This window comes from Gorilla gorilla, chromosome 12, assembly GCF_029281585.2.
Source record: "Gorilla gorilla gorilla isolate KB3781 chromosome 12, NHGRI_mGorGor1-v2.1_pri, whole genome shotgun sequence".
Classification (NCBI taxonomy): domain Eukaryota; kingdom Metazoa; phylum Chordata; class Mammalia; order Primates; family Hominidae; genus Gorilla; species Gorilla gorilla.
The window spans coordinates 129,987,979-130,132,157 of record NC_073236.2 but is presented as its reverse complement, the minus strand read 5'-3'; the positions used below and the strand labels follow the sequence as shown (position 1 = coordinate 130,132,157).

Sequence of the window (144,179 nt, the reverse complement as noted above, 5' to 3'; positions counted from 1 at the left end):
CCCGCTCCGGGACTGTGCCTGTGTCTGTGCTGTGAACATCCCAAGGGACGGTGCAGCTGGTGGGGGTGGAGGGGCCGGAGTGCTCTGAGGAGCCAGGGAAGGCCTCTCCGAGGAGGGGGCTTTTAAGCAGGAGGCCTGTGCTTTGAGCAGAGATCCCACAGAGGGTCCCAGGTCAGCTGGACCAGCACTTCTGAGAAGTCACTGACTGAAGAATCAGAGGCAGGGGGCCCCATGAGCCGAGCCGGTCCAGGCCCCAGGGAATGAGGGTAAAGCGGCAGCCTGCAGTCGGACAGCAGTGCTGGGTCCAGGGGCTCCTCAGCTCCCACGCCCACTCACAGCGCATTGTCTCCAGGGGAAGGGTTCCTGGGCGGGCCCAGGAAATGGGGATGTGTCATCCGAGTGGGTGCTCAGTCCCCAGCAGAGCTCACGGCTGACAGCCAGGCCCGTCTCTCCTGTCACTAGATCCCACCTGCAGGGACTTGCCCAGAGCTGACCTAAATTTCCCGGCCACTCTGTCAACACCTCCAGGGCGGGGCAAGGCATGGCTTCGCAGAAGCCCAAACAGAATTCGTGACCAACAGCACAGAGACTCAACCTCCACCCTGGGCTCAAAGGGCTGCTGTGGTGGGCTTCCTGGGCACTGCCTGACCCTGAGCTCTCCCGGAAGCTGGCCTCTCAGTGGGTGGGGGCAGACAGCACCCAGGGAGGATTTAGAAACATGGCAGGCATGGGGATCTAGGGCAGAGGGTGCCGTGTGTGTGTGTTCGAGGCCCATTTCCTCTTTGTGAGTCTTCCAGTTTGCTTTTCAGGGAAGTAGACTCATTTCAGACCCAGGAGAAACGGTGGGCTTGAGCAGGGCCGCCCCGGGCCCGCCTCCCGGAGTCTCGCTCTCTGCTTCATCCAGGCACCTGGCTCTCCTGCTGCCCTGGGGAAGTCAGAGCCTCCTATCTTGGCAGCAGCCCCCACCCCCAACCTCCGCACACTCAGTTCTCTTGCCACACAGCCTAGAAAATTCTGCCTCTGGCTTGGGGCTCCATTTGCTGAGCCAAGATGAGGCATGAATCACAGGGCTGCGAGCTGCCTGAGGCTGTCTGGAACCCACAGACCTCAGAGCCCGCAGAACTGCAGCCCCTTCCCCCACCATATCCCTGGGCCATGTTGTCGCTGGCTTCTCGGCTCTTCTCTCACTGAGCCTGCCGTAGTTAAAACAGTTCCAACCTCAAGGCAGGTCAGGTCTTGGGAGCCCAGACAGCTCCTAGGCACAGGGGGTTTGTCGGCTGATCAGAATAAGCAAATAGTATTCTTTTTAGATTTATTTTCTTGGATTACAAACTCACAATTAAGTCTTTCTAGGCCAGGTGTGGTGACTCATGCCTGTAATCCCAGCACTTTGGGAGGCCAAGGCGGGCGGATCACTTGAGGTCAGGAGTTCGAAAGCAGCCTGACCAACATAGTGAAACCCTGTCTCTACTGAAAATACAAAAATTAGCTGGGCATGGTGGCACATGCCTGTAATCCCAGCTGCTTGGGAGGCTGAGGCAGGAGATTTGCATGAACCCAGGAGGCAGAGGTTGCAGAGGTTGCAGTGAGCCGGGATCACAACACCGCACTCCAGGCTGGGTGACAGAGAGACTTCGTCTCAAAAAAAAAAAAAAAAAAGTCTTTCTAAATAATTTTGGACTTCCAAACAGATCCAGGGGGACTCCAGTTTGAGCCATGTTGAGGGAAAGGGATTTGGCGTGGGATCAGCCTGGGGCTGGCTGTGCAGCGTTTGAGGGGCCACCTTCTCTGAGCCAGTTATCTGAGGTGCTGCCTTCTCTGAGCCTTGTTTCTGAATCTAAGGCTCCTCGTAGCTCTGGCATCCTTGCCTCTGATTCCTCGGAAATGTCCCAGGCCCTGCAGCTGACACTGGGCTCCAGGCAAGGCTCTTGGCTGAGTCCGGAGGGGCTGTGGGCCAGCCTCTTGGCATTGGTAGGCCAGCAGCCCAGGAAAGCTCCGTGTTCCCCATCAAGGAGGGGACAGGCATCTGGGCAGCGCAGGGTGCTGTCCCTAGGGGGAATGCCAGCCACATCCTCTAGGGCCCTGGGAGAGAAGTCCCGAGAGCCCAGTACTTTCTCCTCCGTGGCCCACCTGAAACCTGGCCTCAGCTCTTCCCCTGAAGCCAGGAAAGGGTGCTGCCTTAGTTTCTTACAAGACGATTGGGAAAAAGAAATGTGAGAGCTAGAGAAACGGCTCCAGGGACCGAGCCCAGCGCTTTCTCTGCACACACAGCCACTGTAGACATTTGGACTGGAAGGTCTTCGGCGCACACTTGGCCGATTGCTCCACATAAGACGGCGGGCCCAGGTTCAAGGTGCACTGTCAGGGACACCTGGGCTTCTTGGCTCCCGGCCAGACGTTGGGCAACAGCTCCAATACCTGTGCGTCTCAGCGTCCACATCTGCCCGTGCTCTCTGAGAATCAGGCCATGGAATCAACACCTAAGCATCCAGGAAGAGGTGGGAGAGTCACTCAAGAAGCAGGGCTGGCCACATTCGCTACCTGCCTGCATTTCCTCTTCCTATCAGTATCCCAGGGTGCAAAATTGGAATGACCTCTTCCACACAGGAGAGGGTCTGGTGGGACCACCATTCAAGGCCCTCCCTCCCCACCTGCCCACTGCCCCTGCCACCCACTTGCAGGTAAGGGACAGGCTCCTACGCAGCCTGGTCAGTCACTGCTCCCTCCTGGAGTCTGGCTATTGAAAAGAGGGACAAAGAAACTGGCTGCGGTGCCTCAGTCCTCTCGAGGGGCTAAGAGACAGCTGCCTGCCCTGATTGCTGGGCTGTGAGTCAGAGGTTGCGATCCCTGCTCCAAAGCCTCTGGAATTGTCCTGGGTGTTGGCCATGCCCAAGCCTGAGTTCCAGCCTCCTCTGAACTTGGTTCCTGTTATTATTTGAATTATGTTCCATGATGGCGTTTTTTTTTGTTTTTGTTTTTCTTTTTTGAGATGGAGTTTCACTCTTTTTGTCCATGCTGGAGTGCAATGGCATGATCTCAGCTCGCCGCAACCTCTGCCTCCTGGGTTCAAGTGATTCTCCTGCCTCTCAGCTTTCTGAGTAGCTGGGATTACAAGTGTGCACCACCACACCCGGCTAACTCTTTTTTTTTTTTTTTTTTTTGAGATGGAGTCTTCCAGGCTGGAGTGCAACGGTGCAATCTCGGCTCACTGCAACCTCCACCTCCCGAGTTCAAGCAATTCTCCTGTCTCAGCCTCCCAAGTAGCTAGGATTACAGGCACCCACCACCACACCCAGCTACTTTTTGTATTTTTAGTAGAGACAGGGTTTCACCATGTTGGCCAGGCTGGTCCCGAACTCCTGATCTCTGATGATCTGCCTGCCTTGGCCTCCCAAAGTGCTGGGATTACAGGCGTGAACCACTGCACCTGGACTACACCTGGGCCTGTTATGGTTTAATTTGTCTTGCTGTGCTCTGAATATTTATGTCCCCTCAAAATTCATATGTTGAAATCTTATCCTCCAATGTGATGGTATAAGGCGTGGGGCCTTCAGGAGGTGATTAGGTCAAGGGTGTGGAGCCCTTGTGAATGGGGTTAGTGCCCTTATCAAAGAGGGCCAAGGGAGCTCATCCATACCCCCTTCCACTAAGTGTGGACACAGCTAGAAGGTGCCATGTATGAGTCAGAAAGCAGACCCTCACCAGCCACCACATCCACCAGCATCTTGTTCTTGGACTTCCCAGCCTCCAGAACTGCAAGAAATAAATGTCTGCTATTTATAAGCTACTCAATTTATGGTATCTTATTATAGCAGCCTGAACAAACTAAGATGGTTCCCTCAAAACTCATATGTGGAAGTTCTAACCCCAGTGCCTCAGAATGTGACCTTGTTTAGAACTAGGATCATTGCAGATGGAATTAGTTAACAGTAAGTGGGCTCCTGCTCCAATATGGCTGGTGTTCTTATAGAAAGGGGAAATGTGGACACAGGAACATATACAGGGAAAATGCCACATAAAGGTGAAGATGGCCATCTGCAAGCTGAGGAGAGGGGCCTGGAACAGACCCTTCCCTCAGAGCCCTTGGAAGGAACCAACCCTGTTGACACCTTGATTTCAGACTTCCAGCCTCCAGGACTTAAATTTGAGAGGAGGTAGATAAATTGAAGAAGGAATTCTTGAGATTGCAACACAGAAGTCCTGCCTGAGTTTCCAACCTGCCATCCTGTTGGGTTTGGACTCAAGCTGCAACATCAACTCGCCTGAATGTTCAGCCTGCCAGCCTGCTGGCCAAATTTCAGATTTGCCAGCCCCCACAATTGTGTGAGATCATTGTTAAAGTCAGTCTGTCTGTCTGCCTCAGTCTCTGTTTCTCTTGAGAACCCTAGTACAGTCTCCCATATATCCTTCCAATAAATTAACTTTTGCTCAAGTTCATTTAAGTTTTATTGGTTTGCAGTTAAAAAAAACCCGATATGACAGAATGAGAGATTCTTCTATTTTAATTGAACTTATTAACACAGCTTTTAAAAGTGCTAATCAGAACAGCCAAGTGCTTATTTAAGCTTGGAAACAGAAAAAGGAGACCCACCAAGGCTGGAGCTGGCAAGATCCCTCCCACACAGAGCAAGGAGCTCGGTCAGCAACACTTCATACATCTGTCCAGTTGGCAAAGCCCCTCTGTCCAGGAGTATCAGCTACAACGGTCTGACGCAATTGAATATCCCAGTGGCCCAATTCCCATGTTCTGATTCCATGTTTACCAAGCAAACTTCTGCTTCCTAGAAAGAAAAATGCTCCGGTCATGCCTGTGCAAAAAGTCAGTTCTTCTAACATTCATGCCTCAACATAAATTGTATACATCACTCACAAACGTTTGTTCTGTGTGGGTCCTCCCCCGAGAGACAGATTCATCTTGGCAAGTTGACAATTCTTGTTCTGAGCCTGCAAGACTCTGAGCATTTGGAGGCTCTGTTGGGTAAACCTTTTAAGGTTCAGAGTGCTGAGCCCTGCAGCAGCCTTTCTGGGAGGGAGTGTGCCATCCATTCCCTGCTGGGCACAGCCCCTCCCTGGCCTGACCTGCCTGCCTGCCTGCCTGCCTGCCTCCCCAGACCCCCCTTGTCTCTGGGCTCTGCCAGAGGAAAGGCTACCATGTTGTTGCTACATTTACCATTAAGTGGCTGCCTTCAGAATGACACCCAAGTCCCTGCAGTGTCTGTCTTCATTTTCCTCCCATTCTGGGACTCTGCCCATGGGCCTCGCCTCCCCACAGGCCTCAGTGCTAACGGCCCACCTTGACCTGGTGTCATCATGGAAGACCCAGGACAAACCACCTCTGCTTGAAAGCAGAGTTCACCCTCAGCCCCAGTCACAGGAGGTGCTGCTTCTGAACACCTGGTCACTGGCCCTCCCCGACCACCAGGTCCTGCAAGCCTCTGTCTCTCCTGTCTTCTCTGCCTCCCTGCATTCAGCTTCTGGGTTGCTGGCTCCTCACAGTTTATCCTCTCCCTCAGCCTCCTTAGGGCCCACCCACATCAGACGCCTGCTGGCCCTGCAGTCAAGCTCTTGCCTTTGAGGCCAGCCTGGACTGGTCACCCTGCCCTTGTCAAAGCCCCAGCTTCTGTGCACTCCACTCTGGACAGCCTGACACACCCACTTCTGAGGTGAGCCTGGCAAAGACCTGGAGCCTCTGCCCTCCACCTTGATTTCTTCTCCCAAGCCCTGTCTCTGCCTGACTTAGAACCCAACTCCAGTCCTGCCTCTGACCCTGGAGCTGACCTCAGTCCTAGGCAGGCCGATGGGAACACAGAAAGAGCATTGGCTCCAGTGGAGATGGCAGATTGGCTCATGTGTTTATCACCTATGGTTTCCCAAGCCCCGCAGGAGGACAGGGCACAGAGACGAGGAGACAAGAGCAGGTGAGAGTTCACCGACTCTTTGCAAGACGGGAAACCAAGAGAACCATGGCAGGCCACTCAGCAGCACCGATGTCAGACCTCCGGGCATGCAGCACACGGTCAGGGCCAGCTTTGCCCTGCAGAACCACTGAGACTCCCGAAGCACCTGCAGCAGAGGGGACCCCAGAAGCCTGGCATGGAAAAGAGAGGTGTGGTGGCAAGTCTTTAAGAGAGAGCCCGTCCCTCGGTTGGCATCCCATTCCATGCAGCCGGGAGACTGTCCTGTCCCCACCCCATGGGAGGCCACAGTTAGTCTCTAGAGAAACTGAGCCCAAAAGGCTCTACACGTGCCGACAGGCTCAGAAATGGGATAAAGTCAGTGCGGGAGTAAGCCGAAGTCTCCACATCCACTGGAAGGCCCTCGGCTCCTGCCTCAGCTTTGCTCCCTGGAGTAGACGCTGTCCAGGCTCCACCCAGATGGCCTCAGATCCCTGGACTCTCTTGGGGTGCCCATCCCTCAGCGTCTGCCTCTGGGGCTTCCCACGGCTTGCCCTGCCGCTCACCCTGGAAACTGGCCGTGGGCCCTGCATCCACTTGGCCTGCACTCGTTCCATCCCCCAGGGTGGCCCTCAGACAATGACTGGGGGTTGTGCTGCCTTAGTTATCCATCCAGAAGCTTCCATTTGAGCAATCTACCTGGAGCGAGTGCAGCCCCGTCACTGCGGCTGGGATCTCACCGTGCTGGCGTGGCTGCCTCCTCCCCACTGGTTTAAGAGCTGTGGCCACCAAGGCCATCATCCCTGCCCCCACGTCCGTACCTCTTTATAAATGTCATTTCCTTTCCTAAGAGGTTCACCCTCTTTTTAAAACTTAGGTTGTTTCCCACTGCAGCCAGAGCCTAGCAGCAGGTTACCTGTGGCCCTGCCCCAGCAAGGCCGTCTCCACCCCTTCTGGCGCTGGGGACTCTTCTCATCTCCTCCCTCCGCGTGTCTGGCGGGCACCCCTTCTGTGTTCTGCCTATTCTGGAAAGCCTGGAGCGGATGCCCCTGTGCCTTCCTTTGCCCCAGACTGGGCTCCCCAGCAAGAGGGGCATAGAGGGAAGCTGGTGGTGCTTGGCCAAGTAGCTGTTCCAGAAACGTGTGTCAGGTGCACAGATATGTGGATGTCTGGAGATACATTTGAGGTTCTGTGAGAGCCACATCTTAGTTCCCCTGCTCCTCTGGGACCTTGGGCCCCAGTGCCCTCACAGGCATTGCCCAGGTCAGGGTCGAGGTGGCACAGTCACTAAGGTCACTCTGATGGCAATTCTCCCCCAATGCCACCCTGCCACCCGGGGTCCCTCTCTCCACGTGGGCCAGCTCCATGTGCTCCTCTCCCCCCACAGCCCCTTCCTTCTCCTCTACTCTCACTCACAAGGGCCGGCTCAGCCCCCTTATGGGGTTTTGGTTGTAAGGACGGAGTGGCTGGGGGAGTGGCAGCTCCCCGCAAGAGGACCCCACATCCATTTCTGGCCTAGTGCTGCCACCCCTCACTGCTGACTCCAGTACAACCTCTTCTCCATACAGATAATCGTATCTCAAAGCACAAGTTTCCAATCACACAGCAACCTTCTAGAAAGCCAGTGGTGCTACTGAAAAGCCCTGGAGCCCAGAAGGAAGGCTCTAGCTCTCCCCACCCACCCAGAACTCTCTGGGCCTCAGTTCCTGCGTGCCCAGTGCTGGGCACAGCCACCTCATGAAGGGGCCCTTAGGAGTGGCTGTGGGTATTCATGGTGCTGCGTCTGCTTGCCATGAAAAGGTGCCACAATCTTGCAGGGACCTTCCTGGATGTGGACAACCAGCCCCAGGCTTGGCATGCCAGGGTATCTCCTTTTCTGCACCCCTCTCATCACCCCGTGTCCATTTCAACGTCACCTCTTTCCCCTTGGTGTGACCCTGGGCAATTCCGGGTGTCCTCGGGCCTCAGTTTCTCCTCTGGAACTTGGAGGATGTAGTAGTGAGGACACCAACACACCCTGGGACACTGTTTACATGCCGCACAGGCCTGGCCACCGTGGGGGTCTTTGTTCGCCGGTGCTGGAGGGCAATGGGTAGGCTCCCCTAAGACACAGGCAGAGTAAGCGATGCAGCGCGCCCCGTCCCCCTCCTCCCCACCCCCGCTGGAAAGACACCCAGGTCGAGCAGTTTCGGGCGCCTGGCAAGGCAGCGGGAGAGTTTCAGGCCTGTGCCCCTCCAGTTTCCTCCTGGCCTTTCTCACTGACGCAGCACTGGCTGGTTCCAGAAGACCCCTCTGCCCTTCACACTGAGACCCTCTCCCAGGCAGGGAATGAGAGGCCGAGATTGACAAGAAGCCACTGGGTGCAGTAGGCAGCCCTGCTCCGCTCTGGCCTGGCTGTGGGATGCTGGCCAAGAAATTCAACCTGTGAGCAGGAAAACAGGCAAAACCTGCCAGACCATTCCCTCTGAGAGGACGCACTCTCGTGTCTGTGATGAGCCCACATGGTGCTGAGCACAGAGATGCCCCAGCAGAGTGGCTGACATGCCCTCACCCTCAGAGACGGCCGAGCTGAGTGCCTAAAGCCTCCCAAGCAGGCCTGGGATTCACTCTGATCCAACCGGCATGGGTGTTGCCCTAATTGTCGCTTTCCTCTACCTTGAGAACCCTGGGAATCTGTGGGTGAAAACAAGCGGGCCTCACACAGCCCCCCAAGCAGGACGCACCCAGCCTCTGGAGCAAACAGAGATACAGGCTGCCTGGGCCCAGCCCAGCTAAGGGAGATGGGACCTGCTGCCCTGACCCCTAGGGCAGGGGCTGGGGGTCTCGGGTGTCCCAAATGACGTTCCTGAGTCATGGCCTGGATTACCCCAGGGGGCTGGCTTGGAACATGCACAGGACACGGGCGCAGCAACCAGGCAGGTGCTCGCGGCTGGCAACAGGTGTCCTGGCTGCACCCAGCCCAGGAGGGGGGTCACAGGGCGTGGCCGGGTGACAGGCAAAACTCTGAGCAGGCAGGCAGGGCTGACGGGTGGGTGGGTGTGCTTACAGCACTTACACTCTCAGTCTCGCTCTGTCTCGAACACACACACACTGCACATGCACATAAGCAAACACACACGCAAACACAGACATGCACCCAAGAACATGCGTGCACACATGCGGACAGGGCAGTTTCTGCAGCTCTCCCTTGTTCTCCAAGTGCTCTCTAGGACCCGGGACGCCTTCTGCTGTGGCCACTGCTTTTCCCTGTATGAGCTTCTGATGGGCAGTGATGGTCTCCTGGCACAGGTGCCCAGTAAAGGTCTGCAGCAAGGATGGGTGGGTGGGTGAACAGACGATGGGTAGGGGTGGATTAAGGCAGCCATGGGCGCCTCTCTCCTTAATCCTCACAATTTCACTTAGATGGGGTCATAGCAGTGGCTGGAAACAGCTGTCTGTTAACAACAACAACAAAAAAAGCCCACTTCAATGACCTTTAAAATAACTTCCAAATAACAAGCAGAACTAAAACGTAAAAGTGCTTCTCTCCCTTCTACATGGAAGCACCGAAGGGCATTTCTGACGTGGGCGTTTGGGTAGATAGACAGCACTTGAATATGGTTGGCCTGGGTGGGTTTATGTTACCACTCCGTGGGAAACTGTCCAACTGTGTTTTTATTTCAGAATTCCCATCCCTGCTTTTCACAACAGGCATACAAATCTCTCTCCCGGGCTAGGGGGTGGTCACAGTGCTCTCTCTCTCTTCCCCTTTCCTCATCTCCCCTCATCATGCACTCATGGTAAAAAACAAAACAGGCCGGTCGCGGTGTCTCACGCCTATAATCCCAGCACTCTGGGAGGCCAAGGCGGGCAGATCACGAGGTCAGGAGACCATCCTGACCAACATGATGAAACCCCGTCTCTACTAAAAATACAAAAATTCGCTGGGCATGGTGGCACATGCCTGTAATCCCAGCTACTGGGGAGGCTGAGGCAGGAGAATCGCTTGAACCCGGGAGACGGGGGTTGCAGTGAGCCGAGATTGTGCCGTTGCACTCCAGCCTGGCGACAGAGCAAGACTCCAAAAAAAAAAAAAAAAAAAAAACCCTAACCTGACCAATAAGCCAAAAAAGAACTGAAAGAACTGAATTCTCACGTGGACTCCCCTACCTATACCTATTAGGAATGACCTTAGCAGATTAACCTCTCGGTTTCCTCTTCTGTTAACTATGCATACTTCACTGGGTTGTTGTTTGCTTGTTTGTTTGTTTGTTTTTATGAGATGGGGTCTTGCTCTGTCGGCCAGGCTGCGTGCAGTGGTGTGATCTCCGCTCACTGCAACCTCCGCCTCCTGAGTTCAAACATTTCTCCAGCCTCAGCCTCCCGAGTAGCTGGGATTACAGGCACGTGCGCCATGCCTGGCTAATTTTTGTATTTTTAGTAGAGACGGGGTTTCATTATGTTGACCAAGCTGCTCTAGAACTCCTGACCTCAGGTGATCCGCCTACCTCAGCCTCCCAAAGTGCTGGGATTACAGGCCTGAGCCATCGTGCCTGGCCTGGGTTTTTATGAGAACTACATGAATCCAGGTTGGTTTATACTTTTCAAATTGGGGAGAAATTCCCTTGAGAAAATTCAGAAACACATTGAAGATTTTGGAGCCACAGGATAAACACGTTTCTTCATGTTGAAGTGGCAAAGATTTGAAGAAATCATACTGTATTTCCTGTTAAAGCAAACATGACTCAGAATAGAGAATAATCCAGAAATGCAAGAATTTTTAAGCTAAAACTCAGGACTGGAAAGAAATGTCAAGCTTGGAACTCGTAGCGCCAGGCTCTGCCCCTCATCTCACCAAAGCTCAGTTTCTCCCCCGTTCAGGGTTGAACTGTGCCCCCCAAAAAGAGATGTTTTTGTCCTGACCCCAGTACCTGTGAAGGTGAACCTATTTGGAAACTGAATCTTTGCAGAGTAATCAAGTTCAGATGAGGCCATTAGGACGGACTGTCATCCAATACAACTGTCCTTATAAGAGGAAGACAATGGTACATGAGGACAGTGACACACAGGGAGATGCCTCGTGGGGACAGGCGGAGGCCGAGGCACTGCCGCTGCAGGCCAGGACACCAGGGGCTCCCGGCCAGGCCAGCGGCTGGAAAGGCAGGCAGGATTCTGCCCAGAATATCAGAGGGCCTGGCCCTGCCCCTGTCTTGATTTTGGACCTCCTGGCTCCCAAACTGTGAGGGAGTAAATGGCGGAGTCTCAGCCACCCCAGTCTGTGCTCCGTGGCAGTGGCGCAGTATCACACACTCCCTGACTGGGAAAAGTGTGGGAAGTCCTGCAGCTGGCCAGAGAGAACCAGCAGACCCGTTTCAGGCCTGTTATCCTGCCCCGGCCGCCGGGCCAGTTCCCCCCGGGAGCCCCAGTGTCCCCCTCCTGTGTGTCCTGCTGGTTCCCGGCAGATGCTCCGGGCGCCACTGCTCTGTTAGCCGCTGTTGGCCTCCTCCTGTCACATGTTTATGCCTGTAGTAGCAGAATCCAAATCCGGGCCATTATCGCAGGTGGCGGGCCTCAACCTGGCAAGCCTGTGAACCCTTCCCAGTGCTGCCCTGGAGAAGGGCTGGCCGCTCAGGCCCTCACAGCCTGAGAGCTCGGAGAAGCTGCCCCCAGACTCTCAGGGCCCTGCGCCTGCCCCAGCCACTTGGGCCTGAAATTAGCGAGGGGCCACACGTAGGGGCCCAGACCAGACCCCAGAGAAGTCTCCTGCCCCTGACTTCCCACACACGGCAGCAGTGAGGTGTCTGCTCCCTGGCTAGGGCAGCATTGTTGAGCCCCCACTGGAGCTGGGCGTCTCCCTGCTCTCAAACAAACCAACTGTGCACAGTGGGGCAGGGATGGTTTCCTAGAGGAAGTGGGGCTTAGGCCGACTCAGGGAGGGGCAGTTTCACTGATAGGATCTGTTTACCCGCCTGCCTTCTCCAGCATCACCATAAGCTCACAGGGCTGGAACGGATTCAGGTCGCCCAGGCCCAGGGCATGGGAATTGGAAAACGTTTGTTGAGGTGAATCAAAGCTAGATGGAAGGCCGGGTGCAGTGGCTCACGCCTGTAATCCCAGCACTTTGGGACACAGAGGTGGGCGGATCACTTGAGGTCAGGAGTTCGAGACCAGCCTGGCCAACATGGTGAAACCCCGTCTCTACTAAAAATACAAAAATTAGCTGGGCGTGGTGGCGGGCACTTGTAATTCCAACTACTCAGGAGGCTGAGGCAGGAGAATCACTTGAACCCAGGAGGCAGAGGTTGCGGTGAGCCAAGATGGCACCATTGCACTCCAGCCTGGGCAACAAGAGTGAAACTCCATCTCAAAAAAAGGAAGAAGAAGAAGAGGAAGAGGAGGAAGACGAGGAGGAAGAGGAAGAAGAAGAAGAAGAAGAAGAAGAAGAAGAAGAAGAAGAAGAAGAAGAAGAAGAAGAAGAAGAAGAAGAAGAAGAAGAAGAGGAAGAAGAAGAAAGAAGAAGCTGAAGAAGCTGGTTGGGAAGAAAGGGAAGGCGATTCTATGAGGCTGGAGCCAACACGAGCACTGGAGCAGAGGTTCAGCACAGCGTCCAGGGAACAGACAGTGCTGTGGGGGGAGCGTGGGGGAGGAGGGGGTGGCAAGGACCCCTGTCCGCCATCCTGGTGGGGGCCCAAAGGTGCTTTCAGTGTCCTATCACTGCCATGGCTGCTGGCAGAAAGTCCTGGCAATGATCTCACACGTCTGGGGCTCGGGAAGAGAAGCCCACCCGCCCACAGGAAAGGGATGCCTGAGTGGCCTGGCCAAACTCTGCCCACATCTCCTCTCTGGCAGGACGCATGCTACCCAGGCCCAGTCCCGATCCCAGGACAGCACCCACAGGAAGGCTGCCAGTGGTTCTCCTGGAAGCAAAGACTCCAGCTGCCTGGCCTCTCCCTTCCCCAGGGACGCCTCCATCCCAAGCCCTGGCCAACAGGCTGCCCAGGCTCCCTGGGAACCCCTGGGTGCCATGGCGAGTGGGGGCTGTGGTCTCACCCCCGGGCACGCCCTTCCTCCAAAGGCCTGGCCAGTCCCAGTGCATCCTGTGCTGAAACTCCCAGGGGATGGGGTTGGGACAGCCCAGCAGGTTCCAGAATGCTCTCTCCTCTGTCCACCCTGAGTTAGAAGTCTGTGTGGAGGCCCAAAGGTACTTTAAGTGCCCCAGCACTGCCATGGCCTAGGAAGCCAGGACACCCAGGCTGAAAGAGTGAGGTCTTCCCATCAGAGACCCTGAGCCCAGAAGCTTTGGAATCAGCAGCGTTCAGCGCGATGGAGGCGCGGTGCCACCAGGTGGCGCCGTCAACCCCTCACTTAAGGCTAAGCGCCCTGGCCCCTCTGGATGAACCAGCAAGGGCGGAGGGGGACACCGGAGAGCGAGACGGCCTCGCTAAAGAAGGCCCCCTGGCCTTTCAGGATGAGGGACTCAGTCAGCCCAGTGATGGGGACTCCGTGAGAACTGAGCTGTGAAAACGTGTTGGAGGCACAGTACCCACCTCTGCCGCGTCTGAACCCAGATTTGCCAGGAAGGCTCTCGCTTTCTCAATCTCTGCTCCCTGGTCATCACGAATACCCTGTGCTGGTCACTTTGTGCATCCCCATTTTTTTTTTCTTCCAAGGATACGGTCATGTGGGCAGAGCTGCAGAGACAGGATCCTAGACAGGCAGGCCTTGAATACCAGGGCAGGAGTTTGCTGAGGATTCAGAAGATCTCGGGAAGCTTCTTAAAGGCCCTCGACCCCTCTCGCTACCTATGAGGGCAGGACAGGAGAGGAGAAGGGAGAAGGCCGGAGACCAGGGGCAGCCCCCATAGGAAGCAGACTCCAGCCGCCTGGCCTCTCCCTTCCCCAGGCCTCAGTGCGGGGTAGGCGCTACGGGAGACCAGGGAAGGGACTGCTGCAATATTCGAGGTGAGAGTGTCCTGCACTGAAGCATGGTACAAAGAGGTGGGCTGGAGAGGGACGGTTCCAAGAGCAGCTGGCCACCGTCTGCTGCCCTGGCGTGCCCGCCCAATGTCCTCACTGTCTGCCACACCCTCCCTAGCAGGCCATACAAGGACATGTCCTCCCAATGTCCTGTCCCCCGGCCTCAGGCTCAGTCTTTCTATCAGAATTGGCCTCCCTAATCCCATTCCGTCCAGGCTCTGCCAAGAGACAGCCAGGGAAGCTCACAGATGACTGTGCGTCTATGAGCAGGCGTTGTGCATGCAGACAGCCCTGCTTGGTGACGCTGAGCATTTTAACAGGAGCCCTCAGCAAGCAAACTCTTAGTCAAGGGGGTGACCCCTAGTGACATTTCAGGCTTTGGGGAGACCAAATCTAGAAGTCTTCTGAAGTCCCTGAAATCAGAGAAATGGGACCATTCTAATAACCAGAAAAACCAGCTTCCTTTGACCCTAGGCGTCTTCTCGGGTCCCCAAGGACAATCTCCTGCTTAATGCACATGACATCATGTTGACCCACTGGCCCAGGGTTAGCCTTCAGCTCTGCCCCACCCTAGATCCCAACTATAGCTGGAAGGTGGCGACCATTTGAACGTGGGGCAAGGGACCATTTCTCCCCAGCAAGATGAAGTCACTTACCCAAGCCTTTGTGACAAGTCCGCATCAGAGCCAGCCCAGAGCTGCATCTCTTCCAGCCCTAAGACTGATGAGATAGATAGATAGATATTTGCCTTCAGAACAGGAAGGATTTTTGTTAATGACTTTTTGTTAATGTTTCAGGGAGAGGAGCAGAGGAGCTCAGTCCAGTATGATTGGCATTTGGTGAAATCTAGTGGTGCAAATGTTCTGATCGGGATGTAACTAACACTCATCCATCTAACCCCTCTAATGTAATCCAGAGTCAGTGCACCATCTCGAGCCTCCCTCTCTCTTCAACACCCCACCCACCTCGCGTCAATATGGAAATACCTTCATTAAAGATAATTACCGAAGGAACAAGTCCCCTGGAGAGTACAACCATGAGGATAACATGCAAAAAGAAAAACTTAAAGCTCTCCATGAAAATTTACTAAGCCAAGGCAACAGAACCTTCTAATGAGTCCGGGTGCGGGCACCATGAGGTCTGTGTGAGGAAGGTCTGGTGACCTCTAAAAAGGACAGCTGTGGAAGAGGCTCAGGCAGGAATGGCGGATCCACTGTCGGCCTCGCCCAGGAATCCGTCTTCATCTTTTCCCTTCTCATGAAGCTGTCTGTTGCCAGGCTGGCTATGGGGCTGCCTTATCCACACAGGAAGCTCACTTTTTGAGAAGGCAGCTGAGCCACATGATGTCAGACGGAGCAGGGACTTCTGTTTGTCATTGTCAACCATCTGGGAGCCAAAGGTGTTTCCACAACCACAAGAACCGGTTGAGATATTTTACTTGGATCTCTGGGCATTGCACACATCTGCGTTCCAGCAAGTGATCTCCACGCATGGAGGCAGCGGAGAGGAAGGGAGCTAGCTCCAGGAGCCGCAAAGCTCACCACATTGGCTATGACACAGCCGGCCGATGACTCTAACGCCAAGAAGGAACTCTGGAAGAGAGGAGATCGTGGTTTATGACTCTCTGTGTCCTCCACACAGACAGCAAAGCACCAACAAAGGCTAAAAAAAAAAAAAGAGAAAAACCAATACAACATTGATGAATTATGACTCCTTAACATACTCTGTATCCTGTGAGAGAAGTTAATATTCTCCCATTCTCATTGATGAAAATCAGAGGCAGGAAGAGGCCCAGAGGTTTAACTACACTGGGATGTTTCTGTGTGTGTGCGTGCGTGCGTGCGTGCGTGCGTGTGTGTGTGTGACAGAGAGAGACAGAGAGACAGAGTCTTGCTCTGCTACTCAACTCACTGCAACCTCCGCCTCCTGGGTTCAAGCAATTCTCCTGCCTCAGCCTCTCAAGTAGTTGGGATTACAGGGGCCGGCTGCCATGCCTGGCTAATTTTTTTTTTTTTTTTTTTTGTATTTTTAGTAGAGATGGGGTTTCATCATGTTGGCCAGACTGGTCTCGAACTCCTGACCTCAAGTGATCTGCCCACCTCGGCCTCCCAAAGTGCTGGGATTACAGGCCTGAGCCACCATGCCTGGCCAGATGTTTCTTAAGGACAGCTTGCCCATGTCCAATCCGCAGGGGCCTATAGTCCTACACACTAGTCTGGACTATTCCTAAAATCCACCAGTCACTTTGCGGTCTGCAGATCTTGCCCGTGGACTCCCTCTCCCCGGCATTTCTTTTCCTTTTCTCCCCCAGTACGGTCCTGGTCCTGATCATTGTTTATAGGCTTTTATTTTTATTTTTATTTTTGAGACAGGGTCTTACTCTGTTGCCCAGGCTGTAGTGCAGTGGTGCGATCACAACTCACTGTACCTCCTGGGCTCAAGCAATCCTCCCACCTCAGCCTCCCAACTAGTTAGGACTACAGGCAAACATCGTCGTGCCTGGCTAATTTTTAAATTTTTTGTGTAGCTGGTGATCTCACTAGGTTGCTCAGGCTGGTCTTGAACTCCTGACCTGAAGTCATTCTCTTGCCTCGGCCTCCCGAAGTGCTGGGATTATAAGCATGAGCCACTGTGCCTGGCCTATGTATGGTCTTTTTAAAGCCAGCTTCTCAAGAACCTTCTACAATTCCTCTGGCCAGAGTTTAAAAAAAAGAAAAAAAAGATGGCCAGGCACAGTAGCTCACGCCTGTAATTGCAGCCCTTTGGGAGGCCGAGGTAGGCGGTTCACCTGAGGTCAGGAGTTCGAGACCAGCCTGGCCAACATGGTGAAACCCCATCACTACTAAAAAAACAAAAAAATTAGCTGGGCATAGTGGCAGGCGCATGTAATCCCAGCTACTCAGGAGGCTGAGACAGGAGGATAGCTTGAACCTGGGAGGCGGAGGTTGCAGTGAGCCGAGATTGTGCCATTGCACTCCAGCCTGGGCAACAAGGTCAAAACTCTGTCTACTAAATTGAATATCTGCATACCCTATGAGCCAGCAAGTCCACTTCTAGGTTTACAGCCAACAGAAATGCATGCAGATGTACCAAGAAACAAGTACAGTACTCAGCAGCCATTGCTCTTCCCATATGTCCATCAACAAGAGAATGGATGAATATATGTTTATAAAATGGAGTGCTATATGACAATGAAGGGGAAGCAAACTATTAATACCACTACACACAATGACATGAGTCTTGAGTCCAAGAAACCAGACCCGAGTGTGTATAAACTGTGACTACATTTATGTAAAGTTCAAAAGCAAACAAAACTAATGCATGGTAGTCAGGAAACTGGCTACTTTTGGGAGGCAAGGACTGGATGATGATAATATTATAATGTCCTGTTTCTTAACATGGGTAGTGATTTACATGATGTATTCACTTTGTTAAAGTTCAACAAGATATATACTTATGACTTGTGCACTCTTTGTATGTGATTTGTGCACTTTGACTTTTTTAGTTAAAAAGTAAGGTGTGAGTGTGCTTCTTCCACAAACCCTCTTCTCGCAGCTGCTTGCAGATGATGTTGAGACCATAGGGGATGGTGGAGCAAGAGGCTGGGAGGAACCTCAATCCTTGAGTCACTCAGTGGAGGAAAGCTACCCACGCCCAGGAACAGCCACCTTGACCAAGACCTGGCAAGCAGTAGACTTCTATCTACTATGTGTGTTTAAGCTAGAAAAAAGAAGAGAAGGAAGGAAGGGAAGGAGGGAGGGAGGGAAATAAATGGTGCTTAATATTTCAATAGCAATGATTAGGAAAAGAAGAACATTAGGGTTTTGTTGTTACAAAGGTGGCAAACTCGCCTGGATTTCTGCCTCCATTCCCCTAAAGCAACCTAGTGAATTAAGAAGGCGGCTGAAAAAGGAATGAGGAAGGGCTCTATAAATTGTTATGGAATTATTTTCAGAATATGTTAGTAGGTAGAAAAAATAAAATCCACATGTGGTATGTTACTTTTTGTGTAAGAAAGAGAAATTTTTAAAAATATACAAATCTGTTTATTTTTGCAAAAAGAAACACAAGAAAGATAAACTAGAAACTAATGAAATTAATTACCTACAGAGGTGGGAGGGAATGGAGTAGAAGGGAAAGGGGACAGAAGGATATTTCACTGAGTATACCTTTTTTGCATAGTTTCAACAAACTTTTGTAACATTGTTAATGTGTTACATATTCAGTAAATAAAATCCAGTGAGATTGTATGGGGAGGGGTGATCCCTAAAACAGAAAAACCAAAACAAATAAATTGAGCTAAACATCAACCATAGGGGAAAAAAGAAAGCATCCCCTACATCTGTGTTTATCTTCACATGGCATCTTCCTGTGTGTTTCTATGTCCAAATTGCATGTCCCGCCCGCCCCCCCTCCCCAGTTTTTTTTTTTAAAGAGACAGGGTCTCGCTCTGGCACCCAGGCTGGAGTGCAGTGGCGTGATTATAGCTCACTGTAGCCTCAATCCTCCTGGGCTCAAGCTATCCTCCTGCCTTAGCCTCCCAAGTGTGAGAAATATTGAAAAGGGCTTCCTGGAGGTGGCGAAAGAGGATGTTCACCTTTCAGGACCCAAAACCCCTAGGTGGTTCCTGCCTTCAGAGAGAGAATTTTCTGCTCGGAGTCCCTGTTCCACAGGAGCAACCCCGGGAGCCGCCATACTTGGCAAGGTGTCATCCGTTGGGTGGCTGGGGCACAGAGCCGGGGAACTGAGTGATGTCAGAACCAGGCCTGACCATACCTCGGTGCGGCCATGGGTCCCCAGGCCTCCTCGGCAGCAACGCTGGGCCCACTAAAGATCCCAGGGTCCCTCCAGCGTTCTCAGCTCTAGCGTTTGGCATTTGTGGTGGGGAGACATTAATGATCTGCTGGTATGTGCGGATCTGGGGTTGTATATGATTCTAGAACACAGGCCTGTGGGTTCTCAAGCTCCTGCTTGACACGGAGCCAACCTGGAGCTGCTCTTTACACAGGATTTGGTCCCAGGGAGACCCACAAGCCCACACAGGAGCCCTGGATATCAGCCTGCCAGGTGTCAGCAGTCACCGTGGGCCTCTCTTCTCCCTTCATACACCAGGAACCAACCCAGCCAGGTTAAAGGACTTGCCCAAGGTCACGCGGAGGAGAGCCGGTTGGTGCCAAGTGGTTAGGAGAGAAAGGGTGAGGTCATGAGAGCAAACCTAAGAGGGCTGCTACCGACTCCCAGGATGAAATCACAGATGAAGTCACAGAATCGGAATGCTGGCTTTGGGAGAGACCGCCCTGCTCCTTCAGGAAGCTGGGGGTGGGGGCGGGAGTGGGGGCGCGGAGCAGGTGCAGGGGAGGGGTAAGAGCTCAGACTCTGGACTCAGAAGGATCTGATTGATGATTCCAGATCCCAGTGGCTTCATGAACGTGGGCGAGTTACACAACTTCTCGGTCTCTTGCTTTTCTCTTTAGTAAAATAACCCATGCCCCACGGAGGTGCCGTAAAGACAGAACGACTCTGCAGATAGCGTTAAGCACGATGCCAGGCACCTTGGAGGCGCACAGTACATACGGCTCATGGCATTTCAGGGAGCGGCAAGCCAGTTGCTGCCACCCCGCCCGATGACTGTGTCTAAGGCGGAATCCGGAAGCCTCTCTGAGCCTCTGTCTCCCTCACTGTCCCCTCGGGGTGAGGGAGCCCACTCTATAAGGAGACCATGTGTGTGGAAGCACCTTGGGAAACGCTGCGCACAGGCCGGGACCCAGGGCAGTCGGCCCTCCTTATCCATGGATTCAATGAACTGCAGATGGAAAACATTTGAAAAAGATGTTTAAAAATAAAAAAATAATAATTTATTTATTTTTCTTTTTTTTTTTTTTTTGACATGGAACTTCTCTCTTGTTGCCTAGGCTGGAGTGCAGTGGTGTGATCTCGGCTCACTGCAACCTCTGCCTCCCGGGTTCAAGGGATTCTCCTGCCTCAGCCTCCCGAGTAGCTGGGATTACGGGTGCCCACCACCATGCCCGGCTAATTTTTTGTATTTTTAGTAGAGACGGGGTTTCACCATGTTGGCCATGCTGGTCTCAAACTCCTGACCTCAGGTAATCCACCCACCTTGGCCTCCCAAAGGGCTGGGATTACAGGTGTGAGCCACCACACAATTTAACAATTAAAAATATATATATGAATGGCTGGTCGCAGTGGCTCATGCCTGTACTCACAGCTGTCTGGGAGGCTGAGGTGGGCGGATCACTTGAGGCCAGGAGGATCGCACGAGACCAGCCTAGCCAACATGGCCAAACCCGGTCTCTATTTAAAATACAAAAAATTAGCCAGAAGTGGGGGCATGTGCCTATAATCCCAGCTGTTTGGGGTAAGGCCCAAGAATCGCTTGAACCCAGGAGGCAGAGCTTGCAGTGAGCTGAGATCAAGCCACTGCAATCCTGCCTGGGTGACAGAACGAGGCCCTATCTCAAAATGAACAAACAAACAAAAACCCAAAAAGACATGAATACAGTATGACAACAATTTACATAGCACTTACATTGTACTAGGTATTATAAGTCATCTTGAGATAATTTAAAGTATACAGAAGACATGAGTAGGTTATATGCAAATACTACACCATTTCCTATTGGTGACTTGAGCATCCATGGATTTTGGTATCCACAGAAGGTCCTGGGACCAATCTCCCATGGACAGTGAGGGATGACTTTGCTGTGATTACTGTTATCGGTGATCTGGTCCTAAGTACAGACCCAGGTGGCCGTGATTTGTATGTTTGTCCCTTCCGAAACTCATGTTGAAACTTAATCCCCAACATTTCCATATTAAGAGGTGGGGCCTTTAAGAGGTGATTGGGTGAGGGATCCACCCTGCTGAGTGGGTGAACGGATTAATGGATTATCCCAGGAGTGGGTTGTTTACCTGGAGAGCGCCCTTGCCCTGCGATGCCCCCTGCTGTGTTAGGAGGCAGCACGAGGCCCTCACCAGCAGCCCATCTGTCTGACTTTAATTTGAGAAGTCAATCCTAGCCCAAGGCAGCCCATGTCTGTGCTGAGCCCCCACCTCAACTCCTTCAAAGAGTCCCGTTCCTGGGTCACCTGTGCTTGGGGACAAGGCAGAGGCCTTGGCTGTGACGTGACAGCACCAGCTCATGAGGGCCTGGCTGCTGTGCCAGCCGTCCGTGTAGGAAGGGCCCAGGGCAGGGCACAGGCCGGGCACTGTGAAGCTGAGCTGGCGTGAGTCAGGGCGTGGAAGATTCCAGGCTGTCAGGTTCCTTTCTCTCCTGCCTGCCAGAAATGCCAGAATGGGACCCCAGAGGAGCCCGTCTGCATCTGTTGCCTTCGCCCTTGTTAAACAGGACTGATGTGGAGGCTAACATCTAAGAACTTCGGAGCTGGAAGGAGGCTGGTTCAATCGCTCATATTCTTGAGGAAAAACTGAGACCCAGAGAGAGAAGAAAGAGCTTACTCCGAGACACACGGCCCTGTGGTGGCAACACTCCGTTCTCTCTCTTCCACATGGTGCCCTTTGTATGAAAATTCTGATATGTGGAGACTGCAATGTGGACGTGGTTCATTCTGAACTCACAAATGCTTATCCCCCCAAAATAGTCTCGTTTTTGTTTTTGCTTTTGTTTTTTTGAGATGGAGTCTCTGGGCTCTGTCGCCCAGGCTGGATGGAATGCAATGGCGCGATCTTGGCTCATTGCAACCTCCGCTTCCCGGGTTCAAGCGATTCTCCTGTCTCAGTCTCTCGAGTAGCTGGGATTACAGGCACATGCCACCACACCAGGCTAATTTTTGTACTTTTAGTAGAGACAGGGTTTCACCACGTTGGCCAGGCTGGTCTTGAACTCCTGACCTCAAGTGATCTGTCCATCTCAGCCTCCCAAAGCTTTGGGATTATAGGCTTAAGCCACGGCACCTGGCCAGGGTTGTGGATCTTAAACCCAGAATCATCTAACCTTAGTGGCTTAAAGATATTACATACTGACATTATTATTTGTATATTTACACTCGGTACATTGTTTTACAGTTTCCCCTACATCACCTTATTTAACCCTCCCAACAGCCCTACGGGTAGATATTATGGTTTCTGTCTTGCAAATGAGGAGCCTGAGGCTTACGCAGATGAAGCGGGTCCCTCTGTTGGCAGCGATCTTTCCCCCACACCCCAGAGGTTTTGCCCCAGTAGTTGGGTGTCAAGAGCCTAGACTCGGTTGCCATCAGTCAGAGAGATGTCCATCCTGGAGGTGGCAGACTACTGGACACCATGGTCAGACTTATTTTGTTTGGCCTTACGCTGTTCTAAAGCATCCTGAGTCAGCATTTATAAGTCCAAGGACGGCTGGGTGTGGTGGCTCACGCCTGTAATCCCAGCACCTTGGGAGGCTGAGGCAGGTGGATCACCTGAGGTCAGGAGTTCGAGAACAGCCTGGCCAATATGATGAAATCCTGTCTCTACTAAAAATACAAAAATTAGCCAGGCGTGGTGGTGGGCACTTGTAATCCCAGCTATTCGGGAGGCTGAGGCAGGAGAATCGCTTGAACCTGGGAGGCAGAGGTTGCAGTGAGCTGAGATTGTGCCATTGCAGTCCAGCCTGGGCAACAGAGTAAGACTCCGTCTCAAAAAAAAAAAAAAAAAAAAAGAAGAAGTCCAAGGATGTCCTTAAAAGTAAGGATTTCTGTCTTTAAAAGCCAACCCTGGGCCAGGCAGGGTGGCTCATGCCTGTAATCCCAACAAGGCAGGCGCATCACCTGAGGTCAGGAGTTCGAGAGCAACCTGGCCTATATGGTCAAACCCCGTCTCTACTAAAAATACAAAAATTATCCGGGTGTGGTGGTGGGCACCTGTAATCCCAGCTACTCGGGAGGCTGAGGCAAGAGAATTGCTTGAACCCAAGAAGGGGAGGTTGGAGTGAGCTGAGATCGCACCACTGCACTCTAGCCTGGGCGACAAGAGCGAAACTCCGTCTCAAAAAGAGATACTAAACTAAACTAAACTAAACTAAACTAAACTAAACTAAACTATAAACTAAACTAAACTAAACACTAAACTCCAACCCTGGAAGCTCCGGCCACATGGAGTCCAGCCTGGGCTTTCCCTCCCTCTGCTGGGCAGAGTTGTCCTTGTCCTTCAGTCCATCTGCTTTGCTTGGTCTCACCGTCGTGATTTTCACTGTTGCTTCTACCTGTAATCAACCATGGTGGCCGATGTTTGTAAATCACTTCATGGCTTACTGAGCCCCACTCCTGGACAGGCAGCGGGGTCTTTCTTAGCCTGGAAAGAATCTCTTCTGGGGGCAGTAGTTGGGTGTCAAGGAAAGTGACATGCTGATGTCTCCATATGCACAGTTGTGTCCAGCAAAGATTCAGGGGGACCAGCTGTGGCCAGGCTGTGCCTGGTGCTGAGGTTATCAAGCAGAGTAGAATCCCTGCTTCCCTAAAGCAATCTCAGCTGAAATGAACAACACTTGGGTAAGCTCTGGTTCCAGTGCCAGCTAGCTGCACTAACTAGCATATGCTTTTGGTAAGTTGCTTCCCCACTTGTGACTTCAGTGTCCCCTCTGAGGAATGGGAGGTGGTGGCCAGCCATCCTCTCGGTGCTCCTGGAGTCTGTTCGGTTAATAAGGGCCATGGGCAGGTGGACTTGCACACAGGTTGTTCTAGGCATCACCTTGCTTAGAGAGGTGGGGAGTGAGTGACTCTGCCCAGGGCTCCAGAGCCATCTTCAGTGTAAGTGTTTCTCTGGCCTAGAGTTTTCTATTTTTAATAAGACTGAAGGGCACCCCTGGGCTGTACCAGAGTCCATGGATTACTGGCCTGGGGACTGGATGGCTTATGAAGGCCACAAGTCCTGGGAACAGCAGAGGAAAATCCAATCTTGATGAAAATCCTAGGCCCTCTGGAGCACAGACCTTTGTGAAATCTCAGGTCTATTGTTAACATTTCAGGAGCAAAGGGATTTTTGCTCTATTTTCAGAATTAGTGTAAGATTTAAATCAGCAGCCATTTGTTGAATGGGGCATGGTAGACAATGTGGGGTGATGGAGCCTTAGCCTCAAAGGGGACAGCTTCACACAGCTCACATTTCAAATGTGTCGCTCACATTCCAACATCCCTTTACAGTCTACAGAGCACATTCACGTTCTCTCATTTAATCCTTACCACAGGTTGCAAGGAATCAAAAACTCAGAGGGTAAAGTGATTTGCCAAGCCAAACAAACACATAACCAGAAACCTTATAATCCCAGTATGCAGGGGCCATCACTATGCATTATTTACAGCGTTCCTTCCAGTTTTCTCTTTGCATTTTTTTCTTTAACAGGTTATACTCTTTGTGTAGTATACTTGAATATTGTTTACTGCTTTAACTTATTTTATTATATATATTTTGAATGGTTGAATTCCTATAGGAAGTGGTAGTGCGTGATTAGGGAATTCTTGACTAAGAACATAGCCCTTGAAATGGTGTGGACCAGGGAACATAGGGTGTATTCAGGAAACAGTGAATAGTTCTTTGAGGCTAGAACCTGTGACCCTGATGAATTGAGGCTTAGCAAGGAGTCTAGAAAGACATTTTATGTCAGATGATGGAGAGTTTGAGTAACATACTAAGGAATTTTAGTTTATTCTGTTTTCATGAGAGAATAATAATACATGCTACATTATATATATTTAGAAAAATACAAATGAGGACAAACATCTAGAAATAATTCATAAGCCAATTGCACAGAAATAATTGTTATAAATATTTTTATATATGTGTAGCCTTCTGATTGTTTTCTTTTCTTTTTCTTTTTCTTTTTTATTTTTTTAAGACAGAGTCTTGCTCTGTTGCCCAGGCTGGAGCGCAGTGGTGTGATCTTGGCTCACTGCAACCTCCGCCTCCCAGGTTCAAGTGATTCTCCTGCCTTAGCCTCCCGAGTAGCTGGGACTACAGTTACCCACCACCACACCTGGGTAATTTTTGTATTTTTAGTAGAGATGGGGTTTCACCATATTGGCCAGGCTGTTCTCGAACTCCTGACCTTGTGATCCACCTACCTTGGCCTCCCAAAGCTCTGAGATTACAGGCATGAGCCACCACACCCAGCCCTGATTGTTTTCTATACATGTATTTCTTCTTTTTTCCCCCAAAAGGGACATAAAAGACATTCTTTTGTAATCTGCTTATAATTCTATTATCATCTTTCTCAGTCATTAAAAATTATTTTTCAATAATGATCTTTAAAAATTTTTTTCATTGGAGCTCTGTTTGAAATAAAATTTTACTAGGGACCTCAAGAGCCAAAATGGGTAAAAATAGAGCTCCTGGGATCAGAGCAGAAGCAGGAGACGTGACACCTGCCTGACCCGGTAAGACACCCTGACTCCATCTGAAAATCATTGTTGCATAATGTGATTTGTATGACTGCACTGCAAGAAGAGAACATCACTTATTTAATCAGCCCATCCAGTTGTTTCCAATTATTCCCTTTGTAAATTGATTATTTCCCAATAAAGGTTTTTGAACATGGGGTGTGATATAATTTGAAGGTATTATTGTGAGTACCAAATATGGTAAAATCTTACCTAACTGGAATTCAGCTAACCACAATCCTTAATTAACAAATTTTCTTTTGCTAAACTTTCAGAACATAAAGGAACCTCTCTCTCTCTCTTTGTCTCTCTCTCTCTCTCTCTCTCACACACACCCACACACGGAGTTATGAAATAGGAATAAATTTAATAAATATGTGCAATAGGTATACTCTGAAAACTATAAAACATTACTGACAGAAATGAAGGAAGGTGAGTGTAAATGGTAAGATATACCACACTCATGGATTGAAAGACTCAATATTCTTTAAATGCCAGTTCTCCCTCAAATTGATTCTCTAGATGCAACACAATAATATTCAACATCTTAGCAGGTCTTTAAAAAAAAAATTTAATAAGCACACCAGGTGTGGTGGCTCACACTTGTAATCCCAGCACTTTAAGAGGCCAAGATGGAAGGTTGTTTGAGCCCAGAGGTTTGGGACCAGCCTGGCCAACATAGCAAGACCCCATCTCAATTTTAATAAAATAAAGAAAGAAATTTAATAAGAAATTTAAAAAATTTTATACATAGAATAGCCAAAACAATTGTGAAGAGGAACAAAATTGGAAGAGTTATGCTCTCTGGTTTCAAAACTTACTATGAAGCTAATAGTAATCAAGATAGTTTGGTATTCAAGTAAATTTTGACATACAGATCAATAAAACAGAATATAAAATTCAGAAATAGACCCACCCACACATATGGTCAACTGATTTTCAGCAAAGGTGTCAAGACAATTAAATGGGGGGAAAGACAATCTTTTCAATGAAAGGTAATGAAATCATTGGTTGACTCAATGTACAAAAATGAATCTTAACCTTACCTCACACCAATTCAAAAATTAGCTTGAAGCGGATCATAAACTATATGTAAGAGCTAAAATTATAAACCTTTAAAAAAAAAACAGAAGAAAATGTTAATGATCCTGGGCAAGGCAAATATTTTAAAAATAGGGCACAAAAAGCAAAAGCTACAAAAGAAAATACAAAACTACATCAAATTTGGACTTCATCAAAAATTAAAATGTCTGCTCTTTGAAAGCACCATTAGGAAAATGAAAAGGCAAGCCTCATTGGCTTGTACCAGACTATATAAATGACTTGTACCAGAATATATAAAGAATTCTCATGGCTGGGCATGGTGGCTCACGCCCGTAATCCCAGCCCTTTGGGAGACTGAGGTGGGCAGATCACCTGAGGTCAGGAGTTTGAGACCAGCTTGGCCAACATGGTGAAACCCCGTCCTACTAAAAATACGAAAATTAGCCTGGTGTGGTGGTGCATGCCTGTAATCCCAGCTACTTGAGAGGCTGAGGTGGGAGAATCACTTGAACCCAGGAGGCAGAGGTTTCAGTGAGCCAAGATCACACCACTGCACTCCATCCTAGGCAACAAAGTGAGACTGTCTCAAAAAAAAAAAAAAAAGAATCCTCACAACACAGTAATGATAAAAGACAATTAAAATTGTGTATAAGATTTGAGCAGACATTTTATCAAAAAAAATCACAGATGTCGAATAAGCACATGAAAAAAATGCTGAACATCATTAGTCATTAGGGAAATGTAAATTTAAACCAAAAGGAGATACCACTACATACACACTGAAATGGATAACATTTAAAAGATTGATAATGCCAAGCATTAGAATGGAACAACTTGAACTCTCATACACTGCTGAATACAAAACTGTACAATCATTTTAGAAAACAGCTTAGCCTAGGCTGGCACAAGGGCTCATGCCTGTAATCTCAGCATTTGGGAGGCTGAGGCAGGAGGATCGCTTGAGCCCAGGAGTTCAAGACCAGCATAGGCAACATAGACAGACCCTGTCTCTACAAAAAAAAAAAAAAAAAAATTAAAATAAAAAATTAGCTGGGCATGGTGGCACATGCCTGTAGTCTTAGCTGCTCAGGAGGCTGAGGTAGGGGGATTGCTTGAGGCCAGGAGGGCTAGGCTGCAATGAGCCATGATTGCACCACTGCACTCCAGCCTAGGTGGACAGAGTGAGACGCTGTCCCAAAAAAAAAAAAAAAAAAAAGTAAGAAAAAAAAAGAAGAAAAAGAAAAGAAGGGAAAGGAGAGGAGGGGAGGGGAGGGGAGGGGATGGAAGAGGAGGAGAGGAGAGGAGACGACAGGACAGGACAGGACAGGACAGGACAGGACAGGAAAGGAAAGGAAAGGAAAGGAAAGGAAAGGAAAGGAAAGGAAAGGAAAGGAAAGGAAAGGAAAGGAGAGAAGTTTAGCATTCACTTATAAAGTTAACTATTCACTTACCATATGACTTGGAAATTCCATTCTTAAATATTTTCTCAAGTGTAGTGAAAACATGTCTACACAGAGATTTGTGCCTGAGTTTTCACAGCAGCTTTGTTCAGAGTAGCCACTGGAAGTGATCCAAATGTCCATCAGTTGCTAAATAGATAAAGAAAAATTACTAAATGGAATACTACTCAGCAATTAATAGGTATGAGCTGATACATGCGGCAAAATAGATGAATTGCGAAGCACTACTAAGGCAAAAAAGACAACTCCCTGTACACGCCCACTACATGAAGTTCTAGAAAAGGCAAACCTATAGTGATAGCAGATCAGTAGTTGCTAGCAGTTAGGGGATTTGCGTATAGAATTTAAAATTACATTTTTGGTACTGGTGGCACTGCTGTATACAGATGTCAAAACTCATCATTGTATACCTAAAATTGGTCAATGTTGTTGTATATAAATTCTACTTCTGCTGACATTTGAATTCCTCTTTGTCTACTTTTTTGTCATTCCTCTAGCCACTTAGTTGCTTCACATTTAAAGGTTCAGGACTGCCATGTCTGCTGTTACAAGGATAGAGTTTGTGTTTCTGTTTAGTTACTTTTCTTATCTTGGGGTAATTTTTCAGAGAAAAAATAAGTAGGAACATTTTTCCCTCATCATCTTAAATTTGGAAGTCCTATAGATGTTCATTAAAGTCGTGGGGCTGGAGTTATCCCTATTCCTTCGCATATTCATGTACATTTTGAGACTACGAATGAGTTCCCACAATGATGAATAAGGTCTCCGATCTCCCATATCTCCCCACTCCCTCTGCACCATCCCCCCAAGATAGTTATAAAACAGTGTTAGTTATATCAGTAGTTAGGATAGACTTTATTATGATTGTGCAGATGTCATTCACTAGAAAACCGGTAACTTAATGCCCATAACACCTTTCTTCCTCAGTTCTTCATTTTTACTAGAGTTGTTCATTCGCCACCTTTTTTTCATTTGTCTGATTTTCTACACACCCACCATTAATTTTTCCTAAAGCCCCAACAAGTCAGCCTCAACTCCATCAGTAATGTTTTCCATTATCTCAAACATTGCATATATTCCTCTAATTCCCAGAGACCTCTTTCTCAGAGCCAGCCTTTCTTCCATTTATTCTGTTGAGACTGGATGCTGGGTGGATGTCATCCTGGTTTCTAGTCCCCATCATCCTGGGGGTTCATCCATATTTTGGATCTCTTGCTTCCTGATATCTTGGTCCATGTGTTCTTTTCTTGGTTACTCCCTTGTTTTTTTGTTTGTTTGTTTTTCGTTTTGTTTGTTTGAGATGGAGTCTCTCTCTGTCACCAGACTGGAGTACAGAGGCGCAATCTCGGCTCACTGCAACCTCCGCCTCCCAGGTTCAAGTGATTCTCCTGCCTCAGCCTCCTGAGTAGCTGGGACTACAGGCACACGCCACCATGCCCAGCTAATTTTTGTATTTCTATTAGGGACGGGGTTTCACCATGTTGGCCAGGCTGGTCTCAAACTCCTGACCTTGTGATCCACCCACCTAGGTCTCCCAAAGTGCTGGGATTACAGGCGTGAGTCACCGTGCCCAGCCCTAGACTTTTATTTAAAATGAGACTTCTGTGGCTCTGTTACTCTCCTTCCTGGAAGGGAGGGAGGAGCAAGACCGGTTTGCCCCAGCCTATAAATGGAATAAACCAGTCCCCAACAGGTTCTGCAACTTGCCTGAGATCTTATCGCTCGTGAGTTTGGGAAACTCTTGAGTTATTTAAGCCACACTCTTAGAAGGTTGTTTTGCTTCTGTTTAATTGGGGCTGTGCCTTCTGGCTGTTGAGCTCCTTTGACAAAGTGATTTTGTATCCAGAGTACTTTATTCATTCATCCATTCATTCACTAAAGAAACCTTTATTAAGCACTTGGTCTGTTAGCAGAAAAAGTAGGCTCTTTGGAACAGGCAGAACTGAGTTAAGTTCCCTCTTGGCCTCTTGCTGGTTGGGTGACCTGGTTAGTCCTCCTGAGCCTCAGTTTCCTTTACTGTTTAATGACAACAGTTAAGAGATCATTTGGGTAATGGGCCTGGTACAGTGCCTGACAGAGTCTGTGCCTAGCAAATACTCACTCCTTATCCTTCCCCAGGGCTATGCAAACTGCAGGTGGTTTCCGTTTCAGTTATGGGCAGACCAGGCTACCAGCAGGCCTTGGAGCGCCTGGAGGATCCATTCAGAGGGCAAGTGCTGGATACTCTCTTCTCTCTAGCAGGAATATGGAGGGTGGATGAGAAGCAGCAAGGATGATGTTTGCTTTCTGGATCATCCCTGTGCCTTGTGATTAGCATTTAATAGGCTCCCAGAAAGCTTTGAAGATAATCATATGTCTACCCCTCCCTTTTGACTGATGATCTTGACGTGATAGACACTTATATCAGTGAGGAAATAGGGAGGCTCTTGCAATGAGCCAAGAGTTGCTCTTTAGCTTTCAAAAACGTAAAGTCTAGTGAAAATTCAGCCCACAATGGAGTGGCACAGGAATTTGTCTTCAGAAATGCCTCCTCCACAAAGCTGTTTTGTGGGAATGAACAGGGGATGATATGGTAAAATAAGCCTAATGACAATTTATGGTCTTTATACCTCACTTTTCCGTGTACAAAGTTTTGACAAAGCCCTTGTATATCCATCATCCCATTCGTGCCTTCAAGCCCCATAAGGTGGTTTGATAAAGTTATCACCCCCATACTGCAGATGAGAAAACTGAGACTCACTGAAGCAATCTGTCCAGGTCATATAGCTAGCAGGGAAGTAGGAGGGCCAGGACTTAAATCTACTCTCTTGAGTCCAGAGACCCTGCTCTGCTGCCTCAAGGTAGCATTTAGCTATTGCCACACCTCTTTAGCTAAACTTTTAGCTGACTTGTCCTGAGTTCTAAGTCCTGGGATGTTGGCAATATCAGGGGGTGAGGAGGAGGCAGTGGGACCAGCTCCAATGTGGCCACACCCTGAATGTCAGGGTGTCAGGGCTGCAGCCTAGCTGAGTTGTGGCCACATTCCTTGAATTCCCATGACCTGGTCACATAAGAATAATGCAGCCCCTGGGGTGGTCTCATCAGAGCCAGATCTGTCCGTCTCACCACTCAAGGGGTCACTCTTGTAATTCTGCCTCTCTCCAACGTAACCCATGATTGATTTCCACTAGCATACAAAATGCTGCAGTCGTTCATATTCCCTTCAGCTCCCTTCCGCTCTTGTCCAAGTTTCTGCTCCCCCTTTCAGGGAGTTATCACCACTTGTGTCCCCTTTCCCTCCTCCCATTCTGCCTTAAACCTGCTCCAATTAAACTTTCATCCTTATACTTTCCTGAAATCACCGTGTCAATGCTGTGTATCTTGCTAAGTCCTATGCTGAACTCACTCAAACTCTTAATAGCATTTGACATTTCTTTCTTCTTGAAACTTGCTTCATGTGGCTTCTGGTCACCACACTCCTCTGGTTCTCCTCCTTCTCCATCATCTTTGCTGGATGCTTCTGCTGTCCCTGACTTCTAATGCTATGGTGTCCTGTGACTTAGCCCTGGGCTGTCTTCTCCCACCTGCCATCTACCCTCACTTCCTAGGTGTCTTCACCTTGTCCATGGCTTTATATTCCCCATAGACACTGATGACTTCCAAATTCATATCTCCAGCCAGAACATCTCCTTGGAATTCCAGACTCATGTGTTGACTTCCTCCTCAATATTTTCTCTTGTATTTCCAATAGACATGTCAAATTTTGTCCCAAATCTTGAGTTTTCACCCCAATATCTGCTCACAATGATCTTGTAGTCTCCTCCACTCACTACACAGTATGGCATCCTTGATCCCTCTCTTTTGCTCACAACTACATCCAGTCCGTTGTTGGCTCTACCTTCAAAACATATCTGTTTCTCATTGCCCTTCTCTAGTGTCCTAACAGGCACCACATACATCTTTAGGCTGGATTCCTGGTACAGCCTCCCAATTAGTCATCTCCGTTGTGCCCTTATCCTTTATAGTCAGCCTGAGTAAGACTTCAAGACGTAAATCAGACTGCATCATTCCTCTGCTCAAAATCCTTCAATGACTTTTCCACTGACTTAGAATTAGATCAAAATACCTAACCATGGTCCCAGACAGAATATTCAAAATACCCATATTTAACAAGTGGTAGAGGAATGCATAGTCATATCTAAGTTTCTATATAAATCAAAAATTTTAAATATATTATCTTCTATTTTCCAAATGAACCAAACTATATTTATCTATATAATAAAACTGCTGGCTGGGTGTGGTGGCTTACACCTGTAATCCCAGCACCTTGGGAGGCCAAGGCGGGAGGATCACTTGAGGTCAGGAGTTCAAGGCCAGCCTGGCCAACATGGGGAAACCCTGTCTCTACTAAAAATACAAAAATTAGCTGGGCGTGGTGGCACAAGCCTGTAATCCCAGCTACTCCAGAGGCTGAGGCAGGAGTATCGCTGGAACTCAGGAGGCAGAGGTTGCAGTAAGCCGAGATTGTGCCACTGCATTCTAGCCTGGGCGACAGAGCAAGACTCCATCTCCAAAGAAAAAAAAAAAACTGCTTAAAAAATGATATTAATATAACACAGAGCACGCATCAAATCAGCCTAATACTCTAAGTCATTTATTGGTTTTCAGAAATAATTGGTGTGAACAGTGAACAATCTGAAAAAGAAATCAAAAAACCAATCCCATTTACAATAGCCAAACAAAATTAAATACCTAGGAATTAACCAAAGAAGTAAAAGATCTCTATAATGTAAACTATAAAACACTGATGAAAGGAATTGAAGAGGACACCAAAAAATGGAGGCATACTCTATGTTCATGGATTGGAAGAATCAATATTGTTAAAATGTCCATACTACCCAAAGCCATCTACAGATTCAATGCAATCCCTATCAAAATACCAATGACATTCTTCACGGAAATAGAAATAACTGTCCTAAAATTTATATGGAACCACAAAAGACCCAGAATGCCAAAGCTATCCTAAGCAAAAAGGACAAAGCTGGAGGAATCACATTAACTGACTTCAAATTGTACTACAGAGCTATTGTAATCAAAATAGCATGCTATTAGCATAAACACACTCACATAGCCCAACAGAACAGAATAGAGAACCCAGAAACAAATCCACACACCTACAGCAAACTAATTTTTGACAAAGGGGCCTAGAACATACACTGAGGAAAAGACAGTCTCTTCAATAAAGAACAAAACTAGACCCCTATCTCTCACCACATACAAAAATCAAATTGAAATGTATTAAAGACTTAAATCTAAGACCTCAAACTATGAAACTACTAAAAGAAAACATTGGGGAAACTCTCCAGGACATTGGTCTGGGCAAAAATTTCTTGATTAATACCCCACAAGCACAGGCAACCAAAGCAAAAATGGACAAATTGGATCACATCAAATTAAAAAGCTTCTGCACAGCAAAGGAAACAATCAACAAAGTGAAGAGACAACCCACAGAATGGGAGAAAATATTTGCAAACTATCCATCTGACAAGTGATTATTAGCCAGAATACATAAGGAGCTCAAACAACTCTATAGGAAAAAAATTCTAATAATCCAATAAAGAAATTGGCAAAATATTTTAATAGACATTTCTCAAAAGAAAACATACAAATGGCAAACAGGTATATGAAAAACTGTGCAACATCGTCAATCATCAGAGAAATGAAAATCAAAACCACGATCTCGGCTGGGCGCGGTGGCTCACGCCTGTAATCTCAGCACTTTGGTAGGCCAAGGCAGGCAGATCGTGAGGTCAAGAGATGGAGACCATCCTGGCCAACATGGTGAAACCCTGTCTCTACCAAAGAAATACAAATTTAGCTGGGTGTGGTGGCACGTGCCTGTAGTCCCAGCTACTCAGGAGGCTGAGGCAGGAGAATTGCTTGAACCTGGGAGGCGGAGGTTGCAGTGAGCTGAATTCGCGCCACTGCACTCCAGCCTGGGCAACAGAGCAAGACTGTTTCAAAACAAACAAACAAACAAACAAACAACAACAACAGCAACAACAAAAACCTACAATCTCATCCCAGTTAAAATGGTTTATATCCAAAAGACAGGCAATAACAAACACTGGTGAGGATGTAGAGAAAAGAGAACCCTCAAACACTGTCGGTGGGGATGCAAATTAGTACAAGCATTAGGGAGAACAGTTTGGAGGTTCCTCAAAAAACTAAAAATAGAGTTACCATATGATCCAGCAATCCCACTGCTGGGTATATACTCAAAAGAAAGGAAATCAATATATTGAAGAGATACCTGCACTCCCATGTTTATTGCAGCACTGTTTACAATAGCCAAGATTTAGAAGCCACCTAAGTGTCCGTCACCAGATGAATGGATAAAGAAAATGTGGTACATATTCACGATGGAGTACTATTCAGCCATGCAAAAGAATGAAATCCTGTCATTTGTAATAACATGAATGGAACTGGAAGTCATTATGTTAAGTGAAGTAAGCCAGGCACAGGAAGACAAACATCACATGTCCTCACTTATTTGTGGGATCTAAAAATCAAAACAAGTCACTTTATGGAGACAGAGAGTAGAAGATTGGTTATCAGAGTCTGGGCAGGGTAGTTGGTCAGGGGCAGGGAATGGTGAAGAGAGAGGTGGGGACGGTTAATGAACACAAAAGTAATAGAAAGAATGAATAAGACCTAGTATTTGCTAGCACAACAGGGTGACTATAGTCAATAATAATTTACTTGTGCATTTTAAAATAACTAAGAGAGTGTAATTGGAAGAAAGGATTGTAAGAAAGGATAAATGCTTGGGAGGACGGATACCTCATTTTCCATGATGGATTATGCATTGTGTGCCTGTAACAAAATATCTCATGTGCCCCATAACTACGTACACTTACTATGTACCCACAAAAATTAAAAATCAAAAAAGTTTTTAAAAGTTAAAAAAAGAAAAACAAGTTGTTGGTATGATGTTTTGTTTGATACATTCTCACTAATGAGATGATGACTTAATCAGAGTTATGATTTGACAGACGGAAATGCTCCAAAATCCTCCAGTGACTTCCCTTCAAATCAGTGGTTTCTAGGTAACTAAGAGTCTCAAAATAGAGAATTTCTCTAAATAACAACATTTTTATGATAATGAATTGTTCCTGAGCTTCTGGTGGACTAAGAACAATTGTATTAAAATTTTTTTTGGATCCTTATCCAATTTCATCTGAGCTTGTTATTCAAATCTTTTTATTGGCTAAGTCACAAAAGTCTTTTGTGAAATGTCACATTTAGTTAGGTTGAGCCTAATCCTTCCTGAGAGGGTCATAGTATGGTGGCTCAAACTGGGTGTGTGTCCCCACCAGGCTGCTTTCTTTTGTTCACTGGCTCAGCTGCTTACATAAATTTTAAACGACTTCCTTTGTTTCAGTTTTCTCATCTGTAAAATGGGGTGATGATGATGATAATGATAACTTCAAATGAGCAAAATACATTTAGATTGGTGCTTGGCTCACAAAATGCTAAACATGCATTAGCTCTCACTTTATTAATAAAATCAACGTCAATACCCTTGACTCAAAGGTGTGTGGTGGGTTTTAACAACCATGTCCCCTTAAACGGAGATGAGGTTAAATAAGAACAGTGAAAAGAGGGAGTCCCATGCACCCTGGTGTCCTCAGGCCCCAAATCATCCCGTTGGTCCCTTCCTTCCCCCATAGCCTCCCTCCTGTCATGGAGCATCCACTATTCCAATGAAGCCCTCAATGCCTGGCTGGGGCCTGGGTAGGGCCCCTACTGAGGTCCTTGGCTCTCTCTAAGCCCGAATCCCATGAAGGTTGTAATCTCCACACCCAGATATGAGGTAAGTGGGCAGTCCAAGGCAGTCATTGCCGGCTGGCTGGCCACCAGTTGGCTCACCAGGAGTCTGTCGTCTCTTCCCATCATTCCCCAGTGGGAGCCAATGATGGTGGCCAGGAGGTGAGACTTTCAGGGGACAGCCGGAGTAAATATTTTAACAAATGGAACAGGCACTATGGGTGCATTGGCTGAACATCAGCCCTGTAGGCCCAGGAGACCTTTGGCCATTGGGTCCTCATCTAGCTGGCATTTTCATCTCCCTAAGACTCATTCCGTCATATTCTTGCAAGTCTCTCACTCCATTCCCATTTCTTTTTTTTCTTTTTTTTTTTTTTTGAGACAGAGTCTCGCTCTGTCACCCAGGCTGGAATGCAGTGGTGCAATCTCGGCTCACTGCAACCTCCGCCTCCTGAGTTTCAGCAATTCTCTGGCCTCAGCTTCCCGAGTAGCTGGGATTACAGGCATGTGCCACCATGCCCAGCTAATTTTTGTAGTTTTAGTAGAGATGGGGTTTCACAATGTTGGCCAGGCTGGTCATGAACTCCTGACCTCAAGTGATCCACCCGCCTCAGCCTCCCAAAGTGTAGGATTACAGGCGTGAGCCACCGCGCCCAGCTCTCCATTCCCATTTCTGTTCAACTGGCCCTTCTTCAGAGAGGTCTCTCTGATGACCCTACAAAAATTCTCTTCACTATCTTCCACCCAAGTCACCCTATATATATGTATATACTTTGCTGTGTGGTGTTTTTTCTTACAATGTTTTTAGTCCTCTCTAAAATTGTTTTTTATTTGTATCTGTTTTCTATCATCCTGCCATGATAACTATGGCCAAAAGACAAGATGACAAATACTGTCACAAACACCACCGTAAGATGTAGAAAACAGTGTGGAAAATTTAGAAGAGACAAATCTTAGAACAAATTACACTAGTCTGCCATTCGAAGCTTTGCAATGCTGCTGGATAAGATGCAGATGTTTCAAACATGTCTCTGCATGAGAGCTGCTAGATTCTATTTCCACAATGGAACATAGGGAAAAAAAAAACCACTTGTAATGGGAAGATGCACCAGGAAACACCTATTCTAGACAATAAACCATTTCTTTTTATAAACAACACTTTGTGGTAAAATTGTGTCTGTGTAGCCGGGCATGGTGGCTCACGCCTGTAATCCCAGCACTTTGGGAGGCCGAGGCAGGTGGATCACGAGGTCCGGAGATCGAGACCATCCTGGCTAGCATGGTGAAATCCCGTCTCTACTAAAAATAGAAAAAATTAGCCGGGTGTGGTGGCGGGCACCTGTGGTCCCAGCTACTCGGGAGGCTGAGGCAGGAGAATGGCGTGAACCCAGGAGGTGGAGCTTGCAGTGAGCCGAGATCGTGCCACTGCACTCCAGCCTGGGCGACAGAGCGAGACTCCATCTCAAAAAAAAAAAAAAAATTGTGTCTGTGTAACCGTGAAAGAACCTAGAATACTAGAAGAGATCTGAGAGAAGACATTGACAGCACCGCAGGGGCAATTCACCCACCGCCTCATCCACCAGCATCAAGTGGCAGCAGAAGTTAAAGGCAGAAGGTGCACACTGCTGGAGGGTGTCAGGATGTAGTCAATTTTATGAAGACAAGACTGTGCAGATAAAGCGCAGGAATCGCCGTCATCTGGACTGAGCACGAATATCCACAAAAGTCCTGTGTCCCCACAGAAGGCTTTTGGATACCTCATGGCAAAACATTTCAAAGACCTGCCAGACCCACAGATGAGCTAGTTATCTTCTTTTTTAAAAAACAGGAAAGTAAGTATTCCTGGGATGACAAGTAGTTGTCAGTAGTATTGGCAGATATTTTTGAAATGGGGAATACACTTAATTTGTCCCTTCAGGGTAAAGGGAATGTTTTAACAAAGTGAGCATCAGAATGGCTGGGTGTCTTGACTGCCTTATCTTTATATTTATGATTGCAAATGTCAAGTAGGCCCTCATGCTGCTGGCAATTTTTGCTAGATTCCTGATTCCATTCTTCCATTTCCAAGAGTTATTACACCTCTGGTCTCTTCTCAAACTTCCCACAGCCCTCCCCACTCCCACTCTCAACTGATGACTTGCTTCCATTTCAATGAAGCTCAGAGAACAGACCTTCCACCTCATGCACCTGCGCTGTCCCACGTGCTCTCCCTTCTTTCCTGGTTCTGCAGCAGATGAACCCTCTATGCTAGGGCTGACCCCTCCATGGTGCTGCAGATCCTCTCCCTTCTCACGCACTGCATTAGTCTGTTTTCACACTGCTGATAAAGACATACCTGAGACCGGGAAATTTACAAAAGGAAGAGGTTCAAATGGACGTATTCAGTTCCATGTGGCTGGGGAAGCCTCACAATCATGGCGGAAGGCAAGGCCTTGACCTCCTAAAATCCTGGGATTATAGGCATGAGCCACCAAGCCTGATCTAATTTGTACTTGTCTGATAAGTAATGACATTGAGTACATTTTCATATATTTATTGACCATTTAGCTGTTGTCTTTTGTGAAATACCTGTTCAAATCTTTTTGCCTATTTTTAACTGGATTGTTTATTATTTCTTAATAGATCGGTAGGAAACCTTTGTTACATGTCTTGTCGAATATGTATTGTGAATTTCTTCTCTCAGTTTTTAGTTTGCTTTAATTATGTCTTTTTTTTTTTTATTTTTTTTAAAGACAGGGTCTCTGTCACCCAGGCTGGAGGGCAGTGTCATGATCACAGCTCACTGCAGCCTCGACTTCCCGGGCTGAAGTAATCCCCCCAACCCAGCCTCCTGAGTAGCTGGAACTACAGGCATGCCCACCACACCCAACTAAGTTTTAAAAAAATTTTGTAGAGATAGGATCTCTCTATGTTGCTCAGGCTGATCTTGAACTTCTGGGCTGAAGCAATCCTCCCACCTCGGCCTCTGAAAGTGCTAGGTTCCAGGCGTGAGCCACTGTGCCCAGCCTAACAATGTCTTTTGATGAATCGAAGTTCTTAATTTAATGAAATCCAATGTAATGACCTTTTCTCTTAGGAGTAGTGCTTTTTGTGCCCTGTTGATGAAGTCTATTCCACCCCAAATCATAAAGATATTTACCAATTTTTTTTTCTAGAAGCTTTATGGTTTTACCTATCACATGTAGGATCCATTTGAATTAATTTTTGTGTACAGTGTGAGAAAGGGGTCAATAATTTTCTCATATGCATGTCTGATTGATTCAGAACCATTTATTGAAAAACTATTCTTTCAGCTCACGCCTATAATCCCAGCACTTTGGGAGGCCGAGGTGGGTGGATCACTAGAGGCTATAAGTTCGAGACCAGCCTGGCCAACATGGCAAAATTCCATCTCTACCAAAAAATACAAAATTAGCCAGGTGTGATGGCACATGCCTGTAGTCCCAGCTACCTCTACTTGGGAAGCTAAGGCCCGAGAATTGCTTGAACCTGAGTGGCAGAGGTTTCAGTGAGCCGAGATTGTGCCATTGCACTCCAGCCTGGGCAACAGAGCGAGACTCTATCTCAAAAAAGAAACAAAGAAAAAGGAGAAAAGCTATTCTTTCCTCACTGAATTTTAGTAGCAGCTTTGTTGTAAATCAGATTATTTTATATGTACTTATAAGTCCGTTTCTGGACTTTCTATTCAGTTCTGTCAATTTTTTGGTCTATCCTTGCATCACACTAGATTACTGTATGATTTATTTTTTCTCTTTTATTTATTTTTTAAATCTTTATTCTTTTTTCTCTACTTTTTCTTTTAACATTTTTTAATTTTGAGAAAAGGTCTTGCTTTTTCACCTAGGCTGGAATGCAGTGGCGTGACCACAGCTCACTGCAGCCTCAACCGATCCTCCCACCTCGGTCTCCTGGGTACCTGGGACTATTGGACTGTGCCACCACACCCAGCTAATTTTTTAATTTTTTGCAGAAATGAGGTCTCATTATATTTCCCAGGCTGGTCTCAAACTCCTGGGCTTAAGTGTTCTGTCCCCCTCGGCCTTCCAAAATGCTGAGATTACAGGCTTGATGTTAAACAAACTTGCATTCCTAGAATAAACCTAACTTGGCTGTGATTTATTATCCTATTTATATATTGCTGAGTACAACAGGATGTACATTCAATTTACTGATGTTTTGTTTGGAACTTTTGCATGTATGTTTATGAGAGGAATTGCTTTTTAATTTTGACTTTTCTTGAAATATCCTTGTCAAGTTTTGGTGTCAAGGTCATGCTTGTCTCCTAAAATGTGTTGGTAAATGCTCTTCTTTTTTCATTATTTGGAAGCATCTGTATAAGATGGGTGTTATTTATTTCTTTTTAAAATTATTATTATTGAGACAGAGTCTCGCTCTATCAATCAGGCTGGAGTGCAATGGCATGATCTCGGCCCACTGCAACCTCTGCCTCCCAGGTTCAAGCAATTCTTGTGCCTCAGCCTCCCAGGTAGCTAGGATTACAGGCATGCAACACCACGCCCAGCTAATTTTTGTATTTTTAGTAGAGACGAGGTTTTGTCATGTTGGTCAGGCTGGTCTCAAACTCCTGGCCTCAAATATTCTCCTGCCTCAGCCTCCTAAAGTGCTGGGATTACAGGCGCGAGCCACCATGACTGGCCTATTTCTTTCTTAAAAATTTGGTAGAATTTGGCCAGGCGTGGTGGCTCATGCCTGTAACCCCAGTACTTTGGGAGGCTGAGGTGGGCAGATCAGGAGTTCAAGATCAGCCTGGCCAATATGGTGAAACTCCATCTCTACTAAAAATACAAAATTTAGCCAGGCGTGGTGGTAGGCGCCTGTAGTCCCAGCTATTTAGGAGGCTGAGGCAGAATTGCTTGAACCCGGGAAGCGGAGGTTGCAGTGGGCTGAGATGGTGCCACTGCACTCCAGCCTGGGTGCAAGAGCAAGACTATCTTAAAAAAAAAAATTGGTGGAATTTTCACATTTATTGGCCTAGAGTTGTTCAGAATATGCCCTTATGATCTTTTTAATGTCTGTGGTATTTGCAGGGATGCCCCTACATATTGGTTAATGATGCCACTGATATCAGTTTATTTTTATTTTCTTTGCTCCGTTGCTCAGACTGGAGCACAGTGGCCCGATTATAGCGCACTGCAGCCTTGAGCTCAAGCAAACCTCCCATCTCATCCTCCCAAGTAGCTAGGACTGTAGGTGTGCATCACCAAGCTGGGCTCTTTTCTTTTTGATCAATCTTTCCAGAGTTTATCGAATGTATTAGTATTTTCAAAGAGCTAATGTTAGTTTGTTGAGACTCTCTTCTTAAAAAATATCTCTTAGGCTGGGCGTGGTGGCTCACGCCTGTAATCCTAGCACTTTGGAAAGCCGAGGCGGGCAGATCACTTGAGGTCAGGAGTTCGAGATCAGCCCAGCCAACCTGGTGAAACCCCGTCTCTACTAAAAATACAAAAATTAGCCGGGCGTCGTGGCGCGTCCCTATAATCCCAGCTGCTTGGGAGGCTGAGGCAGGAGAACTGCTTGAACCTGGGAGGTGGAGGTTGCAGTGAGCTGAGATTGCACCATTGTACTCCAGCCTATAGAGATGAGGACTCAATATGTTGGGCAGGCTGGTCTCCAACTCCGGCCCTCCAGCAATCTGCCCGCCTTCGCCTCCCAAAGTGATGGGATTACAGGCACCAGCCACCACAACAAGGCTTTGTGGAGCCTCTCTTTCGAAGCTTGCTTTCTCTTTTATTAATTTCTCTTTTTTAAACATTTCCTTCATCCCATTATTTTTCAGTTTAATCTTCTTTCTAACTTCTTGAGATGTACGATTATATCAAAAATCCTCTTCTCAATGAGATCTTTCTTGAACATCCCATTTCAGACTGAAACCACCTTGTTGTTCCCATTCTGCTCTCCTCTTTATTTTTCTCCTTAGAACTCACCACCATTTAACATACCACATATTTTCCTTATTTATTTTTGTCTCTCCCCATCAGAATACAATCTCCATGAAGGCAAGGACTTCTGTTTACTTTGTTCACTGCTGAATCCCCAGGACACAAACCAGTTCCTGTTTAATAAATAAAACAAGGAATGAATGTGTTAGATGAAGAAACAATAAGAGCTAAATTTATTGAGCACTTACTGAGACTCAATTATATTCACTCATGCATTTATTTATTCAGTTATTTACTTATGCAGAGAAGGGGTCTCGCTTTGTTGCCCCGGCTGGTCTCCAACTCCTGGCCTCAAGCAATCCTCCCGACTCAGCCTCCCCAGGATTACAGGCGTGAACCAGCACGCCCGGTGGAGACTCAATTATAAGGGGCTCACAGATAACATCTAATTCTTACAGAGGAGTAAACTGAAGCACAAGTAAGCAGGAGAGCCGTGATTAGAAACCTAGGTCTAACTCACAGCCCGTGAGCTTTCCTCCAAGCCCCGAGGCTTCCCCTTAAAAAAGCCAGCAAGGGGCGAGACTCGGCGGGCAGAACCCACGGAGGGCGGAACCCACAGAGGACAGAGCCCGCGCTCGCGAGCACGGCCTTGTCCGGCCCCCCTGCCGCCGGAGAAGCAAGTCTGTCTTGGAATGAATGATCGTCGGAACGGAGCTTGATCAAACCACTCAGCAGTAGGCGTCGCCCACTTTCTTATTGGTTGATTTTGGTTCTCAAGAGTAGGAAAGTTAGGTAGTCCGCGAGGGGTCTGCGGGCTTTGCGGAGCCTCGCCCCCGAGCGCGCGGTTTCCCTGCCGCGCAGGCGCACGGAATCCTAGGCTCGGATCTCGCGTTTCCGGCCGGAAGGCTTCTCCAGCCTTTCCCGGAAGCTGCGCCCGCTACCCGGGTAACGGGTCCGGCTGTGGAAGCTCCCGCGGCGCCGCGATGGACCTCGAGGAGGCGGTAAGGAGGCGGTGCGCCTGGCGGGCCCCGATCGCCGGGGCCGGAGGAGAGAGAAGCTGACGAGGAGCGGCGGAGGACGCCGCGGGTTGGGGCGGCCACGCCACCGGCTGGAGGAAGGCGGGGCGGAGGGCTGCAGGGCGGGGTAAGGGCTGGGGCTGGCCGGCCGCATGCGCGCGCGGCTTTGGTAAAGAGGCTGGAGTTTCTGGCTCGGCGAGGCTGTGGGCGAGGGAGGGTGTGGTGTTTGTCGTTATGGGTGTGTTTAAGGATGAAGTTGTGGGTTTTGTGGGGTGGCCACCCACAGGGCTCATCCTCGAGACTGGACCACCCACAAGTTCCCTTTAATGCTGGGGTGGGTGAGGGAGGGGCAGGGGTTGGAACCTGAGATGCCGCCGGGTAACCCCTGTCGGTCTCTCCGGGAATCCTTGCCACTGTCTCCAGCAGGGATTCTAAATTCGGGTTTGGGAACTCCCCAAATTGTCCAGCTATCATTCATCGTAGTGTTAGTACGGGGTCACTGAACACTTTAACAAGTTGGCAAAATTAATTTGGCATGCATTTTGTTTTGTTTTAGGTACTACGTAAAATGGCACATTTTTGTTTTTTATTTTTGAGACAAGATCTCACTTTGTCCCCCAGGCTGGAGTGCAGTGGCACGATCACGGCTCACTGCAGCCTCGACCTCCTGGGCTCGAGAGATCCTTCCGCCTCAACCTTCCAATGAGGCTCATTTTTTTTTTTAATTTTTTGTGGGGGCAGGGGTCTCGCTATGTTGTCCAGACTGGTATTGAACTCCTGGGCTCAGGCGATCTTCCTGCCTCAGCCTCGCAAAGTGCTGGGATTATAGGGGTGAGCCCCCGCACTCGGCCAAATGGCACACACTTTGATGGTATTAAATGATACTCGGTAATTAGATCAATGCTAACAACAAGTCAAACTCCAAAGAGTTGGGGATCAGGGAATTAGGCCTGTATATACAGGAGCAGTACGGTCTTATAGTAGAGGCTTAAAAGATGTTTACTGATGATGGTTGGCTAACTTCTGTAAATGCTAGGCTGATGAAATGAATAATTGTAACTCACCATTAGCTAGCGTATACCCAGACTAGGGACCATGTCTGGTCTGTTTTGCTCACCATTGAATCCCCAGCACCTAGTAAAAAGCCTGGTACACACATAGTTGATACCCCTTATGCTGCCGAGTGAATAAATCGAAACTTGAAACCAGTACAAATCTAGTTCCTCTGTGGTATGCGCTTTTAGTGTCCTGGAGGAGTTCCAAATGGTATTTGCATTTTTTAAAAGTCTTCTCTATACTTGTTTGTCATCTTCTCACAGTATTTTCAAGGAGCTTTGTTTACTCATCTTTGGTTCCAGTTTACCCCTACTACCTCCTTTCCTTTTTTTTTCCTGTCACACTGCATATTTCAATAAATTTTCTCCAGTAGTTTAATTCGGTTTCGTACCGCGCCTCTCCTTGTTTGCGGATAATCTCTCTGACATATTTTTTATTGTCTATGATTTTTTATTTATAAAGTTGCCAGGAACCCATTAAATAGAACTGCAAGGTTTAGGTACGATGTATTGAATGTGGCTTGATGGGAACACCTTTTCTGTCCTCTTCTCCCATAGGAAGAGTTTAAAGAACGCTGTACTCAGTGTGCTGCTGTCTCATGGGGTCTTACTGATGAAGGCAAATATTATTGCACTTTTTGCCACAATGTTACAGAGGTAAGTAACAAATATCATTTATGAATTTGCTTATGTTTTAAAAATTGCCATTTCAGCCTGATATGTAGTCTAAGTCCCAAAGAATTGGGTTGATTTTTGTCACTCATGCAATGCCAACATTCCAAGGATGCATGTCGTCTTAGGTACTTACACATAGGTTAAGGGATTTGTGAATTAGATTGAGGATGAGTTTTTGAAGTTATGTTGGGCCACATTTATAAATGATTTCTTATTCAGAGTATGTGGTTGAGGGAAATAATTAAAATTGTACTTAGAAGATGATGCATTTCTTTTTATCAGTTAGTACTTATTTACATTTTTTTAAATGTGTCATGGTGGCTTAGAGGTTTGGAAGATGGAATGTTAGAAAACTTGAGGACTGGGCCGGGCACAGTGGCTTACGCCTGTAATCCCAGCACTTTGGGAGGCTGAGGCAGGTGGATCACCTGAGGTCGGGAGTTTGAGACCAGCCTGGCCAACAATGGGAAACTCTGTCTCTACTAAAAATACAACAATTAGCCAGGCATGGTAGCATGCGCCTGTAGTCCCAGCTACTCGGGAGGCTGAGGCAGGAGAATCGCTTGGACCCAGGAGGCAGAGGTTGCAGTGAGATGAGATCACGCCACTGTACTCCAGCCTGGGCAGCAGAGCAAGACTCTGTCTAAAAAAGAGAAAGAAAGTTTAAGGACTGTTGGGAATATTGGAATTATTCTTTGTTATCCTTTTATCTTTGTATATAGTACCTTACAGATTACAAAGTTTTTGGATCCATTATCTCGTTTCCTCCTCATCTCAAACTGTGAGAGCCTATTAATAGGGCTCAGAAGTTGAGTGAGTTTGCCAAAGTTACCCAAGTACCAGGACTTGAATGTGAGTCTTCTGACTTAAGTGTTCATTTTACCCATCACACCTGCCTCTTAAAGTAGAGATTGTCATATTGTCCTGTGTAACCTTGGTAAACGAGGCTACCTTCACATTGTGAGTGCTAGGTCCTATTGTGGTGAACACACCTTCGGGCCAGCGTCACCAAAATGATCAAGGGTGTAGAGAGTCTGCTGCTGGACAGGCTAAATGTGCCAGGACTCTCCTCAGTGGAAAAGGATTTCCTCAAAGTCTACAGATCCAGGAAGGAACAAATGTTATCTTCACCATACAGGCTTAAGAAAGGCAAATTTGGGACATTAAAAGTAACTGTGTAGACTTCTGCTTCTGGCTAAGATGGACTAACAGAGACCAGACTTACCTTTGTCCCCTAAACAATGAAAAACCTGGACAAAATATATTAAACCAGTAAAAGGAAAAAAATTTTCCCTTGACAAAACTGGTGAATTGAGCTTGCAGGTGTGTCACACAAGTGCTTTTCCTTGAGGCAGTGTTCTTGAGTCTGCAGCTGGAATGCTTATCTCTGCTTCCTGTTTAGTCACACAGAATATTAAAAAGATATGTGCTCACTTGATGAAATTGTTGGGGTGATGGAGATATTTATTATCTTGATTATAGTGATGGTTTCATGGGGATATATTTTGTGTGTGTGTCTGTGTGTGTCAGATTGTGCACCTGACAGATGTGCAGTTTGGTCCTCACCCTCATTGTGTAGTAAGGAGCTAGCAGTTTTACTCACTGTTGCTTTTGTACTATAGTGCAGGTATAAACCCAGTGAAGAAAGATTATGTCTAATGGCGTATTTGCCATTAGTAGATGAAGTCAGCATACTATTTTTATAGGAATTGAACTACATTAACTAATTGCTTTTCTATTTTTGATTTTGATACTGTTTCCGTTTGATTCTGGTTGATCAAATCTGCTGTAGTCATTTTTTAGTTTGAAAGATCCTAATACTTCTCCCTAGCTCCACATTTGAAAGACTGTCAGCTCCTGTGGAGTAATTTGTCAAGAATGTCGAGTTCATGAAGGTGGACAACATCTTTATAAAGACCAAGAACCTAGCTCAGTGCCTTCCTTTCAGACGACAGGCTTAAAGGAAAAAAAAGTTACGTGTTGCACAACTTCAGTAGTTATTCGTGGCTTTATGGCGATCCAGGCATGTTCTTCACATGGACTGTGAGAATATAATGTGGTTGGGGCTCCCTGGAGCTGAGCAGTGTGGCGATGGTGATGTTGAAATACAGTGGGTGGGGAATGGCAGGTGAGACAGTTACAGCTGTGAAGAATGGAAGTCATGGTGCAACTTGCCGTATTTTTCTGCCCCTTTTATTGCCCCCTCTTCCTCGGCGTCTAACTCTCAAGCTGCAGACATGCTCTGCAATCTGGGAAAGCCCTTCCAGATTGATAAAGGAACCAAAATGTTATCCTAGTATATTTTATCCAGGAAAAAAAATGTAAGGTCATAAATCTGTTCAATTTAGACAATAGATATTTTTGCAAGAGTTTCACGGATATTTAAAAGGGTGTAGGCTAGACTTGTGTGAATGTAAGAGATTTTTATGATCATAAGAGCAATGCATGTTTACTATAGAAAATTTGGAAATTGTGAAGATGAAAGCTAAAATCACCAGCAATCTCTACATTTGTCTCTTTTTTCCTGTGTGTGAAATGGAGAAAGGGATGTGTGAGTACTGTTCAATCTTCTGCCGTAACAACTTGGAAAAATACTTTTATCTAAACATTTGCAGACATTTTTTATAGACTGTAAATATTCCATAATGGCCATTTGGTAATTTAATTAATTATAGCTCTAGTTTTGGATGTTTCACTTTTTCAGGTTTTTTGCTCTTTCACGTTTTGTCTAGTACAGATTTTAAGTCTTTTTTTCCTGGCTACCCTTTGCAAGTTTTACTGTCTTTGCTAGATAATGGCTTTTGTATTTATTTTGACGTGTCTTATGTTTTCAGTGTGGCCAACCCAGTATATCAAAATTGCTTTGAATATGGTTTCTGTGATTAGAGAGACTACGTTCCAAAAATCCTGTTGGTAGAGACATTTCTTTTATTCTTATGGAGGGTTAAAGATAAATTTCATTCCAAATCTCTAAATTTAGAAAAACAGTAATGTCCTCTGTTGGTTAAAAATCCTCACCTTTCTTCTGGCATTAAGACTCAATAATGGGGGCTGGGCACGGTGGCTCATGTCTGTAATCCCAGCACTTTGGGAGACCGAGGTGGGCGGATCACCTGAGGTTGGGAGTTTGAGACCAGCCTGACCAACATGGAGAAACCCCGTCTCTACTAAAAATACAAAATTAGCCAGGCGTGATGGCACATGCCTTTAATCCCAGCTGCTCAGGAGGCTGAGGCTGGAGAATTGCTTGAACCCGGGAGGCAAAGGTTGAAGTGAGCAGAGATCGCACCATTGCACTCCAGCCTGGGCGACGAGAGCGAAACTCCCTCTCAAAAAAAAAAGAAAAAGACTCAATAATGGGAACATTTATTCTACTATATGGAATAAAGTGTGGCCCCATTTAAAAAAAAAGACTCAACACTTTATTTTTAGTTGTAGGAGAGCCAGAATCTTTGATATTTGCCCTTGAGAGCAGTTAAGATTGAAGACTCTGATATGAATTATACTAACCATTTTAGTCATTCTAAAGTTCTCTAAGTTTGATTAAAAATAAAATGTAATACGTACTTTTATAATTTCAGAAATGAAAGCAGTTTTAGAGTATTATTCAAAGACATGGAAAAGTAGGCCAAAACTAATCTGTCTGTAGTTTACGCATTACCAGTTACAAAAAATACATATAACTGTTTTCATACCAAAGTGTATTTTGTGTGGAGAAAAAAGTGAGTAGGTGTAACTTTTAGTTTGGCTTGGTTTGTAAAAGTTAAAAAGTGATTTAAAATAAAAGTTATTCATTTAACAAACACTTTATGGTTACTGTATTCCAGGCACTGTTTTAGTTACTGAGAAATTTTGAATGAAAAAAGAGCATCAACATTAACTAGAATGTTAAATGTTTATAATTTTCCCAAGATTTTACCATCCTTGGTCCTGGCACTCACAATTTGGTTTATTATACTTTCTAGAAAATACCTGGAAAAATGCTTAGGGGGATGTAAAACGATCTTTTTTAATGGTCTTTTTCTCTTTCCTGCAGAGATATCAGGAAGTTACAAACACTGATCTTATTCCTAATACCCAAATAAAAGCCCTCAACCGGGGGCTTAAAAAAAAAAACAATACTGGTAAGTTCTTTCTTCACATGTACTTAACATTCTTTATTCACATCTTTCACCTTCATGATGTCAGGACATGGAATGGAATTTTAAGTAGGTTCTAGAGAAAATGCCAGATTTTATCTACTGGCATACGTTCTTCTATCCTATGTCTGTTACTCATTGTGGGTGAATATTATTTCCTGTGCTTTTATAGAAAAAATGCTTATTTTCTGAAATAATTCAACCGTGGAATTGTTAGGTTAGGTGAGTTCAATATGATATTCAACTTCTAGAAATCCATTTCTTGTGTTGAATTTTGAACACACCTTTTTAAAATTGGGAAAATTATTTTCCCTTAAAATGACCTCAACATGAGTGTGCTTTGAAAGGCAAAGTATTTCATTAATCCAGTGAGTACATATAATTAACCATTGTTGAGAAGGATCTTAGGTAAAGCCTAACTGATGGTTTTTATTTTTGTGACTAGGTAGCTAGGACCAAATCCCCAAGTTTGAAACCAGGCTGATGATAATGGGGACTCTTCTACATGAGATAGCTTTAAGGATACACACACATTAAAAATATATATATATATATATATGTGTGTGTGTGTGTGTTTATGAAATATGTGAAATACACCGACATTCTTAGATGCTAACAGTGACTGCCTAGGTGCTGTCTCATGTTTCTGCTTAGCCTTTAGTAGTGACTTTTTATTAGGCTAAAACCTGATTAACTTTTAACTTTTATTGGAGTAAAACCTGATTAATTTTGCCTTGACCTACTTAAATAGTTAAAATGTGTAGTTTAAACGTGCATTTCTTAAGGAACTTCAGGTGCTTTATATTAGGTGTTAAGTATCTTATAGTCAACCTCATCACCCTTAATTTCTTCATTTGTAAAATGAGAATAAAATGCCATCCATTATGGAAAATAGGAACACAGACTCAAAATTTAAAATACAACTTTATCAGTTTCTAAGAACAGTATGCAGGAAGAGGGAGTATATGCATATAGCTTGAAGAGTTTAAACTTCCTCGACTTATGGACCCATCAAAATTATTGGCTTTTGAGACAATTCGAGACCCTTTCTGGGAAGGAATTGGGTTAGTTAGCAGAGGTGGGGAGACTTTGTGACATTCAGGTAAGGGAGAAGAGTTGAAGTCCTCTGGCATTCTGCAGAGAAGAGATCTTGAAGTCAGTAACACACCTCAGAAGCTCTGTGTAAAAAGTACTGATAACAAGCTTTTGGAAGAGTTACAGTATTTGTCCCAGCAGTGAGGGGCAAAACATAAGGGTCTTCACAGACTTTTCTTTCAGCTCGTAGTTGTCATTAAACATGTAACTCTGTCTATTGTGGTGGCAGATTTCTTCACAATCTCTTAGGGTAGTTTTGAGTATTCCAGAAAATAACCCACGTAAGATACCTGGCACACACTTGGCACCTAGGCTGAGATCAGTATTAGTACCTTGCTTTCATTTTCTCCCTATAACCTAGAACCATTTCAGGAAAAGCAGAATGCCATTGAGCAGTTTATTTTCTTTGAATGTTCTTACTGCCCTTTTCTATACTCCGGTATCATGAGATCGTGACATTCGTTCACTCATTCACTAACAGTTCGCCGTTCCCTTGTGAGTTGGAACAGAAAAGTGGTGGAAGCAGTGACTTAGTCCTTTCATTTAGGATTCTGCTGGGCATCGTTCATCATTTAGGATTCTGCCAGGCATCATTCGGGAAAATAGACATTTTTAAAACTCGTTTCACTTTTTTTTAACATGGTGACTATTGATTTTTCTGCCTCTTAGGTTAATGTTTCAGAAAAATACAGATAATGGAAAACATTTGAAATCGGAAATTATACAAAATATTTAGTTTCAGCATTTGTGTACACATTGCCAGGTTGGAAACAAGAGAATATAAGAATGGAAGCCCTCTTGAATGGTACAAAAAAATTCAAGTTGCTAAGCTGCTAAGTTCTGGGTTAATTAAGAAAAAAAAGAAAAATTCAAGTCGCAATGTGTAAAACACAAATTGTAACTGTAGTAGCATTAAAGTTAGTAAATTAGGAATGTATATGCTAAAACATGTTATTTGTCATTTAGAAAAAGGCTGGGATTGGTATGTGTGTGAAGGTTTCCAGTACATTCTTTATCAACAAGCAGAAGCCTTAAAGAACCTTGGAGTAGGCCCAGAGTTAAAGGTAAGTACATTTGTGACTAGATGTTAGCTTTACATATTTTTGTTTAAAGAACAGTAGTGGAACTAAGGAGAAATCAGTAGTAACACTAGGGCTACTGGAAGAATAATTTTTCTGATGTTTTTGCTTTAATCCTTTTAGTAGGTTAGCAGTTCTGGAAGTGTGTTCTACAGGATGTAAATAAGCAATATATCCAAAAGAAACATTTAAAGGTTTTAGTCTTCAGATACTTAGGAAACAACAGGTTAAACAAAGTAAAACTCAAGTAACTTTGGGGGTTTATTAGTACCTTTTGTGTGTTAATGTGCTTGTTTAATTTCCAGGGAATGTCCTGTGTGTTATTCACAATTTGAGAACAAAATCGTTTGGTGTATGTACATAACGTCTATCAGGACTTGAGTTCCACAGAATGCACTTTGGACAGTGATATGCTAAACCAGTCGTTCACCTGAGTGTGCATCAGAATCACCTGGAGTGCTTGAAAAAACACCAATCACTGGACCTTAATCCCCGAATTTCTGAGTTAGTATGTCTGGAGTAGGGCCCAAGAACGTGCATTTCTAACAAGTTCTTATGGGACACCCATGCTTCCGGTCTGGGGACCACTCTTTGACTTTGCTGCCTTCCTGGAGCAACACAGTATTTCTGCAATTATTTGAATTTCATATTCCTTCATCTAGTAAAAGTCATTTAAGGAATGCTTCAAAAAGCCAGTTATTTAGCAACAAGTTGTTCACTTGCTTCATATGCTTCATTGGAAACCAAGTGTTGAGAGGTCCAGCCTAGTTGGGGAGAGGGATTTATGCATATGTGAAATGAATAGACATGAATTTATATGGTGATATGCTAAGTGATTTTTTTTTTTTAAGAGACGGAGTCTCGCTCTGTTGCCCAGGCTGGAGTGCACTGGCATGATCTTCGCTCACTGCAACCTCCGCCTCCCGTGTTCAAGCAATTCTCCTGTCTCAGCCTCCCGAGTAGCTGGGACTACAGGCGCACACTGCTATACCCAGCTAATTTTTTATATTTTAGTATAGATGGGGTTTCACCATGTTGCTCAGCCTAGGCTCAAACTCCTGAGATCAGGCAATCTGCCCATCTCGGCCTCTCAAAGTGCTAGGATTATAGGCATGAGCCACCGCACCTGGCCCTCATAAGTGATATTAAAGGCAAAAAAAGAACAGAGAAAGATCAACATGGGCTGCAGTCACCAAGGAAAGATTTGTAGAGGAGCCTTTGCTGTTCAAACTGGTGGTTGGGGCAAGTCCAAACAGAACATCCACGATTTCAGTGCATGGCCTAAATGGATGCTGGGCCTACCCTGAAAGGCGTTAAGAATTAAAAATTCAGAAGCATGAAGCAACAGAGGCTAACCCATAATAGTCATTGCATTAGGTGTGATAGCTGATAGTGGGGGGGTTGTGATCTGATTTCTGCTTACATAGTCATTCTATGTATAAATGTTTAGAAACAGTTTTATATAGTTACACTATATAGCTGTAGCAGGGTTTGTTCCTATGTAGCTTTATGCTCACCTCATTAGGGGTTAATTCTGAAAACAATTTTTCTGAAATTAGCCAATGAGCATAACTGTTTAGACCTGATCAGTTGAGTGGCATTATGCCATGTACACAGGCTCCAGAATCAGAACTGACTCCAAATCCTGTTGATAGTTTTTCTACTTACTGGCTGGGTAATCTTGGACAAGTTATTCAGTTTCTTCAATGGTAAAATGAAGCTAATAGCTGTCTTACAATATTGTGTTGGAGCTAAGGGATGCCTGGTACCTAGTAGATGACGAGTAAATGGAAAAGTCTGTTTGCTTTTTTTTTTTTCTTTTTGAGACAGGGTCTTGCTCTGTCGCCCAGACTGGAGTGCAGTGACCTGACCATGGCTCACTGCAGCCCCAACCTCCTAGACTCGAGTAATCCTCCCACCTCAGCCTCCCAAGTAGCTGGGACTACAGGCATGTGCCACCATACCTGGCTAACTTTTTGATTTTTTGTAGAGATGAGGTCTCACCATGTTGCCCAGACTGGTTTCGAACTCCTGGGCTCAAGCAGTTTCTCCTGCCTTGAAGTCTGGGGATTACAGTAGTGAGCCACCGTGCCCAGCCGGAAAAGTTTTTTGTTTAGTTTTACTATCACTTGGGACTGGTTAGTAAACCTGGTAACAGCTTTGCCCCTAACTAAAAGTGTAGTCATGTATCAGTTGCTTTGTACTCTGATCCTTAATTTACTTAATATGCAAAAGGAAAGGACTCAACTCGGTGATTTTAATGTCTTTCTCTATCTAAAATAAGAAGGATTTTTTTCAGCATTTCTCATGTACCTGACACTATGATGATATTATAATTCTTTTTAAGGAAAGGCAGGTAAGAATACATTTAGATGGAAGACTTAACCAGCCCTCCAGGTGATTCTGATGCACACTTAAGCCTGAGAACTGCTGGTTCAACATACTAATCCCCAGTGTGCATTTTGCGGAACTCAATATTCTGATAGATGCTACATACAGACCCCAGAGATTTTGTTCTCAACTTGTGAATACCGCATAAAACATTTACTGGAAATTTATATGTAAGTTAATATTTAAAGTACAAGAGAGCTGTGGTGTAGATGTGCCTGTACATTTGTTGTCATAACCTGAATCACCCACCACTCATTTCCCTTCCACCTTAGAACGATGTTTTACATAATTTTTGGAAGCGCTACCTTCAGAAGAGCAAGCAGGCATATTGTAAGAACCCAGTTTATACCACTGGAAGGAAACCTACGGTAAGTCACAAGTCTGAAAAGTTGGATTAAAAAACATGGCTGTTGAGATGTAGAGATGAAGATGGGTTCATGACCAGTTTGAGTATCTGAGATTATGATGCTTGTCAAAGGATTTTCAGTTAAGAGGCTTCTGTTACAGTCTAGAGGACGGGGTCACTGATTTAAACGTTAGAATAAAGTTTTTTCTTCACTTTTTTCCTGCAGTATGGAATTAATTTTGAAATCTTATCAGACTAGTTGAAACATAAAGGAATTTGTGGTTGATTTTCTAGATAGAAGATAGTTTCTATCACTGTACTATTAAAATAATTTTTAATTTAATAATGTATTTATTCTGTTTGCTTGGAATACCTACTTACTTTATGTGGCATTTCAAGATTCAGCTCAGTTATCATATCTTCTCAGAAGCCTTTATGTGAAGAGAAATAAAATCTGGGTATTCTCCCACATCCACCAGCTGTTTTTAGCAGTTTCTTTGTAACTGCTTTATAAATGTGCCATGTAACATTTTACTTAGGGTCGAGGATGATTCTACTTCCAAGAAAAGCAAGTTTGATAATTTTTTTTGTTCATTTGTTTGGTTTTTTTTGAGACGGAGTTTCGCTCTTGTTGCCCAGGCTGGAGTGCAATGGCGCCATCTTGGCTCACTGCAACCTCTGCCTTCCTGGTTCAAGCAACTCTTCTGCCTCAGCCTCCTGAGTAGCTGGGATTACAGGCGCCTGCCACCACACCTGGTTCATTTTTGTATTTTTAGTAGAGATGTGGTTTCACCATGTTAGCCAGGCTGATCTCGAGCTCCTGACCGCAGATGATCCATCCTCCTCGGCCTCCCAAAGTGCTGGGATTACAGGCGTGAGCCACTGCGCCCAGCCAGTTGGATAATTTTTGATGTGTGGTACAGATGCCCCTTGCCATGGGGTCACATCCTGATAAACCCATTGTAAGCTGAAACTATCATTAAGTCGAAAATGCAGGCTGAGTGTTAATGACTCATACCTGTAATCCCAACACTTTGAGAGGCTAGGGCAAGAGGATTGCTTGAGCCCAGAAGTTCAAGACCGGCCTGGGTAACATAATGAGATCCCAACTCTACAAAAAATTAAAAAATACGTACTGGGCATGGTGACACATGCCCTATATAGTCCCAGCTACTTGGGAGGCTGAGGTGGGAGGATTGCTTGAGCTTAGGAGGTTGAGGCTGCAGTGACCTGTGATCATACCACTGCACTCCAGCCTGGGCAACAGAGTGAGACTTGTCTCAAAAAAAAAGAAAATGCATTTAATATACCCAACCTACCGAACATCATAGCTTAGTCTAGCGCACTTTGAACATGCTCAGGACACTTACATTAGACTACAGTTGGGCAAAAGTCATCAAATACAAAACCTATTTTATAATAAAGGGTTGAATATCTCATGTAATTTATTGAGTACTTTACTGAAAGTAAAAAACAGTATGGTTGTATGGGTGCTTGAAGTATAGTTTTGACTTTGTGCATATTGCTTGCACCGTAGTAAAGTCAAAACATCACAAGTAAGGGACCATCTATAGTTACTCTTCATATGGCTAGAAGAGATTCTGAATCTGTTTCATACACATTTGTTAAGGGCTTGGGAATTTGGCCCAGTGTTTCCTTGTTTGCTTGGGTTCTCATAGGTTTCACATCCAGAGTGGAGAGACCCAGTACTGAGAAACCCAGGTCTGGGTGAAGAGTAGGTTACAGAGATGAGCAAAAGAGATAACCTCTGAGCTCCTTCAGTATCCTCACGTGATACCAATCCTAAGAATGAGAAGTTTAGAGTAGTCAAGTCATACAGGATAGTGATGGTTAAATGTTATCCTGGGGGGCAGTTGTGGGGGCCAACCTGAGAAAGCTACCTGAAAAAAAAAGGCAGGGGAATAACCTGAGGGGTTCGTTTGGGGAATGTCTTAAAATATGAGATAATGAATTTAAATAAACTCAAGAGAAATAACTTGAATTTACTAGAAAAGATAATATTTTATAATCATAGAACTATGAAATATTATACTGTCTTGATACATGAGAGAGATACTTCCCAAGAAAATTGAAAGATGCTATATGGTTCTAAGGTAACACTTTGAAAAAGAAAGGAAAGAATTACCTAAACTACTAAGAACTTGATCTTTAAAATTTCATATCTAAGGTATTTGTTGATTGTATTTATGCCCTGGGAGTTTGCCTAGCACATAGAAAATATGCATCAGAACCTGGGATTCTCTGACATTTAAATATTTTTGGGTTAACTTAAGTTTTTTTTTAAAAAAGGTTTTTCTAGAGTTGAGTAAATTCTCGTGTAAAGCAATATTAGCATCACGCTAAAATCTTGGTGAATAAATAAGCAATAAGTAAAATATTAAGCTGATATATGAATTGGTAAGGTAATTTCTACTTCAAGAGTACAGCTATACTCTATTTTGAAAGGAAATGGAAACAATTACTTTTAATTAGAAGCATAGTTTTCTCAAGTATATCCATTAAATATTTCCTTAGTGCTTTGGAGATAACTGTTTTGAGAACAGTAAGAGGCCTGGTCCCTGCTTTTGAGCTGTATTATCTTGGGTGAGGTAAATTACTGAAAATGTGCAGAAGAAGCAAATTAACAAGCAAATATAGAGAGGGGGACAGTGGGGAAGGTTGCTGTTTAATAAAAGGTGGTCATGGAGGCCCTTGCTGATGTGGGAGCTGAAGTGATGAAGAAAGTGAGAGAGTAAACCGTGGGATATCTAGGGCAAGAAATGCAGAATTTCAGGTCTTACCGAGACCAGTTGAATGCAGATATGCATTTTAAGAAGTCCGTAGATGCTTCCTATACATGGTACACTAAAGTTTGAGAAGCACTGGTGTAGATGAGAAGTGATGGTGGCTGGTACCAGGTGATAGAACTGGAGGTGATAAGTGATAGGATTCTATATAAAGTCTGAAGATAGAGCCAACAGAATTTCCTGATGGATTGGATGTGAGAGAAAGAGAGGAATAGGAGTCAATGATGACTCTAAGGATTTTGACCTAAGCAGCTGGAAGGAAAGAGTTGCCATCAGCTGAAGGGTAAGTGGGCCAGGAAGGTCAGGGGTTCCATTTTGGACATGTTAAGTTTGAGACAGCTGTTAGCATCTATTAGTCCATTTTCACACTGCTATAAAAATACTACCTGAGACAGGGCAATTTCTAAACAAAAGAAGTTTAATTAACTCACAGTTTTACATGGTTGGGGAGGCCCTAGAAAACATGTAATCATGGCCGAAGGAGAGGGGAAGTAAGGCATGTCTTACATGGCAGCAGGAGAGACAGAGAGAGTGCGTGCGTGTGAGCAAGCACATGCAGGGGGAAACTGCCACTTTTAAAACCATCATATTGCATGAGAACTCCCTTGCTATCATGAGAACAGCATGGGGGAAACCACCCCCATGATCCAGTCAGCTCTCACCAGGTCCCTCTCGCAACATGTGGGGATTACAATTTGAGATGAGAGATTTGGATGGGGACAGAGCCAAACCATATCATTCCACCCCTGGCCCCTTCCAAATCTCATGTCCTTCTCACATTGCAAAATCAATCATGCCTTCCCAACAGTCTACCAAAGTCTTAACTCATTCCAGCATTAACTCATTAACTCAAAAGTCCAAGTCCAAAGTCTGATCTGAGACAAGGCAAGTCCTTTCTGCCTATGAACCTGTAAAATCAAAAACAAGTTGGTTACTTCCAAGATGAAATGAGGTTACAGGCGTTGGGTAAATGTTCCCAATCCACATGGGATAAATTGGCCAAAACAAAGGGGCCAATACAAGGCCGAAACCCAGCAGGGCAGTCACTAAATCTTAAAGCTTCAAAATAAGCTTTGACTCCATGTCTCACATCCAGGCATGCTGATGCAAGGGGTGGTTTCACAAGGTCTTGGGCAGCTCTGCTCCTGTGACTCTGCAGGGTACAGCCCCCAAGGCTGCTTTCCTGGGCCAGAGTTGAGTGTCTGGCTTTCCAAGTGCATGGTGCAAGATGTCAGTGGCTCTACCATTCTGGGATCTGCAAGACGATGGCCCTCTTCTCACAGCTCCACTAGGCAGTGCTCCAGTGGGAATCTGTGTTGGGGCTCCAACCCCACATTTCTCCTGGGCATTGCCCTAGAAGAGGTTCCCTATGAGGGCTCTGCCCCTGCATCAGACTTCTGCCTGGACATCCAGGCATTTCCATACATCCTCTGTAATCTAGGCAGAGGTTCCCAAACTTCAGCCCTTGTCTTCTATGCACCCACAGGCCCATCGCCACATGGAAGCTGCCAAAACTTGGGGCTTGCACCCTCTGAATCCATGGCCTGAGCTATACTTTGGTGCCTTTTAGCCACAGCTGGAGCTAGAGTGGCTGGGATGCAGGGCGCCATATCCTGAGGCTGCATAAAGTAACTGAGCCCTGGACCTGGCCCGTAAAACCATTTTTCCCTCCTAGGCATCTGGGCCTGTGATGGGAGGGGCTGTCTCGAAGATCTCTGACATGCCCTGGAGACATTTTCCCCATTGTCTTGACTATTAACATTCACTCCTCATTACTAATGCAAATTTCTGTAGCTGGCTTGAATTTTCTCCCCAGAAAATGGGTTTTTCTTTTTTACCTCGTCGTCCAGCTGGAAATATTCCAAACTTTTATGCTGTGCTTCCCTTTTAAATAAAAGTTCCAGTTTCAGATAATCTCTTTGTGAACACACATGACTGAATGCTTTCAGGATCAGCCAGGTTACCTCTTGAATGCTTTGCTGCTTAGAATTTCTTCTGCCAGATACCCTGAATCATCTTTCTCAACTTCAAAGTTCTACAGATCTCTAGGGCAGGGGCAAAATGCCACCAGTCTCTTTGCTGAAACATAGCAAGAGTAACCTTTACTCCAGTTCCCAATAAGTTCCTCATCTCCATATGAAACCACTTCAGCCTGGACTTCATTGTCCATATCACTATCAGCATTTTTTTTTTTTTTTTTTTTTTTGAGATAGAGTATTGCTTTGTTGCCCAGGCTGGAGTGCAGTGGCACCATCTTGGCTCATTGCAACCTCCGCCTCCTGGATTCAAGCGATTTTTGTGGCTTAGCCTCCCGAGTAGCTGGGACTATAGATGCACGCCACCATGCCCAACTACTTTTTTGTATTTTTAATAGAGATGGGGTTTCACTGTGTTGGTCAGGCTGGTCTTGAACTCCTGACCACAGGTCAGGCCCACCTCCACCTCTCAAAGTGCTGAGATTATAGGCATGAGCCATCGCACCTGGCCGCTAACAGCATTTTGATCGCAATCATTCAACAAGTTTCTAGGAATTTCCAAACGTTCTTTCATCTTCCTGTCTTCTTCTGAGCCCTGCAAACTGTTCCAACCCCTGCTTGTTACCCAGTTCCAAAGTTGCTTCCACATTTTCCAGTATCTTTATGGTGGTATTCCACTCCTGGTACCAATTTCCTGTATTAGTTTGTTTCCACACTACTATGAAGATACTACCTGAGACTGGGTAGTTTATAAACAAAAGAGGTTTAATGGGCTCAGAGTTCTGCATGGCTGCAAGGCTTCAGGAAACTTAAATCATGGTGGAAAGCAAAGGTGAAGCAAGGCATGTCTTCCATGGCAGCAAGAGAGAGAGAGTGTGCAGGGGGAACTGCCACTTTTAAAACAGTCAGATCTCATGAGAACTCCCTCACTATCACAAGAACAGCATGGGGGAAACTGCCCCCATGATCCAGTCACCTCCCACTAGGTCCCTCCCTCCAGACATGGGGATTACAATTCAAGATGAGATTTGGGTGGGGACACAGAGCCAAACCATATCAGCATCCAAGAGGAAATTTCAAGCATGCAGTTAGATGTAAAAGTCTGCAGTTCAGGAGAGAGGTCTGAGCTGGAGACATAAATTTTGAAGCTGTTAGTTTATATTATAATCATGAAATCTAACATGCTATTGTTTGTAAGATACGCCATTATTTTAAGTACTGCTAAGAAAGAAAAGAGTGCTACAAATTCAATTTTGACATGCCAGTGATTGCAAGATAAATCTTGATTTCTAGGATGTTAAAATGTGGTATGGGGGGGGGGGGACATTTTAAAATTTGAAGATAGTAGCTAGTATTTAAAACTGTAAGACCAGATGACATCACCAGGTATGAAGACAGAGAGAGGACCAATAACTTAGCCCTAGGTCATTCTACAGTTAAGATGTTTGGGATAAAAGAGGAACTGGCAAAAAAATTCTTGGGAACAATGTGAAGTAAGAGGACAGCTGAGAGAATGAGCACTCTGGAAACCAAGGGAACAAAGTGTTTCAAGAAGAGGGCAGTGATCAGCTGTGATAAATGCTGTCACTAGGTCAAGAAGGAAGAGGGCTGCAAAGTGGTTAGTGGAGCAGTGGGATCAAAACCTTGATTGGAATGGAATATAAGGTAGACTGAGAGGAGAGAAATTGGAGACAACAAATTTGGACTTTTTCAAGGCATTTTGCTGTAACAAGTACAAAGAAATTGCATGGTTGCTGGGGTCAAGGGAGAGCTTTTAAAAAGTGGGATAGAGGGGTGGAGCCAAGATGGCCAAATAGGAACAGCTCCAGTCTACAGCTCCCAGCATGAGCAACGCAGAAGACGGGTGATTTCTGCATTTCCAACTAAAGTACCGGGTTCATCTCACTGGGGAGTGCCGGACAGTGGGTGCAGAAGTCCCGGGTTCATCTCACTAGGGAGTGCCGGACAGTGGGTGCAGGACAGCGGGTGCAGCGCACCGTGCATGAGCCGAAGCAGGGTGAGGCATTGCCTCACCCGGGAACTGCAAGGGGTCAGGGAATTCCCTTTCCTAGTCAAAGACAGGGGTGACAGACGGCACCTGGAAAATCGGGTCGCTCCCACCCTAATACTGCGTTTTTCGAACGGGCTTAACAAACAGCACACCGGGAGATTATATCCCACACCTGGCTTGGAGGGTCCTATGCCCATGGAGCCTCGCTGATTGCTAGCCCAGCAGTCTGAGATCAAACTGCAAGGCAGCAGCGAGGCTGGGGGAGGGGCGCCCACCATTGCCGAGGCTTGAGTAGGTAAACAAAGCTGCTGGGAAGCTCGAACTGGGTGGAGCCCACCACAGCTCAAGGAGTCCTGCCTGCCTCTGTAGGCTCCACCTCTGGGAGCAGGGCACAGACAAACAAAAGGCAGCAGTAACCTCTGCAGACTTAAATGTCCCTGTCTGACAGCTTTGAAGAGAGTAGTGGTTCTCCCAGCATGCAGCTTGAGATCTGAGAATGGGCAGACTGCCTCCTCAAGTGGGTCCCTGATCCCTGAGTAGCCTAACTGGGAGGCACCCCCCAGTAGGGGCAGTCTGACACCTCACACGGCCAGGTACTCCTCTGAGACAAAACTTCCAGAGGAACGATCAGGCAGCAGCATTTGCGGTTCACCAATATCTGCTGTTCTGCAGCCACTGCTGCTGATACCAGGCAAACAGGGTCTGGAGTGGACCTCCAGCAAACTCCAACAGACCTGCAGCTGAGGGTCCTGACTGTTAGAAGGAAAACTAATGAACAGAAAGGACATCCACACCAAAAACCCATCTGTACGTCACCATCATCAAAGACCAAAGGTAGATAAAACCACAGAGATGGAGAAAAAACAGAGCAGAAAAACTGTTAACTCTAAAAATCAGAACGCCTCTCCTCTTCCAAAGGAACGCAGCTCCCACCAGCAACAGAACAAAGCCGGAAGGAGAATGACATTGACGAGTCGAGAGAAGAAGGCTTCAGAAGATCAAACTAGTCCGAGCTAAAGGAGGAAGTTCAAACCAATGGCAAAGAAGATTAAAAACCTTGAAAAAAAAATTAGACAATTGGCTAACTAGAATAACCAATGCAGAGAAGTCCTTAAAGGACCTGATGGAGCTGAAAACCACAGCACAAGAACTACGTGAGGAATGCACAATCCTCACTAGCTGATGCAGTCAACTGGAAGAAAGTGTATCAATGATGGAAGATGAAATGAATGAAATGAAGCGAGAAGAGAAGTTTAGAGAAAAAAGAATAAAAAGAAACGAACAAAGCCTCCCAGAAATATGGGACTATGTGAAAAGACCAAATCTACGTCTTATTGGTGTACCTGAAAGTGACAGGGAGAATCGAACCAAGTTGGAAAACACTCTGCAGGATGTTATCCAGGAGAACTTCCCCAATCTAGCAAGGCAGGCCAACATTCAAATTCAGGAAATTCAGAGAATGCCACAAAGATACTCCTCGAGAAGAGCAACTCTAAGACACATAATTGTCAGATTCACCAAAGTTGAAATGAAGGGAAACATGTTAAGGGCAGCCAGAGAGAAAGGTCGGGTTACCCACAAAGGGAAGCCCATCAGACTAATAGCTGATCTCTCAGCACAAACTCTACAAGCCAGAAGAGAGTGGGGGCCAATATTCAACATTCTTAAAGAAAAGAATTTTCAACCTAGAATTTCATATCCAGCCAAACTAAGCTTCATAAGTGAAGGAGAAATAAAATACTTTACAGACGAGCAAATGCTGAGAGAGTTTGTCACCACCAGGCCTGCCCTAAAAGAGCTCCTGAAGGAAGCACTAAACATGGAAAGGAACAACTGGTACCAGCCACTGCAAAAACATGCCAAATTGTAAAGACCATCAAGGCTAGGAAGAAACTGCATCAACTAACGAGCAAAATAACCAGCTACCATCATAATGACAGGATCAGATTCACACATAACAGTATTAACCTTAAATGTAAATGGGCTAAATGCTCCAATTAAAAGACACAGACTGGCAAATTGGATAAAGAGTCAAGACCCATCAGTGTGCTGTATTCAGGAAACCCATCTCACATGCAGAGACACACATAGGCTCAAAGTAAAGGGATGGAGGAAGATCTACCAAGCAAATGGAAAACAAAACAAGACAGGGGTTGCAATCCTAGTCTCTGATAAAACAGACTTTAAACCAACAAAGATCAAAAGAGACAAAGAAGGCCATTACATAATGGCAAAGAGATCAATTCCACAAGAAGAGCTAACTATCCTAAATATATATGCACCCAATACAGGAGCACCCAGATTCATAAAGCAAGTCCTTAGTGATCCACAGAGAGACTTAGACTCCCACACAATAATAATGGGAGACTTTAACACCCCACTGTCAACATTAGACAGATCAATGAGACAGAAAGTTAACAAGGATATCCAGGAATTGAACTCAGCTCTGCACCAAGTGGACCTAATAGACATCTATAGAACTCTCCATCCTAAATCAACAGAATATACATTCTTTTCAGCACCACACCACACCTATTCCAAAATTGACCACATAGTTGGAAGTAAAGCACTCCTCAGCAAATGTAAAAGAACAAAAATTATAACAAACTGTCTTTCAGACCACAGTGCAATCAAACTAGAACTCAAGATTAAGAAACTCACTCAAAACCGCTCAACTACATGGAAACTGAACAACCTGTTCCCGAATGACTACTGGGTACATAACGAAATGAAGGCAGAAATAAAGATGTTCTTTGAAACCAACGAGAACAAAGACACGACATAACAGAACCTCTGGGACACATTCGAAGCAGTGTGTAGAGGGAAATTTATAGCACTAAATGCCCACAAGAGAAAGCAGGAAAGATCCAAAATTGACACCCTAACATCACAATTAAAAGAACTAGAGAAACCAGAGCAAACACATTCAAAAGCTAGCAGAAGGCAAGAAATTAACTAAGATCAGAGCAGAACTGAAGGAGATAGAGACACAAAAAAACGCTTCGAAAAATCAGTGAATCCAGGAGCTGGTCTTTTGAAAAGATCAACAAAACTGACAGACCTCTAGCAAGACTAATAAAGAAGAAAAGAGAAAAGAATCAAATAGATGCAATAAAAAATGATAAAGGGTATATCACCACTGATCCCACAGAAATACAAACTACCATCAGAGACTACTATAAACACCTCTACACAAATAAACTAGAAAATCTAGAAGAAATGGATAAATTCCTCAACAAATACACCTTCCCAAAACTAAACCAGGAAGAAGTTGAATCTCTGAATAGACCAATAACAGGCTCTGAAATTGAGGCAATAATTAATAGCTTACCAACCAAAAAAAGTCCAGGACCAAATGGATTCACAGCCGAATTCTACCAGAGGTATAAGGAGGAGCTGGTACCATTCCTTCTGAAACTATTCCAATCAATAGAAAAAGAGGGAATCCTCCCTAGCTCATTTTATGAGGCCAGCATCATCCTGACACCAAAGCCTGGCAGAGACACAACAAAAAAAAGAGAATTTTAGATCAATATCCTTGATGAACATTGATGCAAAAATCCTCAATAAAATACTGGCAAACCGAATCCAGCAGCACATCAAAAAGCTTATCCCCCACGATCAAGTGGGCTTCATCCCTGGGATGCAAGGCTGGTTCAACATACGAAAATCGGTAAACATAATCCAGCATATAAACAGAACCAAAGACAAAAACCACGTGATTATCTCAATAGATGCAGAAAAGGCCTTTGACAAAATTCAACAACGCTTCATGTTAAAAACTCTCAATAAATTAGGTATTGATGGGACACATCTCAAAATAATAAGAGCTATCTATGACAAGCCCACAGCCAATATCATACTGAATGGACAAAAACTGGAAGCATTCCCTTTGAAAACTGGCACAAGACAGGGATGCCCTCTCTCACCACTCCTATTCAACAGTGTTGGAAGTTCTGGCCAGGGCAATCAGGCAGGAGAAGGAAATAAAGGGCATGCAATTAGGAAAAGAGGAAGTCAAATTGTCCCTGTTCGCAGATGACATGATTGTATGTCTAGAAAACCCCATCGTCTCAGCCCAAAATCTCCTTAAGCTGATAAGCAACTTCAGCAAAGTCTCGGGATACAAAATCAATGTGCAAAAATCACAAGCATTCTTATACACCAATAACAGACAAACAGAGAGCCAAATCATGAGTGAACTCCCATTCACAATTGCTTCAAAGAGAATAAAATACCTAGGAATCCAACTTACAAGGCATGCGAAGGACCTCTTCAAGGAGAACTACAAACCACTGCTCAATGAAATAAAAGAGGATACAAACAAATGGAAGAACATTCCATGCTCATGGGTAGGAAGAATCAATATCGTGAAAATGGCCATACTGCCCAAGGTAATTTATAGATTCAATGCTATCCCCATCAAGCTACCAATGACTTTCTTCACAGAATTGGAAAAAACTAAAGTTCATATGGAACCAAAAACGAGCCCTCATTGCCAAGTCAATCCTAAGCCAAAAGAACAAAGCTGGAGGCATCACGCTACCTGACTTCAAACTATACTACAAGGCTACAGTAACCAAAACAACATGGTACTGGTACCAAAACAGAGATATAGACCAATGGAACAGAACAGAGCCCTCAGAAATAATGCCACATATCTACAACTATCTGATCTTTGACAAACCGTACAAAAACAAGAAATGGGGAAAGGATTCCCTATTTAATAAATGGTGCTGGGAAAACTGGCTAGCCATATGTAGAAAGCTGAAACTGGATCCCTTCCTTACACCTTACACAAAAATTAATTCAAGATGGATTAAAGACTTACATGTTAGACATAAAAACCCTAGAAGAAAACCTAGGCAGTACCATTCAGGACATAGGCATGGGCAAGGACTTCATGTCTAAAACACCAAAAGCAATGGCAACAAAAGCCAAAATTGACAAATGGGATCTAATTAAACTAAAGAGCTTCTGCACAGCAAAAGAAACTACCATCAGAGTGAACAGGCAACCTACAGAATGGGAGAAAATTTTTGCAACCTACTCATCTGACAAAGGGCTAATATCCAGAATCTACAATGAACTCAAACAAATTTACAAGAAAAAAAAAAACCCCATCAAATGTGGGCAAAGTTTATGAACAGACACCTCTCAAAAGAAGACATTTATGCAGCCAAAAAACGCATGAAAAAATGCTCATCATCACTGGCCATCAGAGAAATGCAAATCAAAACCACAATGAGATACCATCTCACACCAGTTAGAATGGTGATCATTAAAAAGTCAGGAAACAACAGATGCTGGAGAGGATGTGGAGAAATAGGAACACTTTTACACTGTTGGTGGGACTGTAAACTAGTTCACCCATTGTGGAAGTCAGTGTGGCGATTCCTCAGGGTTCTAGAACTAGAAATACCATTTGACCCAGCCATCCCATTACTGGGTATATACCCAAAGGATTATAAGTCATGCTGCTATAAAGACACATGCACACGTGTGTTTATTGCTGCACTATTCACAGTAAAGACTTGGAACCAACCCAAATGTCCAACAATGACAGATTGGATTAAGAAAATGTGGCACATATACACCATGGAATACTATGCAGCCATAAAAAATGATGAATTCATGTCCTTTGTAGGGACATGGGTGAAGCTGGAAACCATCATTCTCAGCAAACTATCGCAAGGACAAAAAACCAAACATCGCATGTTCTCACTCATAGGTGGGAATTGAACAATGAGAACACATGGACACAGGAAGGGGAACATCACACACCGGGGACTGTTGTGGGGTGGGGGGAGGGGGGAGGGATAGCATTAGGAGATATACCTAATGCTAAATGACGAGTTACTGGGTGCAGCACACCAACATGGCACATGTATACATATGTAACAAACCTGCATGTTGTGCACATGTACCCTAAAACTTAAAGTATAATAATACAAAAATTTTTAAATAAAGTGGGATAAATGATAGCGTATTTGTGTAGTGATAGGAATGATGCAGGAGAGAAGAAAAATTTGCAATGGAGAGAAAGAGTAGATGTGAATCTTTGAACAGATATCTTTGAGTGTACAGAGAGGTGGGATCAAGTGCACAAATAGAGAAACTGGCTTTAAACAGAAGTTTGAATCGTCCAGAAGAATCAGGCAGAGGCAGAGTATGTGGTAGAGTTGCTGGCAGTGGTAACCTGTGGGAACCTGTGGAAGTTTTCTCTGTGTTCATGCTCATCAGCCAGCTTTCTGGTGTAGCCTCCTTCTCACGGGGCTTCCCTATAGGGAGGGGATATGCTTGACAGAGGACACAAGCATCTTATTTCATTCTCTGAGGTGTTTGTTTTTTTGTTTTTTTGTTTTTTTGTTTTTGCTTCATTGTCTTGTGAGCCTCTTTACCAGGAGTCTCAGTCTTATCTTCCTGTAATAAGGTCAAGTTTCTTGGCCTGCAGGGTTGAAATCATGGCTTTTTGACTGTGATCGGTTTGCCTGGGTAATGTCAGCTAATGAGGCCTTTAGCCAGCCAGCTGACCTTTTTAGGGACACTCTGTCATTTCAACAGTACATGTGTGAACAGTTAAACAGTAGTATGAGATAGTATATCCTTGTTGATTACATGTTACAAATCGTATGTGCTATAGGAGTTCAAGGAAAGGAGAAATCACTGAAGAGTGGGTTGGAAAGATGGCATGATGAGTAAGTAATGAGTTAGGGAGAGGCAGGAAAAGGCATAGTTCAGGCAGGAGAACCAGAATTAACAAAGATACAAAGCAAAAATTCCCCAGGTAGGTTTGGTAAAAAGAAGCCAGCCAGCATGTGTGGAGTCATTGATGCGCGATGTTTTCAGTGGTGAAGATATTAGCGCTGTAAGAGAGATGTTCATGGAAGAAGGAGACCTGATGGCAGGGCTGGCAGCCGGTTTCCTCGCCCATCCTTGTCTGTGACTCCTCTCCAAGAAGCACTGCTGGGAGCTGTCAGGAGCATGTTTCAGAAGTAAAGGGACTTGGCAGGCAGTTGCAGTTTTCTAGAGTGGTTTCTTTTAGGGTGTTTGTGATAGGAGTTTTTTAAGTTCACAGAAATTAACTGTTTAAAACTGTTACACAATAATTTTATTTCTATTGTTTTGCAAACAGGTATTAGAAGATAATCTAAGTCATTCAGACTGGGCTAGTGAGCCTGAGCTGCTAAGTGATGTCAGCTGTCCTCCTTTTCTTGAAAGTGGAGCGGAGTCTCAGTCTGACATCCACACTCGAAAACCTTTCCCCGTCAGCAAAGCATCACAATCAGGTAAAAATGAGAACCAAACCATTTAGAATTTTAGAGCTGTTATGCCCCTTAAAAATAATTTAGTCTAATCTTCTGATAATCCAAGGAAAGGGAACTTGGTCTAGCGAGGGAGAATCTAGCAAGGAAGAATGACCTGCTGAATCATATGGCTAAGACAAACTAAGTGAAATCTTAGCGCAATTTTTTAAAAGGCACATTGTCTCCATGTGAGTTTTTTGTGTGTTATTTTAAAGGGACATAAAGTTCAAGTGGATCCAGAAAGAAGGAGGCTACTTCAGAAAGATCTATATGTGTGGGCTCAGCGTCTTCAAAGAAAAGTTGTAGCAGAAAAATGTTATCATGTAGCCATATAGTAAAATAGACAAAGATGATATGTCCAGTTTCTAAGCATAGACTAAAGCAAGCTGAGTAAAATTTACCTTGTTACATGTGTTTTACTTTCTGATATAATTCCATAACTTGAAATAAATAAGGAATATATTTAAGATTAAAATATAGGCCTTCATTCCTTTATCAGTGTATCCACATCTCTTGCTGGACTGCACAGTGACATGGATATCAAATAAGTTACTTTGGTGTAAAGTGTTAGGATCATTGACTAATTGGGCAACAAGGAATTTCTGGAGTTTTCTTCTCCACCTTTTCAGACAAGCCTGAGCTCAAATAGTCCCAGAAGACCATGACTGTAAAACCATCGAACCTTTTTAAAAAAAGATATATTAGCTCCTTTTAAAGCATCATGATTGTTTTGTTTACCTATGTGTAACAGTTTTGTTTGCTTATTTGTTTTTTTTGTTTTGTTTTGTTTTTGAGATGGAATCTAGTTCTGTCACCCAGGCTGGAGTGCAGTGGCGCAATCTCGGCTCACTGCAACCTCCACCTCCCAGGTTCACGTGATTCTCCTGCCTCAGCCTCCTGAGTAGCTGGGATTACAAGCATGTGCCACCACGCCCTGCTAATTTTTGTATTTTTAGTAGAGACGGGGTTTCACCATGTTGGTCAGACTGGTCTCAAACTCCTGACCTTGTGATCGGCCCGCCTCAGCCTCCCAAAGTGCTGGGATTACAGGTGTGAACCACTGTGCCCGGCCTGCTAATTTGTTTTTTAGTAAATGATGATCCCTAGAGCTTTCTTTTAGTTTTTACATTAAAAGTAATCAATGGCCGGGCATAGTGGCTCACACCTGTAATCCCAAGACTATGGGAGGCTGAGGCGAGCAGATCACTTGAGGTCAGGAGTTCGAGACCAGCCTGGCCAACATGGAGAAACCCCATCTCTACTAAAAATACAAAAATTAGCTAGGCGTGGTGGTACGCACCTGTAGTCCCAGCTTCTTGGGAGGCTGAGGCAGAATTGCTTGAACCGGGAGGCAGAGGTTTCAGTGAGCCAAGATCACACCACTGCACTCCAGTGTAGGTGACAGAGCAAGACTCCATCTCAAAAAAAAAAGAAGTATTTATTAGTGAAACTCAATATAAAACTATAAAATGCAGATAGTCACAAAGAAAATAAAATCACCAGTTACTGTACCAACTAGAAATTACCGCTACTGCTATTGTAGATCATTCCAGCAAGTTTTTCTTCATGTATGTATAAGGAAAGAATTTATTTTGTTTTCGTAAAAATTTGAATTATTTCTTCATTCTTTAAATTTTTAAAAACTTAAAGTATAATAATAAATAAATAAATTTTTAAATCAAAACTCTACAAATCATTCTATAAGTCTTGTTATAAAAAAATCGCAAAAATAAAAAATTGTTTAAAGTTGTAGTCCACCAGTCACGGCAGTGGACTACACCTATTGTAATCCCAGCATTTTGGGAGGCCAAGGAGGGAGGATCAGTTGAACCCAGGAGTTCAAAACCAGCCTGGGCAACATAGTGAGACCTCCATCTCTCAAAAAATAAAAATTAGCTAGGCATGGTGGTGCATGCCTACAGTCCCAGCTACTCAGGTGACTGAGGTTGCAGGAGTGCTTGAGCCAGGAGGTCGAGGCTATAGTGCACCGTGATCATCCCACTGCACTCTAGCCTGGCCGACGGAGCAAAACCTTGTCTTAAAAAAAAATAAAATTTGGGCTGGGCGCGGTGGCTCACGCCTGTAATCCCAGCACTTTGGGAGGCCGAGGCGGGCGGATCACGAGGTCAGGAGATCGAGACCATCCTGGCTAACACGGTGAAACCCCGTCTCTACTAAAAATACAAAAAATTAGCTGGGCGTGGTAGTGGGCGCCTGTAGTCCCAGCTACTCGGGAGGCTGAGGCAGGAGAATGGCGTGAACCCGGGAGGTGGAGCTTGCAGTGAGCCGAGATCGCGCCACTGCACTCCAGCCTGGGCGACAAAGCAAGACTCCGTCTCAAAAAATAAAAATAAAATAAAATTTGTAGTCTGCCTTCAGCTAATGTCCTGTTCCCAAGAGGCATTCGTTTTCAACTCTGTTGTGACTTCCATATTTCCGTATCACGTGCTTCTAGTATTACATCTTGATTTCTAGTTTGGGACATTAGCTATTGAATTCCGTTTTAGCTCTTTCACACATTCCTCACTGTCCCTTATCTGCACATAGTCACCAGTACATGCATGTGCATTTCTCATTCTCTCTCTTCTCAATATAATTGCTGTAATTTTTTACTAGATCAGTATTTACTGCTTAAATTATTATAAATGTATACACATTATTTAGACTGAGCTGTATAGCTTACTATGATTACTTTTTCTGTATATCCTGTGGTTTTCTTGGAGTTGATAATTGTTATTTATTTAGTTTTCTGTTTATTACTAATCCATAATTTATTACTAATGTATCTCCACACTTCCTCCCAGTTCTTATAATCTCTTAATACCTTATGCATTCTATCAGTTTCATCTTCTGGAAGAAGTCTCCCTGGAGCCTCTGATCTGCTCTGATCTAGAATGATATCTCTAGACCTGTGGCCTGGCTGACTTTAGGATCTCTCCTTTTTTGTTGTTGTTTTTTTTTTTTGAGGTGGAGTCTTGCTCTGTTGCCCAGGCTGGAGTGCAGTGGCACAATCTTGGCTCACTGCAAGCTTCGCCTTCCGGGTTCATGCCATTCTCCTGTCTCATCCTCCCGAGTAGCTGGGACTACAGGCGCCCGCCACCACGCTCAGCTAATTTTTTTTGTATTTTTAGTAGAGATGGGGTTTCATCGTGTTAGCCAGGATGGCCTCGATCTCCTAACCTTGTGATCTGCCCGCCTCGGCCTCCCAAAGTGCTGGGATTATAGGCGTAAGCTACTGTGCCTGGCCAGGATCTCTCTTTACCACCATCCTGAGATTCTGTCATTTTTCTTTTGTTGGAATTTTTTACTTTCTGCATCCCATTTCTTCTTTCCTGAATTACCCTCTCATTTTTGTGGAGCATCTTTTATTTCACAGAGAATATTAATGATATTTCATGCCTGACTTGATTGTTTTGGCCTCTGCTTTTTACATGAAAGTCTTCAAATGTTTAGTGAGCCTAAGATAGCTATTCTTACTTAAACATGGAGACTAAAAAGTTGATAAAAGGCTTTGTTTCCGTGGTTAGTCTTGTCAGCTCTGCTCTGCATGCAAGGTTATTTTCTCAGTGAACCCCAGCATTATCATCTTTAAATCTTTTCCCCCCGAGCTGATCAGATTCCTCAGAGAAATCTCTTTGAGTCTTCTGTTTGGCAGGTTTGTAATCTTGGCTGTCACTGTTCTGGAAACTGGGTAGGAAGAAGAAGACCGGAGGGGAATGGGGGATTGTTTTAGTATTCAGTATGTAAACTTTCACTTAAGCCTCCTGTTTTCACTTCTCAACAGTGCATGTGAGTGGCATGCCTTATTCTAGAGACCCTTCTCTCTGGAGAAGAAATTTCCAGTTTTTGGCCAAGACTAGGGAGGGGCATCACTTGGCTGCGTGGATTTGGGATAAGAATCTGGATGTCTGGCTGGGTGTGGTGGCTCACGCCTGTAATCCCAGCATTTTGGGAGGCCGAAGCAGGCGGATCACAAGGGCAGGAGATTGAGACCATCCTGGCCAACGTAGTGAAACTCCGTCTCTACTAAAATACAAAAAATTAGATGGGTGTGGTGGCGCACGCCTGTAGTCCCAGCTACTCAGGAGGCTGAGGCAGGAGAGTGGCTTGAACCCGGGAGTTGGAGGTTGTGGTGAGCTGAGATCACACCACTGCACTCCAGTCTGGGCAACAGAGAGAGACTCCATCTAAAAAAAAAAAAAAAAAAGAATCTGGATGTCTAACTGCTTCTTAATCTGGATTTTAAGCAGTCATCCTGGTGTTAGGCCTGCCTTCATCCAGTTTCTAGGGGTATGAGTTTCTCCAATTCCTGAGCCTTCTTTAGGGATCCCCAGTGAAAACTGCTTTTTGGCATATTCCCCACTGCTGACTTTGAATCTAGCTTTCCCAGGACTGCCAAGCCAATAATCACCTATCTGTATTCTTTCCGACTTCTAAAATTTTATTGTTCTTGTCACCTTTTTCATGTTATTTGTCCTCAGGTTTACATGTTTAAAAAATTCTCTTTATAATTGTTGTAGCAGGAGAGAGCAGAGGCTAACGTGTTTTCAATTTGCCACCTTAACTGGAAGTCCTTACATATTATAAGGAATATACAAAAAATTGTGTGTGTGTACACAACACACATTTATTTTATGGAAATCTGTGACTTTATATATTCATTTAAAACCGATGGTCCTTAAACTTTAGCATCCATCAGAATCACCTGAAGAGCTTGTTAAACCTTAGCAATTTGCATTTCCATTACGTTCTCAGGTGATACTAATACTGCTGGTCCAGGAGTATACTTTGAGAACCACTGATCTAAAAGTTTTATGGACATTGTTTTGTAGTATACCATTGCATGGAATTACTTAATTAAACTTCTATTCCTGGCATTTAGGTTGTTCTAAATTTTTTTATATTATAAACAGTGCTGCCACAACATTCCTTGACCCGAAACCTTTGCATGGCTTTCAAATCATTTCACTGGGATGAAATCTTCAAAGTAGAACTGTTGGGCCTATTTGCACATCAGGTTTCTACTCTGTGCTAGAGACTGTTCTGGGCACTGGGACATAATGGTGGCAAGACTGTCCGCCTTCAGGGTGTTTATATTGTAGTAGGAGGAGACAGGCAATAAACGACCAAATAAAGAACATTTTAGTCACTGATAAGTGCTATGAAGAAAGGACTTACAGAATTCGGAGAAAGGGATTTTGAGGAGTTATTTTGAGAGTTTGTGTTTAAGAAAGTGTAGCTTCTCAGGGTCACTCCTAGTCCTGCTGCTTTTCTACCCTTACTCCTTATGTGACTTCACCTAATACCGTAGCTTTAACCAACCACCAACTATATGCTGAAACTAAAATTCCTATCTCTAGTCCCACCTCTCCTTCAAAGTATAGATTCTTATATTCAGCTGCTGACTCAACATTTCTATTGGTGTATTTAATAAGATTCACACTTAACACACATAATTCTAACATTGATTTCGCTCATCAAACTGGATTTTTTTTTTTTTTTTTTTTTTTTTTTTTGCCATCTTCCTTGTCTTGGTAAATGGCAATGCATTCTACTTGTTGCTCAGGCCAACAACCTTATAATCATACTTGTTTTCTTCTTTTCTCTCATGCTTTACATCCAATCTATCAGCAAATCCTTTGACTCTGCCTTTAAAATCTATCTAGAATCCAACCATTTGTCACCAGCTGCAATGCTACCGCTCCAGTCCAAGTACCAGTCATGGCTTTCCTGGAAGAGTGGTCTTCTGTTTCTACTCCTGCCCTCCCATAACTCCATTCTTCCCTCAGCAGCTGGAGTGACCATTTTAAATACATAAATGAGGTCCTGTTGCTTCCATGTTTTAAAACTCTGCAGAAACTTCTTAGAATAAAATCCAAAGTACAAATAATGACCTACAAAATTCTACATAATGTAGTTCTTAATCTCTCTTCAGTATCATTCCCACCACTTTCCCTCAGAAATTTCTGTTCTTATAAAGAGAAAGAGGTTGAATGGACTCATAGTTCCACATGGCTGGGGAGGCCTCACAATCTTGGCAGATTTATGTAGAAACTATATTATGTTGCATCCCATGATGCTCTCACTACACTGGCCTTTTTGCTGTTCCTGCAGTTCACTCCTGCTAATATACTTGGTGTTCTTCCCAACATCTTTAAGACTTACTTTCTGAATTAATTCAGGTCTCTGCTCAAATATCACCTTCTCAATGAGGTTTCTCTGACACCCATATAAAGTAGCGCATCTCTCTTCCCTTCCCATCACTTACTATGACTCTACATTGCTATTTTCTATGTAGCATCACTATCTGTCAATTGTAATTTTTTTTTTTTTTTTTTTTTTTTAGAGAAAGTCTCTCCATGTTGCCCAGGCTAGTCTCGCATTCTTGGGCTCAAGTGATCCTCCTGCCTCATGCTCCCTAGTAGCTGGGATTACAGGTGCACACCATGGCACCTGGCTCTGCCAATTGTATTTCTTGTTTGTTTGTTTATTGGTCTGTCTCCCATTACTAGAATATAAGTTCTAAGAGAGATGAGACATTGTTCACTTGTCATTTCCTGAGACATAGAAGAGTGGCACAAAGAATGAGATGAATAAGCATCTGGTGAATGAATGAAGATACCATAATGTCATATGGTAGAGGATACCTGGGAGATGGGGATAGAAGAAGGTGCTTCTCTAGCTAAGTTTTGGAGAGGCCTTGTAGAGAAGGGGACATGGGAGTTGAGGTCAGAGTCAAAGCAGTTACACATCTTTTGTTGTGCATTGTAATTGTGTGTCCTTTCCCTTATTTAAAAAATTGGTTTATGTTCACTATTAAAAAATTCAAACGTTCAAATACTTTTTTTTTTTTTTTTGGAGACAGAGTCTTGCTCTGTTACCCAGGTTGGATGGAGTGCAATGGCACGATCTCGGCTCACTGCAACCTCCCGGGTTCGAGCAATTATCCTGTCTCAGCCTCCCAAGTAGCTGGGATTACAGGCGTCCACCACCACACCCGGCTAATTTTTTGTATTTTTTAGTAAAGACAAGATTTCACCATGTTGACCAGGCTGGTTTCGAACTCCTGACCTCAAGTGATCCACCCTCCTTGGCTTCCCAAAGTGCTAGGATTACAGGCGTGAGCCACCGTGCCTGGCTCAAATCCCTCTTTAGAATCCTGTCCCATCCCACTCCCACAGATATCCCATGATTAAGTTTTTGGCTGATTTTATTCTAGTCCTTCATTACTCTTTATTGCCAAATTGCTCTTTGTAAAGGTTTTATAACTAGTTTTAAGATAATTGTATTAGTCCATTTTCTTACTGCTATGAAGAAATACCCAAGACTGGGTCATTTATACAGAAAAAGAGGTTTAATGGACTTACAGTTCCACATGGCTGGGAGTGCCTCACAATCATGGTAGAAGGTGAAGGAGAAGCAAAGGCACGTCTTACATGGCAGCAGGCAAGATGAGCGTGTGCAGGGGAACTACCCTTTATAAAACTATCAGATCTCGTGAGATTTATTCACTCTCATGAGAACAGCATGGAAAAAACCCGCCCCCATGATTCAATTACTTTCACCAGGTCCCTCCCATGACACGTGGGAATTATGAGAACTATAGTTCAAGATGAGATTTGGGTGGGGACACAGCCAAACCATGTCAATATTTAAAATGCCTGTTTAGATTTTTTGTTGTTTTTCTTTTGTTATCCAAATAGTTCACTGGATTTTTAAAAATCTCCATTTATCTCCTAAGAAACGTCTGTCTGCTCTGGATCTCTGGATGGAGTTGAATACTCACAACGAAAGGAGAAGGGAATCGTGAAGATGACCGTGCCACAGACACTTGCCTTCTGTTATCTGTCCTTACTTTGGCAGAGAGAAGCAATAACACTTTCAGATCTTTTGAGGTTAGCTAGACCTCTTGTATGATAATATTTTTGCTGGTTATTACATGAACTAAGTAGACAAACTTTGGATATTTTGATTTTTATAAGAAGGCTTAACTTGAGGAAGGAACTGGAAAGGTTGAGTAGCCTGAATTCTAATTCTGAAATGTAATCCCCCTGGGCTAGTAATTCATCTTCTTGATTTTCTTATTTATGTAGTAGAAATTATAGTACTTACCACACATGGGCTATTGGAAAATTAATTATCTAATCTAATCTTTTGAAGAGAAAAGTGACATTTAAGTACCTGAGTAATATTAGTAAATATTTTTCATTTCTAAGAAAAGATAAACAGGTGATCTTTACATTAGCAAAATGGTTATTCGTAGTTACACAAAAGCATATATTGGTGTTAAGAGCTAAAATTTAGGTTGTCTATGTTTATAAGGAAAAGTTGAAGACAAAACTGTTGAAAGGATGTGTTATCCAGATAGTAAGCATTTATATTTTTCAGGATAATCTACAGAGTGTTTTGGTTAATGAATAAATTACAGTTTTATGTGTAAGAATTTCTCACTTAATAGACGTGCCAAAATTCTTATGTGCTGATTTTTTTCTCCTTGCTTTATATGTGTTCTGAATAGTAACATTTGGGTTTAATCAATATGTAGGGTGCTTTTAACAGCACAAATTAGGAACCAAACTGCTGGGTTTGAATCCTGGCTTTGCCACTTATTTATTATATGACCTTGAGTAAGTCATTTAATTTCTCTCTGCTTTTGTTTCTTCATTGGTAAAATGGGGCTAATAATAACTACCTCATAGGGTTGTAACTACTTTCAATAATTAGCGCTACATGGAAAGCACGTAGAGCAGTGTCTGGCACATAATAAGACCTCAGTGCTAGTCATTATTGTTTTTGTTTTCATCATCACCACCATCATTGTCATTATTGGCTCAGCCCCTTTGATTAAATGTAATGCCTCCAGTAAATGATAATAGTGCCTTTGAATTTGGCCACATCAACCAAATAAAAACGCTTTCCTCAGGTCTGATTAACTCTACAAGCAGATAGCCCATGATTCAGTGAATTTTACTATTAATTTAAAAACCTGATCTTGTTTTGTATGCCCCCATTGGGTGATCTCATCTTTTCCCAACGCTTTAATTACCACTATACTGATGACTCTCAAATTTATATCTCTAGCCCAGACTTGTCTACTGAGGGCCAGACCCATAGATTCATATATACAGCTGTCTGCTGGACACGGCTACTTAGATGTCTTTATGGTATCTCAGAATCAGCATGACTAGAGGTTCATCATCTGTCTCCTTGATCCAGCTCCTTTTCCAGTGTTCTCTTTCTTAGTAAATGCCATCCACCCTGTTGCATCCTATCCAGAAGCCTAGGAATCATCCTTGACTCTTTCCCCTCTACGTACACTGTTGGTCAATTGTCCACTCAGTTATATGTCCAAAAACTCACAGAACCATTCTTCTCTGCATTCCCTCTCTCTCTATGTCCTCTCTACCCTCATTTGGATTGCTTAACAGTCTCCCAGATGAGCTCTGTGTCTGTAATCTTGTGTCATTTCTATCCATTTTCCTCCTGATAACCAGAAGGATCTTACAAAAACATAAACCTAATCATGTCATTAGAGCTGGATAAAGGAGCTAGCCATCCTACCCAGGACAATCTATAAGGGGCTAACAGAACTCTCCTAGAAATCTAACAATGTGGAGAAAGTCATATTTACCTGGAATTCTTCTCAGGGAGAATATTATATGTGGTTGGAAGAATAGGGGTAAGATACTTCCCACCCCTCTTCTCTCCCTCCCTCTTTTCTCCTCTCTCTCTTTCCCTCTCCTCCCCCACCAAGGAGAATTCTAAAATGCCTTCAAGGAGATTAAATCTAGTTAGCTAGGGGGCTTTTGTTTTGCCCTGTGGGATACACAAGTTTGGGAACAGAGCTTAGTTGCTTGGGGCTATAGGAGAAGAGACTGTCACCACTGATATTCTTCCTTTGCTTTTCTCCCAGAAAGAGCTCTAAGTCATAAGTTCTCAGAATGTGGCCTCCTGACTTACAGCTTCAGTATCACCTGGGAACTGGTTCAAAATGTGAATTCTTAGACCTATCCTACACCTTCTGAATCAGAAACCCTGGGGTAGGACCTGATAATCTCTGCTTTAAAATAAGCCCTTCAGGGGATTATTCTTTTTTTTTTAATTGTTTATTTTTATTTTTTCGTAGAGATGGGGTCTTGTGATGTTGCCCAAGTTGGTCTCAAACTTCTGGCCTCAAGCAAGCCTCCTACCTTGGCCTCCTGCCTTGGCCTCCCAAAATGTTGGGATTATGGCATGAGCCACCATGCCTGGCGCAGAGGATTCTTATGGATGGCAAAGTTTGAGAACCACTGCCAAACTTTGAAAAAATATTTAAAGAACACAGTTTTAAGGGAGTACGTTATTAGCCTGGCCAAAGTACCCACATACCTTAACACTGTGCATGTCACTCCCTTTTTAAGTCCTCTAGCAGCATCCGTAGTCCTTAGGATAAATTCATTACCCTGCAAATAGCCTGTAAGGGACCCTGCCTACCTAGCAATAATGGCATTAATGAATAAAAATAGCCAGCCCTTATTCATTCTGTAAATTTGTATTGAATATCTACTATATGCAGGTGTCGTTCTGGCATCTAGACCCTTACGATGCAGTTGTGAATCAAATAGGTCAAGTCCTTGCTCTCACAAATTTCAAGACCAGAGGAGGAAAAAACAAACACATACGTATGGTTGGTGCAAAGGTCATTGCAGTTAATGGCAAAAACCACAATTACTTTCGCACTAACCTGATAAATAAGAAAAGGATCAGACAGGGAAAGGCTATTCAGAAGATTGAAATAGGATGGTATGATAGAAAATGACTAGATGGCTACTCTAGATTGGTTATTCGGGAAGGCCTCACCAAGAGGGTGGCATTTACTCTGCACCTTAAATGAAAATAGAGCCAGTGTGAATATCAAGAGTACAATAGACCTCACTTACCACAGAAGATATGTTCCAAGACATTGGATACCTGAGAATGTAGATAGCACGGAACCCTATATACACTATGTTTTTTCCTATGTGTACATTCCTATGATAAAGTTTAATTTATAAGTTAGGCATAGTAAGAGATTAACAACAGTACCTAATAATAAAATAGAATAATTATTACAGTGTACCGGTACTACTACTCTTGAGCTTTGAGGCTGTTATTAAGTAAAATATAAGGGGTACTTGAATGCAAGCACTGCAACACTCTGACAGTAGATCTGAGAATGAGCCAATGAACTACAAGTAACTCATGGCTGGGTGGCGCTACAGCTTGGCTGTGCTGGACAAAGAGAGGACTCGCATCTCAGGTGGGTCAGAGAGAGATGGCATGATATTTCATCATGTTCTTTAGAATGGCATACAATTTAACACTTATGACTTGTTTATTTCTGGAATTGTCCATTGTATATTTTCAGACCACAGGTAGCTGAAACCATGCAACACAAAAAAGAGGATGAGTGGGGACTGCTGTACTGGCATTCCAGGTAGAAGGAGGTTGCTAGTGCCAAGCCCTAAAGCAAGAGCTGTGTGATGAAGGAGCAGAGGAGAGTTCGTGTGACTGGAGTCAGAGAATTCTAGGGCGGAGTAGGAGGATGGGAGTGAACAGATCATCAGAGGCAGATATCTGTCTTTGTAAACCAAGTTAGGAATTTGGATTTTTAAAAATTGAGGTATAATTTATATATAATAAAATTCACCCTTTAAAAATATACAATTCAGTGGTTTTCAGTATGTTTTCAAAGTTTGCAAAGCTGTGCAGTCTCTATTTTCAGGACATATCACTCTGGAAGGAAACCTCATACCCAGGGGGACTGTGGGTTTTCAGTGTGAGAGTAAGCCCCTGGAAGATTGCAGCAGGAGAGATACGATCTGATTGATGTTTTTAAAAGATCATTCAGGTAGCTGTGGAAAATGAGTTCTGGGAAGGGTGGAAGCACGGAGACCAGGTGGTCTTTTGCTGTCCTCCAGGCAAGAGATAGTGGCTTGGATTATGGCAGTGGTAATGGTGACTGGGTTCAGGATCTGTTTTTACAGGTAGACACAACTTAATTCTAATGCAGTGCTTTTTTTCAGTGATCTGAGACAAAGGATGAGTTTACTAAATTTCTAACCCATCATAGATTGAAACTTTGGAAAATTACATAATTATAAGTAGAGACAGTGTTTCCAGGGGACATGGCTAAACTCTGTTGGTCAGGAGAGGCATATGAGATGCTTTTAGTCTATACCAGTTTTTCTGTCAACTTCCTGGATTGATCTAGAGAACCAGCTGATAATACCTAGGAAGGGAAATAGATTGTTCAGAACTTTGAGTAAGCAACCTTTTTTTTTTTTTTTTTTTGGAAAAACAAATACTTTTCTAAAAGGAAATTCAAAGAACTATTTATAAATGGTGAAAAACTGTTAGAACTCCAGATGCCGAAGACCTGCTCTTTGCGGACATTTCTGCTTCCCCTAGTCAGGTCTCTCATTTCTTCCTCTGCTCATACAGAACTGACTGTGCCTCTGTTGTGCTGCTTGAGACAGTGTCTCTGCTGACTCATGTGCAGGCTGTTTGTCTGACCTATTAGGGTGGGAGTGTGGAAGACCCTTCATCTCTTACTTACCTCTGCAGACTCCTAACACTCCACATAGTGCTGGCATGTATTATCACATAGGAGTGAAGACTACATAAATAATGAGCACCTTAACATAGTGGAATACTAGGTAGTTTAAAAAGTGACAGATATACATTACATCTTGTATATAAAATAATATTAAACCAAAAATATAATTTCACAGTAATACAAATACTGATTACTGCGCATAAATACTTTCATATAAACGAAATATACTAATAAAAACTTAGCTGGGGAAGCTTTAACACCATTTTTATGTAAATATTTCTCAACTTTCAGTAGAGTAAAAATTAAAGAAAACACATTTTTAATTGAAATTAAAGTTGAGGCTGGGCCTGGTGGCTCACTTCTGTAATTCCAGCACTGTGGGAGGCTAAGGCAGGCAGATCACTTGAGGTCAGGAGTTTAAGAACAGCCTGGCCAACATGGTGAAAACCTGTCTCCACTAAAAATACAAAAATTAGCCAGGCATGGTGGTGGGTGCCTGTAAGTAATTCCAGCTACTTGGGAGGATGAGGCAGGAAAATCACTTGAACCCGGGAGGTGGAGGCTGCAGTGAGCTGAGATCATGCCACCGCACTCCAGGCTGGGCGACAGTGAGACTCCGTCTTAAAAAAAAAAAGTTGAATCAGTTTTGTCCTTTAAGTGCTACAAAGCTGAAAGCCAAGTGTCAGCCCAGCTCTTCAAGGCAATGCATTTTGTATACTTATTCCTGTCTTTAGCTCACTTTCCTTAATTTTCTTATTTTAAATATATATAGGTATATGTATATATTTGACATGGTTGCAAGACCCCCATTTCTCATTCTCAGTTCTCCTTTATTTTTCTCCTTAACATTTCACTCTACCTAACATACTATAGATTTTACTCATCTGTTTTGTATCTTTCTTTTCTCACTAGAATGTAAACTCCATAGGAACAAGAATGTTTTTCTGTTTTGTTCACTGCTGTTTCCCTGCAGTCTAGAATAGGACTAGGTATATAGTATTCAATAAATTGTTAAATTAATGAATCCTAAATAAATATATTTGTCTATTTATGTGTATGTGTTATTTTCTTCAAACTCAATAATTGACTCAAAATATTTGATCCACTGTGTACCAGGCGTTGGGGTGGAGTGGTGAGCAAACAGGCAAGGTCCCACTCCTTAATGGTTCTTTCAGCAACAAACATCTAACATGTACTATTACAGGTATTGGAGACAGAAGGGTAGACAAGGGAGGTAGGCTGTCACAGAAAATGGGGATCAAGGTAGACCTCCTTGAAGGAGTGATTTATGAGTAGGAACCTATCATGCGAGGGGAGCTAGGGATACAGGGAATGCCATGTTGGAAAGCCTAGTGGTGAACTAACAAGTAGGATATACACTTCTTGGACACTTTTTTTTTTTTTTTTTTTTGAGACTGAGTCTTGCTCTGTTGCCCAGGCTGGAGTGCAGTGGCGTTAGCTCACTGAAACCTCCGCCTCCCAGGTCCAAGCGATTCTTCTGCCTTAGCCTCCCGAGTAGCTGGGACTACAGGCACAAGCCACCATGCCTAGCTAATTTTTGTATTTTTAATAGAGACAGGGTTTCACCATATTGGCCAGGCTGGTCTCGAACTCCTGACCTCGTGATCCGCTTGCCTTGGCCTCCCAAAGTGCTGGGATTACAGTTCTGAAACTCCAGGGTTCAAGCAGTCTTACTGCTGCCGCCTCCCAAATAGCTAGGGGTACAAGCATGTGCCACTGTGTCCAGTCCTTCTTAGACATATTTATTTAGACAGGAACTTAAGAGAATCATTCAGTAATTGGCTAAATAGGCCAACATATGGGTAAAGAGAATAATAGATATGATTAGATTTATTGTCCTTAAAATTGTGGGAAATAGAATATGCTTAACTAATTCTTACCTTGTCTTTGAATTAAGAGATTTTTCTTAAAGCATTTACTCTGCTATATCAGTATATAACTCTCATTAAACCTTTTTCTTTTTAAAAATACAGGTTTGTCGAAGAGGACCATATTCCTTACATAAATGCTTTTCAGCATTTTCCAGAACAGATGAAATTATATGGACGTGACAGAGGAATCTTTGGTATAGAAGTAAGTTATTTTCTTTTTTACTTTCTAGTCTCTGATAAGGTACAAGAGTGGTATGATAATTTCTATTTCTTGCTTGACTTATTATTTGGTGTTTTGTGTTTTATCCCAATATGGAACATCAGTCATAATTTAACGAAGAGTAGAATTTTATTATTTTTTATTTTCGTTATGTGGATTCCTCTAATCCTTTAGGTTATCCTCAAAATATAGCTGTAGTGTGATGTGTGTGCATTGCAGATAGGTATGTTGTTGAGACTAAACTTGAGAACTTTTATCTAGAGACCTTTAGGTAATTTCAATTTTTTAAAAATAAAATATGTGTTTTGTTGTTGTTATTTGCACACTATATTGCTATGGAAGAAAGAGAAGAAAGTTATTACCGTGTTTCCAAAGGTACTATTTTAAGTTCTTCACTTATGTTAGTTTGTCTTTTTCTAGATCTGTTTTCAGATGTCTCTAATGGAAGGGTTTCTGTCCTTTGATTATGAGTTTGTGTCACTATTGGTGGTACTCAAAGGTTATTTCCCCTTGGTTCTCATCAGAAGTTTTTTTTGATGTACTAAATGTTAAAGATTTTCCTCCATTCACCTACTTAAGGAATCATTTTCATAGAACTTCATGACCCTGACATTTTTGGCGGTGTAAGAGTCATTTGTTAAGTGCTGTTTAATAGTGGCCTGAGTTTGATGAAGGGTAACCTCTATTCAGATACCCTTTGATGTTCAACTTAATGTTGAGGTTTATCCCTTTCCAGCCTGTCAGTGTTAATAAATGCAGACATAAAGTGAATTTGCAAATTTTACTGAAGCTTCAGCATTTCATGTTATCTTTGAAATTAATGTAGGAGAACTGCTTGTAAATCCATTGACAAACACAGAGCTGACAGAGAATTTAAAGTTGAAGAAGAGAAAACCAATAATGAGGATGGCACAATAGGTGCTTCCAAAGGGAAAATTTGAATGTCAAAGGATTAAGAGTACTCCCTGGCAAAGCTGATAGAGCCCCTGAATATTTTGAAAAATAATTCTCTTTGTAGTTATGCTATAATATCAAAGGCAATAGGAAGGATGTCATATTGTTGCAGAATCTTTGGGGTGCCGTTTTTCTGGCTGGAAAACCTTTGTGGCCGGTGGCATCTTTGCCCGAGTTTTGCACTAGGCTCATTTCGCCCACTCTGCCTGGCAGGCTGTGCTTGGCTCACGCTACCGGCCTAGGTCTCATGCCTGCCAAGGGCAAGTCAGGCGTGGAATGGTGATGGGATGTGTGAGCAAGCATGGGGTCTGGCCAGTCAGATATGCCACCTGCTGCAGCAGGGGAGGCAGCTCCAGGTGCCGGCATGATTGCCAGCCATCCGCGAGGCTGCGACCGGACCAGTCGTGCTGCAAGCAGTTTCCGCAGCTGGCATTGGGGAACACGGTGGTACCTGGGAGCTTGGAGATGCCAGGAACCACAGGGCCTCAAAGAGGGAGTCATAGCCCTGGCTCGGGGAGCTCCCAGGTCTGGACTCCCCAAAGGACCGCAGCTCTTCTTTCCTTCTCTTTGCCCACAACATGGCGAGCAAGGGGCATGTCTCAGACCTGTTTGTGTTACAACTGTTTTAGCCTTGCCATTCTGTGGGTCCTGAGTTCATGTCCTGCAACCAGGAAGAATGAGGTACACAGATAAGTGGAGGGTGAGCGAGATGAAGAGGAGCTTTATTGAGCGACAGAACAGCTCAGTCTCCCACAGCGGGCAGCTCCTTTCTGCAGCCAGGGTGTCCTGATGAGCGTTCAGCTCCTAGCAGGAAGGAGACTCTGGAATGGGAAGCTCTTGTCTGCAGGCAAGTCGTCCTATTGTCTTTGCACCTCTCTCAGCAGAGAGGAGGCCCTGGAGTAGGTTGTTCCTCTCTGCATCCCATTGTCTTCCCAGCTCTCAGCAGAGAGGAGGCCCTGGAGTGGGTTGCTTCTCTCTAAAGCTGGTCATCCCTTCTGAGTTGGGGTGGGAGCTCCCCGGGTGCTGCTGCAGCCACCCAAGCCACAGCTGTGGACGTGGGCATCCTTGTGCTCTCAGGACGACCTGCCCTTAGAGAGGAGCTTCCCACTCTAAATCATTCATAGTGACCCACATTCTAACTCAGTGCAAATTCTGCCAATATTTGATAATCTAAGATAAAATGTAATGGTATGTTCCATGCATATTCAGCTGTATTTCTAGTCATCCATTTCCTTCTGGCTTAGCGCTCCAAAATCAGTACTTTGTAGAAGTATAGTGTAACAAATTCTTAGTATATCTTCGTAGAACCTATTTAAGTGTTTTGGAGAACTAGGATAGTGAGAAGGGCAGAAAAGTAGGCAAACAGGCTAAAAGATGATACAATGAGTAAAAAGCCTAAATACTGTAGTTGTAAGTCAGATTACCATCTGTGTGACCTTGGTGAGGCATTCTGTCTGTCTGAGGTGTCTGCTTTATATGTAAAATTGGGATATCAGCTGAACTGTTTATCATGCAGAGGTTTAGCAGGGATCACATGAGATCACAGATGTCAAAGAACTTTGTAAACTATACATGACACAAATAGAAGGTGACACTGGTACAGAAAGAATAATTGATCCTCCACATGAAAAACTGTAAAGGATATTGCATAAATGTAATTAATTCATGGTTTATTTTGAATGTGAGTCATTATGAGTGATTTGTAGAAACATTAGATTTTTACAGCAAAACTGGTTTCACCCTTAGAACAACTTGAGTGGGAGCAATTCCGATAGATTTGGAGAGCAGAAAGCAAGCTTGGACGTTTGGTTCCCTCATTCTAGGTGTGAATCTTTATGTCTTCACAGTTATTCAGTTTTCCTAGAGCGACTAGTGGAACTAAGTTACTACTTTTGCATTAGCTATCAGCTTTGTCTTGGTTAATAAAAATGTCTTTCTTCTGTATGTCTCCCTTCTTTCTCCCCACCGCCCCCCCGACTTTGTCCTTCTCTCCCTTAATCTCCAGCAATTCTCAGAGCTATTCACTACTCAAGTTATATTGATAATTTTTGCTTAGTTAAGGTTATTTGTATATCTTCCTAGTGCCTGAAATAATCATGTTATCTTTAACTCACTAACCAAATTATAAGCTCCTCAGGAACAGACATCAGAATATTTTATGTAGAATCATGGATTATTAAAGCTGGAGGGAAATTTGGAAATCATTTAGTCCACTTTTCTTATTTTTCCAATAAGGAAACAAACCTAAGAAGAAATATGACTTGGGAATAAGTAAACCTATTCTTCATTAGGATTTTTCATGAGGATTATTTGAGATAGTATATTCAAAATGCAGACATATTGCAGGTATTCAAATGGCAATAGGCTCCCTTCCAGACTGGAAAAACTTTTCCCCCAAGATAGGGATTAAGAGGGTAATCAAGCTGTTTGGATCAAAAAAAAAAAAAAAGAGGTACCCATTTTGGAAAATAAAGTTTCCATTTTAAGATTCTGTTAACTTTTGAATGTGTTCATTTCTAGATTTTCTCTTGATCTGCAGTCCAGTGCTCTACTTCTGAGCTATACCTGCTCCTTCATTTCTAGGTTTTCTCAAATTAAGTTCGAGGAAGTCCATGGATATGGGAAAGGATAATGTATCTTGTTTCTCATGATGGTGTTTTATAATTTCAGTTACCATGTATTCAACTTTTTGCAAAGGATATTGCTTCGTGTGCTGAGTTTATATGCTTGGAAATGGTATCTAACCAGTAATTTCCTTTTTAAGAGGTTTAGTTTCATTTTAAATGTACTCACATAGACACTCAAATTTCACTGTTTACAAGTAATTATCTTCAAAAATTTATTCTATGTGTTCTTTCAAATAGTAATAGATCCCATTATTACTAAATGTTTAGGGGACTGCAGGAGAGAGAGATATAATACACCAAATTAAGAGACTGTTTCTATAATAGCCGTTGTGGCTTACATTGCCCAGAAGCCTAGCTCATTCCTTCAGTTAAGATTTACGTTGCCGGCCAGGCGCGGTGGCTTACGCCTGTAATCCCAGCACTTTGGGAGGCCGAGGCAGGCGGATCACGAGGTCAGGAGATCGAGACCATCCTTGCCAATATGGTGAAACCCTGTCTCTACTAAAAATACAAAAATTAGCTGAGCGTGGTGGCACACACCTTTAGTCCCAGCTACTCGGGAGGCTGAGGCAGGAGAATCGCTTGAACCCAGGAAGCGGAGGTTGCAGTGAGCTGAGATTGTGCCACTGCACTCCAGCCAGGCAACAGAGTGAGACTCTGTCTCAAAAAAAAAGATTTACATTGCCCACCTATGGGGAGTGTGGTAAGAAGTACCTACAACTGTAATAGTCGCATTTATTTCTGACGGCAATTCACAGTTTCAACCTGAAATATTATTTTCTCAGTATTGTATCACATCTAAACTGTTTCCTTCCTCTTTTAAGTTTTAACAATTTGAGACAAGTTTTGTAAATTAAGAGGTGAAATGAGTTATGTTTACTTGCTCTTTGATCTGAAACCATTCAAATACTAATTTTTACTCATCCTATCAATTACTGAGAGAAGAGTTTTGAAATCTCCAACTATGATTGCAACTTTTGTTTCACATCCTATCAGTTTTTGCTTCTGTTACTGGAGCTCTATTACTAGGTGTGTAACATTTACAGTATTTTGTCTTCTTGATAAATTGACTCCTTTATCATTATCTAATGTCACTTTTTTCTCCTGGTGTTGTTTCTACTTGTCTGATACTAATATAGCCACTCCAAGTTTTTTTAAATTGATGTTTGCACAGCATATCTTTTTCCAATCTTTTATTTTTGACCTATCTGTGTCTTTATATTTAAAGTGTTTTCTGGTAGTTAGTATGTCATTGGATGTTGATTTTTAAACATCTAATTGATAATCTCTGCCTTTTAATTCGTGTGTTTAAGCCATTTACATTTGACATAATTATCAGTATAGTTGGGTTTGAATCTACCATCTTGCTATTACTTGTCTCATCTCTTGCTTTTTCTTTTTTTCTTCTTTTCCTGCCTTTTGGATTAATTAAGAATTTTTTGTTGTTGTTGTTTGTTTTATGTTTTTTAAGGCATAGGGTGTTATTCTGTCACCCAGACTGGAGTACAGTGGCATGATCGTAGCTCACTGTATGTAACCTCAAACTCCTGGGCTTAAGCAATCCTTTTGCCTCAGCCTCCCTAGTAGCTAGGACTACAAGCAAATACCCCCACAGCCAACTAATTAAAAAAAATTTTTTTTTAGAGACGTGGTCTTGCAGTGATGCCCAGGCTTAATTAAGAATTTTTTAATAATTTCATTTTATCTCCACTGTTGATTTATTAACTATACCTCTTTGTGTTTTTTTATGGTTGCTCTAGGGTTTACAGTATTCATCTTTACCTTTTCTCAGTCTACCTCAACTAATAATATACCATTACTTGTATAGAGTAAGACCCTTACAACAGAGTATTTCCACTTCCCTCCTCCCATCCTTTAGTGTCAAACATTTCACTTCTACCTTAATGCATTGGGATTTTTTTTTTTTCTGTAAGCAATCATTTATCTTTTCAAGAGATTTAAAATGAGAAAAATCATTTTATATTTACCTATGTATTTGCCATTTCTGGTAATCTTTTTATTTAGATCCCAATTTCTATCTAAAAAACGTCCTTTAACATTTCTTGTAGTACAGTTCTGCTGGCAGTGAATTATTATTGCTTTTCTTGTTCTAAAAAAAAGTCCTAACTTTGCCTTAATTTTTGAAAGATATTTTCAGTAGGTATAGAATTCTGGTTTCATACCTTTTTTTCAGTACTTTAAAGATGTCATTCCATTGTCTTCAGGCCTGCCTAATCTCTGATATCAATCTGCTATAATTCTTATCTTTACTGTTCTTTATATAATGTGCCTTTTTTCCTTTAGCTGCTTTTTAAGATTTTCTCTTTATCACTGGATCTCACCAATTGGATTATTATGTGCCTTGTCACAGTTTTCTTTATGTTTCTTCTGCTTGGGTTTTTTTTTGTTGTTTTTTTTTTTAAGACAAATTTTTGCTCTTGTCGCCCAGGCTGGAGTGCAGTGGCACGATCCCGGCTCACTGCAACCTTCGCTTCCTAGGTTCAAGCGATTCTCTTGCCTCAGTCTCCTGAGTACCTGGGATTACAGACATGCGCCACCACACCCGGCTAATTTGGTATTGTTAGTAGAGATGGGGTTTCACCATGTGGGCCAGGCTGGTCTCGAACTCCTGACCTCAGGTGATCCACCCGCCTCGGCCTCCCAGAGTGCTGGGATTACGGGTGGGGAGCCACTGCACCCAGCCTTCTGCTTGGGTTTTATTTACCTTAGATTTATGGGTGTGCAGTTTTCATCAAACTTGGACATTTTCATCCATTATTTGTTTAAATTTTTTTGGCCTCCCCTTGCCTTTTTCTGGGATACTAATTACATGCTAGACCACTTGATATGGTACCATAGCTCCCTGAGGCTTTTCCTTTTTATTTTTCTGGCCTTTCTGCTTACTATGTTTTGTTTTGATAATTTCTATTGTTATGTCTTCAGATTCAGTGATCTTTACTTGAGTATCTTCTGATGTGTCATTAAACCCATTCAATGTGTTTTTCATTTCAGATACTACGTTTTTCATTTCTGGAACTTGCATTTTAGTCTTATTTCTTCTCTTTCTCTTCTCATGTTCTTGTTTTCTTTTATATTCTTGGCTATATTGACAGTATTTGTAATAGATGTTTTAAAACCCTTGTCTGCCAATTCCATTGTCTTTGTTATTTCTGGGTCTGTTTTATTGTCTGTTTTATTGATTGGTTATGTATCATATTTTCCTGCCTCTTTGCATGACTGGTAATTTTTTTTTATTAGATGCAATCATTGTAATTTTTATGTTGTAGAGTGCTAGATTTTTTGTTCTAGTGTATAATTAAGTAACTTGAAGAACAGTTTAATCCTTTAGAAGCTTGTTTTTAAGTTTTGTTGTGTGTGGTTTGTTATTAATAGTCCCTTTTTTTCTGGGACTATTTTAGCCTCACTACTAAGGCATATCCCTACTAAAGACTCTACCCAATGCCCCTGGTATTACGAAGTCTCTACACTTTGGCTGTTTGCCTTCCATGAGCTTTGGAAATTGTTTGCTCTACTGCTTTTCTGTTATTTTTTTTTGCCTGGCCTCAGATATTTTCTCATACATGCACATATTGATACTCAGCAAAACACATGAGAGGGCCCCTTTGCAGGTCTCTGGATCTCTCTGTCTATGCAATTTTGTCCTTTGTGGTACTAAGCTTGCAAATTTTAGCCACCTCAGCTTCCAGAAACTCCAGTCCCTGTCTCCTCCGCTCATCAAGACCACTGAGCTCTGTTTCACTTCCCACCCTTGCACTGCACTGCAGTTTGGAAACTGCCTCCAGGCAGTAAGCTGGGCCATTTGTTTCTCTTCTCTAAGGGATTAGTGTCCATGCTGTCTGTTGTCCAATGCTTGAACCTGTTCTTTCATATATTTTTTCCAGTTCTCTGTTGGATACGGTGGAAGCTCAGTTCCCATGGTTGGTAATCCTTCATGGGCAGAAACAGAAGTGTTCCAAATATTAATTTTTAGACATTTAGAAATAGAGTCAGTATTCAGATGCTTTTTAGGTATTACCTGAACAGTTCTTTCTCAGATGCCTGAAAGCATGTTGTTGCTCACTCATTCTTGTATTTTTTAAAAAAAAAATTGTAGTCTCTGTTCATGAATATTGTCACTAATCTGATCTTTACTTAAATCTTTTCCCCTAAATACCTGCCCTAGTAATAATCCCTTTTGTTGCTCTATTTTTTTCTTTTTTGAAGTAATATTGTTTTTAATTGACAAATTATAATTATATACATGTATGGGGTACAGTGATATTTTGAGATATGTTTACCATGTGAAATGATTACATCAAGCTAATTAACATGTCTGTCACCTCACCTATCATTTTTATGGTGAGACATTTGAAATTTACTCTCTTATTTTATTTTTTTTGGGGACGGAGTTTCCCTCTTGTTGCCCGGGCTGGAGTGCAATTGCATGATCTATGCTCACCACAACCTCCACCTTCCAGGTTCAAGCGATTCTCCTGCCTCAGCCTCCCAAGTAGCTGGGATTACAGGCATGCGCCACCACGCCTGGCTACTTTTTTGTATTTTTAGTAGAGACGGGGTTTCTCCATGTTGGTCAGGCTGGTCTCGAACTCCCGACCTCAGGTGACCCACCCGCCTCGGCCTTCCCAAGTGCTGGGATTACAGGCGTGAGCTACTGCACCTGGCCGACTCTCTTACTTTAAATTATACAATACAGTCATGTGCTGTATAACTGTTTCAGTCAACAATGGATCACATATACAACGGTGGTCTAATAAGATTGTAATGGAGCTGAAAAATTCCTGTCACCTAGTGATGTTGTAGACTTCATAACTTCTTAGCACAACACATTACTTGTATGTTTGTGGTGATGCTGCTATAAACAGACCTGTACTGCCAGTGGTAGAAAAGTATACCATATATAATTATGTATGATACAGAATACTTTTTTAAAATTACTGTCCTGTTTCTTTTATTCCCCAACTTTATTTCCCTGTAAGGTGTAAGAATTTTTTTGGTATGCTTAATTTTTTTAACTGATGCCTGATACATGTACCTATTTCTGGGATACATGTGATAATTTAATACATTTATATAATTTGGAGTACATAATACTTGATAATAACTGTTACTGTTACTGGTTTATGTATGTACTATACTTGTAATCATTACTTTAAAGTGTACTTCTACTTATTAAAAAAAAGTTAACAGCCTCAGGCAGGTTCCTTAGAAGATATTCCAGAAGAAGGCATTGTTACCACAGAAGATGACAGCTCCATGCGTGTTATTGCCCCTAACCCCATATAGGCCTGGGCTAATGTGTATGTTTGTGTTTTCGTTTTTAACAAAAAAGTTTAAAGAGTAAAAAAACAAAAAATAAAAATTTTAAAAATAGAAAAAAACATTACGGAATAAGGATATAAAGAAAACATTGTTGTATAGCTGTATAGTATGTGTTTTAAACTAAGTTGTATTACAGGAGTCAAAAAGTTAAAATTATTTTTAAGTTTATATAGAAAAGATGCAGTAAGCTAAGGTTAATTTATTACTGAAGAAAGAAGCATATTTTTTATAAATTTTGTGTAGCCTAAGTGTACAGCATTTATGTAGTGTGCAGTAATATTGTAAGCCTTCACATTCACTCACCACTCACTCACTGGCTCACCCAGAGCAACTTTCAGTCTTGAAGGCTTCATTCATGGTAAGTGCCCTATAGAGGTGTACAGTATGTTTATACTGTATTTTTACTGTGCCTTTTCTATGTGTAGATACGTAAATACTTACCATTGTGTTACAGTTGCCTACAGCATTCAGCAGTATATAACATGCAATACATGTTTGTAACCTGGGAGTAATAGGCTATCTCATATAGCCTAGGTGTGTACTGGGCTGTACCATCTAGGTTTGTGTAAGTACACTCTTCACACAATGAAATTACCCAGTGATGCATTTCTCAGAAAGTATCTCTGTCATTCAGCTACGCATGACTATACATTATTATTGACTGTAGTCGCTCTGCTGTGCAGTAGATCTCAAAACTTGTTCCGTCTTCTGAAACTTTGTACCCTTTGACCAACAACTCCCCATTCCCTCCCTCCTCAGCTTCACCCAGCCTTAGATTCTTCATATAAGTGAGATCATGCGGTATTTGTCTTTCTGTGCCTGGCTTATTTTACTTATGGGCCCTCCGGGTTCACCCATGGTGTCGCAAATGACAGAATTTCCCTCTGAATTTAAGGCTGAATAGTTTCCCATTCTATATCAGTACACGTTTTCTTACATTCATCCATCGATGGACACTTAGGTTGAGTCCATATCTTGGCTTTTGTGAATTATGCTGCAGTGAACCCCGTTAACATATTGATTTTGATTTTTTTGGATATTATCCAGCAGTAGGATTGCTGGGTCATATGGTAATTCTGTTTTAAGTTTTTTGAGTAACCTCCATTTCATTTCCATGATGGCTATAGTAATTTACATTCCCACCAACAATGTACAAGAGTTCCCTTTTCTTTGCATCCTTGCCAACACTTACCTTTCATCTTTTTAAATTAATTTTGAGTGAAGGGACAGGGTAAAAAAACAGAGAGACTTCTTAGAGATTTTGGTGGAAGATATAAGCATAGAAAATGATATGAAATTACATCTTGGTAGCAACCACTGCACTTTGCTTTTTTTCACTTACATCTTGGAGAGCACTTAAAAAAATTATTTTGGAATAATTTTAGATTTATAGAAAAGTTGCAAAACTAAGAATAGTACAAAGAATGCCCATATATCCTGTATCCAGATTTAACTGTTGTTAGCATTTTATGCCATTGTTTGATCATTTGTGCCATTTTTCCTGTCTACCTACCTACTTGTGTATCTGTGTAATTTTATTTCTGCATCATTGATTGTAAGTTATATCCATCCTGACCCATTACTCCTGAGTACTTTAAAAGACTAAAACAAGGTAGCTAAGTAATGAAAAAATAAGCCAAACAAACCAGAAACAATCTAAATGTCTATCAACAGGAAAATGGAAAAAATGTGATATAGTCACATAATGGTACAGTAAACCACTATGAAAATTCATGAACTGCAGCTGCAAGCAACGTGAATGAACTTAAGAAACATTATATAGAGTGTGAAAGGCAAAGCTCAGGCTAGACGTGGTGGCTCGCCCTGTAGTCTCAGCTACTAGGGAGGCTGAAGTGGGAAGATTGCTTGAGCCTTGGGAGGTCGAGGCTGCAGTGAGCTATGATCATGCCACTGCACTCCAGCCTGGACGACAGAGCAAGACCCTGTCTCAAATAATAATCATAACTTTAAAAAAAAGGCAAAGCTCAGAAAACTACATACTATGGTATAATACTGTCTTTTTAAAAGGCAAGTTAACAATGAGCAAAATTCAGTAAACTAGTTACCTCTGGAGGCAGAGACAGAGGGATGGGATAGGGAAGAAGTATACTAGTAGATACAACAATATTGATAATGTTTTAGTTCTTAAGTTGGGTAGTGGATTCATAGGCATTTATTATTACCAGGCTTCATAGCTTACAGATATATGTATTCTTTTGCATTTTTCAGAATTTTAAAGGCAGCTAAAGGATGTTGTCTAAATAGAATTTATAAAAGAGAGGAGTAGAAGACAGTATGTCATGCATGATTTGTTTGTATATGTCTTACATCCCTAACTAAAAGTGTAAATTGAGCATAAGGACCGTATTTAATGCTTCTATTTTATTATCTATATTATAGATTCTATAAGACCTACTATAATTCCGTCTACAAAACAAGGACTCAGTCTGTGTTTATTGATTACATGATTTGAAATAGCTATAAAACAGTAAGTTTAAACACTTTATTTTCAGAAAAATTCAAATTGATCTGTTGGGGAGTTTTTCTCACATAGGTAGGAAATTTCTAGACTGCTTCTGATATATTTATTATACGATATATCAGAAGGCCACTAAATAGTGGCATTTGGTTAAGAGAAATTTAAAGAAAAAACATTCTATTAAATTTTAGTGGTAAATATATAAAGGATATAACTTCTGCTTGTTAGCAAGGACATTTAAAAATAAGAGTTATGGGTGTGTCAGTATCATTCATATGAAAAAGTTACCAGTTCATATTCTTACCAGTATGCTGAAACCAACAGTGAATTACTCAGGCTAGAAAATGTATCTCAGGCTACATTTATATTTCTTTTAGAATCATACCTCATGTTTGCTAAGTGAAGCTGATATTTTTGTGTGGATTACCTGTGATTTTGTTTCATCCTGGGCCAGTATGCCCCAGTACCCAGTATACTTGGGGCTTCCCTCACCTCTCCCTCCCAGGAGGAGAGAATGGGAACCTGGTGTTACACTAGCCTAAACTAAACCGAGTAACGGCAGAGGTAAATCTGCTGCAAGAGTAATCACATAACCCTTCCAAAATCAAATAGAAATTATTTTGAGATTATCTACTGTTCTCGATACCATCTTTTAAACTTCATTACCACAGATATGTGAAATTGGAACATGGCTATGCAACAATGAGCAGAGCATTTGGAGAACAGGCACATATTAAGGAGGACTCCAGTAGGTTTTTACCAGCTCTGATCCTGGGGCCAAAACAAATTATTATCTCCTGTTCAGTTGGCAAATCCTCATTGGTCAGCAGTTCATAATTTTGTATTTGTTCATAAGGTTTGTGTTTGTCTGTACAAGTTGACAACACGTTTCTAAAAAGGCCTCATCCTCAGGGCCAAGACTATATTTCACATAAAGCAATATGTTCACCACAAACTCCCAGAAGACTAGATTTTGAACACAAAAAAAATTTTTTCTGGTTAGGCATGGTGGCTTATACCTGTAATCCCAGCACTTTGGGAAGCTGAGGCGGGAGTATCCCTTAAGCCCCAGAGTTTGAGACCAGCCTGGGCAACATGGTGAAACTCTGGCTCTACAAAAAAACACAAAAATTAGCCGGGCGTGGCGGCACCTGCCTGTGGTCCCAGCTACTCAGGAAGCTGAGGTGGGAAGATCACCTGAGCCCAGAAAGTGGAAGCCGCAGTAAGCTGTGATTGTGCCACTGAACTACAGCCTGGGCGACAGAGTGAGACCCTGTCTCAAAAGAAAAAAAAAAAAAGTATTTTTTCTACTACATGGTAGGTTTACTGTCATTAAGAAAAGTCTAGCAGATTAAAAATGCAAGGTGAACTATTTATGCATCATGATACATGTGGAATTCATTTTATTTTTTCCATAAATAATTACAGTGCTTTGTCATTACTTCTGATAGTTTTATTCCTTGTTAATTCTCCTTTGTTATGGAGAGTCTTGATAACAGTTTGGATTAACAGGTGCACTTAGTATTAGCTTTTTCTCAGTTGAATCTGCCTCAAAACAACAATAAGAATAAGTAAGGGTGAGGCACTGCACTCTTTTTTTTTTTTTTTTTTTTTTTTTTTTAAATAGCTGAGCAGGAAGTTTGCCTCTGACAGGGTATTGTAATCAGGTTTATCACAGGAGCCTGCTGTTGTGTAACAGAAACTCTAGCCTGTCCTTACCTGTCTTAAAGTATTGCTTCATGAAGGAAAGTAAACTCGCTGTAGTATTTGTGAAATTCAATAAAATGCTTTCCCAAGCACTCCGTTTTTAATGCATGCTGGAACAATTTATTGTAGCTTTGTGGTCTTTTAAAAAACATGTTAAACTTGTGATTTCTTACTATTGTAATGAAATGGACCTGTATCACTCTAGAAGCCCTGTATGTCACATTTATTATACCTTTTAGACACATCCTCACCCAAGTGTAGTAAATGTCCACACTCCCTCCCTGCTTCCCTCCCTTCCTTCCCTCTTTTTTCAAGAAGAGGAGGTTTCTGTTGCCTTCAGATGACTGTTGATTTAATTGACAGGCAGCTTTTCTTCATTGTGTGCTTTTTGCTTTTGCTCACAAAAGTGCATTCACTATTCTATAGTATGTTGAAACTTTTAAATGGAAACGGCTTTTCATTAACAAAGGAAGCATTTTCTTCCCCCCTTCCATGCCTTAGCTTTCTCCGCTAAGTCTTGGCTTCTTCAGCAGCTGTACCTCCACCAGAAATGACAAAAGGTGCAATTGTGCTAGGAGATGGCGATGAAGATATGCCAGTGGAGTTTTGTGTGTGGGCTGCTGGGGACTGTTTTCCTTCTGTGTTTGGTTTTGTTTTATTTTTGTTATTCCAGAAAGTTGAGAGCACATCTAAAAACCAAAAAAAAAAAAAAGCTTTAAAAACCCTTTTCAAACCTTTATCCCAGCTGAGCTGTTTCTTTCCATTAAGTTGTTCTGTTAGTATTTCAGTGGCCCCTCTGTCTTAATAACAAAAAATCTGGCAAAACTCACTTAAAGCAGAGGGACATGGAATACAGAGAGTGTTGATGTGGTTTGTTTTCTTTTTCTAAGCAGGCTGTGAGAGTCTGAGTCTTCCTGCCATTATCCTGACTTAAGAGCAGAGCAGAGCTCAGGAGAGGAGATAGGTGTGCAAATTAAATTTTAGTCTTTCCAGCCATCTCCTTTTTCTGAGTTGTGATTCCTGAGCCCAAGTAGATAGCCAGTTCATTTCATTTACTTAAATTAATTTGGAGATAACCCTCTTCTCCTTTTTCTGCCTCTGCCTCTTCTGCTGCTTCATTTGTGACTCAGCTTTCTGGAGTATGGTGCTGACTTAAAGCCCTATTTACTTCTAGCAAAAATCTTTCAGTTTACTTGGTAGAATAAACTGAAAATCTAGTACCTTTCAGGGGCACCATCTCTTCACAGCATACCAAATAATCAGATCATTGATTGAACCAAAGTATTGGGTCTAGATATACTTGTCTGTATTAGATACAATTTATTCTGACAGTGACTTAAACTAGGGCTACTTCTATCTTTTCAGCCTTGATTTTCTTTATATATTTTAAACCTACAGATCAGTTTAAAAATAGATAATATGTAACATAGATACTATTCTACCACAGTCCTTGGCAGTGTTTCCTCAGTCCTCTCAAGAATTAGTCATTTCATCATCCCTCACTAGACGCAGCAAGAAGGGATAAAGAGGAAAGTGGAAATTTGTTCTGAAGTACATCTCCAATATTTTGAATGTTGATCAACAGCATTCTGATCTTCTCCCTGAATGAGTAAAAAGAAAAGATGTAATACTGGGTCAGCCAAACCCACTGCATGGCACTTAGCCAGGATGATTCATTTTGCTTGGAGCAATCTTACACCCTTTGTGAAACTGGGTTTCTTTTGGTTGAAGGAAGAAAAGGACTCGTCCAGAGCTGTCAGTCACTTCTTAAGCACCTTCAAATGAAGGCCTTATTGGATTGTTTTGATCTGCCCAGAATCTTCAAACCTGACTCTAGATTTGTTCACCTTCTTACTCTGTAGGCCACATGTAATGCTTGGGATTTTTTGTACAATCTTTGTTAGAATAATAACCTGACAGGTTTCAAATCTACTTGAGGGAAGTTGAGGTGAACATAATGATCAGGTTCCCTCATTTCTACTCTTCCCTCCCAGACAGCATGAAGGAGAGAAGCCAGCTGGTGTTTTCTTGTGTTCCTGGCCCACTTCCCCCCACCCCCCACCCCGCCCCCAGCTACCATCATCTCAGCCTCCCTGGAATGTGTATGTGTGCTTCTCTTTCCAAACTTGGAGAATAAAACTATCTGAGCACTTCCTCCTGTCTACAAGAAAAATAGCCTCTGCATTTTATTTTTTGTTTCCTACAACCGGCATATTCTGTTTTCTGGGGATCCGTAGCAATTTCATTAATCTCTAGAGGCTCTCAGGCTTTAGTATGCATAAGAATATCCTGGAGAGCTTGTTTAAACTGCAGATTCTTAGACCCAGTGTCAGAAATTGATTCAGTTAAGTATAGTGTGGGCTCTAAGAAGATGTTTTTCGTAAGCATCTTGCAAGTGATTCTGATGGAGATTGTGCTTTGAGCAGTGCATTATATAAGCCTCATCTCTATGTCTGTCTTTTGTTATTCCACCTTGCTCCACAGAAGATTTGAGGTAGAATTAGCAGATAACCAAAGGGTCAGTATAAAACAAAATGCTGTTATACCTTATTAAATATGTGTTGTTTTAAACAGGATTCTGTTTAAAACTGTTTGGGAACTATATCTATTGAGAAACTGGTCTATGAGTTTAACATATATGAAAACAGTGAAAATCAAGGTTGAAAAGATAGAAGTATCCTTACTCTCTCTATAAGTCATTGACAGAGTACATTGTATCTAATGGAGAAGATTCTGGCAGGCTTCTTATTCTGGGAAATGTAGACACATATCTTGGTGTTACATTTTTAATAATTATAGTTTAATAACTCCATATTTCCCCCCAAAGTATATTTCTATTTATAAGAGATTTCGTGTAAGATAAAAGTAGATATTAGCAAGTGGTATAGATTTTGAATGTCTGTAGATTTCATATATGCTGAATTTTTTAAATTTCCAGGTTTATTACACTTCTAATTATGACCTCTTTAACATGTTGTGTTTTTTTTTTCCTTTAGACAGACATTACTTACATTCCTTTTTTCTTTTTTTTTTCTCCTGCCACCTTGTCTGAGAACTTAGGTTCCATTTTATACTTTTTTTGGTGGCAAAATACACATAAAAGTTACCATTTTAGCCATTTGTAAGTGTGCAGCTCAGTGGTATTAAGTGTATTTATATTTTTGTGCATCCATCACCACCATCCATCTCTAGAATTTTTTCATCTTCCCACGTTGAAACTCATACCCATTAAACACCAACTTCCCATTCCCCACTTGTTCCAGCCTCTGGTAACCACCATTCTACTTTCTGTCTCTAGGAATTTGACTTCTTTAGGTATCTCATACGTGTGGAATCATACAACATTTGACTTTTTGTGTGTGGCATCTGGCTTATTTCACTTAGCATAATATCTTTAAGGATCGCCTATATTGTAGTTCGTGTCAGAATTTCATTCCTTTTCAGGCTGGATAATATTCTATGATATATATAAAACATTCAAAATCTATATATACTACTTGCTAATATCCAGCTTTGTCTTATATAAAATATATATACATTTACGTACATACATACCACATTTTGTTCATCCATTCATTGGTGTACATTTGGGTCGTTTCTACCTTTTGGCTATTGTGAGCAGTGCCAGTAGGAACATTGGTATACAAATATTTGTTCACATCCCTGCTTTCAGTTCCAGAAGTGCAATTAGTGGATCATATAGTAAGTCTATATTTAATTTTTTAGACAACCACAGTATATTTTTGAATGTTTTTTTCTTATTACAAAAGTAATGTATTCAGAATTAGAAGGAATGTAGAAAATAATGAGAAGTATAAAGAAGGAGATGAAAATCACAGTCTGATTTCTCATGAATGCCATTAACATTTGCTATTTTTGATTGTCTTGTTTAATGTGCATAAACATATTTGCAAAATTAGGATCGAAGCATGTATACAAATTTGTCTCCTGCATTTTAAAAATTGAGTATTGTACTATGAATATTTTCCTAAATCATAAAACAGCCTATCAAAGCACGTTTTCTTAGCTGCTTAATATGATGCATGATATGTATATCTAACATAAATATCCAGTAATAAGGAAATGATGGATTCATAAAGAAGAATGTTTTCCAGTCACTCAAAATAATGTTCTCACAGGCTATCTCGTGGCATTAGAAAATTCTCACAAAACATAATGTTAGGTCAGAATTCAGGAGATGAAACTATATTCCTAATCCAGTTTGTACAAAAGCTCTCAGACAGGCAGGAGCTTAGCCTAAGAGCAGTGTAAACTATTAGAGGGATTTTAGTAGGGGAATGACATACGAGATTTTCATTTTGTAATCTTACCCTGGGCTGGGTGCAGTGGCTCATGCCTGCAATCCCAACACTTTGGGAGGCCAAGGCAGGCAAATTGCATGACCCTAGGAGTTCAAGACCAACCTGGGCAATATGACAAAACTCCATCTCTACAAAAAATACAAAAAATTAGCTGGGTGTGGTGGTGCATGCCTGTAGTCCCAGCCTACCCAGAAGGCTGAGGCAGGAGGATCACTTGAGCCCAGGAGGTCAAGGCTGTAGTGAGCTGTGATCATGCCACAGCACTCCAGCCTGGGCAATAGAGTGAGACCCTGTCTCAAAAAAATAATAATAATAAAATAAAATCGTACCCTGGCTCCCAGTTGCAAAGAGCTAGAAGCAGATATAGGGCTGTCAGGAGGTTTTTGATAGTTCGGGTCTGGGGTAGAGTTGTTAAAGTGATGAGAAAGACTATCACTGAAGACCAGGCTTGGAGGTGGAGTAAACAGTCTGTGGAATGGAATGAATGTGGTGTGTGAGAAAAGGGAGGTGTCAAGGATGTTCCTAAATGTTTGCTTTTTGCGACTGGGTAAGGAACACTGCTGGAGGGATTAAAATTTAGGGATGTGGAAGATGTTGGGATATATAAGTTTGACATACTAGAAAGATAATCCAAGTAGAGATGTCAAATAGGCTGTTGAATTTAAATCCCAATGTTATAAATATGGATGTGCCCAAATGAGCTGAGAGAAAGTCCACCCAGATCCTAACAGAGGGTTTCTCTAAGTTGTCAGAGATTTTTATTATCTTTTAGTATAGAATTTTATATTTCCTAAATTTTCTATAATGTTGATGTGTATTTTTATAATCAAATTTAAATGTTGCTAACATATATTCATCATAGCATTCTTTATACTGGTTTAAAAATGGGAAACAACCTGAATGCATAACAATGAGGCAAGACTGGTTAAAAGAAAATGGGATAGGATTGAAAACCTTTAGCCACCTTTAAAAAAATATTTTGAGTGTTACTCAAAAAGGAAAAGTTGGTTCAGTTTAAAAATAAAAGAAATTTTAAAAAGTGAAATCTGTAATACTGAATTGAGACTAGCAGAATCTGGAATCTAATCTATAGGATAAATAGGTAGATATGCACACTTAATAATTATTTTCTCCTCAATTCATATTCGAAAGAATAGTGGCCTCTTTGTCACCAGATGTTGAGTTTCATGTATCAGCTTTTAGTGTGGAAGTTTTGAAAAGATGCTAAATCCTTGTAGCCTACCAAATTGCTTCTCATTAGTGACCTTACACATACTTGTCATGAATTTGTCATCCATTAAATCATTTTTTAGATGATTTTTTTTCTAAGGGGAACATTTACTGCTCTAGTGTTTTGTTTGCAGATAAAAGTACTTAATTGCATCTCTTACCTGCATTATTTAAAAGGATTAAGATTGCCATAAATCTTATTAGTAATGTTAAATTGTCTCAGCTTGAAAAGATGCTTCAAATTCTGTGCAGAATGAACCAGAGGTCTTAAATTAATTAATTTTACAAATAAAAAGGAAGACACCTTCTTTTCAAAGGTCGCTGAGAACTTATGTTTTTCTTTTCTCTCTTTAAAATTCACAGATTAAAATACAATTAATAGTATTTTAGTGTACAAGTAGAATAACTGTATCCCAACATTAAAAAAAAAAACTTAAAATGCCACATTGCTACTTTGGATTAAGAGAAAATTACTTTATATTCTTCAGCTACAGATCAATCATATGTTGATAATATAACATAAACTGAAGGCATTTTTCCTAAGGAAATGTAAGAGTTTAGCTATTGAAATAGTTGTACCAAAATAAATATAATACAGGGAAGATTTTAGCTTCAGGCAAAGTAAAATCAAGCATAGTTATAAATTCTAAAAATTAACAGTGTAATTGTCTCCGTATAAGCATATACCCCTGTACCATTAAGGTCTTTCCACCTTTGTATTTGAGCGATGATTTCTCCCACAAAGGTGATGTATGAAGCATTTTTTTTTTTTTACTTTTTATTGAGGTAAAATAGACACATAGGAAAGTCTGCACATCATAAATGTATATACAGTGTGATGAATTTTCACAACCTGAACACAGTCACAGCACCCAGCTTCATGGAGAAGCGTTACCAGCGCCCCAGAAGCTCTGCTGGGTGCTCCCTTCCAGTCATGTCCTACCCACCCTTAGAGTAATCAAATCCTGACTTCTAACAGTACAGAAGATGGGGACAGAGTTACTGAGTTTTATACTTTATATAACTGGAATCATTCTCTTTTGCGTCTGGCTTTTTTCTTTGAACATTATGTTTTGAAGATTGATTCATTGTTGCATGTAGCACGTTCACTTACTGAATACTGTTCCATTGTGAGATTATATCACAATTCACTTATCTATTCTAGATACGTAATTTATGGACATTTGAGTAATTTCCAGCTTAGAGTTTTCGCAAATAGTGTTGTTATGAACATCCTAGTACATGTCTTTTATGGGCATGCATACGCATTTCTGCTGGGTATACATAGCTAGGAGTAGAATTCCCTTGACCTAGGAGGTACATATGCTCAACTTTAATAGATACTGCAAAATGGATTTTCAAAATTTTTGTATTAGGCTCAATTTTGATAGTGTTCTACCATATCAGAAATGTTAGTTTTCTGAAATGCCACATGCACATGTGTGTTGTACTATAGTTATTTATCCAAGCCTTATATCTCCTTTCTCGATTATCAACTGCTTAAGGAGATTGTCTTATTCATCTTTTTATTTCTGAGATTATCTTATTCATGTTTTTATTTCTCAAAGTACTTTGCACAATTCCTTGCATAGAATAGGCTCTAAGCTAAATTTTATTTTATTTTATTTTATTTTATTTTATTTGAGATGGAGTCTGGCTCTGTCGCCCAGGCTGGAGTGCAGTGGCGCAATCTCGGCTCACTGTAAGCTCCACCTCCTGGGTTCACGCCATTCTCCTGCCTCAGCCTCCCAAGTAGCTGGGACTACAGGCGCCCGCCACCACGCCTGGTTAATTTTTTGTATTTTCAGTAGAGATGGGGTTTCACCGTGTTAGCCAGGATGGTCTCAATCTCCTGACCTCATGATCCGCCCGGCTCGGCCTCCCAAAGTGCTGGGATTACAGGTGTGGGCCACCGTACCCCGGCCACTCTAAACTAAATTTTTTATGTGAATAGATGAGTAAGTGAAAAATTACATGCAGTATTAATATTAGGAATGTTTATAAATTGCAAAAATACAAATGCTATATGCAAAAAACTTCGAGTTCTTAAAGTAAGTGCTAGACGGAATATATTAATATTTGTTCATAGCTTTTCTGAACTTTGTAAGAGAATCTTATATATTTTTATATGTGCGAGTTTAGTATAAAGTTGAATTGTGGATTTTTAACTACTAGACTTAAAGCCTGGTGTTACTCCCATGTGGAAGCACATGAGTATTATGTAACAGTGAGCCGCATTTGTTAGCTGTGAATTTGAAGAGTAATGAGAGAGTGCAGGTGGGAAAGGTGAGAGGGAGGTTGTGTATCAGAGCAGTCATGACAACATTATAACTCTGATTGAGTTGTAGCTTTCATCCTTTCTCCAGATTCTTCTAAGGCAAGAAGTAGTGATTTTACCATATCATGGGAAAACCCAATAAGAGTTTTAAGAGCCAAATAGAATTTTAGTGGCTTTTAACATTTAGTATTTATGACTTAAAATTGCTGAGTTAAAATATTAAGGATTTATGGGGGTTTCCTCCCTTCATGCTTTTCTCCAAATTCCAAATTTTATTCAGTAAGTGCATATTAGTTTTATCTGTTCCTTTTTCTTTTCTTAAGCATTCCAAATACTCTGGCTTGGAACGTATTACTTGCTAAATCAAAAATTTTTTTTTTCTTTCCAACTTTGATTTTAGGTCCAAGGGGCACATGTGCAGGTTTGTTACATGGGTAAATTGCGTGTCGTGGGGGTTTGGTGTACAGATTATTTTGTCACCCAGGTAACAAGCACAGTAAAGGTAGTTTTTTGATCCTCACCCTCCACCCTCAAGTAGGCCCTTGTGTCTGTTGTTCCCTTCTTTGTGTGCATGTGTACTCAATATTTAGCTCCCATTTATAAGTGAGAAATGCAGTATTTGGATTTTTGTTACTGCATTAATTTGCTTAAGATAATGGCCTCCAGCTCCATCCATGTCACTGCAAAGGACATGATCTTGTTCTTAGGGCTGTATAATATTCCATGGTGTATATAGACGACAATTTCTTCATCTAGTCCACTGTTGGTAGGCATTTAGGTTGATTCCATGTCTTTGCTGTTGTAAATAGTGCTGTGATGAATACACACGTGCATGTGTCAATGACATATTCCTTTGGGTATATATCCAGTAATAGGTTTGCTGGCTTGAATGGCAGCTCTGTTTTAAGTTCTTTGAGAAATCTCCAAACTGCTTTCTACAGTGACTGAACTAATTTACATTCCTGCCAGCAGTGCATAAGTGTTCCTTTTTCTGCACAACTTCACCAGCATCTGTTATTTTTTTACTTTTTAATAATAGCCATTCTAAATCAGAACATATTTTTAAAAATAATTTTTGTTGCAAAAATTGCAACTATGATGGTCTCTCTTTTATTTCAGTCTTGGCCTGACTATGAGGATATCTATAAAAAAACAATAGAAGTTGGCACATTTTTAGATTTGCCTCGTTTTCCAGACATAACTAAAGACTGCTATCTTCATCCCAACATACTGTGTATGAAATACTTGATGGAAGTCAACCTCCCTGGTAAGTGTGTGGCATATATTGTGGGGACACTTTAGTAGAGTAATAATAAGCAGAGTATAGAATCTTTTCAAATCACAGACTATTAGAACCACCTGAAAAGGTCCATGGTTACATGAAACTTAATGTCAAAATCCTTTCTTAAAATAATTCAGACCTTTTAAAATCATTAAAGGGACAATATTCAGAAATAGAGTTTTCAGAAATAAGAGTTCTGTTTTGGTGTGAGGGATTTATGCTTGAGAGAATATGTTTGATTTTTATGGTAAGTTTGCTAAGTGCAAGTAAAGTACCAAATGTTTCGGTATATGTTTTTAATGACCTGTCCTCCATCCCAAAACGGCACTTTTTAATTTGCATGAGGCATTATTATTACATAATGAATTCTAATTTTTAAAAAAAATCCTAGAAGCTAATCTATGGTAACATTTTTGTTGCTTGATAATATATCCAGTCCATAAAACAAATGGAGATCAAAGTCTGGTCAGATCATATTGAACTCTTTAAGGCAGTGAAACATAGAATGTAAAAAGAGCCTCACTATACCTGGTTCATAGTGTACCAACACACAGGTAACCTCAATGGAATCTGCTGGTGGAATCCAGTCCTGAATTTCTTGTTAGACTAGAAATGTGAGAAATTTTGGACTTATATTCTTAAGAGAAAATACAAACGTGGTGTGACTATACCATTGCTGAAGCAATGTAAAAAATGTGATTGAATGTATTGTTAATAGGAGAGTAAAATACATGTGTTATGTGAAAAAAGCAATATATGAAATTGTATGTACAGTAACTATAAATGTGACTGTAAATATGTAGTAACATGCATATAAATGTAAGTATTGTCATAATTTAAAAATATTTTTTAAAACAGGAACAAAAATAATTTAAATTTTTCAAATGTAACATTTCTAAAGCTAAGGAATACGGCTCTTATTGAGATTCCAGAAATCAGTAATTATTTAAGATTCCAGAATTTGGAAGATCTTATTTCTGCATTTGGACATGTTGTATAGATCAGAATTACTATTTTGGATTTTTTTTTTCTTTCTGCTTCTTTGATGGGTCTCTCAAGTGCGGAAAGTTCCTGTATGCTGTCTTATGTTCTAAATCCTGAGTTTATAGAGAGAATACTGGGTTATGGAAGGAATACCAGGGATTATCAAAATATAACTGATGCAGCCTGGTTAATAGCACGTGCATCTATGTCACGTGTTTATTATTGGACAGAGAGGGGATGATAGGTTTTCTGGCTGTTATCTATAGTTTAACTGTATTTCTTGCCTAACATTTTCTGTGCGTAAGGAGTAGAAATAAATCCGCTATAATATACAGAGAGACATTATTGTCATTTGATATTTATTAAGTGACTTTTTGGAGGCAGTATTATAAAAAATGGAGGTAGAAAAATTTCACTTCTCACAGTCTGTTCAATAGAAATAATTTGAAATATAGAAAAAAATTACCCATAAATGTCATTAGTCTCTTTATTTATAATATTGAAAAATCAGAAACAAATATCCAAAAGAAAGGGAAGGGTTATGTAAACAGTGTTGTGTACGTTCAGTGGAACTTTAGGTATGTAGCTTTTAAAATAATGTTTATGAAGAGTTCATAAAAGCATGGAAAATGTTTATGTTATAATAAAAAGTCAAACAAGCCAAATTACAAAATTATGTATAACATAACCACAGCTACAGAAAATGAAGACATTCATGAAAAGATTAGAAGTAAATATACCAAAATGTTAAAGTGGCTATTTCTACCTTAGCGTAACACATGTTTTTTTTTCTTCTCCTACCTTTATGTATCTTATAAATATCCTATATTGAGTTGTATTACTTATTAATGGGCACGGGGAGTGCAATAAGCTTTTTCTTTTTTTTTTTGAAGATAAGATCTTGCTCTGTTGACCAGGCTGAAGTGCAGTGGCGTGATTGTAGATTATTACAACCTTGAACTCCTGGGCTCCAGTGATCCTCCCACCTCAGCCTCCCGAGTAGCTGAGACTGCAGGCACGCACCACCATACCTGGCTAGTTTTTTTTATTGTTATTATTTTTAATAGAGATGAGGTCTTGCCATGTTCCCCAGGCTGGTCTTGAACCTCCAGGCTCAAGCCATCTTCCTGCCTTGACTTCCCAAAGTGCTGGGATTACAGGCATAAGCCACCAAGCCTGGCCTATTTTGTTTTTTTTTTTTTTTAACAAAATATAGATCTACAAATTAAGTTATGGTAGTCCCTATACCTTAGGATGTAGATTCTAAAATGTTTACAGTTGGTTTGCAAACCACCCATACGTAAGATTATAAGAGTATTTCCAGAATGTGCCATTTGTAATTACAAATATTGCTCTCGGTAATGCCATCAGTTGTGCGGTGCCGTTGATCAAAAAGAAGAGATCTATGTATGTGGTACTTTTACAAAGAGAGGGTTTAGGGTTCCCAGAAAGCTAAAAGTGGTTTTAAACATGCTGAGACAATAGCCGCCCCTCCTCAACGCCTTTAAAGGTGACCAGGTAGCCTCTGGGGCTCGGGGAAAGGTTTCGGCAAGTATGTCACACACACCCTGCCTGAGTAAGCGCTGCCCCTTTGATGGCCATGAGTGAGCTCAGATGCACTCTCCACCCTCTACTATGGTTCCTCCCATTGTCACCCACGAGCCTGCTGGATAGAGTTTCTGATGGCTTTCATGATCATTTATGTAATTTCTGTTTCATGTATGTAATTTCTGAAGTTTCCAAAGTGCCCATATATAAATTCTCTTCTTTGTGAAGGTGGGAAGGGAGGGCAAGCAGGCTTCCCCTTGACAGATGAGACTTAGGGCAATTCAGGGACACCCAGCTGGTAGATGGCAGAGTAGATTCCTACAACCCAGTCTTCCCCTTCCAGGGCCTGTGCTCTTCCCACCCTCTGCTCCCTTCCAAGACCCTATACTGTCCTTGCTACCATTCTCATCATTTCTTCCAGTTGCTTTTTTTATTAGTCTGTACTTTTGGCATAAGGGGAGCAGTTCAAGATCTTAATTCTTTTTTTTTTTTTTTTTGAGACAAAGTCTCACTCTGTCACCCAGGCTGGAGTGTAATGGCGTGATCTCTGCTCACTGCAAGCTCCACCTCCCACGTTCACACCATTCTCCTGCCTCAGCCTTCAGTGTAGCTGGGACTACAGGCGCCCGCCACCACGCCTGGCTAATTTTTTGTATCTTTAGTAGAGACGGGGTTTCACTGTGTTAGCCAGGATGGTCTGGATCTCCTGACCTCAGGTGATCTGCCCACCTTGGCCTCCCAAACTGCTGGGATTACAGGCGTGAGCCACCACGCCTGGCCAAGATATTAATTTTAAAAGAAGAGAAATATTTCAAGAAATGTCATTTTTTTAGAATAATAATACTAATATGGTTTTGATTTTTAAATTATCTGAGAAGAGACTGTAGCTTCTACAACCCAATATAGATAATGGTTAAAATTTTAGTGAAGGTATTTTAAAATTAATTTTTTCCGTGTTTGAAGTGTACATGTTTGAGTGCAAGAGTCCTATCATTCATTTCTCTAATTTCCTCCATTATATTAATGCACAGTATCTTGCACCTAGTAGACACTCAGTAAATGCTTGTTGAATTGAGCTTAATTTTCTATCTCCTAATCTTTTTGCATCTGAATGAAGCCGAGGAGTAAATTCAGGTGACACCTGTAAATTGAAATTATCTTAATAGTATAATAGTCCAAATTCTCTGCCTCACAAAGACCTGCACTGTCTGGCTCTGCCAGCCTCTTCACATTCAACACTAAAGCCTTGTTGGACTGTTTGCATTTCCTGAAAGCACCATCCCATGTTTGTCATAGCCTGTACCATACTGCATTCTCATTAGGAAAAGGACTTGAGGAAAAGGACTGTGTCTGTGTCTTAAGTACCCAGAACACACTAGTTGCTCAATAAATGTTTGTTGGAAGAATAAAAGCCAAGTGAAAACCTGAGCCAAGCTACCAGAATCTGGTAGACAAAAAAATACTTTGATGCGATATTTTGAATTATCATTGTTATATGTGTTCTGTTTCTATGTTAACAAAGCATTTTTTAATCAGCAAAATTTTTTTACTTAAATGTTTCAAGAAAGAAATTAATTTTGTGTTTTATTTATTCTTTATCATAAACATGTAATTAGTACGAATTATGTGTGGGTTGTAGCAGTTAGGAAGACAAGATTGAGTCACCCTCAAGTTTAAGAGGGAAACAGAAAGATAAACCCTTAACTGTGCAGTAGAAGGGTACATGCCAGGACATCTGCTTTAGCACGCAGAAGAGGGCCAGTCACAGGAGGCTGTGGTATCATGTCTGTTCTTAGAGGAAGTCACTGGTATAACCAAGTTCTCTAACATGAGTGAGCTTCAGCCAGGCAGAACCTGAGATGAGGAATGGGGGAAAGAAACTGGCTTTCTAGGCAAAGGGGCAAAAGTAGCTGTGCAAAGCAGAGAGGCAAGTGAGAATATGGCTTGTTTGGGGGAACTGTGGAGATTAGGCTGGGAGCTAAAAGCTTTAGTGAGTTTATGAGAGCAGGGGAATACGATGATTGGGCCACAGGAGAGTAAGACTAGAGAAAGGGAGAGCAGTTATAAGGGTGGCCTAAGGAGCAACAGTGAAGGGAAGAAAGGGGATGGATTGGAAAGCAGTCAGCACTGATCCAAGTGCCTTAGGTGTATTCATTAATTTAGTCTTCACAATAGCTATGAAGCAGGTACTATTCTTATTCCTATTTTAGATAGATTGTTTAAAAACTGAGGCACAGAAAGGTTGTATAACATGTCCACGGTCACAGAGCTAGTAAGTGATGGAGCAGGGACTCTAGCCCAGGCAGTTTGGTTCCATAGTCTATTCTCAACCATGGTACTATATGCCACATTGAGAGAATGGAATTAACAGGACATGGTGACTGAATGCATGTAGAAGATTCAGTTCAGTTCCATGCAAGCTCATTATCTGTTATAAAAAATGGCTATCATACTTGAAATTGATTAGAGTAGGGTGTGGTCACAGCTTACATACTTAGATTGGGAAGTACAGAAATTTTTTGTTTAGTTTTCAGAGTCTATTCACTTGAGCATAACCTCAATTTATTCTCATTATAACCCATTTTACATGTGAAGAAACTGAGGCTAAGTGACTCTGATCCAAGAGTCACAAAGCTAGTGATTGGAAAGCTTAAATATAGGTCCTAGGTTTTCTGGTTCCAAGTCCCACATTATTCAGTCTTGAGTAATAGGTGTAGTCTATGCTGAACATATAATTTCTTTAGGAAAGCAATATATCTAGTTAAACAGTTGTTGAGGGCTTCCAGTGTGCTAGCCAGGATGCCAGCCAGTGCACATACATTGCTAGAGAAGCTTTTGGTCTCATAAGGGAGTTAGTTTTAGGTGAGCAAACACTGCTATAGAAACACAGACAAGAGATGTGGATGAAACAACTGGTATGTGGCTGCCAGATGCCAGGATGTGTCCTAGAAATAGTAGATGTTTTAGGAAGTCGGAATAGGGAATGATACGCCGTTTTAAGATTCCACCATTCATTTTTCTATACAGATGCCATGTTTTGATGTTTTATTCACAAAATGTGGGTCTCTGAGTTCTTGCATAGTGTCGTGTTTTAAGATAAAGGTTATTTTATGGATATATACATTGGGGATGGTCTAGTTGCCAAATAATTTACTTTACATTTTACTGTTTTGTTCTTCAGATGAAATGCATAGCTTAACTTGCCACGTGGTAAAAATGACTGGAATGGGAGAAGTGGATTTTCTGACATTTGATCCTATAGCTAAAATGGCAAAAACTGTTAAGTACGATGTACAAGCTGTAGCTGTCATTGTGGTGGTATTGAAACTGCTCTTTCTATTGGATGACAGTTTCGAGTGGTAAGTGTACGTCAATTTTATGACAAGTAACATTTTATGGTGCTGATCTTAGTTTTTTAAGAAAGCTTTAAATGTCATGAAGACACTTTAAAAAAAGAGCTAAAGAAAAAATTTGTACTGTATTTACCTAATTATATGTTATCTCAAAAAATGGAGACTCTCAATTGTTACAGAACATTGACTAGTAGTCACAATTATTTCTTACACAGTACTTTGACTCAGCTGGTTGTCAGTTGTTTGATCATGTTTTATACCTGTTATTCTTTAGGTAGCAATGTTCCTCATTGCTCCACTGATTTCCTAGTTTTAAAGTATCTTCATAAATCTCTATCTATATCCCTTTAGGCTCCTGGCAATATGTGTTCTCAAAGATTATTTTAGAAAGTGAAGGAATCTTAATATGTCACCCCTCCCAGATGCCAACAAAGAGTGACAGTATTTATAGTGTCTCCTCCTCTGTTTCAGTGATTGCTTCTCCATTAAAACATGGTATCAATTTCAAATACTGTTCTACACTTTTCTCTCAGAAGAATTCAGAATTTATCTTTCCAAATACATGACTTCTAAATAAATTGATTTGTTTATTGTTATCTCCAGGTCTTTGTCTAATCTTGCTGAAAAGCATAATGAAAAGAACAAAAAAGGTATTTTAATTTTTTATCATTCAAATTCAAAGTGGTTATAGATGATAGATTAAAAGATGGAATAAATGTAGGCAAACAACTTTGAAAAATACACACATACACATAAACACATGTATACAAATTGTGTATTGTACCAGTATTGTTTTTTCATATAATTACCTACTTGTATCTCTAGGGTACTAAAAAATATCAGTGAGTCCGTATTATATGTAAGACCAGGCTGCTTTGTATTCCCAACTTCTACTCACCAGCCATGCTAGATCATGAATTTACAGGCAGCTTTGTGACCATCCTGTCGATTCTGATGCTTTCAGCCTTTGCTCTTGTTGGTCCCTCTATCTGAAATGCTCTTTCCTTCTTACCCCAACTCCTGTTCAGTCCCTGGCAAATGCCTCTTTATTCTTGAAGATGCAGCATAAACACCACTCTTCTGTCTGGTCTTCACACCTATCCACTTCACAATGCTTCACCTCTTCCCAAATCAGAACTAATAACTCCTGCCGCAGTCACTCTTGTTCAGACTTCTGCTAGATGTTTAGTGCCTTGAGGTCTAACTAATGGCCTAAGTACGTCTGTCCCTATTAGATTGCCAATATTTGTAAAGTGCTTAGAAGAGTATCTGGCATCTAATAAGTACTTTATAAGTGATAGACAGATAGACAAGTGAAGTGTGAGCTTCTGGAGGGAGGGATCATATCTTCTTTTTTTTTTTTCTTTTAATGTATCTTTAGTGCCTAACATAGTGACTAGCCTAAGAGCAACTCAGTGAAGTGTGGTGAATATGTGGATTATTAAATTCAATTCCAGTTTCTTAATGTTCTCATTAGGATTTATGTTCATTGGTTTTAGAGGCTTGAATTTATTGGAAGCAATAAGTTTGTGTGTTCTTTCCAGAATATGTGCAAAATAAAATACTACTTTCTTCTGTACATTGCTCATGTTGGCTTCTATGTAGAGTGAAAGGTTGAACTAGCTGTCTTCTAACATCCCCTCTAATGCCAAAAGGTGATAATTTACTACGTAGACACGTAGAATAAACAGAGCGCTTTGACCTGTCCCCCTGTAAGCCTCAAAATAAATCCATGCTGTCAGCAGGGCAAAGATCACTGTCATTTCTCTCTGCTCTGTCTGCTAATCACCATCCCCTGCCTCCAGCATTACTGATGGGGAGATTGAGGTTTAGAAAAGTTGTGATTTACTCCAGGTCAAAGAACCGTGAGTTCTATTGATTACTCTAGTTTTCCTCTATTCTTACAATTCTTTCAGTACTTTCCTCTCCTCTGTGGCTGTATGGTCTACAAGGTCATATTGGATTAAACAATTATCATATTGACCAGTTGAAAAGATTTTTAGTTAGGCATGGAAAGAGACTGCCTTCGCCAGAGAATAATGCAGAATAATCCCTGTATGGAGTGAAAGAGTGAGGAGTGAGTTTTTATACTTTACTGCATTCAGTTCTGTTGTCTCTCTAATGTCTGCATCTTGATCACACACTCACACCAACTGTCCAATGCAGTCCACTTTCTTACTTGTCTCTAGATTCTTTAAATTAAGATTATGAAGAATGGGAATAGGAGCTGGTGAAACTGGAAGTCTGGGTTCAGCTACTGTAGTACGATTTTACACATTTATCCATCATTTGTTCCTTTATACATGTATTCATCATATTGGAACACCACCGTGTGCCAGGCACTGTGCTGGGTGTTGGGTTTGAGAGGAGGAGCAGGCCTTCTTTGTAGTGGGAAACAAAATACGTGTTCTGTTCTCAAGGAGGTAATAGTCAAGTCTAGGAGAAGCAGACATGTAAAAAGATGATTTCAGTATAATTTAGTTGGGGCTGCAATATAGGTAGGATCTTAGAAGAGGGATTGACAGATTCCTCAGGAGAGTCCTGTTAGAGTAAAGAGACAATGACTCCATCCATAGATTCCAAGAGCTAGTATATAAATGTTTAGCTATGTCAATTAATGAAAACTCAAATGAACAATGTATATTATTATAGTGTGGTTTATTTGGTTAATAATCTTGGATTTTATTTCTTTCAGATAAGCCATGGTTTGATTTCAGAAAGTGGTACCAAATTATGAAGAAAGCTTTTGATGAGAAAAAACAAAAATGGGAAGAAGCAAGGGCCAAGTATGTTCTCTTTCCTGGTTTAGATGCACCTGCTTTACTTCTGTGTCTGTTACTTTACATTTGAAAGCTGAAGCTTCATCAGTATACACTCATCTACATTGTGACTCTTTTTTCTGGAAATATTAGCCCTACACTCTAATTAACTTTTCTCTTTTTTACATTACTATTAATCAAAGTTTAGATTTGATGTGGATTTCACCAGTGTTTTTATTAATGACCTCTTTCTGTTCCATGATCCAATGCAGGATACCACAGTATACTTTTTATAATTTAACTTTTTATAATTTGCATGAGACTTGCCTATATTTCTAATACTTCTCCCTCTTCCCGTTTCTCAAATTTAGTCATTTCTCATCTATGCTTCCCAATATTAAAAAGATTACAAATGTTACCTTGCAACATATGTAATTGGAATGTTCCCCCAAAATAAAGATCCCTGTGAAAATTAAAACAAAGGAAAGCAGATAGCAAGTCCATTTGATTCAGCCAGTGTCACTGCCTTTCTTTGAACTGTCATTCTGATGTGGGCTCATTGTGGTAGGGTAGAGAGAGCATAAGCAGCACTAGGTTTGAATCCTGTCTGCATTACAAGCTAGCTGTGTGCCCATGGGCCAGTTACTTAAGCTTTTGCTGAGTCTGAGTCTCTTTGAGGCTTTGAAGAAAAGGGTAACATCTCTGTATTTAATGTAAATTTACAGTAATACTAATTCGACTCAGTAATTTTATATCCTTTGAGAAAAATCAAGGTTCCCCATATTAGTTGAAATGAGAATTTGTTCAGCTCCTATTTCTTCATCAGTAAAATAGACATAATAATGCCCACTTATATACTGTAATTAAGACCCGATTTTCCAGTATGAGAGTAGAACTAGATTATTTTTCCTCTAAATTTCAGAGGGCTTTTAAATAGAAAAACAGACTCTTGGGGTGGAAAAGGCACTGTGGAGATGATCCTTTCCATAGCAGGGAAGTGTGACAGGTTCCCTCTCAGTAGGCAGGATTGATGCACAATGAAGAAGAGGGGTGGAGGTGAATTTATCCCAACAGCCCATGGATTCCCAGGAAACCAGGCCCCCCACCTCCTCATCAGAGAAGGAGTGACTCTTCAGTCAGTGGCTCTCAGTGGGCACAAGAATAGCAGCAGGAACAAGATTTTGTTATGTGTCTTAGGTCATTTTGGAGAATCAGTCTTCCTTTCTGTGGTGCTAGCTGGGGTTAGTCCTGACGGATCCTGAGGACTGGGTGCCTAGGGGCCATTCCTCCCTGGTGTCTCAGTGGTGACAGGGCTTTCCTTACCCCAAGCCAGACACCAACCTACACTTTAAACATGGCTCTTGGAGGCCCAGTTCATTATTGCAGTGTTATATCAGTTGCACATTTAAGACTTACCGGCTTTTAGCTACTTTAGGGAATAATTTATTGGCCAAAGAAAGTAAGTCTGGTTATAAAATGGCACTTTCCAGGGAGGTACCGGGCCCCAAGGTGGAGGCTGTCGAGGGGACCCGTTTCCAAGGTCCTTCTTTCTAGAGTATGTGCTGAGGGCTGACACACACGTGCAGTGTGAGTCACTGCTGAGTAATATGTGAAGCACTACCAACTGCTGCTCAGGCCCAGAGCTCGGTGCGTGATGGCCACCTGTCGGTTTCACCCTTCCCCACCCCCATGTTGACATACATTTCTAATTTTTCTCTTTGTTTCTCTGAATATTATCATCCATGTTGTCAGATGAAAATTATTAAAACATTTTCTATATCTGAGCATGGGTTCCTATGCATGAGATTATGAAAAACACTAATAAACAATAGTTGAAAACCTAAAACAGTGTAAGAGGCTACTTTGATGACTTCTAGCTGTTATAGAAGATGTTGAGAAGAACATGGAGAAAAATTAAGCCTGTGCAGAAAATCTCTATGCCCTAATTGGTGTATAGTGATATCTCATTATGGTTTTAATTTGAGTTCACTGCTAATTTTTGCCTTCCCTTTTGGGTTAGGCAGAAATTTCTTAGATGTGACACCAAAAGCATGATCTATAAAAGAAAAAAAATTGGTAAATTGGACTTCATCAGAAGTAAGAACCTCTGCTCCACAAAAGAACTTAAACGAATAAGAAGCTACAGACGAGGAGAAATTAAATGCAAATCACATATCCGTTTGAAGATTTGTATCTAGAGTATATAAAGAATTTTTAGGCAATAAGAAAAAAACTCCATTTTTTTAAATGGGCAAAATATTTGAAAAGACGTTTTACCAAAGATGATATCAAGATGGCATGTGAAAAGATGTTTAACATCATTAATAGGGAAATGCAAATTAAAACGACAATGACATATCATTATATACCAATTAGAATGGTTCAAAACAAAACAAAAACAAAAACTGATCATTCCAAGTGTGGGAATTCAAAATGGTACAGCTATTTTGAAAAGTTGTCAGTTTCTCAAAGTTAAACATACATTTATTATGTTATCCAGTATTTTTCACTCCTAGATATTTACCCTAATGAAATGAAAACAAGCTCACACAAAAATCTGCATAGGAATGTTTCTAATGGTTTCATTCATAATTGCCAAAAACTGGCAACAAACCACATGTTCTTCAACTGGTGACTAGCTAAACTGTTGTATCCGTACAGTGGAATACCATTTAGCAGTACAGACTTCTGATGCATCCAGCAATATGAGTGAATCTTAAATGCATTATGCTACGTGAAAGACTCAAAAGGTTACTTATGCTATGATTCCATTTATATGACATTCTGGAAAAGGCTAAACTATAGGGACAGAAAAACAGACCAGTAGTTGCCTGAGATCAAGGGTTGACTGTCAAGGGATGTGGGAGATATTTTGGAGTGATGGAACTGTTCTACGTAGTAATTGTGGTGAGTACACACATGCAACTGTATGTGTTTGTCAGTGCTAGCAGAACTACACTGAAAAGAGTAAATTTTACTGAATGTAAATTATACCTTAATTTTTAAAAATGAGGAAACATATGCAGACAGACAAGAGAGAAATATATAGATAACATCTAGCTGGAAAACATGGTTTGTGATGTGTCTCTTTTTGTAGTTTTATGTAATGAGAAAAGGCAGGCAAGGTAAAGTCAATTTTGGAAGAAGCTTTCATTTCAGCTATCTAAACACTTGGAGTATTTTTATTTTAGATCACCGTTCCCATTCTTGGGGCATATCACCCCAAGGGCATCATAATGCTTTCTTGATCTGTGGCATGATTGCCACTTGTGTAGGCATTTACTGTAAATGCATAAGAAACTTCCATTTAGATTAGATATTCACAAGAAATGTTTAACAGTGAGTGTGCCCAGGGATTGGGATTAGACTGTTCAGGGAACTTCTTTATCCTTTGAGATTTTATTATTTAAGAAAATTAATGGCAAAAAAATATATTTTAAAGAATCGCTAACTCGTTTACCGTAACATTAAATGACAAACTGTCTGATATATTTTAAATGTGGTATGGTTCACTAAAGTTTAGTTTCACATGATTTTCAGGAAACCATCTCCTGTATAACATTAATTACATCTCTACTGCTCCCTAATGATTAGAAAAATTTCCTTTCTGTTCTTTTTTTTTGAGATGGATTTTCGCTCTTGTTGCCCAGGCTGGAGTGCTGGAGTGCAATGACACAATCTTGGCCCACCGCAACTTCCGCCTCCCGGGTTCAAGCAGTTCTTCTGCCTCAGCCTCCCAAGTAGCTGAGATTACAGGCATGTGCCACCATGCCCAACTAATTTTGTATTTACTAAAGAGACGGGGTTTCTCCATGTTGGTCAGGCTGGTCCCAAACTCCCAACCTCAGGTGATCCTCCCGCCTCAGCCTCCCAAAGTGCTGGGATTACAGGCATGAGCCACTGTGCCCGACTCCTTTCTGTTCTTAACGTTTAATATCATTGCAGAAATTCAAAATAAAAAGTCAACATCTGTTTTATGTATAGTCATGATTTTACTGACTTGATCAAGTATTTTTTAAAATTCTTGAAAAAATCAGTTCTTAAATCGGTTAAAATGATTATTTGCTAAATGATATTACTAAAATATTGTTAAAAATGTGTGCTTTTATATACGTATTACTTCCTAGTATTAAAAATAAATGGTGAGAAATTATTATAGATGCTACAGATTTTAAAAATATTTGTATTTCTGGCTTCCTATTTTTAATCTGTTTTTCTGGAAAGTTCACAGATATGTCTTGAGTATCTACTAGCCAGGCACTTTGTCAAGTACTAATAATAATTCTAATTATTGTATAGGATTTAAAGAACCGATACATACAGTATCTTATTCTTCAGAATAACCCTGTGAAAGTAGAGGATAAGTTTAGAGATGCTAAATTCATTTCTTTGTTCATTTATTCACCCAATTATTCTTCAACAAATGTTTAAATGAGTTCCTACTCTCTACCACTCCCTGACAACACTAGGGGCATAAGGGTGGCTGAGACAGTCTCTGCCTTTAAGAACCTCCATAATTTGTCATTCAAGGTCATGCCACTAGAAAATGGTGGAGCCAGGTCTTCTGATTCAGTACTCTTTCTTGTTGCCACAGTGTCTTTCAAAATAAGAAAATGGCCTGGGATCAAGAAGAAGGTGGATTTTTTAAATTATTATAAGTTATGAAAGTCCTCTGCTCTAGGGAACACAGAAATAATAAAAATGAGACCAAAAATGAACCTTGTTGTCTTTGTTCCAGAGCAGCAGTGTCTGCTTGGCAAAGTTTAGCAACAGCCACTAGAACCAGAAATAGAACATGTCACTTCCTTTTGGAGTCTGGAACTGATCACCCTCATCTGTAGGAACCTTAGATGGCTCTTAGTGTTTGTCCCGGAGGGAACCCCAAGAGCCAGAGCAATCCAGGATCCCCATTTTACAATGGAAACTCCCTGGCCATCCTTCCCTTGGCAAGAATAGGCTGAGTCAGAACAGGGACTACTGGGACTGTGTCATCCTGGAATCCAGTCTTTTCCTCTCCTTTACACCAGGAATAGAATAGATTTCCTGGCATCAGGTGCCAGAGAGAGGCATTTACTGTTCACTGTGCGTAAGTTATCAGAATCAGAAGTACTACTAACAACTCTCAGCAAAAAGGCATTGGGACAAAGGCAATGAGGAACAGTTGTTTCTGAGGTGGCTTCACTTTATGAGAATGAGCAGCAAGGGAAATTTATGGTGAAGGAAACCGTTTCTGTGTTTTTTGTATAATTAATAGCTTCTTCAAGATGTCACAGCATCTGGGTGGCTTTTGAGAGGAGCACACCATTCTCTTGGCCTGGGCTGTTGGTCAGTGGTTCCTTCTAGGGCCTAAGTTCAATAGGCAATATAGACATGTGCCAGTAGGCCATTCCAAGCCAGAACTATAACAAAATATCAGAAATCTCAGATAGTGCTTCAGACAATGTGTTTATGTCTGTTTCATCTCCATCCTGCTCCAGCTTTTTCTTTACCTTGTACAGGTACCTGTGGAAAAGTGAAAAGCCACTCTACTACTCATTTGTCGACAAACCAGTAGCATATAAAAAAAGAGGTAAGTCAAATTTTGTCTTTTTAATACCAAGTAGCAACACAGTTGTAGAAAAATTAAATATCTGGACTTGAAATGTTGAATGCTTAAGTTTTTTACTTTTTTTAAACAAATGTTCCAGGGCACGTGTACATCCAAAGCAGCATCATACTCTGCAAGAAATCTCTGCAGGAATCTACTTCAGGAATATGTCGTTCTTCAAAACAGAGCCTCAGTTCCTGCCAAAATCTAAAATCCTAAATCGTTATGATTTTGGGAATTCTTTGCTTATAGAATTCCTTTTAGACTGTACATTCTTTTTGAAGTAGGGTTTCCCCCATGCACCTCATGCAGTTTCATCTTCCCTTAACGTTATCCTGTTACATTACCGTGGTACATCTGCCAAAACTAAGGAACCAATATTGGTACATTCCTATCAGGTAAATTCCAGGCTTTATTTGTGATTTAACATTACTTGTTATTTTGTTTCCTTTTTTTCTCCGTTTCCAGAAATGGTGGTGAATCTACAGAAACAATTTAGCACACTGGTTGAGTCAACAGCAACTGCTGGAAAAAAAAGCCCTTCAAGTTTTCAGTTCAACTGGACTGAAGAAGACACTGATAGAACGTGTTTCCATGGACACAGCCTTCAGGGAGTCCTGAAAGAGAAAGGCCAATCACTGCTGACTAAGAATTCATTATATTGGCTTAGTACACAGAAATTCTGCAGATGGTAATAATGCTTTTAGAAAAAGTCACATGTAATTGAAGTAGTTGACTGTATAAGAGCCAGATAGGTTTTTTGTTGGAATTAGAAGCCGGTGAGCTTAAGTCACGAAAATCAGAATTATACATTGAGTCTTGTATAGGAGTTCTAGGAAAGCTGGTAAAAATCAAGAAAGAGGATACAGGGCAATTAGCACAAAGTATCCCCTCTAGCTAAATTAACCTGCAGTGTGGCAGGCAAGCAATAGAAGTGGCTGTAAATGCTGATCAGGAGAATGTGCTGTATTTTTTAGTACATATCACTTCTCTGAGTCAGTTACCTTTATCATGTCCTTCTACCTCTTAATACTTCCTTAAGTATTTCCTAAAAATAAGGATATTCTCTTAAGTGACCACAGTACAGTTATCAAACTCAGGAAACTTAATATTGATACGATACCTTTATCTCACCCACAGTCCATATTCCAATTTTCTCATTAGACCCCCGGTGTGCTTTTATAGCAGGATCAAGTTCAGGAGTCGGTATGGCATTGATTGATTTTATCTCTTCGGTCTCCTTTAATCTGATTGTCCCTCAGCCTTTCTTTGTCTTTCATGACATTGAGCTGTATTTTTCAGAAATGTCAGTGATGTTATACAATGTTTCTGAGTATGCTTGTGATGGTTCCTCATGTTTAGATTCAGGTTCTGCATCCCTGGCCAAAACAAGTGCCGTGTCCTCCTCAGGGCATCATTTCTCAGGGTATGGCGTCTGTAGACTGGGAGGGGGGTCCATTTGCCCCTCAGGTGTTAATAGTGATCACCCAGTCAAGGTGCTGTGTGGTTTTTCCACAGTGTAGTTACTATGTTTCCCCTTACAACTAATAAAAAATCTGCAGGGAGATACTTGGTCAGTGAAATACTCTGATCTTCATTCAACTTTGTCCCCTTGATTTCATGTTTTATGTTCTGTCCTCGTATCTGTCGAGTGTGGGCATGTGAAGTCTGGAAAACAACACGTGCTTTTATGGTTATTGGGTCTGGATAAAGTAGGACTAAAGATGGGAAGCTGCACTGAGGAGAGGAATCTGTGTAGGACATAGTGGAAAACTTGTATGTCTAAATAGTAAGACACAGGCTTTTGACTTCATCAGGTTTAATTAATGATCGGCTCTGTGGCATACTGGCTCTTAGACTTCCGGCTTAGTAATAGGCTGCCTTCTTATTTTTGCTTTATTTTTTCAGAAGAGTTATATATTCCCTATAAATGGTCGATATTGGAATAATACAGTGTAAATTCTTGTTTAAGTAATTTATGAGGTCTTGCTGTGTCACCCAAGCTGGAGTACAGTGGCACGATAATGGCTCACTGCAGCCTCAACTTCCTAGGCTCAAGCAATCCTCCCACCTCAGCCTTCCAAGTAGCTGGAACTACAGGTGTGCACCACCATACCCAGCTAATTTTTTATTTTTTGCAGAGACGAGGGTCTCCCTATGCTGCCCAGGTTGGTCTCAAATGCCTGAGCTCAAGCAGTCCTCCTGCCCCAGCCTCCCAAAGCGCTGGGATTACAGGTGTGAGCCACTGCGCCCAGCCATCTATTTTCATATGACTCAGAAAATTTCCTCAGGCAGTAGATAGTGAAGAACATATTACTCCCCAGAGCACATTCGTTTTTCTTTAATTGTACTGAAAATCAACTCCAAAAGTATTTTTTGAGTACTTGAAAAAAATAAGTCATTATCCTAAGTCCTAGATAGATACAAAGGTAACTCAGGAAGTTTGTTTTCCAAGTCCACTTGAAGAGAAGATTTTTTTAATAAGAGTATGTTTTCCCCACTTTCCTTCTGTAGTGTCTTAATAGCTGTAGAGAGGAGTACATGGATTAAAAATTACAGAGATAATCATTGGGGTAGACAGGTGTTTACCATAAAATTCTTTCAACTTTGCTGTATGATTGAAATTTTTTATAATAAAGTTTGAGGAGAAAAACTAAAAAGATTCAGGCTGTGCCATAAAGTGTTTTTCTCCTTGCCTATTTTAACTTTTAGCTCCATTTTATATAATAATAGCGAAAAGGCCATTCAATAAAATAGTTCTGTGGCTTTGAAGTTACTTTATCTTTCAGTGTCTTCCTGTTAAAAATAAAAAGACTAGACTAATATTCCCTCACTAAAGTTCTCAGTAATTAACGTGTGAAAAATAAAAGCATAAAGGCTTTTCTCACTGTGACTATATTTAAAGTAATCTCATCCCCATATTGACATAGAAATTGCCCAAGAGGAAATATTCAAGTAGCTAAGAGGACTTGCTATAGAATCATAGAATCAGGCTGTTTCTATCCTAAGTCTGCCACTTGCTAATTGTAGGAAGGTTACTCACTTCTCTACAGCTGTGCTGACCCAGTTGTAAATGTGGGGATAATACTGATCTTTTCCTATTCTGAAAACCTTCAGTGGCTCCCATCTCATTGAAAGGAAGACCCAAAAAACATTGTGGAGCCAACACGGCCCTCTTGACCTTCCCTCTGCTGTCCTCTGACCTCCTTGCTGTCACCCTCTGTTCAGAGTGACCTCCCAGCTGCTCCTTGAGCTTACCAGACACTCCCCACATGGGCCTTTGTACCTGCTATGCCTCCTGCCTAGAATGTTCTTTCCCCCATGTATCCACATGGGCTCACTTCTTTCAGGTTTTTGCTCAAATTTCACTTCCTTGGAGAGATTTTTCTTAGCCATCCTGCCTAAAATAGCACCAATCATTCCCCCAATACCCCTCATTATTCTCTGTCCCCTGGCCTATTCCATTTTTCTTTGTAGTTTTCATCACTATTTAATAGAATATATTATTATATATTTATTTTGCTTATTTATCCATCTCCCCACACTAGAATGTAAGGGCCTTGAGAATGTAAGGACTACTAGAATGTAAGGAGGACTCTGTTTTATTTAATGAAAAATCCCAGCGGCTAGACCAGGGCCTAGCACAGACTAGGTGCCCACCAAGTATTTACTGAATGAATGAATGGAAAATAGGGCCTGCCCCAAGTTCTTGTGAGAATTGAATGAGGTATTTGATGTGTGTCACACAGTAAGTACTCAATCAAACATAAGTATGACCATTATTATTTTAAACAAAGCTAATTTTCTGTTAACTAATGTTATTTCCTGGTCTGGGCTTGGTGGCTCCACCTGTAATCCTAGCACTTAGGGAGGCTGAGGCAGGTGGATCACTGGAGTCCAGGAGTTCGAGACCAATCTAGCCAACATGGCAAAACCCTGCCTCTACTAAAAATACAAAATTAGCCGGGTGTGGTGGTGCACGTGTATAATCTACTTGGGAGGCTGAGGCATGAGAATCACTTGAACCCAGGAGGCATTGGTTGCAGTGAGCTGAGAGCACACCACTGCACTCCAGCCTGGGCGACAGAGCAAGACTCCATCTCAAAAAAAAAAAAAAAATTATTTCTTAAGTTGGTATCAATCAAAGATAATTGAACTGTAGAAAATACAGTGGGAGATGATAAAGTTGTCTATATTAAGATTTGCTGCTTAAAAAAAAAGTTGAGCTGCATCTACAACGATTAAAGAGTGGCACTGTTGGCCGGGCATGGTGGCTCACACCTTTAATCCCAGCACTTTGGGACGCCAAGGCGGGCAGATCACCTGAGGTCTGGAGTTCGAGACCAGCCTGACCAACATGGAGAAACCCCTGACTCTACTAAAAATACAAAATTAGCCGGATGTGGTGGCACATGCCTGTAATCCCAGCTACTTGGTAGGCTGAGGCAGGAGAATCACTTGAACCCAGGAGGTGGAGGTTGCAGTGAGCCGAGATCACGCCATTGCACTCCAGCCTGGGCAACAAGAGCGAAACTCTGTCTCAAAAAAAAAAAAAAAAAATTGATTTAAGAGTGGCACTGCTTAATAGCAGCCACAGGGAAAGGCCAGAACCCCAACCCAGGGTCAGCGCCATGTCTGAGGTAGTTGATTCCTTTGCATTGGTCATGTCAATGATTTTCAGATTTTATCCTGAAGAGGAGAAAGAGTTATAGTCCCCAGTGAAGAGTGCTTGCCCACAACTCCAAGTGAAGACATGGTGTGCCACACCCTGCCTCCTCCAGCTGCAGAGTTGGTCCTGAGCAGCTTATGTCGTGATCCGTACCTTTGTGCTTTTTCACAGGGCAGGAGGGTGGATTGTGGATTATCTCAGATTTAATACTGCAGTATAATGCAGTGAGTTATACATAGAGCTTAGTGTAGTCAGCGATGAAACTGCTGAGATTTTTTTCTCTGCATGAAGTATAAAACTAAATTCTAACTGTATGAAGTTTCAGTGATACCATGACTTTAGGCACCAAACTTATCTGTCAACCTTACCTGTTCTAGACCAGAGCCTAGAACTGCAGAGGAAGCAAAAAAGGCTTCAGCTGGGCTGTAAAAATGCCACAGAGACCGTGACTAAAACTCAGCCTTTTTTCTCAGAGAGCCCCTTAGCCCCTCGCTCAGAGCCCCTGACTCTGCCCTTAGGCTGAGTTGTCTGATTTCCAAACTCCTCATCATCAAAGAAACAAAAGGAGAGGTCTGAGAAGCACTCTGCTGATAGACATCTTGACGGCAAACATAAATGACACCCTTTGACAACAATAGGGGAGCCAGCATCAGAATCCAAAGCAGACAGAGCTCCAGTCGCAGAGCCTGAAGTTCATGGCTCCATGCCACTAAATAAGGGGACCACATCCCTGCTTCAGCACAGCACCTGTCCCAAGATGCTGTGTGCCTTCGTGGTGGGTTTTATTAGCATGTTTTCTGATGTTTCTACAATAAAAACAGGCAACTGTAATAATATCATTGTAAAGGCTAAAATATGCTGAATATGCTCTAAGACAACCATTGAAAATGATTACAATGAAAAGTGATGCTTATGAGAGCAAATATTTAGCTATGTAGAGAATTTTGTTAGGCAGAAGGACTCATTTCTGAGTGTTCAGAAGAAACAAAACATTTGCTGTAAAATTGTGAAAACACTCAGAGCTTGGGAACTAAGCAGAGAAAGGCCACAAGAGTACTTCAGGTATGGGAGGCTGTTTATTCTTCCTAGCTGAGGCAGAGTTAACAATTTCAATGAATTGAAATGCCCTTACTATTCCTCCAATTGTTATAACAGTTGGCTAGGTCAGAAGACCTGACTTCTTGTAGGTGGTGGCCGTCACCTCCCTGGGAGTTCCACAGATGAGGCAGAGCAGTGGTCTTTAGTTGTATTCCACAGGAAATGGAAGTGCTTTGGCAGCCCCACAAAAATGTGATTTTAATTTTTAACTATTTTTTTAAACTGTAGTGAAAAAACAGTACTCAGGCCGGGCAGGGTGGCTCACACCTGTAATCCCAGCACTTTGGGAGGCCGAGGTGGGCGGATTACGAGGTCAGGAGATCGAGACCATCCTGGCCAACATGGTGAAACCCCATCTCTACTAAAATACAAAAAATTAGCCGGGCGTGGTGGTGCATGCCTGTAGTCCCAGCTACTCAGGAGGCTGAGGCAGGGCAATCACTTGAACTCAGGAGTTGGAGGTTACCGTCAGCTGAGATTGCAGCACTGCACTCCAGCCTGGTGACAGAGCAAGACTCAGTCTCAAAAAAAAAAAAAAAGAAAAAAAAAGTACTCAAATATGTCATATGCTTAGCTTAGGCAGGTGTGGTGGCACATGTCTGTAGTCCCAGCAACTTGAAAGTCTGAGGTGGGAGAATCACTTGAGGCCAGGAGTTTGAGGCTGTGATGTGCAATGATTGTGACTGTGTATAGCCACTGCACTCCAGCCTGGGCATAGTGAGACCCTGTCTCTTAAAAATATTATCTCTAAGCCGGGCGCAGTGGCTCACGCCTGTAATCCCAGCACTTTGGGAGGCCGAGGCGGGTGGATCACTTGAGGTCAGGAATTCAAGACCAGCCTGGCCAACATGGCGAATCGCCATCTCTACTAAAAATACAAAAATTAGCCTGGTGTGGAGGGGCACGCCTCCCAGCTACTTTGGAGACTGAGGCACAAGAATTGCTTGAACCTGGGAGATGAAAGTTGCAGTGAACTGAGATTGCACCACTGCACTCCAGCCTAGGTGACAGAGTGAGACTCCGTCTCAAAAAAAAATATATATATATATATATATAAAAGCAAGAGGCCATTTTTGCGAGAATTACTGTAAATGGCTTATTTTTTATCTTTATTAAACTAATCAGTGAACAAACATTTGAGGCTTTTGTATTTTCTACTAGTAATAGGGCATTGGGTTTACTGTGTGTAGTATTAAAATAGCCTTAAGATTTTAAGTGAATACAAAAAAATTAATTTTAAAGGACTGTAGAGGAAGTGAACATTTTTGAGCCTTTGCTGTGTACCAAGAATTGGGTTAAGTGTTTAATATACATTCTTATTTAATCTTGTCAACTCTGTCAAGTGTAAGTACTGTTGGCCGGGCACGGTGGCTCACGCCTGTAATCCCAGCACTTTGGGAGGCCAAGGCGGGTGGATCACGACGTCAGGAGATCGAGACCATCCTGGCTAACACGGTGAAACCCTGTCTCTAATAAAAATACAAAAAATTAGCCGGGCTTGGTGGTGGGCACCTGTAGTCCCAGCTACTCAGGAGGCTGAGGTAGGAGAATGGCATGAACCCGGGAGGCGGAGCTTGCAGTGAGCTGAGATTGTGCCACTGCACTCCAGCCTGGGTGACAGAGTGAGACTCCGTTTCAAAAAAAAAAAAAAAAGAAAAAAGAAAAGTGTAAGTACTGTTATTTTTTTCCGTTTTACAGATGAGAGAACCAAGAGTAGTTACCCATAGTCACAGCTAATGGGTGGCAGAGGGTTTTGTTTGGTTGGTTGATTGGTTTTGGGTTTTTTTGTTTTGGGGTGTTTGTTTTTTTTTTTTGAGACAGAAGCTCGTTCTGTCACCCAGGCTAGAGTGCAGTGACACAATCTTGGCTCACTGCAACCTCCCCGGGTTCAAGCGATTCTTGTGCCTCAGCCTCCTGAGTGGCTGCTACTACAGACATGCGCTACCACCCCTGGCTAATTTTTGTATTTTTAGTAGAGACGGGGTTTCATCATGTTAGTCAGGCTGGTCTCGAACTCCTGACCTCATGATCCGCCCGCCTCGGCCTCCCAAAGTGCTGGGATTACAGGCATGAGCCACTGTGCCCAACCAAGTGGCAGAGTTTTATGGTGCAAACATAGACATTCAGGAATTTAGGGCCATATATATTATGTAAGTCATTATATCTCAATGTCTATAGCTTCTATATGTTATTTCTTTACTTGCTTTTTAAAGTTGATAATGGGAAATTTCTGGTATACTCAGAAGTAGAGTAGTATAAAGAACCCCCCGTCTCTGTCACTCAATCTCAGCAACTGTGACATGGCAAGACTTGCTTCACCCAGGCTCCAGCTTACTCTACCCCTCTGCCCCCCATTATTTGGAAACAGATCTCAAACATCATATTTTTTAAAGTAAAACCATAATACCATTAATCAGATATAAAAAACTAAGTCATTTCTTAATATTCTCCAATATGCAGTCAGTGATGAGATTTTCCCTATTGTCATAAAATTTTTTAAATGAGTTTAACTCAGAATCCAAATCAGGCCCATATATTGCAGGTGGTTGACATGGCTTATAAGTGTTTCAGTTCTTAAGGCCCCCTCTCTTTATCTCTCTCTCTTTTTTCTTCTTACAATGTACTTACTGAGTAATCCTGGTCATGTGTCCCATACAATTTCTCATAGTCCAGATTTTGTGTATAGACAGTGCCATATGATGCCATCTAACCTCTTCCTCTATCCCTGGATAGCCTATATGTTGATGTAGTTAGTTTGAGATTGGCAGTTATGGCCAGGTGCGGTGGCTCATGCCTGTAATCTCAACACTTTGGGAGGCTGAGGTGGGTGGATCACCTGAGGTCAGGAGTTCGAGACCAGACTGGCCAACATGGTGAAACCCCATCTCTACTAAAAATACAAAAATTAGCCGGGCATGGTGGTGCATGCCTGTAGTCCCAACTACTTGGGGGGCTGAGGCAGGAGAATCGCTTGAACCTGGGAGGTGGAGGTTGCAGTCAGCGGGGTGAGACTCTGTCTCAAAAAAAAAAAAAAAAAGAGATTGGCAGTTAACATTAGTTAGAGATTTGATCAGATTCAGGTTTAACTTTTTTTTATATATATATATACTTTAAGTTCTAGGGTACATGTGCACAACGTACAGGTTTGTTACATAGATACATGTGCCATGTTGGTTTGCTGTACCCATCAGCTGGTCATTTACATTAGGTATTTCTCCTAATGTTGTCCCTCCCCCTGCCCCCCACCCCACGACAGACCCCAGTGTATGATGTTCCCCACCCTGTGTCCAAGTGTTCTCATTGTTCAATTCCCACTTATCAGTGAGAACATATGGTGTTTGGTTTTCTGTCCTTGTGATAGTTTGCTCAGAATGATGTTTCCAGCTTCATCCATGTCCCTGCAAAGGACATGAACTCATCCTTTTTTATAGCTGCATAGTATTCCATGGTGTATATGTGCCACATTTTCTTAATCCAGTCTATCATTGAAGGACATTTGGGTTGGTTCCAAGTCTTTGCTATTGTGAATAGTGCCACAGCAAACATACATGTGCATGTGTCTTTATAGTAGCATGATTTATAATCCTTTGGGTATATACTCAGTAAGGGGATCACTGGGTCAAACTGCATTTCTAGTTCTAGATCCTTGAGGAATTGCCACACTGTCTTCCACAATGGTTGAACTAGTTTACAGTCCCACCAGTAGTGTAAAAGCGTTCCTGTTTCTTCACATCCTCTCCAGCACCTGTTGTTTCCTGACTTTTTAACGATCACCATTCTAACTGGTGTGAGATGGTATCTCATTGTGGTTTTGATTTGCATTTCTCTGATGACCAGTGATGATGAGCATTTTTTCATGTGTCTGTTGGCTGCATAAATGTCTTCTTTTGAGAAGTGTCTGTTCATATCCTTTGCTCACTTTTTGATGGGGTTGTTTTTTTCTTGTAAATTTGTTTAAGTTCTTTGTAGATTCTGGATATTAGCCCTTTGTCAGATGGGTAGATTGAAAAAATTTTCTCCCATTCTGTAGGTTGTTCACTCTGATGGTAGTTTCTTTTGCTGTGCAGAAGCTTGTTAGTTTAATTAGATCCCATTTGTCTACTTTGGCTTTTGTTGCCATTGCTTTTGGTGTTTTAGTCATGAGGTCCTTGCCCATGCCTATGTCCTGAATGGTATTGCCTAGGTTTTCTTCTAGGGTTTTTATGGTTTTAGGTCTAACATTTAAGTCTTTAATCCATCTTGAATTAATTTTTGTATAAGGTGTAAGGAAGGGATCCAGTTTCAGCTTTCTACATATGGCTAGCCAGTTTTCCCAACACTGTTTATTAAATAGGGAATCCTTTCCCCACTTCTTGTTTTTGTCAGGTTTGTCAAAGATCAGATGGTTGTAGATGTGTGGTGTTATTTCTGAGGCCTCTGTTCTGTTCCATTGGTCTATATCTCTGTTTTGGTACCAGTACCATGCTGTTTTGGTTACTGTAGCCTTGTAGTATAATTTGAAGTCAGGTAGTGTAATGCCTCCAGCTTTATTCTTTTTGCTTAGGATTGTTTTGGCAATGCGGGCTCTTTTTTGGTTCCATATGAACTTTAGTTTTTTCCAGTTCTGTGAAGAAAGTCATTGGTAGCTTGATGGGGATAGCATTGAATCTGTAAATTACCTTAAGCAGCATGGCCATTTTCACGATATTGATTGTTCCTATCCATGACCATGGAATGTTCTTCCATTTGTTTGTGTCCTCTTTTATTTCGTTGAGCAGTGGTTTGTAGTTCTCCTTGAAGAGGTCCTTCACATCCCTTGTAAGTTGGATTCCTAGGTATTTTATTCTTTTTGTAGCAATCGTGAATGGGAGTTCACTCATGATTTAGCTCTCTGTTTGTCTGTTATTGGTGTAAAGGAATGCTTGTGATTTTTGCACATTGATTTTGTATCCTGAGACTTTGCTGAAGTTGCTTATCAGCTTAAGGAGATTTTGGGCTGAGATGATGGGGTTTTCTGAATATACAATCATGTCATCTGCGAACAGGGACAATTTGACTTCCTCTTTTCCTAATTGAATACCTTTTATTTCTTTCTCCTGCCTGATTGCCCTGGCCAGAACTTCCAACACTATGTTGAATAGGAGTGGTGAGAGAGGGCATCCCTGTCTTGTGCCAGTTTTCAAAGGGAATGCTTCCAGTTTTTGCCCATTCAGTATGATATTGGCTGTGGGTTTCTCATAAATAGCTCTTATTGTTTTGAGATATGTTCCATCAGTACCTAGTTTATTGAGAGTTTTTAGCATGAAGGGCTGTTGAATTTTGTCAAAGGCCTCTTCTGCATCTATTGAGATAATCATGTGGTTTTGTCGTTGGTTCTGTTTTTTGTTGTTGTTGTTGTTGTTGTTGTTGTTTAGAGACGGAGTCTTGCTCTGTCACCCAGGCTGGAGTGCAGTGGCACGATCTCGGCTGACTGCAACCTCCGCCTCCCGGGTTCACACCATTCTCCTGCCTCAGCCTCCTGTGTAGCTGGGACTACAGGTGCCCGCCACCACACCTGGCTAAGTTTTTGTATTTTTAGTAAAGACGGGGTTTCACCGTGTTAGCCAGGACAGTCTCAATCTCCTGACCTCGTGATCCAACCACGTCAGCCTCCCAAAGTGCTGGGATTACAGGCGTGAGCCACCGTGCCTGGCCTTTGGTTCTGTTTATGTGATGGATTATGTTATTGATTTGCGTATGTTGAACCAGCCTTCCATCCCAGGGATGAAGCCGACTTGATCGTGGTGGATAAGCTTTTTGATGTGCTGCTGGATTCAGTTTTCCAGTATTTTATTGAGGATTTTTGCATCAATGTTCATCAAGGATATTGATCTAAAATTAAAATTCTCTTTTTTTGTTGTGTCTCTGCCAGGCTTTGGTATCAGGATGATGCTGGCCTCATAAAAATGAGTTAGGGAGGATTCCCTCTTTTTTCTATTGATTGGAATAGTTTCAGAAGGAATGGTACCAGCTCCTTGTTGTACCTCTGATGAATTCGGCTGTGAATCTGTCTGGTCCCGGACTTTTTTTGGTTGGTAAGCTATTAATTATTGCCTCAATTTCAGAACCTGTTATTGGTCTATTCAGAGATTCAGCTTCTTCCTGGCTTAGTCTTGGAAAGGTGTACATGTCCAGGAATTTATTCATTTTTTCTAGATTTTCTAGTTTATTTGCATAGAGGTGTTTATAGTATTCTCTGATGGTAGTTTGTATTTCTGTGGGATCGGTGGTGATATCCCCTTTATCATTGCATCTATTTGATTCTTCTCTTTTCTTCTTTATTAGTCTTGCTAGCGGTCTATCAATTTTGTTCATCTTTTCAAAAAACCAGCTCCCGGATTCATTGATTTTTTTAAGAGTTTTTTTGTGTCTGTATCTCCTTCAGTTCTCTGATCTTAGTTATGTCTTGCCTTCTGCTAGCTTTTGAATTTGTTTGCTCATGCTTCTCTAGTTCTTTTAATTGTGATGTTAAGATGTCGATTTTAGATCTTTCCTGCTTTTTCTTGTGGGCATTTAGTGCTATAAACTTCCCTCTACACACTGCTTTAAATGTGTCCCAGAGATTCTGGTATGTTGTGTCTTTGTTCTCATTGGTTTCAAAGTACATCTTTATTTCTGCCTTCATTTCGTTATTTACCCCGTAGTCATTCAGGAACAGGTTGTTCAGTTTCCAAGTAGTTGTGTGGTTTTGAGTGAGTTTCTTAATCCTGAGTTCTAATTTGATTGCACTGTGGTCTGAGAGACAGTTTGTTGTGATTTCTGTTCTTTTACATTTGCTGAGGCGTTCTTTACTTCCAACTATGTGGTCAATTTTGGAGTAAGTGTGATGTGGTGCTGAGAAGAATGTATATTCTGTTGATTTGGGGTGGAGAGTTCTATAGATGTCTATTAGGTCCACTTGGTGCAGAGCTGAGTTCAAGTCCTGGATATCTATCCTTGTTAACCTTCTGTCTCGTTAATCTGTCTAATATTGACAGTGGGTTGTTAAAAGTCTCCCATTATTATTGTGTGGGAGTCTAAGTCTTTGTAGGTCTCTGAGGACTTCCTTTATGAATCTGAGTGCTCCTGTATTGGGTGCATATATATTTAGGATAGTTAGCTCTTCTTGTGGAATTGATCCCTTTACCATTATGTAATGGCCTTCTTTGTCTCTTTTGATCTTTGTTGGTTTAAAGTCTGTTTTATCAGAGACTAGGATTGCAACCCATGCTATTTTTGCTTTCCATTTGCTTGGTAGATCTTCCTCCATCCCTTTTTTTTTGAGCCCATGTGTGTCTCTGCATGTGAGATGGGTCTCCTGAATACAGCACACTGATGGGTCTTGACTCTTTATCCAGTTTGCCAGTCTGTGTCTTTTAATTGGGGCATTTAGCCCATTTACGTTTAAGGTTAATATTGTTATGTGTGAATTTGATCCTGTCATTATGATGTTAGCTGGTTATTTTGCCTATTAGTTGATACAGTTTCTTCCTAGCCTTGATGGTCTTTACAATTTGGCATGTTTTTGCAGTGGCTGATACCGGTTGCTCCTTTCCATGTTTAGTGCTTCCTTCAGGAGCTCTTGTAAGGCAGGTCTGGTGGTAACAAAATCTCTCAGCATTTGCTTGTTTGTAAAGGATTTTATTTCTCCTTCACTTATGAAGCTTAGTTTGGCTGGATATGAAATTCTGGGTTGAAAATTCTTGTCTTTAAGAATGTTGAATATTGGCCCCCACTCTCTTCTGGCTTGTAGAGTTTCTGCCGAGAGATCAGCTGTTAGTCTGATGGGCTTCCCTTTGTGGGTAACCGACCTTTCTCTCTGACTGCCCTTAACATTTTTTCGTTCATTTCAACCTTGGTGAATCTGACAGTTATGTGTCTTGGGTTGCTCTTCTCAAGGAGTATCTTTGTGTGGTGTTCTCTGTATTTCCTGAAGTTGAATGTTGGCCTGCCTTGCTAGGTTGGGGAAGTTCTCCTGGATAATATCCTGCAGAGTGTTTTCCAACTTGGTTCCATTCTCCCCGTCACTTTCAGGTACACTAATCAAATGTAGATTTGGTGTTTTCACATAGTCCCATATTTCTTGGAGGCTTTGTTTGTTTCTTTTTACTTTTTTCTCTAAACTTCTCTTCTTACTTTATTTCATTAATTTGATCTTCAATCACTGATACCCTTTCTTCCACTTGATCGAATCGGCTATTGAAGCTTGTGCATGTGTCACGTAGCTCTCATGCCATGGTTTTCAGCTCCCTCAGATCATTTAAGGTCTTCTCTATGCTGTTTATTCTAGTTAGCCATTCGTCTAATCTTTTTTCAAGGTTTTTAGCTTCCTTGCGATGGGTTTGAACATCTGCCTTTAGCTCAGAAAAGTTTGTTATTGCCGACCTTCTGAAGCCTACTTCTGTCAGCTCGTCAAAGTCATTCTCCATCCAGCTTTGTTCCGTTGCTGGCGAGGAGCTGCAATCCTTTGGAGGAGAAGAAGTGCTCCAGTTTTTAGAATTTTCAGCTTTTCTGCTCTGGTTTCTCCCCACCTTTGTGGTTTTATCTACCTTTGGTCTTTGATGTTGGTGACCTACAGATGAGGTTTTGTTGTGGATGTCCTTTTTGTTGATGTTGATGCTACTCCTTTCTGTTTGTTAGTTTTCCTTCTAACAGTCAGGTCCCTCAGCTGCAGGTCTGTTGGAGTTTGCTGGAAGTCCACTCCAGACCCTGTTTGCCTGGGTATCACCAGTGGAGGCTGCAGAACAGCAAATATTGCTGCCTGATCCTTCCTCTGGAAGCTTTGTCCCAGGGGGCACCTGCCTGTATGAGGTGTCAGTCGGCCCTTACTGGGAGGTGTCTCCCAGTTAGGCTGCATGGGGGTCAGGGACCCACTTGAGGAGGCAGTCTGTCCGTTCTCAGAGCTCAAACACCGTGCTGTGAGAACCACTGCTTTCTTCAGAGTTGTCAGACAGGGACGTTTAAGTCTGCAGAAGTTTCTGCTGCCTTTTGTTCAGCTGTGTGCTGCCCCCAGAGGTGTAGTTTACAGAGGCAGCAGGCCTTGCTGAGCTGCGGTGGGCTCTGCCCAGTTTGAGCTTCCTGACCGCTTTGTTTACCTACTCAAGCCTCAGCAATGGTGGACGCCCCTCCCCCTGCCAGGCTGCTGCCTTGCAGGTCAATCTCAGACTGCTGCACTAGCAGTGAGCAAGGCTCCGTGGGCGAGGGACCAGCTGAGCCAGGCTCAGGATATAATCTCCTGGTGTGCCGTTTGCTAAGACCATTGGAAAAGTGCAGTATTTGGGTGGGAGTGTCCCGATTTTCCAGGTACAGTCTGTCATGGCTTCCCTTGGCTAGGAAAGGGAAATCCCTTCCCAGGTGAGGCGATGCCCCGCCCTGCTTCGGCTCGCCCTCCGTGGGCTGCACCCACTGTCCAGCCAGTCCCAGTGAGATGAATTGAACCAGGTACCTCAGCTGGAAATGCAGAAATCACCCGTCTTCTGATCATGCTGGGAGCCGCAGACCAGAGCTGTTCCTGTTCAGCCATCTTGTAACGGAAGGCTTTCCTATTTTAAAATAATGGAAATTGCTTGGTAAACTCTTCTCTCACAATACATATAGTATTGCAAGCTACATTATAAAGTCTAGTGTCTTATTTTGGGTGGAAGTCAGGAATTATTTGTTTTCTTTAGTTTGTTTTAGAAATATGTTCAGAATCTCTCCCTGTGTGCTTTTGTTTGCCTTGACCATGGTAAGAAGGTGGAGTGGTGGCCCATCTGGAGTGAAGAAACTTTGAGCAAACAGTTGAAGGACCAGCTCCTAGCACCACCTGTGGCCCTTGTGTGGTGGCCATGGATAGTGTGAACATATTTTCCTTTGTGCAGTTAAGGAGTTAACAAATTCTTCTAAGTTTCCTTCCAGCTCAGGGTCCTGTTTTAAGCCTAACCATATATATTTGCTAAGTTATTTGGGGGGATGTTCAGGGGTTAGTGTGTGCATTTCTTGGTTACCATCTAAAGATAAATTATTTTTTCTTTTTCCCTTCTAGCTATTGTACACACGTGACAACCTATGAAGAATCAAATTATTCTCTGAGTTATCAGTTTATACTAAATCTCTTCTCCTTCCTGCTCAGAATAAAGACTTCCCTTCTCCATGAAGAAGTGAGCTTAGTTGAGAAGAAACTTTTTGAGAAAAAATACAGTGTAAAAAGAAAGAAATCAAGATCCAAGAAAGTGAGACGACATTGAGAAAATGAAATAGAAACTTTCTGGAAAAATATTTTAATAGTGATAGTAAGATCAGATTTTAATATAACATTCCAGAGAATTGTGGAAAATACTGCATATATATGTATAGACTCTGACACATATTTACATATATATCAAGTGTGCTTAGAAAAATGTACATTGTAAAGCAGGTGAGCTTCATTTGATTTTATTTTTCAGAGTATGAACATTCTAAGAGAAAGTTAAAACAATAGCAAATTGTATAATTGTATCCAGAAATGTATACTCATTGTATTTTAAAGCTAAATTTATTTTTTAAACTAGATCCCTTCATTATTCTTTATGCCTCAGAGTAAATCCCAGATGTATCAAAGATCTAAACATAATCTTTCATATGTAAAAATATAAAAGTATTAGTAGAAAACAAATATGAATGCTTTGATGATCTTGGAATGGCAAAGTCAATTTTTGCAGCATATGGTGGACAAAGAAATAATTTCTTTAATGTATCAATAGCTCTTGGAAAGCAAAAGGAAAAAAGCAAACTGAGTAAGGGATATGAAAAATTAGTTTTCTGAGGCTGGGCGCAGTGGCTCACACCTGTAATCCCAGCACTTTGGGAGGCCGAGGTGGGCGGATCACGAGGTCAGGAGATCGAGACCATCCTAGCTAACATGGTGAAACCCCGTCTCTACTAAAAATACAAAAAATTAGCCGGGCATGGTGGCGGGCGCCTGTAGTCCCAGCTACTCAGGAGGCTGAGGCAGGAGAATGGCGTTAACCCGGGAGGCGGAGCTTGCAGTGAGCCGAGATTGCGCCACTGCACTGCAGCCTGGGTGACAGTGCAAGACTCCGTCTCAAAAAAAAAAAGAAAAGAAAAATTAGTTTTCTGAAGGCCAAGCCAAAAAACATCATAGGATACTCGACCTCACTTATACTCAAGAAATACAAATTGAAATGAATACTGTTTCCCACATACTAGATTGGCAAAGATTATAAAGATGTGTAAAACCTGGTATGGACATTGGAAAATCAGGCATTCTTGTTCTGAGTTCATTTATGCATGCAACAGATAGCAACTCCTGTGTTCAGGCATGTTCTAAGCACTGGGGATACAGCACTGAACAAGACCCCCACCTTTAAACATCATAGGTTCCAACCAGGTGAAAGCTGATAGTAAAAATATATATTATTTTGGGGGGAATTAAGTGCAATGAAGAAAAAGCAAGAAAAGATAAATGATAAGGTAGGCCATTTTATAAAGGGCGGCTGAGGGAGGATCCTCTGGGGCAGTGGCATTAGAGCAGAGACCAACTTGCCTGGAACACAGTAGCACGAGCAGCCATGCAGCCATCCAGGGGGAGATCAGCCCAGGCAGAGGAAAGATGTGCAGAGGTTCTGAGCAGGGGCATGCTGAATGCAGTCAAGGACTGGCAAGGTGTCCAGAGTGGCTGGAGCACTGTGGATAAAGGGGAGAGGGAGAGCAGATGGGCAGATGGGATGGTAGAGGTTGCTCTGAGGTCATGATAAGGATGACCTTACCATGGTTGGCTTTTTTCTCAAATGTCACAGGAAGCCACTGGAAATTTTTAAACAAAAGAATGATGTGATCCAACGTATATCATAAAAGTATCACTGACTACTCTGATGAGTACACCGTAGTGGGGGTGTGAGCAGTGGTTAGAGAGTTCATTTTGAATTGAATGTATTTTGTTACTCTCTACTTGTTTCACTTATTGTAAGGTTTTCTTTTTTCTTTTCTTTTTTTTTTTTTTTTTTTTTTTTGAGACAGGGTCTTGCTGTGTCACCCAGGCTGGAGTGCAGTGGTGTGACCTTGGCTCACTGCAGCTTTGACTCCCTGGCTCAAATGCTCCTCAGCCTGACTAGCTGAGACCACAGGCATGTGCCATCATATCCAGCTAAATGTTTTATTTTTTGTAGAGACAGAGGTCTCAGTATGTTGCCTAGGCTAGTCTTGAAATTCTCGGCTCAAGTGATCCTCCCACCTCAGCCTCCCAAAGTGCTGGGATTACAGGTATGAGCCACCACGCCTGGCTGACTACAACTTTTAATATTTTTTAATTTTTGCAACTTTTTTTTTTTTTTGAGACAGAGTCTCACTCTGTCGCCCAGGCTGGAGTGCAGTGGCACGATCTCGGCTCACTGCAAGCTCCGCCTCCCGGCTTCATGCCATTCTCCTGCCTCAGCCTCCTGAGTAGCTGGGACTACAGGCACCCACCACCACGCCAGCTAATTTTTGAATTTTTAGTAGAGATGGGGTTTCACCATGTTAGCCAGGATGGTCTCGATCTGACCTCGTGATCCGCCCGCCTTGGCCTCCTAAAGTGCTGGGATTACAGGCGTGAGCTGCCGTGCCCAGCCTAATTTTTGTAACTTTTTATAATGAGGCTTATACAGTGATTTAAATTATATACAGGATGCTCAGCCAGCACAAAGCTGTGGTGAGATTTGGGCCCAAGTCTCCGACTCCAGATTCCAAACCACATTAAAAAAACAAAAAATCACCTGCAGACTGCCTATAGCTTTAACAGTCTCTGTCTCCCCTTCATTCACATCCTTCGGGTGGAGAAAAGTTTGTGAATATTAAGTAAATTTGATTCAATAGACATTTTATTTTTTTGTAAAGATGATGGGGTCTTGCTATGCTGCTCAGGATGGTCTTGAACTCGTGACCTCAGGTGATCCTCCCACCTCTGTCTCCCAAAGTGCTGGAATTACAGATGTGAGCCACTGCGCCCAGCCTGGTTTGGTAGTTTCTTAAAAGTGAAAATTAGACCTACCATGTGACCCAGCCATTCCACTACTAGGTGTCTACCCAGGAAAAATGAAAGCATGTTTCCACACAAAGACTTGTATACAAATATTCATAGCAACTTTATTTGGAATAGCAAAAAAAAAAAGGGAAAACAACCCAAACAGCCATCAGCAGGTGAATGGATAAACACATGGTGGTATATCCATACAATGAAACACTGCTCAGCTGTGAAAAAGGAACAAACTATTGAAATAATATCCCTGTTCAGGAGCAGGATTTGGAGGAGAATATAAGAAGCGTATCTTTTATAATTTAAAAACTTGCTTTCTAAGATTTGAACTGAAAGATCTTTTTTGAAGATGAGTGTCATGGAATTGACATGATTTGAAGTGTTATGGCACTTCATTTGAATAAAAAAATCAAAGTTGCTAACAAGTTCCATGTACTTAAAAATATTGGGACAGAGCGCTCAAAGCTATGAAAAGTTTTGGGCCACCCATGAATATGAGATAAGATTAACAAGAGAGGAGAAGGAAGTGAAAAATATGGCTTTCCATGCATTTCCAATTGTATGAATTACCATTGAAGGCTAGTGATGAAATGTTACTCTCTAGGAGTCAGTGTTTTCACATCTAAAAATAGTATCAGTCATAGAAAAAGCTTATCTGTCTACTGCCAAAAAGGGAAGAGGGTAATAGCACGTATTGAGCACCTACTGTATATTCAGATGAGGTCCTGCCATACGAAATTCAGTCCCCACTGTTCTGGGGGCCATGCAGTCGTCTTTAGATAATAGGTGTGGGGCTAGGGGTTCCGCTGTGAAGTTACCTTCCTTCCCAGGGTGCTCAGCCAGCACAAAGCTGTGGTGAGATTTGGGTCCAGGTCTCAGACTCCAGATTCCAAACCACATTTAAAAAAAAAAATCATCACCTGCAGACTGCCTATAGCTTTGACAGTCTCTATGTCTCCCTTTCATTTGCATCCTTCAGGTGGAGAAAGGTTTATGAATATTTTAGTAAATTTGATTCAAAAGACATTTCTTGATTATCACATTGGTTCTCAAAGTGTGGTCCCTGGACCAGTGACATCAGCATTACCTGGGCACTCATTAGAAATGCACATTCTCAGGCCTACTCCTGACTCCCAATCCAGAAACGCAGTGTGGGTCCAACAATCTGTTTTAACAAGTCCTCTGGTTCGCTCCAGGCTCCATGGTGGAACAGTCACTGGTGCTTCTGCCAGCTGGGACAACAGGGCCCCACTGTGGAACTTGCAGCCCGTGACCCCCTCCTAACGGCTCCTCTCAGTTCCCGTGGTCCCAAAAGCCCTCTGTCCCATGCAGGGCTGCCCCACAGTGGCCTTCCACATCCTCCTGATAGCAGAGGCCCCCGCCACCCCCAGGGCCACCTCTGCAGCTGTGCCGCAGCTTCTCTGCCCAGGCACCTGCACTGACACGGAGCACCCTGTAGGTTGTCTGCTTGAGGCCTTTACCTAAATGCTTGCTGCAGCTGTTTCTAAACTACAAAAGCACACAATCATGAAATGAGGCAGAGGTGGGCTGAGTGCCACAATGGATGCCAAGAGGAAGAGAGATGGACATGGCTCTGGGAGGCTCTGGGCGCCACTGGAGGGGGGCGCTGAGTTCCCGGGCTGCCCCAGCCGGGAGAGGAGTCGAGTCTTAATCTCCTTTAAGGAAACATAATAAATAAACTACTTTGCCACTAGAGTGATTTATGTGTTGATTTGGGTGGAATCTCTTTCATGAACACATTTTATGTCTTTTTTAAAAAATTAGATTATTTCTTGGCCAGGTGTGGGCACAGGGTGGCTCATGCCTGTTATCCCAGCACTTTGGGAGGCCAAGGTGGGTGCATCACTTGAGGTCAGGAGTTCAAGATCAGCCTGGCCAACATGGTGAAACCCTGTCTCTACTAAAAATACAAAAATTCACTGAGAGTTGTGGCAGATGCCTGTAATCCCAGCTACTTGAGAGGCTGAGGCAGGAGAATCGCTTGAACCCAGGAGGCAGAGGTTGCAGTGAGCCGAGATCATGCCACTGCACTCTAGCCTGGGCAACAGAATGAGACTCCATCTTATAAATAAATAAATTAGATTTCCTACCACTACAGTGAAGCATAATTTTATGATTTAGGCAACTACCCTAAAGGGAAATAAAACTAAGTGAGATTCCACATGGTCTCAGTAATACCTGTAGTGCAAAATCAAATGCTTATAGGGAGTGAAACAGAATGCGGCCGATACCTGTGGAAAAGAGTGCTTCAATTGTCTTATGTCTACGACCAGCCTAAGCTCATAGCCATACAAATATATATATCATACATGTGCTGAAACTAAGTTAAATTTCTTGTTTTTAATTGTCTTAAGTATCAAACTTGGATCATCAGAACATGTTGGAAAAACACGGCTCTAAAGCCAACTTATTAAGCACCTGTGCTGTATCGAACCTTTTAACATTTGTTCATTTAACATATCTAGATAAATCTACTCATTTACAGCTATAGTGATCCAAGATTTGGTCACAGCAGATTAAAACCTTTAAGTTAAAAATAATTTAAAATCAGTGAATATATTAATACTATGAGAGTCTTTGCCTATGAGAATACAGAACTTTGGCCCAAATATTTCATTAATCTACAGGGTTATATACATTTGGAGCACAGTTTTATTGTTTGTTTGTTTGTTTTTAATCCTCTTCCCAAAAATGGGTTTCTTTAGGCAGCTCGAGACTTCTGTGTTAGACTTAAGAGGAAAAGGAGTGGGTGCCTCTCGACTGGGACCAGTGGACATTATTATGGGAATATACCAATGGTGACAGGTTGATGACCTTATCTCCCTGCAGGGTAGCATTTCTCTCTGGGCTCTCAGCAGGTCTGCCTGTCACTGCCACCCAGGAGTGGAGCCACCTTCTGAAGCCCAAACCGACGAGGGAGAGCCCAGGGTCCTCAGGCGCCTCGCAGCAGGAGGCCGGGAGTACACACACAGTGTCTAGTTCTTTGTTATCTTTCTTTTTCCCTCCATTGGCACAAAGCCACCTAGAAAAAAAAAGGAGTATTAATTCATCCCTCTGTTCACACAAGAAGACAACATATTGTTTAAATAAGAAAGGAGCATGATTTCCCGAATCTTCAGCAAGACCTTGAATACAGTTTCCAAAGTATGCCTGCCGTAAAAGTTCTGTGGATTATTATAAACTGCAGGTAGTTAAGAGTGTGTGTTTTTATCTTGAGTATGTAGCTGGTGACTTTTTAAAAAAATTAAAATGCCTCTGTGTTCCTGAAAGCTGAGTAAATTCACACAGTATTAAGTCTCTCACAAAACGAATTCAAGCAGCTCTAAGTGTATGTTCCCTTGTTTTGTGCCCTTGTGAAGTATTTAAGCATAAAGAGCTTTAGTGCCAGACTTACCTGATAGTATGCTATGACTTCAGAAGAGCTTACAAAAGAGTGCTTTTATTGACTTTATAAATTAAGAACCTGGTATTTCAGCTCAGTTGGCCTTCTGCCCTTCTGAAACAATCATTCCCTTCTGGGACAATTAGTACATGTTTTATGGATATTTGCGTTGAACTGGGTGACTTGCAGACACTCCCAAAGGGATTTTTAGTTACAATACCACTTAAACGCCGTTGCCTTTTGTCACCATTGTTGTCCACATTAATTTAAATTAAGTAAGTTAAACATTACCTACAATGAAAAAGGTGGTCTCTGAATTTTTAAAACTCCCCCCAAGGTTTAAAGTAGGAAAAAAAATGTATTCTTTGCCATGTTCGAGGATAAGAAAATGTTGTAAAACATGAATACTTATTTTTACCTTTCTCTCCTTAGCAATTGACACCAGAATAAAAATCTCCCTGGAAAGGCTCCTCTGGTCCCAAGCGGTCACCTGCTCCGGCCCCAGAGCCCCCGGGGGTAGGGAGGTGGGCTCTGTGCCTCTTCCCCCTCCACTGTCCATCCTGCCACAGCAGTTCACAGGGTCAGCTCTTCCGCTTTAAAACTGGTTTTGTTTTTTGTTGTTTTGTTTTGTTGCAATTGCCCCGTGCTAAGTGCAGCCCACGGCCCTCATGTGGAATGGGAATCAGGTAGTAAAATCAGTAATGTTGGTTTCGCCTACCCCTCTTCACCACAGCCCGAGGGTCAGAGCTGTGGAATGGCCTCTTAGAACCCAGCTCTATCACGCCCTCCCATCTCCCACTGCTGCCCAGGAAGGGTAGGACCCAGGTTCCCGCACCCCTCAGATCATTCTGTGTCTCCACTCACTTTCTTCAATTCCTCCGCACCTACAGCACAGCCTATTTTTGACATTATCATAGCCTGCTTATGTGTGTCCTGGTTTACTAACTAGACAGGCTTTCATGAGACATGGCTCCTACAGAACCCTAAATCCAACAGATATTCAGTAAATGCTTTGATGAAAGTAGTGATGAGAAAGGGGAAAATTACAAAAAGCTTCCCACTTTCTGATCAGCTACTGCTGTACTGTTTTCACTATTCAGTGATTTCACCATTCTGTGAATGGGCTCAGTTGTCTGCCTACAAATGTTGGTTTTAAGTCAAACTGAAGTTATTTGAAGACAGAAGGAGGAAATGGGCCTAAGTTTCGCCCCTGGCATTCCTGTGGCCATATCAAATATTTATATAGTGCTTAGAGTGGGCCAGGCATTTCACATGTATGGACTCTTTTATCCATACTTTTAGCAGCCCTACGGTCCTGTAATATTGTACAAAGGACGACCTGGAGACACAGAGAGGTTCAATTACATGCCCAGGGCCGTGTTGGTAAGCATGGAGCCAGGCTCTGATTCCAGGCTGTTGGCTGAAGTCTGTGGGCTTGGCCAGCCTACCGTGCGGCCTCACCAAGACTCAACCCCTGGTGATGTCAGTTTGGAATCTAAGGAGCCCAAAAGCTGCTCAGAAGAAAACTAGATCATTTACAACTAGCATATATCCTCACCACCCCTCCTCCATGCCTCCACCCCAAACCTGTTCTTCCTCTGCCTTCCCTGACTCAGTGACAGCCCCGTCCACCTAATTGTGCAAGTCATAAATCTCCAGCCCCTCCCTCCCTGTCACCTCCAAATCTCATCCTCACTTCGCTGACTTTCTACCACCAAGCACCTCTGGACTCCGCCCTCCTTCGACAGTCACTGCCCAGCTCTGGCGCTCCTCGTGTTCTCCCAGGGGCTGCAAAGCTCTCTCCCCTCCAACACACATTGCCCCTCTGCCAGTTATTTTCCCAAATCAGGTCTAAACACCCCCCCCCCCCACCCGCCCCAATATGCAGCATCCTGCCACGGCTCCTGTTGCCTAGAGGCAAGAGAGAGTGTGTTCTGGTTGAGCTATCAGAGTGTGGCCCCAACACTTTTCCCATCCCCCGCCCTGCCTTGCGCCCTCGATCTCAGGCAAGCCATGGCCTCTCACACCCTGAGGCCTTTGCCTGTGTTGTATGCTCTATCAGAAATGTCCTTCTCTCTCTTCTTCCTTTAGGACTCTTGCTCTATGCCATCTCCCTTCAACCCTCCCTACCTCAGCTCCCCAAGCAGAGTTCATGGTTTCCGAGCACAGAGCTCAGACCTCCGTAAGGGCATGCACCGTCTGTGCCACATGCCTGGGTCTCTAGATGGAGCTTCCTTGTGCTGGCCCATGAGCTTGCTGTGCACACAGATGCCAGTACCCACAGGGCAGGTAGGCACTCCGGTTAGCGCTCCCTCCCCAACCTGACAGCTTGGTAGATTTTAAGATTAAGAAACTTGAGATCTTATGGGAAAAATATCACAACGATAATAGAGGCCACATGCCAAAGAAGCATATCTAGGAAATGTTACACATCTAGTTTGTAATTACGAGTTTTATACAATTAATTTCCACTTACCAGCTCATCAGAAACTTTCCAGGTTTGCTCTTCTCTGCATTTTCAATGCAATGACTACAATTATTTAGCTTTATTAAGAATCCTATGCATACTAAGATTTGGCTTTTGCATTTTGCCTGGTCCTCCATCTACACGAACAGCTCTCTAATTTCATGTCAGTTAGTGCCTGCCGTCTGCTGATCCCCATAATGGCCCCAGAGCAGAGTAACTTGAGGTTTTATGATGCCTTGAGGAACTTTTATTAAAAGGACCACAATACCTAAGTAAATAATGCTCAAGGAGCTCCCCAGTTCTAAACCAGGAGAGCATGGTTGGGCCCATGATAATTTCAGGCCCAACACACACAAGTCTCTGCCACTCCTGAAGAGCAATCCCAAAACTCCAAGACCTGCTTCCCTTCTTTTCCCTCTGATGCTTATCACAAAATTCTCCTGATTTGGCTGGGCACGGTGGTTCACGCTTGTAATCCCAGCAACTTTGGGAGGTCAAGGCCAGCGGATCACCTGAGGTCAGGAGTTCAAGACAAGCCTGGCAACACAGTGAAACCCCATCTCTACTAAAAATACAAAAATTAGCTGGGCGTGGTGGCAGGCGCCTGTAATCCCAGCTACTTGGGAGGCTGAGGCAGGAGAATTGCTTGAACCCAAGAGGCGAGGTTGCAGTGAGCCAAGATCGTGCCACTGTACCCCAGCCTGGGCGACAGAGCTAGACTCGGTCTCGGAAAAAAAAAAAAAATTCTCCTGATTTTTCCCTTTACCTTTTTTCAACCTCTAGCTCTTCCTTTTTCTAATCATCACCAACAGCGATGCCCACTTATTTGAAAGCTCCTGTGCTGTATTGAACATTTTACATTTGTTCATTTAACATACTAGATAAATCTACTTATTTACAGCTATAGTGATTCCAGATTTGGTCACAGCAGATTAAAACAAAACCTTTAAGTTAAAATTAATGTTAAAATCAGTGACTATATTAATACTACGGGAATCAACTCAAAAGTACAGATATTGAAATCAGTAGTATCATGGTTTAGAAAACACATATCAACATGGGTTGCAAAAGGCTCAGACTTCAAGTA

At 42.4% G+C, this 144,179-nt stretch overlaps 1 protein-coding gene across 2 annotated transcripts; it reads left to right on the top strand.

Annotated features, from left to right (window-relative positions):
• Positions 1 to 41,878: 41,878 nt before the first annotated feature.
• TAF1B (TATA-box binding protein associated factor, RNA polymerase I subunit B) lies at positions 41,879 to 134,864 on the top strand. 2 transcript variants are annotated; one of them, XM_019021467.3, is made up of 15 exons: positions 41,879 to 42,432; positions 44,061 to 44,159; positions 48,214 to 48,301; positions 50,378 to 50,475; positions 53,154 to 53,249; positions 67,157 to 67,310; positions 75,070 to 75,223; positions 81,900 to 81,999; positions 104,074 to 104,221; positions 109,950 to 110,127; positions 110,725 to 110,771; positions 112,817 to 112,907; positions 118,379 to 118,449; positions 118,936 to 119,158; positions 134,256 to 134,864. In XM_019021467.3, the coding sequence occupies exons 1-15, from the start codon at positions 42,415 to 42,417 to the stop codon at positions 134,455 to 134,457; spliced, it is 1,767 nt and encodes a 588-aa protein (XP_018877012.1). In that variant the 5' UTR covers positions 41,879 to 42,414; the 3' UTR covers positions 134,458 to 134,864. The 2 variants fall into 2 exon arrangements, with proteins under 2 accessions (XP_018877012.1, XP_063552137.1); XM_063696067.1 differs by lacking the exon at positions 41,879 to 42,432 and adding an exon at positions 44,900 to 45,029 and having other exon boundaries at positions 44,073 to 44,159.
• Positions 134,865 to 144,179: the final 9,315 nt, after the last annotated feature.

Coding starts and splice junctions, on each gene's coding strand:
- TAF1B (XM_019021467.3), top strand. Junction 44,160..48,213: donor TTTGCCACAATGTTACAGAG/GTAAGTAACAAA, acceptor TCTTTCCTGCAG/AGATATCAGGAAGTTACAAA. Junction 104,222..109,949: donor GATGGAAGTCAACCTCCCTG/GTAAGTGTGTGG, acceptor TTTGTTCTTCAG/ATGAAATGCATAGCTTAACT.